Source organism: Thermobia domestica, chromosome 1 (genome assembly GCF_964235325.1).
Source record: "Thermobia domestica chromosome 1, izTheDome1.hap1.1, whole genome shotgun sequence".
NCBI lineage: Eukaryota > Metazoa > Arthropoda > Insecta > Zygentoma > Lepismatidae > Thermobia > Thermobia domestica.
The window spans coordinates 61356879-61501057 of record NC_137454.1 but is presented as its reverse complement, the minus strand read 5'-3'; the positions used below and the strand labels follow the sequence as shown (position 1 = coordinate 61501057).

General features: G+C 35.0%; 1 protein-coding gene across 2 annotated transcripts; it reads left to right on the top strand.

Annotated features, from left to right (window-relative positions):
- Nucleotides 1-32308: 32308 nt before the first annotated feature.
- On the top strand, nucleotides 32309-143807 carry Bgb (core-binding factor subunit big brother). 2 transcript variants are annotated; one of them, XM_081757647.1, is made up of 7 exons: nucleotides 32309-32566; nucleotides 42503-42589; nucleotides 49660-49767; nucleotides 101429-101545; nucleotides 102946-103065; nucleotides 129950-130027; nucleotides 143605-143807. In XM_081757647.1, the coding sequence occupies exons 1-7, from the start codon at nucleotides 32324-32326 to the stop codon at nucleotides 143647-143649; spliced, it is 798 nt and encodes a 265-aa protein (XP_081613773.1). In that variant the 5' UTR covers nucleotides 32309-32323; the 3' UTR covers nucleotides 143650-143807. The 2 variants fall into 2 exon arrangements, with proteins under 2 accessions (XP_081613773.1, XP_081613767.1); XM_081757641.1 differs by having other exon boundaries at nucleotides 102946-103087.
- Nucleotides 143808-144179: the final 372 nt, after the last annotated feature.

Genomic DNA, 144179 nt, shown 5'->3' with positions numbered 1-144179 from the left:
CGAATGACCGACTTTCTTGGATTTTTAAAAGCAACGAAAATTTCCGTCAACAGATGGCGACAAAGCTTAGATATGTGCGCCTCTGGCGGAACATTGCTGAACTAGTAGAAGATCAACTTGCCTTGTTCACCCACCGCTAGATGTCACAAATGTGAAGTAGAAAATGTTTATATTGGTATGCAAAAGAGATTTTTTTTTTTTTTTTTTTTTTTTAGAATGCAAAACTAAAAACAAGAAAAATCAAGTAGATGTCACAGTCCGTTATCAGTTATGGTAAAATGTAAAATGATATTTAACAGTTCTACGTAATGGGGCGTTTACACTTAGTCGATTTGCGTTCGATTCAGTTGAATTGACGTCACTTTCAACTTAATCGACCGTGTAAACGGGAATTCAACTTAATCGCTTGTTGATCGAAAGCGACTAATCGACTGGCAACTGAATTGAAAGACGTTCTATTTTCTGTGGTTGAAATAATTGAACACATCCATCGATCTGATTCGGCCTAGTTGCTTCGATTTAGTGGCAAATGCAGCGAGTCGATTTAGTCGTGCGACTAAAAATCGACCAAGTGTAAACGCCCCATAAGCTCGATATATTTACGACGACTCCATGAACCATTCATGCTTCATTTATCTATTCACTCGAAGAAACCAGTAAAATTGTACACAATCGGGGTGGACAATTTATCTCGATACGCCCTTGTAACTTTTAAATTAATAGACAAAAAGCGCTGAAATTTTATACCATGAAAAAATCGGCAGGGGAGCATTGTTCTCCATACTCTATGATACTATAGATATACCACATTAACTTGACCCCTAGTCTTCCGTTCCAGGCGCTGCTATCGGCTGAAGGAATTCCACTCCCTTTCGCTAAGACTCTCTCACTTAACAGCAGCTCAACCTTTATTGGCTCAACGCATGGATGTCTAGGGTGTGAGCTTTAGTTCGCATTTTTGCAACGGCTCAAGACATTTTGGCAGCACAATACCAAGTTATGAGTGTTCCCAGTCCAACATAAAGTTATAGCCCTAGTTTTTAAATGGCATTACATCAGTTTATTACACACTTTAAATCTACATTTTAAACGAAAACTTACAATATCACATTTGTTATTCAGTGTTGCAAACTAAGGACGTTATAATATCACAAACATTCGAATTTTGGTTACCTCTATTGCAGCATTAGGATATACAGGGTGTTAATGAACTATACGGACAAACTGAACGAGGTGATTCCTCACATCAAAATAAAAGGAAATGTTCATATGGACCTATGGCGAAAAGTGCATAGTTTCAGAGCTAGGGCTGTCCAAAATTTCGAAAAAGCTAAATTTGAATAGGCCCTATTTCGAATTCCAGAAACTCTGGATGATGGTTCTTATCAGCGTAAAGCAAGCAACGCATACGCAATCCAAAAGTGCATATTTCATCAATTGTCAATAGGTGTAGAGGGTATTCCCTACAGGGTATAATTTTCAGATAAGTTTTCAATAGAGTGTTCAGATATATCCTGATTTCAAGAAGGCAGAGGTAAACCTTGACAACAATGGACATCCAATGCTTCGAAGGGAAGACGGAAGTGTTAGGAACCGGTAGCTCCATGTTTCTTTGTGTTCGGAATAACGTGTGATGATATATATTACGTGACGGTATATTTCACGTTTTCTTCACTTGTAAGCGTGAAAGAAAACATGGCACCATGCGTTTTCCCAAGAACAAGAGACCATGCTGATGACGATCGTTAATACTTCCGACATCGCGCCAAAGGATTCCGTATTCGCTACTATAAGGACTTATCGTTTGCCTACTTTAGACAAATCATAAGGTCCGAGCATATCTCAAAATTCGGTTGATGGTATGTCTGTGAATTTCATCCTGCAGAGAATAATTTGTACACCCATTGAACATTAATGAAATATGCATTTTTTGATTGCTTATGCGTGAGTTCCTTTAGGCTGATAAGGACCACCGTCCACAGTCTCTCGAATTCGAAATAGGGCTTATTGAAATCTGTCCTTTCGCGATTTTAGACAGCCGTAGCTCTGAAACTATGCACTTTTCACCATAGGTCCATATGAACTTCTTCTCTTATTTTGATGTGAGGAATCACCTCTTAAAGTTTGTCGGTATAGTTCATTAACACCCTGTATAATAACGCAAGTGAGGCGGACAGGGCAATGCAAAGCCAAAGTGTCTAACATGGATTTCGCATGAATTGGGACAAGGTTATAAGAGATTGAAAATATTGAAGAAAAAAAAACTTTATTTCGAGAAACTGCATAGATACGTACATAATCCAATCGCAGAGATGGTTTTCCGTAAAGATCATAATGCCGTTTATAGCAATTTGATATCTCAAACTGTTCTGGAAATATGGTAAACACTGGTAAAGTTTGCAACACTGCTGAAAATCATGCAATTACGAGAACTTGTAATTACATCTGCCCAAAAAATATTGTCGGAATGTTATAGAAACATCGGAAAGCAACAACTGTTTTTAAAATTTCGCACAAATACGCCATTTTAAGCAATACAGTAATTTTTATTATATATCTCGCAACATACAAACCCAAAGGTCCAATTTTACCTATTCTCGATGGACACTTGTCACATTCTAAGGATCTAAAGGTTTTGGAACACGCTTTTAAAATTAGGTATTAACATGTTGTGCTTACCACCCCATTCTACACATGTGTTGCAAACTCTTGACATTTCATTTTTCAAACCGCTAAAACAATATTACAATGAAGCTTGCAGGTTGTTTCTACGAGCAAATCGTGGGAAGACATTGTCGAAGGCACAATTTGGTCATATCTTTGACCAAGCATGGATGCAAGCAGCATCTACATCTACAGATATCAGTGGATTTCGGTCAACAGGAATATTTCCCTTTGATCCATCCAAAATTACAGATCACGCAATCCTACCATTCTCAATTCATTCATCCAGTGCCAGTACGTAATCTGAAGAAAAGAGGATTATCATTCAACCTCAAATTTACATACACAAGATCAGCCAACTTGCAGCCTTTTCATCAATTTGCAGACAGTTGAAACTACTTGGACATAAGCCACATCCACACCTGCAGGACCAACATCAGACACCCATGTTACTGTCCATGACTTTGCACAAACGCCGCAGAAAGCATCTGGATCTTCTGCATCAACAAGACAAAGGAATAGCCATAAGTATCAGTAGGGAGGAATATTCTAACATCTCCTATGTATGATCTGTCAGGAAAGTAAATGTACACCTATTTTTCGAGTCTGGCATTCCTGCGCTCCATCCGTGGAGAGTATGAGAATTAAATCAATCAAATGTTTACTGAGGGGCAAAAAGAAAAGCTTAATCTGAATAAGACATTGCAGAGGGGCACAAGCTGTGAATACGAATAGTGCATTGTGTAAATAAAGGACGACACCGAAAGAGAAAGCCAGAAACAGCTGTTAAACTTACAAAAAAAGAGTAAAAATTGTCGAAGTGGGAACATAAAACACAAATACAACAAATACGCCGACAACTAAACGGTCACCATGCCATGATCTTGGTGTAGTGGTTAAGGTGCTGGCTTACAAATGCAAAGGACGCAAGTTCGAATCCTCGGCAAGGACATTTTTAAAAATTTTTGTTAATAATACATACAACTCATGAGATATGGTAAAAGAGGTCGTATTTAGTTTTTCGTAGCAATTATTATTGGTAATGTTTAGTACTGATAATACTTTTTGTCTTTGCGTATTGCTTTTATTCTTTTCTTCATTTCCAAAGAGAAGAATATCCGAACAAATGCCACCAAAATTCCTCATATTTTGAATGTAAACGCCATTTGCAATTAGTGAAGAATAAAAATTGAACGTTCCGATGTAGCTGCAAAAAGTAAAAGGAAAAACATGGAAGTGGACCATACTCATGGTTACTAAAAATACAATTTCTACATGCCTTACACCTCCCGACCACGTTTCTACGTTAGCAAGTAAGAGGTTTGTGTTTAGGTTAGGTTGGTCAATACGTTTTGCGAAGGGGCCCGGTTTAGCTCTGACGCATCACAGGTGCGAGAAGGGAGAAAAACACTTTTTCTCTCTCCCTCTGTGTGTCTATTTATCTATATATTTGTATATATATAACGCTATTTGTGAATGCCATAACCACCCTAATTTTCAGCGGATTGAGACGAAACTTGGCACAAACATTAATTGTTGAAATATCTTGATGAGTTCGTTAACCAGAATAATCAGATGAAAATGTTCAAAATGGTGGCCCTTCAAACTCTTAAAAAGTTCCAAGGGAACCAAATTTCGCCCATAAATAGGTATTCAGAAAGTTTGAATAAATTTTCCTCTTTTACTGAAATATTTGTGTGCAGAAACTTATTGAAATATTGGACCCGATTAATCGCCTAAAGAAGGTTCACGCCCTTTCGCTACGGTCAGTTTTTTTTTTTTTTTTTTTTTTTTTTTTTTGCAGGAGGGGGTTATCTTACTTTTGGAACAAGATGATTGTTACTGATGATATGAAATTACACATTGAAAGTGAAGTAACTTGTGTAACGTGTTATTTGAAAGAATAATATAATAAATGTGCATTCCTCTAACACAGAGAACTGTAAATCATGTATTTCGAGTTCGGGAGCCTGAATGGCGAGGAGTGTTATTTGATTTGCTTTTTAGTAACACATTGCATTGCAAATAAAGGTAGGCAACATTAGTGGTAAGTAAAACAACAATAATAATAATAATAATAATAATAATAATAATAATAATAATAATAATAATAATAATAATAATAATAATAATAATAATAATAATAATAATAGGTGTTGTTTGTGGCAAGGCAATATCTTCCTCAGTTCTTCAAACGTAATGATTGTAACGCCATATCTCCCTTACAAGCAAAATATTAGCAATTTATATCGAGAGAACGAGAAACTGTAGAGCGATGGGAGCAACGTTGGACAGTATGCACTCATAGTACTCAGAAAAGTAAGCGATTTCAATGCAAAATGAACGAAGAGTCATTGTCATGGGTACTCATGGGGCCACGGCAGAGCCCTCTTTAGGCAAAATGTCGATAGCTTATATCGAGAAAACAGGAGGTGATACTGGGATGGGACCAACGTTGGACACCGTGGACCCATAAGGCGCATCGAAAAAATTAGGGAGGCGGGCGCCAGCCAGCCTTACTTATTTCCACATAATAATATAAAATTATATTGTCGAAATACACACACGAGTTAGCTACTAATATTTCATATTATTATTATTATTATTATTATTATTATTATTATTATTATTATTATTATTATTATTATTATTATCATTATTATTATTATTATTATTATTATTATCTACAGCGTCTTTTCATTACGTGAGCATGTTTGACATGAAACCAAAGAGAAAATCCATCCTGTAGCGAAAAGAAACAATACTTTCTCTCAAATGGATAAAATATCAAGCCGAGATTGATTCGAACTCGCATGGACGGCGCGAAAAGCCAGTGCTTTGTCCACTATTTTTTTAACTGACTCACCGAACGCGTTTCAGTAACTTACTTATTGCTAATTTTACTTGCTTCACTCGTTTAACTTGCTTTTTCTAATAACTTATAACGACAGGGACACGAACACAGAAACATCGAGAACAGTTAAAAATGGTAGATGCTCTCCCACCGAGAATCGAACCCGAGACTCCATACACCCAAGGCTCACGTGCTAGCCTCTAGACCAGCGGCGATGGCAACGCTCAATTCCTGTGTCGTTAGGGATTACGACCACTGTATTGCCAGCTATCACTTCTGTGGGTTGTATACTATGATCACATGTTTCTTCTTTGCTGGAAGAGTAAAACCTACATTATATGTAATACATGAGGTATTTAGACCTACATGCTCTTCATATAATGTAATAAAAGGGTCATGGTGTCGGATTTTAATACATGACGTATTGCAGTATACAACATGCTTTGCATTACTTGTTTGTTTGTAGACAGCTACTAGCTTAGTGTTCTGAAAGGTTGTGTATAAACTAGGGATAGCCCGTTCCGGAATTATTAGTTTTCGGACTCCCGAAAGTAAAGCCGGACAAATTCCGGAATTCGGAAAATTCCAATTTTGTAATAATTTCGGAATTCGGAAAAATCCGGAATTTAGAAATTTCTGATTTCGTTAACATTCCGGAATTCGGAAAATCCGGATTTTTTCGAAAGTCGGAGTTTTTCTCAATTCCGGAATTTTCTAAATTCCGGATTCTTTCCGAGTTCCGAAATTCTTCTGAATTCCGGAGTATAACTGAATTCCATAATTTTGCGAAATCCGGAAAGTGAAAGTTCCGCTTCCGAAAAATGAATTTATTTTGGTAATATGAATCGTGGCGGAAATAAGTCTTTGACCAGGTAATGGCGACTGCTTTGAAAGAAATGGGGAGTATGAGAATTCAATCTGTCATATTTGTAGTTTCGTGTGGAGAAAGAACGAACTTGTGAACCAGTGGTTTAAGAAAAACTCAAGTTATTAATATAAACTTTGCCGACTTCATAAAAGAAATACGAAAGACATTTTGAATCGAAAAATATAACATACAAGTTTGCAAGCGGAGACAAAGAAACCTAACGTAACCAGACTAAAGACGGATCGTTTACCGCGTACACTGAGAAAAAAAACTGTAGGTGGCGTACTTAAAAAGATAGGTTGCATGCGTAATTCCTGTAGTTTTTGGACTTAACGTACAGCAGACGTATAACTGAAAACGCATGTTTTATAATACTTTCTGTATAAGTGTTCGATCTATACGAACTTTCCGTATGAAACAATGTAGGCGGTCAGGATCTCATATACAAATGGACGTATATAACATATAGCTGACGAAGGTAACATAAGTATATGCATATGATATACGGAAAACTGTTAGATGTCAGACATCCTGCAACGGCATGATGTAACATCTAAGGGCAGTGCCTATGTAGCATACGGATAACGTATGCTCCGTACTGATTTCTATAGTAAGCAAGAGGATATCGTATATTTGTACAATATACCGCTGTCCGGAGAACGGATTTTTCTCTGTGTAGCGATCGCGGTTCAGTGGTCAAGGTGCTTCTGCGAATGCACGTTGCAATTTTTTTTCTTACTTTAGAATTTTTGATGGCGATTGATCAGCGATAACATACTTTTTATTATATTCAGATATTTGAATACTCGGATGTTTCAATACTTGAACTATCAAATCTTCAGGAATAATAATAGTAATAATAATAATTATTATTATCTCGTAGAAGATTAAAAGCTAGAAGCTAAATTATCGCTCAGGTCATACCATTACAAGGAGAAACGTGACATTTGGAAAGAATATTTCGGTTTGGTTTAATGTTGCTCACGAGAAGAGGAGTTTCTCATCTCGTTTCTAAAACAAATAAAATAACATGAAAATTAACGTTTTACATTCGAGACGGGTCAGGGCTAAATCAAAATTTTCGTCTCTCTTTGGAGATGAGAATCGAGACGAGACGAAAAGTATCGTAAACATTTCCCGTCTTGTCTCGATTCTCGAAATAGTGTATGTCCATTCTTTAAGTAACAATTGCTCTGTAGACTGAATCTCATAGGCTATTTCGTTACATTGTATTTCAGAGCTCATTGAATTATGCTCTGTGTAGGTATTTTTGTAGCAAAGCTTTTATATTTACCTCTGCATATTCTAAAAATTAGTTTATTATATGCCTTAGTGTCGCGTGATATTCAGTTATATTTATTACAGTTATTTTCCTCAAAACATACTTTCTACATGAAACTTCAATAAAAGGTTCTAGTTTAAGATGTTGGTAGTTGCAGAGGTGTGTCTTGAAGGTACGGAACCCTTTCCCCGAAATCTCTACTTTTAAGTAAGTTTTGCCAAATTTCAGGGCAAGTTTAAAACTATTATTATTATTATTATTATTATTATTATTATTATTATTATTATTATTATTATTATTATTATTATTATTATTATTATTATTATTATTATTATATCAACTCCGTGTATAATCTTTAAAAGATATACGGTTTGTATCTGAATAGTAAAAGCTAATTGACTGTCGATCTCGGTCGTCTGGAAGTCTTCAGGAGGCAAGGACATCGGTCACGTTCTGGGTTTGAGTTCCGAAGGGGCAAGTATTCGGGCTCGAGCAAAAAATTGGTAAAAGTTATAGGCTTCATCCAAACATATTCAAAACAGCTGGGACCGGGTTTGGGCTTCTCAACGGCTCGAGCGGCTCGGCTTACAGCTCATTCAATATCGAACCGAATCGAGAAGTGAGCCGAGCCAACAGCTCAGCACACCGAGCCGATTTGAGCCATCGGCTTAGTTGAGCTGAGTCGAAACGTGCTGATGAACTAGTTTCAACTTAGCTGGTTCGAACCGGTTCACATGAGCCGAGTAGGTGACCCATCCCAACCGAGAAAGCTCGAGCCATCGGCTCAATTGAGCTGAGTCGATGGCTTGTTCCAACTAAGCCGGCTCGGGTCATCCGCTCATCCCAACCGAGCCGACTCGAGCTGTTCGCTCAGTTGGTACGAGCCGAGCCGGTTGATATCACTACCCGAGTTGGTCTTCTGCTTGGGCTCAAGAATTCGACCGTGCAAATCTCAGCCTTGATTTTAAGAACTACAGTATATACTTATATTGGTGATTACGACATTTGAGGCTGTCTCGTAATAATAATAATAATAATAATAATAATAATAATAATAATAATAATAATAATAATAATAATAACAAACTCTTGTCTTCTCGTTATCTAGACGAGACGAGATACACTAAAATTGCCCCACGAGATGCACTAAAATTACGTGATGAGACGCACCTCTGTCGTGAGCAACACTAAAAGTATTCCACATTACTGCTTACATTTCTCATGGCTTTTGCTTTCCAGTCTGATCAGGCCAATATTTCAAAACGAGTTAAAACGAGCTGAACGAGCGAGAGAGCCATTATCAAACTCAACTCAACTCGAAACTAGAACTCGAAAACAGCGACTTGGCTCGGAACTCAATTCAAGAAAATTACCTTTGACTCGACTCAAATTGTACTCGAGTTGAATTGAATTTTGGCTCGACTTGTGCTCATCCCTATTCGTGTTTATATTTTATGTTTCCACTTCAACAATGTCTACTCTTTTTTCTCCTTTTACCTGCTGTTTCTGGATTTCTCTTTCGGTGTCGTCCTTTATTTACACCGTGCACTACTCTTATTCCCAGCTTGTGACCCGCTTCAATGTCTTATTCAGTTTAGGCTTTTCTTCTTACATTGACTTCACATGTGATTGATTTAATTCTCACTTTCCGCGCACGACCGATGAAAATGTTTTATTATTATTATTATTATTATTATTATTATTATTATTATTATTATTATTATTATTATTATTATTCTATTGAACTTGCACGGCGAAATTACTGTATAATACGATATCATTTCTGTAATTTTACTCCATTGTATGTTATTTAGTTTATTAATGGGCACTACATTGTCTCCAGATCAACGAATAAATTAACTACGGCATGCACTTTGGTGGAAATATCATTGCAATAAGATTATTGGTTCGTTCCAAACATGTTCATGTAATGATATTTCCACTAAAGTGCATGCCGTAGTTAATTTATTCGTTGATCTGGAGACAATTTAGTGCCCATTAATAAATTAAATAACATACAATGGAATAAAATTACTGAAATGATATCGTATTATACAGTAATTTCGCCGTGCAAGTTCAATAGTATAATAATAATAATAATAATAATAATAATAATAATAATAATAATAATAATAATAATAATAATAATAAAACGTTTTCATCGGTCGTGCGCGGAAAGTGAGAATTAAATCAATCACATGTCAAGTCAATGTAAGGAGAAAAGCCTAAACTGAATAAGACATTGAAGCGGGTCACAAGCTGGGAATAAGAATAGTGCATGGTGTTAATAAAGGACGACACCGACAGAGAAATCCAGAAACAATAGGTAAACGAAGAAAAAAAGAGTAGAAATTGTTGAAGTGGAACGAAAATACAAATACGAATAGGGATGAGCAGGAGTCGAGCCAAAATTCGACTCGACTCGAGTTCAATCCGAGTCGAGTCAAAGGTATTTTTCTTGTAGTACTTAAAATTATACTGTAGTTCTTAAAATTAAGGCTGTGACCTGCACGGTCGAATTCTTGAGCCCAAGCAGAAGACCAACTCGGGTAGTGATATCAACCGGCTCGGCTCGTATCAACTGAGCGAAGTTGTTGTATTACTATACATCTGCTTCCGCCCCTGTCAAATCTGGTCGATCTCGTTGACGCGACATATTTGCTTTTTTATACCCCTTTCTTCGTTTACTGAACAAAACAGCAACTATTCTGAAATATACTACTGCGCATGCCTCGTAGATAAATATTTCTGATGCCAATAGTTTCCGTTTTGTCCAAGGAATGTTCTTTTTCTTATTCCCAGCATGACCCTTTTATTACATTATATGAAGAGCATGTAGGTCTAAATACCTCATGTATTACATATAATGTAGATTTTACTCTTGCAGCAGAGAAGAAACATGTGATCATAGTATACAACCCACAGAAGTGATAGCTGGCAAGACAGTGGTCGTAATCCCTAACGACACAGGGAGAGAGTGGTGCCCTTCCCGCTGGTCTAGTCGCTAGCACGTGCGCCTTTGGTGTATGGAGTTCCGGGTTCGATTCCCGGCGGGAGAGCATCTATGATTTTTAACTGTTCTCGATGTTTCTGTGTTCGTGTCTCTGTCGTTCTAAGTTATTAGAAAAAGCAAGTTAAACGAGTGAAGCAAGTAAAATTAGCAATAAGTAAGTTACTGAAACACGTTCAGTGAGTCAGTTTAAAAAAAAGTGGACAAAGCACTGGCTTTTCGCGCCGTCCATGCGAGTTCGAATTAAGCTCGGCTTGATTTTTTATCCATTTGAGAGAAAATATTGCATCTTTACGCTACAGGTAGTCCACTCTTTTCGTATTTTTCGCTGTCGTTCACAGTTAAAGTAACTGACTATTATTCTTTCTACGAATGATGGATCTTCTCTTTGGCTTCATGTCAAACACGCACACGTAATGAAAAGACGCTGTCGATAATAATAATAATAATAATATGAAATATTAGTAGCTAACTCGTGTGTGTATTTCGACAACATAATTTTATATTATTATGTGGAAATAAGTAAGGCTGGCTGGCGCCCCCCCCCCCTATTTTTTCGATGCGCTTTATGGGTCCACGGTGTCCAAAGTTGGTCCCATCCCAGTATCACCTCTCGATATAAGTTATTGACACTTTGCCTAAAGAGGGCTCTGCCGTGGCCCCATGAGTACCCATGACAATGACTCTTCGTTCATTTTGCATTGAAATCGCTTACTTTTCTGAGTACTATGAGTGCATACTGTCCAACGTTGCTCCCATCGCTCTACAGTTTCTCGTTCTCTCGATATAAAATGCTAATATTTTGTTTGTAAGGGAGATATGGCGTTACAATCATTACGTTTGAAGAAGAACTGAGGAAGATATTGCCTTGCCACAAACAACACCTATTATTATTATTATTATTATTATTATTATTATTATTATTATTATTATTATTATTATTATTATTATTATTGTTTTACTTACCACTAATGTTGCCTACCTTTATTTGCAATGCAATGTGTTACTAAAAAGCAAATCAAATAACACTCCTCGCCATTCAGGCTCCCGAACTCGAAATACATGATTTACAGTTCTCTGTGTTAGAGGAATGCACATTTATTATATTATTCTTTCAAATAACACGTTACACAAGTTACTTCACTTTCAATGTGTAATTTCATATCATCAGTAACAATCATCTTGTTCCAAAAGTAAGATAACCCCCTCCTGCAAAAAAAAAAAAAAACTGACCGTAGCGAAAGGGCGTGAACCTTCTTTAGGCGATTAATCGGGTCCAATATTTCAATAAGTTTCTGCACACAAATATTTCAGTAAAAGAGGAAAATTTATTCAAACTTTCTGAATACCTATTTATGGGCGAAATTTGGTTCCCTTGGAACTTTTTAAGAGTTTGAAGGGCCACCATTTTGAACATTTTCATCTGATTATTCTGGTTAACGAACTCATCAAGATATTTCAACAATTAATGTTTGTGCCAAGTTTCGTCTCAATCCGCTGAAAATTAGGGTGGTTATGGCATTCACAAATAGCGTTATATATATACAAATAGATAGATAAGTAGACACACAGAGGGAGAGAGAAAAAGTGTTTTTCTCCCTTCTCGCACCTGTGGTGCGTCAGAGCTAAACCGGGCCCCTTTGCAAAACGTATTGACCAACCTAACCTAAACACAAACCTCTTACTTGCTAACGTAGAAACGTGGTCGGGAGGTGTAAGGCATGTAGAAATTGTATTTTTAATAACCATGAGTATGGTCCACTTCCATGTTTTTCTTTTTACTTTTTGCAGCTACATCGGAACGTTCAATTTTTATTCTTCACTAATTGCAAATGGCGTTTACATTCAAAATATGAGGAATTTTGGTGGCATTTGTTCGGATATTCTTCTCTTTGGAAATGAAGAAAAGAATAAAAGCAATACGCAAAGACAAAAAGTATTATCAGTACTAAACATTACCAATAATAATTGCTACGAAAAACTAAATACGACCTCTTTTACCATATCTCATGAGTTGTATGTATTATTAACAAAAATTTTTTAAAATGTCCTTGCCGAGGATTCGAACTTGCGTCCTTTGCATTTGTAAGCCAGCACCTTAACCACTACACCAAGATCATGGCATGGTGACCGTTTAGTTGTCGGCGTATTTGTTGTATTTGTGTTTTATGTTCCCACTTCGACAATTTTTACTCTTTTTTTGTAAGTTTAACAGCTGTTTCTGGCTTTCTCTTTCGGTGTCGTCCTTTATTTACACAATGCACTATTCGTATTCACAGCTTGTGATCCTGTGCAATGTCTTATTCAGATTAAGCTTTTGTTTTTGCCCCTCAGTAAACATTTGATTGATTTAATTCTCATACTCTCCACGGATGGAGCGCAGGAATGCCAGACTCGAAAAATAGGTGTATATTTACTTTCCTGACAGATCATACATGGGTGCACTCAAGACTAAGAAACGCCTTTTCGAACACAAGACACATGGTAAGAGGGTTCTTCCTACAACTAAGAGATCCACAACAACTCACGGTAGCTCTATGTACAAATCATGTTATTATCCTATTTGCAAACGCAAATATAATCACAGTCCTGATTATGGAGATTGGGTACAGTGCACCCAATGTAAAACTTGGTATCACGAACTGTGTGTGGATGGTGGTACTGATCGTTTCTTTGTGTGTTCTGTTTGTTCTGATACTGATTAAGACTTTCAGGTGTTTAGAATCATTAATCAATAGAGATATCTTTGTCCAATATTATTTTCGTGTTTTGTTGTAATGTTACTATGTAGCACTTCGCTGTGGTTTTCGACTAATTGACAATGTCTTGCAGTGTTATTGCCATTTCCTTATATTGTTAGCATAAATCTATTACACGTTACTACAGGCGCTAACGTACTGTCCGTTAAAAGTGTTTTAGATTATATTAAATGGATTTACTGGGTATTATATTTCTTGTGGGAGTTCCCCAAGTAAATGTCGATGTTCCCCAAATAAATGGGAAAACTTCGACACTTCATATATCTGTCATGTAACGCAGATTTTATGTACTTATGAATGTTGAATTTGGATGAGTGTGTTGTATTATGTTCTTCATTAAACTAACTTCAAAATATATATTTTGAATTTTACATTAGCTGCTTCATTATGCATTTATTTTGTGAAATATCCTTAGCCTGTCGGAGTTGCCCCAAACCACCATATATATATACATATATATATATATATATATATATATATATATATATATATATATATATATATATATATATATATATATATATATATATATACACATATATATATATATATATATATATATATATATATATATATATATATATATATATATATATATATATATATATATATCCGGAACGGTTTGAGATATCGAATTCCTGTAGGTGGGATTATAGACCTAATCTTTATTCTATGTCTATTCAAAACCATTCAGATCTACATAATTAGATGTGATATTTACCTAATGAACACTTTTATTTTTTAAAAAAAGTACGTTGATAAAGGTCGAATTTTCAGTTCCTTGTAACTTGTTTCTACTCGTTCGAAGTACATCTATGATTAACGTAGTATTGTACACTGAGGCACGTTGGATGTGAATTGCCTCGTCTCATTTGCTTGCGTTTTACTGCAGTAGAACACTCCAGAGTTTGGTTTGTTTTTCGATGTTTATGATATTTTAGTCTTCTTAGTTTGCAACACTGAATAACAAGTGTGGTATCGTGAACTTTTGTTTAATACGTAGATTTTAAATATGCAATTACCTGGTATCGTGCCATTAAAAAAAAAAAGATATATAAATTTATGTTGAGTTGGCAACGCTGTTAATCTGGCTGTATTGCAGTGTATGTTAAACAATGTTCATATTCGCGTGGTATAAAATTTTAGCGTTATATTTTTATTAGGTTACAACTTATTACAAAGGCGTATGAATAAAATGGGCACATCCACCCATTCTCTCATTTTAACCAATTATATAACCTATGATAGCCCTCCCTACTATTTTACATTAATATCTAAAACTACCGAAGAGACTGCATAGCACCTGTGGATAATTGAAGGAAAATATAACTCTTCTGTGGATTCTGCCTTCTGTATAGACCCTAGAAACTGGTTCAATTCTTGGTGGGAGTTTACGTAGGTCGGATCTAATATTAATTCTAAATCAATGTTTCATATAGCTTAGATTCTGAAAAAAAGCGTTAAAAATCTCCAAACAAATTCGAAGAATTGTAACCAGACGTAGAGATGACTTCATACCTGTGGCGGCTCTTGAGATAAGTCATATGAAACTAATTGCAATGTTTATCACTACAAGTAAAGGGAAGAATATCGGTACTAATTTAAATTAATCGGTATTAATTTTTGTCTACAGGTTTCTGAAGTTGTGTGAAGTTCTCTTCTTTTAGCTGTATTATTAATAATAATAATAATAATAATAATAATAATAATAATAATAATAATAATAATAATAATAATAATAATAATAATAATAGTAAGTGGCGTATTTAGGGGGGCTTCCGGGCTTAAGCCCCCCCCCCGAAATCTTACTTACTATAGTAAAGTATATTAAATACCTTGCAGAATTTTCACATTTTCAGGTAAAGCCCCTCCCGAAAGTTAGCAAAGCCCCCCTCGAAACAAAATCGTAAATACGCCACTGATAATAATAATAATAATAATAATAATAATAATAATAATAATAATAATAAATATGGGTTCCTTCAACAGCCGCCACGGGATACTGGTGTTATCAAAATTCGAAGAATCTCATATTCCAATATTAGATATTCTCCGAATAAAGGAATATTTCAACAAGGGTATTTACGTAATGGTTGTATCAATACTTTAATAATGGTAGGTCAAACCGTAACGGTAATCGTAATCATAAACGGATTGACTGCACAAATAACTCGGCCGAAATAATAGCTCTAGCAGTTTATTGTCAAAAAAAAAAAAAGACTTCGTCTAAGAGTTATCGTGCAGAGTAACGGACAGACGGACGTACTAAATAACAGTATTATAAGTGGCACTTGCGTGATCCTAATAAAAATACGTGAGATATAACCAAATGTATATTCCAATTGTGAGATGATTTATCTCGCGATTCTATCAAGGGATATGTTTATTAATAATTTCGCATCCCCAAATTAGCATGAAAAACACAATTAGAAATAAATCTAAAAGTAGGTATTTTCACCATTAGCATGACTAGTAGTTCTTGCCTAAACCCAATCCATGTTGAGAAGTCTTTGCGGATACGGATATCTACATCAACATCGGTGTTTATAGATTATTTTAATTTTATTTGCATATGGTGGATAAAATTCCGAATGTTCAAACTGAAAGTATCATTTTCATGATCATTCTTCGACACAGTATTAATCATTGACTTTTTGTATCAAAAGATGTGAAAAATAATCCAAATTGTGGGGTTATATTTGTTTGAAAACCCCCATAATAAATATGAAAAGTTAAAGTGTTTTTGTGGAACTTGTTTGATTTGCACTTTTTTCTCTTTCAAGAATTTTTATCTTCATTTCACCTTTGCGTTTTGAATAAAGACGCTTGCGTTATGACTAGTGAGAATCTATAAATTAAAATGCTAGGTTTACATGTTTGCCTCCAAAGAAAAGTTTATGTTTGTCTCCAATCCTTTCGATAATGAGATCTCGAAAACTCAAGTGTGTCGTTTTCACTTATCAATTCCAAATTTTGTGTAAATTGTGCAGTTCTAATTGTTTATTAAAAAAAAAAAAAAAAACATGGCCCTTATTTCTTTATTACATTTTTTAGGGGTAGACTGGAAGTGTTCAAATTTTAAAAATCATCATATCCTACGAGTTATACATTCCAATACCACACAGATGTATACGGGGTAGTATATCTCTCAGGCGTTTGTTTTATGGTCAAATGATAATGAAAAACGAAGGATAACCATTTCTCCAGTCTAAGATGAATCTTTATTTTTTGGAGTGTTTTGCCCAATGAATACCACATATTACTGACATTATAATTAATTGTGTGTGTAATGCATTTGCTTATTACGTGTAAGAAGACAGAAAACACTGATCATACATGAATTAGAAACTCCAACTGGAAGTAGGCCCAAATCTTGCAAACAATGCGAAGTACTGAAAAAATAATCGAAAAAATGTAAAGGAACATGTACAGATCTTGTGAGGAATAGCAAAGAGATTCATGCTCATATGTGAATGATGCGCTGTGTAGAGAGCGCAGGTTCAGCTAGTCTACATATTAAAATGCTAGGTTTATATGTTTGTCTCCAATCCTTTCGACAATGAGATCTTGAAAACCACAAGTGCAAGAAACGTGCCGTTTTCGCTGGTCAATTTTAATTTTGTGTAGATTGTCCAGTTCTAATTTAATATTTAAAAATGGCTGTTATTTCTTTATTATACTTCTTTAGAGGTACTCTGTTGAAATTGTACTAGTACTAGTGTTGTTTATTTTTTTAAAATCATATCCTATGAGTTATGCATTCCAACACAACAGTGATAATAAGATGTATACGGGGTTGTACCAGTACATCTCTCAGCCGTTTGTTTCATGACCAAATGATACAGAAAAAACGAAGGGTAACCATTTCTCCAGACTAATGAATCTTTATTGTTTGGAGTGTTTTGCCCAATGAACGAAATATATCACTGACATTATAATTAATTTAGGCAAACTTTTTTTAAATATTTTATTTTGGAATGTAGGGCTATTATGAAAAATCATGAAAACTGAAATTTTGTTCGAACATGTGGATGTTAACTCTGTGTTCAAGATAACTCCACTTTACTCGAGAGTAGGGAGCGCGATGGCTCAGTGGTAGAGCGTTCACCTCCGGTGCTTGCGGTCCTTGGTTCGATCTCAGTTCGCGCCGTGTGGACTTTGTGATGGACAAACACCGTCCTCGTGGGTTTTCTCGGGGTTCTCCCGTTTCCTCCCACTTTCTTCATTCCACCATTTCACTCATTTCTCATTAGCATAACCGGCATAAGCGTTGGACGTTAAACTTAAAAATATCTCTCTCTCATTTACTCGATTGTAACACTGGTTGCGCACAAAAAAGGCTGATACCAATCTTTAAAATCGAACACAAGACCTAACTTTACAATTATAGTTCTATGTATAAATATATAAAAGTAACAATGGTGCATTGTATTGTTACTTGGTTTCTGACACTGTGCACAATTTCATCTTTGTGTGATGGGAAATGAGTTAAGGTTGCAAGATTTGAAAACAAAATTGAACCATTGTAAGTGAAAGAACAGTATGAAAAAATATATATTTCTCTCTTTCTTTTCGATGGTTACCAAGACAACATAAAACATCCATTGTTTGTTCATTGTTTGTACAATACGAGACGAGATAAGAAATTCGACTTTCCCGTCTCGACTCGATTCTCGGAAAGCTTTTGTCGTCTTGTTTTGTAAATTTGTGCACAAAATTAATGCTATGATTTGTTCTTAATTTCTAATCTAACCCTTCCGCTTCATGACAAGTGCAAGAAGCAAGGGCGTCATTTCAGTCTTCGCTTGAGGGGGAGGCAAGAGCACCATCGACATAAGACTTTCACTAGTATATTAGTAAACAATCGATTAAAGTATATGTATTCCTCAAACTTTGGGAGGGGGCAAATGCCCCTCCTTCCCCCTAAATGACGCCTCCGTAGTGTTGTAAATAGAAAAAAAACCGTTCGTTTTTTTTCAGAAATGTACGTTTTTTTTAGAAAAAAAACATTGCCTCTCGTTTTTTTTCTAAATTTCGTTTTTTTTCAAATAGTCATTTCTAATGCATCTTACGTCTATTTAAGTATTAAATATTTTTATGTAGGTATAATCACCGTAAAATGCAACATAAATTAAACGCTAGATACTGATACGCTACAAATATTTTACAAATTACATGAATACCATACCTATTAACAATTCGGGTTTCAGCAGTTTTCATCAATATCAACTAAGAAATAAAAGTAGAAATGAAATTTTGTTTTTTCGTGAAAGCAGGTCTTTAATAAGTACGAAAATAATGTCACGAACATTATAAAATTCATATAACTTGTCTAAAGATAAAAACTAATACTAATTTGCCTAATAGTATTTTTCTAAATGTCATATATAAATAATTTGTCGACTAGATATATATGATATGCAGAGCCGGCTCTACCATATATGCAAAACGTGCATTTGCATGGAGTGGCAAGTTTGGATGGTCCGGCAAAATCTGTCATAAGTATATTATTTAAATTAAATATTTCTTGTTGGAAACAGACTTTATGATTATGGTAGTTACATTTACTAAGCTGATTTTCTATTTGAATACTACATTCATAAATTATGTTTAAGTCGCATAATTTAAGGTCATATGGACAATGCTAAAGCAAATAGTCGAATAAATCCGAGCACAAATTGCTTGATTGTTGCCAAATGCAAGAATTCAATTCTCGAATAGTAGTGAATATCTGTTCCATTTAGTAAGTTATCACAGCTTTGATATGACAACTAGTCTTGTTTTTGTCAGAAACAAGTTCCTTATCATTGAAGATAGAAACAAGTTTTTTAGAAAATGTTAACAGATATAGAAGAGAAATCAAGAAATAAAGATAAAAGAACTAGTTGCACTGGAATTGCAAACTGATACATTGAGATTGAAGCTCGATAGTGAATTCTATAAAAAAGGATTACCATCTATCCTCTGCAGGTGTGTTTGCTTTATGTTTCACTAACATAATAGATTAATATTTTAAAAAAAACACACACACACAACGGGATTGCATTTTTAGTGAGTATTTAACCCTTATCCGGGCAACCGGGGCTTCCCAGGCCCAGTAGCTTTATTTTTCTAAAATTTCTCAATAACCATACATATTTAGAAGACATAAAATACTGAATTCTTCTATCTTTCGTCGAAGTTAAAATCATGAACATATCGAGTTGGTAAAGCTTTTTTTTTTTTTTTTTTTAATTTGAAAATCTTTTCCTGACGTAACCGGGCAACCGGCGCCTAGGAGGCCCCGTATAACTTTAGTGAAATTCCTGTCAAATATTAGATCAAATTGTCACATAATTATATATTGAACACGTGACTATTGTAACCTTTAGTCGGAACAGTATGCGGCAACAGACATTGAATTTTGAGTGTTCTGCACTTAAAATATATACTGGGCCTGACAGGTCCCGGTTGCCCGTTTACGTTACAAAAATGTCTGGACCGGATTTGCTATTCTGCTTGGTCGGCTTACAAAAGCGTGACACGAAGTTTCGCTACTTGACAAAAATATATACCGGTACATTCTAGACTAGTCTGAACAGTAAGTGACAATAGGCATTGATTTTGTGTATTCTGCACTTAAAATATATACTGGGCCTCACAGGCCCCGGTTGCCCGTTTACGTTACAAAAATGTCTTGCCCGGATAAGGGTTAAGCCTTTCTGAGTGCAACTGCACTTACCCTCACCTTTGTTGTTCATGCTGGAGTAGCATACTTAAAATAATGACTTTTAAGATTTGTTCTTACTGGAGAAAGGGGGAGGCGGCAAATTATGCCATTGCATGGGGCGACAAATTGACTAGGACCGGCCCTGATGATATGTATATAAAAGACACGAATATAGGATGACTCAAATTGAAGCAATGCAGGATGTTTCAAAATTAATATTAGGGTTTTGAAACTTTGTAGTATCTATTACAATTAACTTACAATTATAAATATTATATAAAATGAAAGAGCAACTCAAACAGTTTTGTACGCACGCATGTACATGCATTGTTTCTTCTGTCTGCCGTTAGAAACAGCAAGCAGCAAAGATGTAAACTGGAGAGCAGAAAGTTTTTTTGTGTTTTAATAAAGACTGAATCTGTACAGTGCAACGGTCTGTGTGAAGAATATTAAGGAGACGCTTGCAACTACATCCTTATCGTTTGCAGTTGCTACAGGTCTAAAGTCTACAGACTACGGTTTACATGCCAATTTCGCAAGTGAAATATTGCTTCATAACAATGAAGATTTTCTGGATCGTGTCGTCTTCAGTGGTAAATCGACATTTCACCTAAGAGCTAATGTGAACACTCATAATGTTTGTATCTGGCCGTCAGCAAATCCTCAGGAGATGGTACACTTGAAACGAGACTCTCCTAAATTGAATGTGTTTTGTGCCATATGGCGGAAAGTTTATGGGCCTTTCTCGCCTATCGACTAGATGTGTGCCGTGTGACGAATGAATCTCACATTGAACACTTGTAGCAAAGACTGTTTGAGGTGCTCTTTTACTTGATGCATTGTTTATAATTGTACGTAAAATGTAATAAGTACTACGAAGACTTAAAACCCCAAAATTCATTTTGAAACACCCTGCATTTCTCACCAACAGTGTTGGAACTAAGATGTAAAAAGGAGAAAATTTTCCTTATAAAGTTATTGTTTACAACTACGATAGTATTATTAGTCAACAACATCAACAACACGAGTTAGTAGTAAAACAAAATGTAATCAAATGTATACTCAGTGGCCCAGGTGGCCAAAGTGGCACACACGAGTGTGGCATTTGTTTAATCCACTCCTGTGTGGACACTAATTAAGATATCGGGATATTATTCTTGCAAAATATGGTTGGACTATAGTTTATTATATTAATTTTTTTCTTCTGGTGTCGAATTTCCTTCTCAAATTTCACCCCAGTCAAAAATGCGAGAATTTTCTGATTACAAATTTCCTTTACTACTTTTTTCCTTGTAGCTTCCTTCGTTGTAGAAAGACCTCCTTAAGACTTGCCAAGTAGATACCTCGGATGGATACCTAACTGATGACATCAATTGGACGGGCCTGCGCGCAGTGTTGCCAATTAGGAAAATTAAAATTTTCCTAAATTTAGGCAAAAATTAGAAATTTTTATTTATAAATCCGTACCTATACGTCCGAGTGCAAGTCAACTTACGCCAATCGAACATTTGTCCTTACTTAAGAAACGCAAGTTCAGATCGTTACAATGAGATAATTAGGGAACGCACGAAGAATTCATATTTAGGTTCTAACCCTTGATTTTTCTAATTTTTCCCTACTTTTATGTTTACCGTAATATATTTTTGGTAATTACAAGTTTTTTTTTTCCTTAAATATCGTCATAACACTTGTATAATATATTAGTGATGTACCAATGTTTAATTTAAGATAGTTTACGTCTGTCTGGTAGCAGTATTACCAGATACAGAAAATTTTAATTCCAGATTTTAGGGGGAAATTTTTGGAAAAAATATCTGTTTTGTCTCTATTATTTCCCTCTTGTTGGCTATATCGGAACAAACGTACCAGTATCTGGAAGTCTCGTCTTTGCTCTACACAACGCTCTATAGAAAGTTTCAATAGAATAATTAGGGGAAGTACAGTTGAGGTTTACAGTAGACCTTGTTCTCTAATTGGGAATATAACTGATTTTTTTAAAGGTAGAATGAGATATTTTTTATTGACATGCTTACTTTATTAGATGTCATACTACTTGTAGGATATATTAGAGGGATAAAAAATCTTATTTTAAGATAGTTTGTGTGTGTCTGATAGCAGTGTTGCCAGATACAGAAAATTTTAATTCCAGATTTTAGGGGCAAATTTTGGAAAAAATTCCCTTTTTTATTTCTATTATTTCCTTCTTGTTGGCTACATTCGAACAAACGTAGCAGTGTCTAGGAGCCTCATTCTTAGCCTAAGCAGTGCACCATAAAAAGTTTCACTAGAATAATTAGGGAAAGTACAGTTGAGGTTTATAATAAACCATGTTCTGTAAGTGGTAAGAAAATGGTGAATTTCTGAGGTAGAATGAGATTTTTTTAAAATTCCATGCTTACTTTGTTATATATCGCCATGATACTTGTAGGATATATTTTTGGAGTACTAAGGTTTATTTTTAGATAGTTTTCGTCTGTCTGATGGCAGTGTTTCCAGCCAAAACAATTAATTCTCGCTTTTAGGTGAAAAATTCGAAAAAAATTCCCTTTTCCCCTCTAATATTACCCTCTTGCTGGCTACATTGAAACAAACGTACCACTACCTGAAAGCTTCCTCTTCGCCCTACAGAACGCATCATAAAAAGTTTCAATAGGATAATTAGAGAAGTTGTAGCCCCGGCATATTTGATTTTTGCTTGTGAGGCGTAAAAAGTGTCAAAATTTCATGTGTATGACAGAATTTTTTCTTTCTCTCTTTGGATGGAAGCAAGCGACTACAGGATTTCACTGTACCTTGTCAACACACCAAAGATTCTTTTTGGTGATTTGAACCCATATAGCAGGAGTGGTACTAGATACAAAAAAAAAAAAAATTGAAATTCGGTTAGGGATTTTTTGTAAATTTTCACCCCTACATTTCCCTCAATAATTTCCTACCCATTGGCAACACTGCAATGCAACTTACACCAAAAAATAGTCACATCTATTTTCTAAAAAACAAGGCCTTAACCATATCAATCGAATGAATGGTTTTTGAGCAATAAGTCACTAACTGGAAATGTAGGAAAACGCCACAAATGACCTGGGGCAGAAAGGAATAATCACACAATTTTGCTAGTATATACGTATAAAGAAACAAAAGATTTGTAAGTTACGAGGGCTTCGACTCAAGTTCTGTTGATTATTTCAATAATCTGCAACGTAAATCAATAAATAATAGTTGCCAGAAAAAAAACAGACATTTGAAAAAAAACATGAAAAAGAACGATGTTTTTTATTGAAAAAAAACTTCACAGAAAAAAAACCGTTTTTTTACAACACTACGCCTCCGGAAGGAAGGATGTGATATAACAGCATTTAAACTATGTTTTTTGTTGGGGTATATCTTTCTATTGTGTAAGGACTTGTGAATCTTTAAACGTTGATAAATATTCTTCATTATGAAACTTACTTTAACAAATTTAATTTTTAAATTAGAACAATGTAATACTAAAACTGTATTTGAGGCAGGGCCGTGCCGTGGGGGAGCCGAGCGGGGCAACGGCCCCGGGCGCCGAAGTAAAGGGGCGAAAAATCGGGATAGAAAAGGAAAAAAGAAATGAAAAATTACTTGGAATATACGTATGGGGGCGCCGTCGTGTAGTCTCGCCCCGGGCGCTAATTTTCCACGGCACGGCACTGATTTGAGGAACTCTTGAACAATACTTCAGTGAACTAGTGTTGCCCACGGGTTTCGAGAAATTTCTCGTCTCGTCTCGTTTCAAATTTGAGATGACACTAGAAACAACAATTCTCGACTCGTCTCAAGAATTCTATATAAGACGCATTTCTTTGGAACCCACTAGAAATAAATGACTGCGGAAGCACTTGTTAAACTATGTTAAGCTTAACCTGATTGACAGTAGCTTTTATTTATTTATTTATTTATTTATTTATTTATTCATTTTTAAATGTAAGTTCCCAGTATGGTTGTCTGATAAGAAGGACGAAATCAGGTTTATGCTTCTCAGTTTAACTCAAGTATAATAAGTCATTTAGCTGGTAAGTGATTCGGCTCTCAACCTAATTGCGAGGACCTAACACATTTTCGATTTCAAACACATCTCCTAAGTAAAGAAAGCACAGTCTAGTGTACATTTTATTTTCATGAAAATAAGCCTGCCCTCCCTTACTTATCTTTGATTTATTAGCTCCCTCTTTCAGAAACTTAAACAAAAATTCGAATTATATCTTTCATTATAATATTTATACCTAAGTGAATGCAAACCATAACCATTGTAAGGTTCATATAGTCTACAGCTCACGACTTCGAAAATGGAACTCAGTAGAAACAAATGAATAACAAATACTCGCGGAAATAACCTTAACCTGATAATTAGTAGCATAGCATGACACAAAAATTGATTTTCTATTCACGATTTTTTTTAAATACTGTCGTTTGAAAGAAAATTATTACAATATTTTAACATCCCCTAGCTGTAGAAGAAATATCTGAAACATTTTGACATTTTGTACTGCTAAGAAACTAGACAGTAAAAATATAGGGAAATAATTGTATTTAGAAACTAACATCTACTGTTTGGAAGAAATGAAGGGAGTAGGTAATGATGGATGTATCTAACATTCTACGTGATTGAAAAGCGTTCCTAATCTTTCAATAGCTATTCAAATATGGACAACTCCCAAACAAGAGCTAAGCAAGCTATGAATCCTTATTACATTGGGCTAACGCCGTCACATCTTTCGGAAATGATTCAATCTCAACGACCAAGGCGGCTGCATTGCTGTGAGGGACGACATCTCCCTTTCTCCCCTTCATCATCAGCATTATCATCACTCCCCCAGTTTACTCATCTTTCTCTCTCTTCCTTCACATTCCCTCTCAGTCTTCCATCCAACCCCGATTAGCATCCCTCTCTGATATACAGAAAATTTCCTGTTTCTTTTGAACTAATTCGTGAAAGTTTATTCAGCACTGAACTGTATACATCGTGAGGCAAAGCAAGTCTGGTTCTGGATCCAGAATTCTCGCCACATGCAGATAACATCTGGCCCAGGGATGAGAGTGCTTTCGTTGACAAAAAAAAGAACCCCGCTGTGAGACCACGCCCAATGCGTCATGCCATTGGCTACGACAACCCTTTTTTTGTTCCATCATCCAATGGTTTCAATAAAGAGGCGTAACATCATTAACATGGTAATTGTCTGTGTCATGTAAAGCCATGGTGGGGAAGTGGAGAGAGAGAATGTAAAAGTACACGGCATGACATCATATCATATGCGAGTATATCGTGAACAGACAGTAAGTGACGTCTGTTTTGAACAGCAAAGTTGACCCTTGCTGTTGCTGATATTGTGAGAATAGCAGCAAGCTTTTTTATTTCCGACCAGATTATTAGTATTAGTATATTTGATAATGTAAAGACAGTTGAACGAAGTTTCAGGGCATGCATCCCACAACGAACACTTCTCTTTCAAAATGTAAACATTTGATTACCCCATTGAACTTCCCATATAGCGTAAATAAGGTTAAAGTAAAGAACAAAAATATATATAGTGCTAAAAATTATATGGAGCCTATTTTAGAAATATAATCAACATTTATGCCAAACTTGAAACAGATTAAGCATTTTCTTCAGGAACAGAAACGTCTGCAGGATTCTTTTTCAGTGAAGGGGGAAAGACTGACACACAAGCGAAGTCTCGAACAAATCTTGATACACACAATCTGTCATTTAAAACAGTTACCGTACTATTGACTAACTTTATTAATTACAGTATATTAAATACTGTAATGGCTAAGGAAATCTAACATATTTTGACATATAGTATATAGACCTATTTCGAAGAAACAAACCCCTCACAAAAATTCAGGGGAGAACAATTGGCCCCCGCTGTCAGCACACATACTCAGAAATTATAAGTTAACAAGACTAATCTTCTTATTAACAAACAAATCTTGAAAACGTATCAGTGGCATAGCATGGTTTTCTATATTACGTAACAGGAAATTGTTCTTTTCATTGCATTTTTCTGAACATTTAATGCGTTAGACCTACTCTTAACATTCTACCTTTAGTCTTAAGTCATTATAGCATGGTTTATTTTAATGTTATTCCGATTACTTAGGAGAACCGGTGCATTGCAGATTGCATGGAGGCTACTAGTGTTGTCCACAAGACGTTACTGGTATCTCAAGTCTCGTCTCGTTTTTGAGACGAGACTATACATTTCTCATCTCGTGAGCAACACTCAACTCTAAGCTCCTGGACATTATCAAATCCAGAAGATTCGTGGATTCAAATTTTGGAGCTATAATTTTACGAATTTTCATACCAACTGAAATTTTGTTCAGATACACAAACCCTACAATATTTTGACATAATTTTCACTATAGTTTCTCGTTTTACTCTAAAATTGAGTTGAGTTGAGTTGATTTTGAGTTTAACGTCCCTTTCAGCAGCGAAGCTAGATGTGACGTAGACCTACGGATTAACGTGGAATCCCAACCACATGGGCTCCCTCCGGGAATCGAACCCAGTCTCCCGCGCCAAAAGCACGTACGCTAACCGCTTAGCCATGAAGGAGCTCCTACTCTAAAATTGAGTTATTAATTCTGTGTTTTCTGCATAGAGGTTTTTAACTCCAAAATGATCTCAACATTTGGATTGGACGTTAAATATATACCCTATTGTAGAAAACATTTCATGCATAACTTAAAAACATTCGTTTGTTCGTGAACAATATAAGATGCTTAATAAACTAAAAGACTTGAAAGATAAAGTTTTACAAAAGCTAAAATTTTTCAATCCCATTTTTATCAAAAGATTATAATTTACAAACATCTTTTACACGCAGACACAGAATTGTCTGTTAACTTGCTCCGCTGTACAACCAAAATTTCTCTAGAGTTGGCTGGCACGTAATGTGTATCCAGATCTTCGTAGGTTTAGTTTTGTGTGATGTGAACAAGTTGAGGAGGAACAGTTCGAGCTCAGGAGAGGTAAGGGCACAAGAGATGCAATTGGATTATTAAGGATGATCCGTGATCCGTGAAAGGTTTATCGAAAAGAGGAAAGAGGTGTGTGTGGTATATTGATCTAGAAAAATCTTTTGACCGCTTGAATTGGGAACTGCTGTTGGAAGTTCTGAAGAAGGTTGGGTTGGAATGGAAAGATCAAAGACTCATAACCAAAAAATAAATGTTATAATAGGGGAGAAAATGACAAAGGAAGGGCAATTGAAAGGGGAGTGCTACAGGGATGCTGTCTCTCGCCTACATTATTTAATATCTATCTTGAAAAAAATATTGAAGAAGAGACTACAAAAGGAAGACGGTAAGTAGGAGGTAAATGATTAGGTGTATACATTGATGCAGATGATATGGCGCTTGTTGGAGAATCTGAGGAGAAAATCAATAAAATGTTAGAAAACTTGAGGAAGGGTTGTGAAGAATGTGTGATAAAAATAAATGTGAGAAAGACAAAAGCCGTAATGATTGGAACGAGGGGGTCGGTGTCAAATATAGAACAGTAGAACAGGCGACTAGTTTTAGATACCTGGTAGTATTATTAGTGATTATATGAAGTGCGAACGTAAACTAAAGGAAGGATAGGAATGGCGAAAGAAGCCTTTAGGAAGAAGAAAGGTCTATTTTTATGGGATCTTGAACAAAAAAATTGAGAAAAAGGTTAATAAAATGCTTCGTGTGGACTCCACAGATATTGTGTGTAGTATGGGTGGGGGACTGTGGGGTGTATGGGGACTGTGGAGTATTGTACTGTAGAGGGTATGGGTTAGAAACATGGATATTACGCAAAAATGATTAAAAACGACTGGAAGCGTTCGAATTGTGGATGTAGAGAAGAATGGAGAAAATTAGCTGGGCCAAGCGGAAAATTAATGAGAGGGTATTAGAAATGTTGTGGGAGAAAAAAAAAAACAATTTTAAATTTTATTGACAAGAGGAAGAGAAATTGGTTGGGACATTAGCTAAGAAAGAACTGTATCATGAGGGACATAGAATACTAGAGGATATGGTGGCAGGAAAAAGAGGGAGGCTACAATTGATAGGCAATATCAAAACAGAAGAATTGTACTTGAAGGCGTAGAGGTTTGCTGAAAACCTATATTGATGATGATTATTATTATTTCAAGTCTAGCTAAATGTCCCTTTCTCTTTTGACAGTGAATTTGCATTATATGAATGGCTCCGAGGAACATGATATGTCACATTTTCTAACTAGCTAGAAAACAAGCTTCAACATCCTCATGCAATACAATGCAACGAAACATATCAAACAAGTTTCTCCTGCCATCTGCAGATAGGCTATATTTCCGAAATTTAACTACCTACATATTGTTCTATAGTTTGATTCAATTTACCGGAAGACACGCTTACCATTACGTTTCCCCGAGCCGCTCATATATATAATTTTAAATTATGTTCGATTATTATTAGATATTAAGATTATATATCAAACAATTTAAATTTCAAAAAGTAAGGGACTCAAAAAAGAAATCAGTAAAATTAAACCATTAAAATTCCAGTTTATTTCATAGAAAATATAAATATAATTAACCATAGAAATCAATGAGTTAGAAAACAAAGATGGCACCGGTACTCAGCGCTGTTAAGCTATTAAGAGATTCATATGATCATTAATTAGTCTAATCGCAAGATACAATCTTCACTTGAATCTGTGCAAGGCCAACGTTAAAGATTTTTTTGTTTGTTTTTAATTTCAGGATATACCAGAATATACATATACCGGGTGATCCAGTATTATGTCTCTATTTTTATTTTACTGCTATTTTATCACAAACGATGTAATATGAATAACTCTGCCTATATGCTCTATTCTACGCTATTACGTGCCATTATGTCGTTATGCTATTGTTGTTTGTTGCAGTCTAACCAGTAATTAAGTGAAGATGGCGCAGAGGCTAAACATTGCTGATCTTGCTCGGATTGCAACGAGCATGGAAGTATGGAAGTCGCCTGTAATGGTGCAAAGATGGTGGAGACGGGAGAAGGGGAGATACGTGAGTGGACGTGAAAACAATAAAGAGACTGCATGCGAATTTGTTGCGTACGGGTTCGGTAACTCACCAAAAGGATAATGCACCCCCAAAGAGAACTGTCACTGAATAGGCTAAAGCCAACGCTGCTGCGGCGGTTGCGCAAAGTCCCACGAAGTCCCTGAGACAATATCATAGGGAATCTGGTTTATCGTATGGTTCGGTTCAACGGCTAATGAAGGAGATCGACTGGAGACCATGGAAACCACGTTTTGTCTAGGCATTGGTACCGAAAGCCTGTGGTGTTAGGATGGAGTTTGCTGAATCCACATTACAATGGATGGAAGAAAAACCAGATATCCTGAGTAACATTCTATGGTCAGACGAAGTAGTGTTCCATGTGGGTGGATTCGTATAAATAGCCATAACTGCCATTACTGGGCCCTAGTAACAACAGTCCTGGAGCTACAATTCAGAAATTGCAGTCACGTTCTTCGCTGACTGTGTTGTATGGTATTCGTGATGACACTCTTATCGGTCCTTACATTCTTCGTAAAACAATGAATGTGGAAAGATATGTGCACATGCTACAAACATTTGTTTATCCCATTGTTTCAACCTGGGACGGAGTGGACAATTTATACTTTATGCATGATGGGACACCTCCCCATTTTGCGTTGATTTCTCGACAATGGTTTGACAATGCTTTTTCAGGCCGCGTTATTGGACGTCACGGAAATGTTGAGTGGCCACCGAGAAGTCCAGACTTAACACCTTTGGATTCTTTCGTCTGGGGGTATTTGAAAGAGAAAGTGCGTGTCAGTAAACAGCTTGATTTGGACACTTTGGAAGAGTGTGCACGGATACCAAACGACATGTTGCAACGGTCTGTGAGGAACGTTGAGCACTGAGTGCAACGGTATGCTACTAATGCTGGTGCCTACGTTGAATGATATGGCAAGGACCATAGTACGTAATAGGATTGACAGCAACCATGTAAAATTGTTAATGACAGAATAGTATGAAATGAAAATTGGGAAAAATAATTGTGGATCACCCTGTATTTTTAATGAACTTCCTCAACTTTGAATTGATTTTACCCATGGGATGAGAAATTTTTCAGCTCGACCCGAAAACAAGACAAGAATCAAGACAATAAGTACATCTTTTAAATTCAAGACGAGACGAGAAATTTCACGCGACTCTTCTCTCCTGGGCAGCACTAGTTCACACCCAAGTCTTAGATCTCAAACACTGTTTTACTGTTACATGATTTATAGGCTAAAAACTATAAATTGATTAAAATGATTGTACAAACACAACGAATACATTCATTAACGTTTAAAGATATGCAGGTCAATACATTTTGTTGTTAGATATATCACATCATTCGTGGACGTATCATAACGCGAAAGAATTCTATTAACTTCTAGATGAAATTAAGAAAAGAAAAAAAGGGCAGGCCATGAATTTTGTTTACAATTTTTATAAAAGAACTCCCAACTAAAAAAATAAGCTTTCAAAGAATCGAAATCGAAAAAATTAAATGAAACCTTTCAGTTTAACGTCCCACGGTTATGCCTGTTTGGCTAAGGGAGACGGATAATTGAGGCAAGCAAGGGCGCCCATCAGGGGGGCAAGGTGGGGCGCTCGTTCCCCTAAGAGGAAATTGTACTTGGGAATATTTAAATCCCAATAGAGTTTTTACATTAGTTACACCAAATTTGAAACTATATTTGAAACGTCGGTTATAGGTACTTGCCCCCCCCCTTGGAAACCACAACATGGGCGCCCTTGAAGGCAAGTGAATGATGATGGAATAATTGTTGGAGTGATAATGTGGGAGGAAACGAGAGTACCCCTGATAAAACCCACCAACACAGTGTTGTCAATCAGAAAGTTACTTCGGTCAGGATCGAAACAGGGATCCCACACTCACCAGAGGTGCGTGCTTCTGTGAACCAGCATCGTAACCTTATTTCTTGCCTCGTCTCATGTTACGAGCATCATTAGACCTATTTTCGATGTTTTTAACACTGTTAACTACTGGGGATATAAAAAGCTTTCGGTTGAACTATAATAGGTCCAGTGGTTTGTTTCAGTTCACGTTGGATACTGATGTGTCTAAACGCATGTACATTAAGCTCGGACTCAATCAGACTCGAACTAAGTAATACAAAACAAATCAAACTTGCGTGATCGCAGAAGTGTATAGCGAGCCAGGAGTGTCAGCCCCAACCTCATGGCAAACAAGCCCAAGCCTCATGGAGATTTGTGGGTGGGAGCATCATTGAATATAGTATGCCTGAACGAGACCAAGTGAGCTTAATTGCAAAATGGCTCTCTACCAGGTACTAGTGAGATAATAATAGTGTAGAACGGATAATAACTATAATTTTTATAGCTGTATTCGTAGGGCCTATATCATGAAATTAAAATTTGCATGACAAACTAGAGAAAACAGCACTATTATTTACAAGTGTTGTTTCCTATTTTTCTAGAGCAACCATTTATATACGACTTGTAAAGGAACATTTTACCGTATAAACTTGTTAATTTTGCGAAAATAGTCTTTCTGGACGTTGAGTACCTTATGTGAATACCACTAAATGCAAAATGTAGTTTATCTTTGTCAGGAAGGAATCAATTACTGTTGTTAGTTCTTTACAGAGCTTTTGCAATCCATAAATTTAACTGAATGTGCTTAAATAATTACCATAGATAGTGAAATGCTAAATAGCTGGCGTTACATTTAGTATAGTAGACGATACCAAGAATAGATGCATATTTATCTCCCTACAGCAATCCACTTGAGACATACAGTAGAAAGGTTGTTGATACACTCACAACGCAATTGATGCGCTTGAAAGGGCAAAGAACACTTGAAATGGTACTCCACATGAGTCGATGTTGTGATGCTGAACGAGGGGATGGGAAGGAAATACATGTTGTACATATATATCTATCATGTTTGTTCTTTTGGAAGATGCCTGGAATGGGAATTTTGGAATAAAAATGTCCCTTTCCATTTATTAAACAGCCTGTCCCCTTTTCCTCCCCTAAAATCATCCTAGTGTCTGCGCAGTGAAGTATCTTTGTTTCATTGGATCCTGCAACAATATAATTCCACTGTTGGAAGTGAGTGGTGCCTGAGGGTATGACGTCACGGTGGGCGGAGCAACAAATCTGGCCAGCCGAAAGCATGAACCAGTTTGTGGCAGAGTTCGCTGCCGAGATGAACGATCCCACAGGGTTATCCACGATGTTGCCGTTCGACTCGATCGGTCTTTACGAACAGCCGAAACCCCGGTTCATTTTTAAAATGCCGCGTGTGGTGCCCGATCAGAAATCCAAGTTCGAATCTGACGAATTATTTCGGAGACTCAGTCGAGAGAGCGAGGTGAGTTTTTTTTTGTTTTGTTTTATTATTTTTTAAAAATAACTTCCATGGTTCTATACAAGTAGGCGTAACCTTATTTTATATACCGTTTATTTACTACATACACAGAGCTGTATTACAAATTTAACAAACCAATATGCGATGTCGGTTATATCCTGCTCTACTTTTGATTGAGCCGAAATGTATTTATTCGAAACGTTCAGCTGTGTTAATTAATTTAAAGTATTTCGAAAGCAGGTATGCGCACGAGACGAGACGAAACAGAATTTTCCTGACAAAATTCGAGTCGAGACATTACTTTTTACAGCACATCTTCGAGATGAGACAGCCTCAAATCTTGTCTCGTGCGCATCGCTATTTGAATGGAAGACACAGTTCAATGCAAGACGGTGGTAAAAGAAAAATATAAATAAATAAAATAAAATAAAATGGGGAGAATTGTTTTTGAGAATAAGAAATGTGAAGGAAGAAAACTTGTTAGAGAGATGTGAAATGCCATATTATTCTGTGTAAACAAAATTTCGGGGAAATGGTTTCGGATCATTTCATGTTCACCTCATCTCAGTGTATTTGGCAATTCACTAGTGTCACGTTTTCATCTGAATTAATTTTATTGCACCCTGTTATCTAATTATTATAATTCAAAATGTATTGTTTAAGTGTGTTATCCAGGTAATAGTGAAAATGTAAACTCACAAAATTCTCAATCAAAGCCATGACAGAGCGTCATTATCTTCAATTTGTTCTTTAAGATAGTTTAATTCTAAAGACACTGAAGATATTTTCACCTAGCGAAGTAAATGCTTTACAGATTCATCTGATTCGCAGCCAATTCCGTGTTTCTCTATCTCTGAATCTCTTATAGGCATAGACTGAATGTTTAGCTTGTAATTAGAAACCTCTTAACATTAGATTTTTAATAACCACTCTACATCTTTCTTCTTTTATTGTTCGAATTGAAACTTCCAAACATTTACACATTAAGTAGTTATTAAATACCAACAATTCTAAAATTTAAAGGTATTTTCGACCCCCGTGGTAACAGACTAAGTATTCTAGCCTACAATACAGGTACATGAATTACTCGAACATTTTTTTGTAATGATTGTTATATTTAATGATTCAAATAGGAAATTATGCAAAACTTTACACCTTCGTATCTAACACAGGGTTTCATATGAAGTGCCAGTGACAAACTAGAGACAATAGAGAAAATATAAAATGTCCCTTTATTCAGTATAAATAAACATTGTACATACACTATAATAAATACACAACTACAATTATCTATTGTCTGATTACCTGCAACTGCTAGCACCATGCCATCTCCAGATACTATGATCAATGTCCATTTACAGCAGCCAGTGTGCTAGGAACTTCAAACTAAGATCAAACGTAGGCTTCGAATTTCTGTGACCAAGAAGTTTAAAATATGCATGCATTTATCTCTTAAAATAATGGCGAAATGTGATCTGAAATATAAACTATTAACTAAAGGTCCTTGGGTATCCAGAAGTTGGGGCAAACAGGGATTACTACAGAAACCTGTGAAATTGTATTTATATCAGAGACTTCTTCTTCATTTTCTTTCCCAAACAAATGCTGAAATTAAACAATACTTCTTAAAAAAAAAAAAAAAAAACGCAATGTGTCACCGTCAGAGCACTTGACTTTCCGCATCTCAAAACTAGGTAGTGCTAGATTCTAAGATAAATCCCTTCAACGTTTGTCAAGTGATCTTTATATTTGAAAATAAACATTATCAATAAATGCTACATTAGCCAAAAAATTAGTAAGTTCTTATTCCGATATATGATGAAGTCTTTTTTTTTTTTTTTTTTCTTTTTTGAACTTCTATCTAGGGCTATTATTTTAATCCTAATAGTTTTTGTTGTTGTTTTTTCTGAGTGGAACATGTAGCAAAATAATTTTGTCGTCACCATACAGAGGTGGTGGATTATTTCAATATAAAGTTTAACGTCTCGCTGTGCTACGTACCAGACGCTATATGTATGATCTATTTGTATATCCAAGTTTCATTTATTTATCTCTGATCTAGATCGTCAGAAAATTATGTGCTCCCGTTGGTAGTCTAACATGGAGCAATATTATCTGACCATTTGGACACACTCCCGTATAATTACGTAAAGTAAAGGAAGATTGTCCTTTCAAAGTTATCAATTACAACTATATCTGAATATAACACTTAAATTTGCATTTCATAATAATGTATCTTGATTAAATAGGAATTGCAAACGAAATGAAAAATGAATATTTAACATCCCACGATTATGCCTCTCAGGCTAGATGTGACGAATGATTATGAAATAATTGGTGATATCAGAATGGCGGAGGAAACTGGAGAACCCTGGAAAAACCCATGGATACGATGCTGTCCACCACAAATTCACATAGCCTGGGATCGAACCAGGGACCTTTAGGAACAGAGATTTGTAAGCTGTATTGTATCAAACGCGTTGAAGAAATATTGTGAGAAGATAATCGATTTGATGCATTTTAGTACGTATCCCAATTTAATAGGTAATTTGCCCAATACGTATTTTAATGTATTCTTATATTAGAAATAACGTAATAGGCCTACTATGTCTGATGAAGCCAAATGTGTAGTTAGTTGGCGAAATCATAACACGTTTGTAATTTGAATTAAAGCCAGCTAACATGAACCAGGTAGTCATATCATTTTTATGTTTCATATGAAACATTATACAAATCGATGTATCTTTTAGCACAGAGAAAATAGTAAGAAATGCATTCTATTAATATGTTAAGTATTGTTCCAGAAAATAAGAACATTGTAGTCAAGGCATTATCCTATATTGTGACTAAATACGGGGTACTTATGACGACTAGTTTTAAAGTTAAACGTGAGGATATTCGAGTACTTTATGGGTCTATCTCCTTCGAAATATAAAACCAAATACTATATAGCAAGTACTTAAATAGTACTCAGTGCAGATGGTATTTTCTACTTATTGAAATATTTTGTGTTATTGATATGGTTCCCTTTGACTCATGATGTAAAATTGTACGTACGTCCTTAAACCCATTATGGCGTTGGGACTTTAGTCGATAACCTGCGCAAAAATGAAAAACACAAACACATCAAAAACATTGATCAGTTTATTCGGTAAAATTTTGAGCTTGCTAGAAAATTACGCACAGGAATTTTAGTATCATTCCTTTCAACTCTGCAATTTTGGGGGAGAAAACAGACTGCTTGTCATCTGTTTATGACTAATGTGTTTCCAGAATAAGCTTTCCTCGGTTCTGAGGGAGAATTAGGACGGTGTTTTACACAATATACACTTTTAATTTAAAACCACATTGATCATCTTAAAGATCAGAGAAAAATTTGGCCCTACCGGAAAGCAAATCAACATCTAAATTCAGCGGAAAATTGCAGTTACTTTCCCTCATTAAAGGAGGAGAATAGAGAAATATTTAAAATCATGATGTCCTAGACATTTTGGTTTTCCAAGGAATAATAAATGAATTTTTCACTTTAACGTCCCTCGATTATGCACCAACGCTAAGGGAGACGGTGATAATGATAAAGGAAAAGAATGGAATGGGAGAAGAAAGTGGGAGAAAACAGGAGAACGGTAGGGATGCGCACGCACGAGACGAGTCGAGACAGGATTTTTCTGACAAAATTCGAGTCGAGACACGGCTCTTCCAATAGTAAAATATACATTTTTCGAGTCGAGACATCACTTTTACAACACATTTTCGAGACGAGACAGCCACAAATCTTGTCTCGTGCGCATCCCTAGGAGAACCCCAAGAAAGCCCACGCACATTATGTTTATCCATCACAAAGTTTGCATGGTAAAAGTTGGGATTCAACCAAGAGCACATATCAGAGATGAGCGCTCTATCACTGAGTCACCGCGGTTCCCAGAAAAAAATACAGTACAACCCCTCAAATCTGAACCCCGGAAATCCGAAAACCCGGCAAATCCGAACACCCAGAAATCCGAAAACCCGGCAAATCCGAACACTTTCTCAGGAGAAAAAAATAACTATAGCTGGAAAATAAAAAAATAAAAAAACATTTAATCACACAAATTTAGTTTTTTTTTTTAAGGTTTTAACATTTTTAGACTTAATGCTTATTCTAAATCATTATCTAATTATACTCTTACAAGAAGACAGTTATAGATATGCGACAATCATTTTGGACATGAGTGTACACCCGCCAGTCAAGGTCACTGCCCTTTCGACCACTGGGTCACCCTGTCTAACCTCAGTCGTTGTTTTACCGCCAATTCAGTGACGAAATAAGTACGTAATATTATTTCCCGGGTAATCCGAACAGGCTTCACCTCCGGTGCTTGGGGTCCCTGGTTCGATCCCAGCTCGCGCCGTGTGGACTTTGTGGTGGACAAACACCGTGCTCGTGGGTTTTCTCGGGGCTCTCCCGTTTCCTCCCACTTTCTTCATTCCACCATTTCACTCATCTCTCATTATATCCGTCTCCTTTAGCCTAACCGGCATAATCGTGGGACGTTTAAACTTAAAGATTTCATTTCATTTTTCCGAACAGGCTTCAGCCCCAATTAGTTCGGATTTGAGGGGTTGTACTGTAGTAAAATTTGAACTGAAGTAAGAAGTTTGAAATAAAGTCCCCCACTAATAAATTGCTGGAGGTCACCAAAGTGACACCAGATACAGTATAAAGGATGTAGTGGTTTACAATACTCCTAATTCAACATAGTTTAATAATTGTGTATGTTTAACTATGAAATCTCTATGTCGAAGCATATCAATGCGAAGATTTATTTTTACACTCCTGTCTCCCTTACTTCGACTCTGATGATTCCGCACCCTGCATGTACAGATAGGCTCTATATATTTATCTGTATCTTGCACTGAGTTTATTTTGCCCACCCCTTGTAAAACTACCTTTCTCCGCCATTGATTTTGACGACCTTTAGGTTTATTTATTGTAAAAGTGAGTAGGCAGCGTAAACATCATTTAGCTCGTTGGTATTATAACTAAACTAAGGTTTGCTCCTTTAGTTTGCAATACCAACTGTCAAAAGGAGAAAAGAAACGGAAAAAAAAAAGAAATAAAAGATTAATGTTATAGTGCTGCTAACAACAATTAGAGTTGCCGAAGGAAAAGAAAAAAAAGAAAGAAAAATGAACGCCTGAAGGTTACAGAAAAAAGACAAGGAAGATTCTTGTAGCTCGTTGATGAGCATGCGAGCGTTCTTCGGAGGCGAGAGCTTGTCTTGTCTTCAGAGAACGCGGTGCGTGTGGGCGAAACTTCTTTGAAAAACTGTTCGTAACTTTTCAGCAGGCAAACATTTTTGTCTTAGCTCACTCCCGGAAATTTGACGTTTACCGCATTTCCTTCCTGGAATAGATAACGCATACATATGTAGAAGCTGAAGTGACGTGTGCGACTAACCGTTCTTTTTATATACATATATAAGAATTTTTGTTTCTTATATTCTATATGTTGTGTTGTGGTTATGGAAAACCCAATGATGTGAATCAGCGTGAAAGTGCCGCTGAAGGCCTACTTTTGAAACGAAACCATACTTCATGGTCGTCTACCTATTATGACTTGGAGAGGTGCGTTGCAATATCAGAGTTAAACCAATTCGATGGGTGGTACAAAAAGGTACAAGCTCTGTTTCCAATCATTTCCCTTGAATTGTTTATCACAATTATAATAAGTCAACTTACTTTATTGCTGAAGTTGGGTAAAATAACCGCAATGCATATATCAGGGTTTCTCAAACTGTTGTATATGTATACAATATACATGTAATAATCTGTGTATATATTTTTAAAAATTAAAAAGACGTTTATTACGTCATAACGGAAAAACAACTGAACCGCTTGAAATTAATTTTTGAACACAGTTAGTACCTACCTTGAATTGGATTTTTATCATGTAAAATTTATTAAAATGTATGTCGCAAGTGGTTGAGAAGGGGGGGGGGTCCAAAATTTATGCCAAAAATAGAGTATCTCAAGACCCTCACAAGTTAGGAAGTTGAAACTCGGTATTTAAACTTCTCACTAAAAATAAGCAGACACGTCTCCCCGGGTTTTAGAAAATTCCAGTTTTAAGAGAAAAGAATGGAAATTCATATAATTATATTTGTTGTTGGGGTTTAGCGTCCCTTTAAGCAACGAGGCTATATGAGATGTGAACCTATAGCTTAACGTGGGATCCGAACCACATATGCTCTTGCGCCAAAGATGCGTACGCTAACCACATAGACATGAAGGAGTTTTTTCTCCATATAGGCCTGTTTTTTTTTTTTCTCCAACATTTAAATCGATTTGTTTATCATGGAGAAACTAGTGAACCCGAGATTGTCTGTCTGAACATCATGTGAAAACGGGTCAACAGTTTGAAATGAATTTTTGAACATAGCACTTGGCTTAGACTGGGTTTTTGTCGTGTTACTTTGATTAAAATGCTTATCCTAAGGGCGGAATGAAGTTTTAAAATGTATGTCAAAAATAAGAGTATCTCACGAGCTTGTCATCTTAGGAAGATAAAACTCGGGCATATAAACTTCTCATTAAAAATGTGTGACCATGTGCTCCCGTTTCCAAAAATTCCGCCTCTAAGGGAAGTATGGCTGAGGGGAAGATTTCTAAAATAACTTGCTATCTTGTATTCATAAAATGGCCAATACGAGGAAACCTTTTAACTGTTTACAATGAAAGTTTGAACATAGTTAACACTTGGATCGGACTGTTTTATTTATTTTTTTATCACAGTAATTGAAATATGTATTCTAAGGAGAAGAGACGAGAAGGGGTTTAAATTTTTCACAAAGAATAATTGCATAAAGGTATTCTTCTCTTGCGACAAACGGACAGTTCAGCCAGTACCAGTGTAAAATTACAAGAATTTCAGTCAATACAATTTTAAAAACGTAAGTATACTGATACATTAGTATATCTTCAAAACTATATAATAAGAAAATAATAAATTTGCTTTCGAAGGGGACACGAATAGGGTGATCCTTAGTTTCATAGAAATCCTCACTAATAAAAATTGTTCCCATATGAAAAAAGTTTGATAAAGGTGCTGTAGGCGATAGCACACTTTACATACTTATAGGCTTTGACTTCCTTCCTTCCTTTCCTTGGATCACCCTTTCCTTTACTATTAACACTTCCAGCGACATTAGCCATCTGGAATTGTTCATATCCTAGGACATAGATAATAAAAGAAAAATTATTTTAATTACCAATTTAAAACATAATTCCAATAGAATGTTTATCTGGATAAAACGAAAATATATACCACTGTACTGTATCCATTTAATATTAGTCAACAGATTGTGTTTAAATCTATTCAAAGAACGGAGAAAAGACACGATCAGGCATGCACCCAGAATTATTTTTGTTGGGGGAGGGGGCATCCAATACTGCAAGCCACTACGTCTATGTAGTATTGAACGGGTATTATTCTGTACCCGATAAGTAATTGCTAAATAGTTCCACCTATATTTTCAGAAAAAAAATAGAGAGAGCTAGACTGTTATTTTTATAAGAGAAATAGTACAGATGAAATGTAAAATTAAATGTTCATGCTACGTCAATCATTTTTTCTGTTAAACAAGTATAGTTTTATTAAGAAAGTGTACAAATGTATGTTAAGTTTGGAAGTTTGGGGGAGGGTCAGCACCCGGTGGAACTCCCCCCCCCCTCCCGTGAGTACGCCCCTGGACACAATTCAAAGCCAGCCCACTAAGGCGAAAAATCACAGGGCTCGTAGATCCACATCTGAGTTTATTAAAAAAAAAAAAAAAGAAGGAAAAGAAAGAAAGAAAGAAAAAGCAAAAATGTTCTTATTTAGCTACGAGAAAGCGTTATGTTCAAGATTTAAATAAATCAAAACTTTTGAATTTAGCTCAAAACATCAATCGTATCAGGGTATCTAGTAATTGCTCGTAATTTTAAAAGCATAAATTTGATAAAACAAGGTAGACATATCTTATTATTAGAAGCAGAACATTAATTAAATGTAGCGCTCATTGGTGGTTAAGCGGTTAGCGTACGCGCCTTTGGCGTGGGAGACGTGGGTTAGATTCCCGGCAGGAGCTCATGTCGTTCGGATTCCACGTTAATTAGTAGGTCCACGTCTCATATAGCCTGACTGCTGAACGGAACGTTAAACTCAAAATCAACTCAACTCAACAATTAATTAAATGTAAGCAAATAACAAAATCTCCAAGGGCAAACGTCAATAAATTGAATTTTAAATCTCCATTTAATAGTTAAGATATTCATTTAGATTATACTTTGACTATGGACTCATCAACGGTGTCAAATTGAAATGAGTAGAGAGGGAGGGGATGGAGGGGAACATAGTAAGTTGTGCTTTAAAATCTATTAGCTGACAAATATTATAAACGGGCAAATAATATACGGTAATAATAATAATAAACACTATAATTTATCTTAGTAAATCTTGCAGAATTTGGATTCGCACATATGTTAATAAAACCCACCGTATTTATCATATAGCATTTTTGTTGAATTTAGCTATCAATTATATATTATCTTTACAAGACGTGGACCAAACACTACTGCAAACACCAATTCATCTTTTTTTTTTTTTTAATTGACGTTTGTTACTCTTCATTCAGATAGGTTCCCAATTACTACATATTATAATTCTGAATTAGCACGGAAAATTCTATGCTGCTTTCGTGAATTGAAATCCATGACACGTAAATTAACCATGTGATTTCACAAAAGCACTTGTATTAATTTCTAAAAACAGATATATTCATAATTTTAAGAGAAAGAGCAATTAATTGAATGTCAACAGAGTGTGCATAACAAATCAAACTTCTGTATTAACAAACATCAAATACAGCTGAAAAAGCCAGTTTAGACACAGAAACCTTATGTTAAGATGATCCTACCTCGCTGGTCCTATAGATCGCGCATGTGCCATTGGTCTGCATGGTATCGGGTTCAATTCCCGGTGGAAAACATTTAATAGTGTACCGATATTTTTCTGTTTACACTCTACCACTTGTAGCTAATAGTGTATTCTTAATTGCCTGAAAAGTTATTTTACAACATTTTTAAATAAATAAAAACAGTTATAATAAAAGGAATTTATATTTAAAAAGTATTTACTAGATTTATGACCCTATAAGTAATTTGATATGTATGTCCATAGAAAACATTAATTAATTAATTAATATGGTATTATTATCGGCAGTGCACCCATGGGGGTCCACCGGGTGTGGACCCCCCAAAACTTCATAATTCAATATACATTTGTAACCTTTCTTAATAAAACTATACTTGTTTAACAGAGATTGATATAGCATGAATTGATTGATATAGCAGAGATCGATATTACACTTCATCTGTTATTTTAGGAGGAAGTATTTTAAAATTACCTACTGTTAATTTTTTTTTTTTTTTATGCAGAAATGTACCGGTTTAAAACTATATAGACGAGATGTCTTGTAGTATTGTACGCCCCCAAACCTTGCACCAAAAATTTCTATGTGCATGCCTTATTTTACAACACGTAGAAAACGCTTAACACTTTACCGATAATCTTATTGCAATATAATAAAACTTTATATTATATTATACTTAAAAGGAATTTCAAAATTTTATATATATATACAGTATATAAAATATATAATTAAAATATATATATAGACTATATAATTAAAATTTGCAAATTGTTGGGGATGGATTTCAAGGTTAAAATGGCAGTGAATTTTTATTACGTACGCATAACAATTCTCGGTTCCAAAGGTATTTGAAGTTCGCAAAAAACTGCACGCTTAGAATATAAGACTGCAATTCAACTAGACATTTTTGTACTTGCAGTATTACGACTCCGCGATATAGTTTAATAAAGTTCTACTTGTATTAACAACTAAAAATGTTTCTTTCCAGGTTCGGTACACGGGTTACAGAGACAGGCCACAAGAAGAACGACAAGTAAGGTTTCAAAATGGCTGCCGAGAAGGCCACACAGAAATCGTAAGTTTCTCTCCTTTTTTCTATTGAAATTTAGTTGTTTTTTTTTTTTTTTTTTTTTTTTTTGTATGCAGTAAATTGAGTTATCTCTTAAAGATTAATAATAAACATGTGCTTATCTCGTTTTGGGTTTTCGTTATACAAAACACAGGATATACGCTCATAACCATAATCGGGGCTTGAATCTGTCGTTGTTTATGAGTTGACCATAGATGATCAAACCTGACAATATGTAAACCATTTCGCACCACACTATGTCGCCTCCATGAGAACTGGAAAGCGAAAAGAACTCACCAGTCCCGGCTACTTATCTAGTATACGTTTAACTATTAAGAACTATATTAACATCTGACAACTAATAGGTGCATACCAGTATTTATATCTAGAATAGAATTGTATAAGCTTAATAAAATGATCTAATCTAACATACAGCTGTAGAAAAATAGATTTTCACACAAGAAAGAAAGTCGTAGAAAAACTTTATCATTATTATTATTTGAGGCCCGGCACAGGTCCTAAACTGAACAAGACTTGGACTGTGTTGAACCTTCCATGCATTAGTTCTAAAGTGCAGAAGTCCTAAAAACTAATCTAACTGTACTAGTCCTAAATGACAGGTCATAAAAGTAATTTAGATGCAAGAAAGTTTTAAAATGCAGAAGGTCGAAAATTTAGGACTTGCACATTTTTCGGCGCCTAGCAATATTATTTTTACTCTGCGTGAAAGAGGGTACTAAAGGCTATATATTTTTACCAAACTATTTAAAGTATTTAAAACTTAAAAAAAAAATGTATCATCGCTTGTATTTTTCTCTATGGTTAAGCGTCTGCATGATGAGAGATATACTATTTCGATTCGAATCCGGCAGCGGGCCCTCTAACAAAAGATTTTCCAAGGATTTTCCTCAGTTCTGCTTGGCGTATCCTGGAATAGTGCTTTTAAATCTAAACCTTGGCCGATTTCCTTCTCCTTCCGTTCCCATTGTTGTAATTTGTTATTAATTCCAGGTTAAATTGACCTTAAAGGCTAGGCTATACCTAGAAATCCATTAAGTAACAAACAAGTAGGAAGGTCAGGTGCCCCATATGAAGGAGTTTAGTTTGTATGACGTGACATTTTCTCAATTAACATTGGCACCGGAAGTGGTAGCATAGATATTGCAGATTTTTACTACTCTCGGTTTTAGTAGAGATGGGATATATATTCTCGCTTAATTGATTACAGAAAACCGCATCTCACTAGCAATTGCCATTTATATACTATATTATGGTGATCAACGTTAAAACCGGAAGTGATTGATTTCAGCCACTTCCTGTTTGAATATAAAGTTAAGACAGAAAAAAGTAACTAGTATTCTTAGAACGCTAAATCGATTCTAAGAGACAACTCGCTCTCCTATCGGTTTCCCTCTATGTAGATCAATATTGAACCGGAAGTTGTAATGGTTTTCTATCACTTCCGGTTTTAGTAAAGAGTTAAGATTGGAGATGAAGCGAATTGTTGGACGCTTAATCCACTACAGGAAACAGCTTCTCTCCATATAGGCCTATTACCGTTTCTGCTCTATCGTGATCAATTTAAAAACAAGGAATAGTTATTCCGGTTGCAATAGAACCCCATCAACGAGTCCTAACTTTTGACTTTCTACATCCTGGCTCTAATTGATGATGAGCCATCAAGTAGTTCTTCAGATTTTTGTTTCCTGAACAGTTGGACGAACGGACATACAAACAGAGTAAATGTACGAGGGTAATTCAATAAGTATCTGCAATCAATTTTTATTATTTACTACCACACCCTACTTTTCAATGCACCTCGTTCACCGTTGCACAAGCTTTCCGATACCCTTTGTAATAAAGGTTTTGGTTGTGCAGCAAGCCACGAATGCACCGCTTCCTTCACTTATTGATCGGAGCTGAATCGACGACCTCTAAGAGAATATTTAAGTGAACCAAACAAATGGTAATTCAACAAGGCGAGATCGTGAATGTATACAGGATCCTCCAACACCTCGAAACGCAGCGTCTGAAGAGCTTGAGCGGTGCTGGCGGTGGTAATGTGCATAGTCATGGAACACAAGAACCCCTTCCGACAATTGACCTCTGCGTATATTACGAATTGTAGGCTTCAACTTTCTTACCACATATCACGGTACCTTTTACTGTTTATTGTTGACCCGTTTTCCAGGTAATGTCCCAGGATTGGCCCTTGTGGGTCCTAAAACACTATGAGCATTACTTTCCCTGATGAATCTACGTTTCATCTCCAGTGATGATTTGCCTGAGAAATGCTTCACATTTGTTAACATCCAGTGGGTGCTGACAGATTCTCACACGGATTCACTTATGCTCTTCATCTATACGATATGGTTCGGAACCCATGTCGTATAGACTGTAAACTTGTTATGCATGATGTCATATGCAGAACCATGACTAATCTGCATATGGGTTGCCATTTCATCGACAGTCACGCGCCTGCTATTCAGAATCAAGGTACGGATTCGTTCAATAATGTCACCAGTTGTTGCTATAGCTGGACGCCCTGTTCTTTCCTCATCCTTCAATCCATTTCATTGAACTTTTTCAATCCACTGCTAAACACTTCGCTGTGGCAACACTTGTCCCCGTATTGTGCTAAAAGTCTATGAATTTCCATTCCGGATACATCTTCAGATAAAAAAAAAAAAAAAAAAAAAAAGAAAAAAAAAAAGACAACGCTGTTCTTCTTTAAAGAATACAGAGAGTGGCGCAACCATCTTTACTTCGCAACAGCACAAAGCAGATTAGACTGATATGATAACGCTGCAATCTATCATAGGCAAAGCCAACGGTGACACCTAGCGTTTGGTGAGCACACAATGCCGTACAACCAACCTGATTAAAAATAGAAAAATATTGCAGTTAGTTATTGACCTACCCTCGTACAAAGGAGTTTTGCTAAAAACAACTTGTAAGCAGGTATTGCTCTTTTGAAGGGAATATGTCTGTTGAATTTAGTATCAAGGGAGAATGGAAGCTTTGGTAATGTTGTATATCATAAGAGTCTACAATGTCTGGCAAAGTTTGTCATCATTCTAATCAATTTGGTGGTTATGGTTTTAATTGCAAACGTCCAGTTTGTGATTTGTGTGTGGACATAAAATTTAAATAAAATAATTTTCCCTTACACACAACAAACAAGTGGTGATTCGGAGCCTCATCCTACCATATTTTCCTGTCGGTATGAAGATACGATTAAAATAGAAAGTCCAGTTAGCTGAAAGAAGTCGTTTGGCTCGTAATTAATTATAGTTTTAAGGAAGGAAGGAACTTGAAAATGCCGGTGTTCTTATCTAACTAACTTCCTGTGAGGAAAAATTGTTATCATGTCCGGTCAAGTAGAATCTACAGAAATTATTTCCGTTCTTGAAATTCTTATAGAAAATGACTTTATGAAGTTGTAGTGTTATAGCTCTACTAAGATATTAGACTTTAAGAAAATATCGTAAGAAGAACTTAAAATAACTTCGTAATTTCTTTTAGTTTTATGATTATCACATTTCTGTATATGGTGTTTCACGAGTTACTTCGACATTTTGATCTAACATATAGGTCTGTTTTCTTCTGTTATTCAAGTTACTTACACCAACAGGACTAAGATAACTTTGAAGTTCTTTCGTCTTACGTTCAGTTTCGAGTGCTAGTGTTGGACGATGTTTTCTTTGAGAAATGCAAGGCATGATAGGAACTTCGTTACAAACTGCTTTTGTTTCCCTTAGATCTGCTCACGAGATTAGAAGTATGTTTTTAACTTCTAGACAAGACTAGAATTTTCTCGAATCTCATGCACAACATTAGTTCTCTCAGATCTTAGATCTTAAGCACTGCTATAGTGTTACGTGATTTATAGAGTAAAACAATAAATTAACAAAATAATTGTACGATCATAATGAAGAGCATTTATCAACATTTAAAGGTACGCAAGTCATTACAGATATGCTCCAATATTATAAATATGGTTTAAAAGTTGTTATATTGTACTCTTCCTGGAGCTCTCGTGATGGGGAGGGATTGTAATAACTTTTGTATAAAATAATAATAGGATAATAATAAATGAGGGTATAAATTTTATACGTATTTTTACAAAACGAGTCAATATGAAAAGAAAAGAAGCTTTCCGAAATTCGAATTCTTTGAGAATTGAGACGAGACGAGATCTTTACAAAATTTATGAGACGAGATGAACAGCATTTGCGAATACTATTTAATTGATTACTAAATCTCATAAAATATAATTATCACATCCCATTAACTACAGTGTGTCCTGTCCTTTCGCTATATGTTTCAGTATCAGTTTTACTTCATAAAGTGGCATCCAAATTAAGGGGTGAAAAATTTCTGGTGCTCCTATTCTTGTGACAAAGATTAATGTAGATAAAACGCAGAGACGACACACCGAAATGAATCGAGATGGATATTGTACATCAATGTTTAATTTTATCATCAGCTCCGCAGAACTACGAAATTTAGTTTGTTTAGAATATGAGGATGAAGATTCTCATGATGCAAAATTAACTTTTAGTTTATAATATTTGGAGGTGGAAATTAAAGGTAATGATCTTTATTCTGAATCCATTGAGTTCAATTTTCTAATTTACAGTTCGGGAGGCACAGTGCCTCAATGAAAGAGCACTCATCTTTGGCACGAAGGTCCCTGTTTCGACCCAAGACCATGTGAGATTGTGATTGAGAGTATCGTGCCCGTGAATTTTCTCGGGATTGTTCTTGTTTTCTCCCACATTATCATTCTACCAAGTTCTTCCATAATCATCCACTTTCATTAATTATCCATCTTCTTTCGCCTACAGGGCATAATCATGGGAAATAAAACTATAAAAATCATTTCTAATTTCCAGTGCTTTATAGAAGGAAAAGATACTGACAACCCTGTCCCTGATCTACTCACTTAGTTGCACCTCCTAACTAAGTTCGGTAAGCAGGCTGGAACTTTGGCTCGGACAGAACACGTTGATATTGACAAGAAAAGGCAGAGCATAAAATACTAGAGATCACTCTCATAAAACTGCACCAAAATACATCATTGAACTTGTTTCATACTTTTGATTAATTGAAACATCCTGTTTTACTTAGAGTAACGCGTGGCTATAGACTAAGTAGTCAGAAATATTGTGAGTGTGTATATATAGATTGACTAAATGAACGCTTCTATTATGTTGATCATAAAATTTTACTAGCATCTAGGTTAATCCTTAAGATTTTTGGTGTAAATCCATCTCTTGCGAATATGGAAAATCACCAGCAGAAATGGGTGTACAACATTACTTTGCATATTGTTTTGGGAGCAACTTGGTCATGGGACAGTCGATTTTAATGTAATTTTCTTGTATATAGAGAGAATGTAAGTAATTCTCTGTACAACATGGTTTCTCATTGGTGGCACTCCATCTTCTCTTGAAAGGTACGCACGATTTGTACGAAAATATTCTCTTGCTTGAGACAAGAAATGTAAAATATGATCAAGTCGAAGTTCCAACTTAGAAAGTTTCCTAACACTCTCTTTTATCAGGTTAAAAAAAACTGTATCATTTTTCCTGAATAACTTTGATTACTGGTACGTTAATACTCTCTATGTAATATTCTCTATTTTAAGTATAGAAAATATTACTGGTACGTCAGTCGAAAGGGTTAAAAAAAAACCTGCTATACAGTACTAAAAACTCCTATTCCAACTGATGAGCCTGTTTTGAAATTATTGACGAAACAATATTGTAGTAAGGTTACCACAGTTCCGTTTTAACCGGAACATCCCGGTTTGAAGGTCGTGGCAATCTCTTAACTTTGGGGGGGGGGGGGCTATCCTCATCGCAATATTGTAAAATATCATTAACACTAACACTACATGTGTAATTTTAATTCATAATATATTTGAATATTGGTAGAGCACTCTACATTATGGCATATACCCTACAGTTCGTATTTATTTCTTTGATCTAACGTGAGTGTTACTTTCCTAACCATCATTAGTGATATCCGTGTAATGTGGGTTCCTGTCACCACAGTAAGACGTGTCCTCAGGTTGCGGATCGAGGAGAAGGCCTCTAGATATAGAGGTTAGTTGCGAATATACTGAATAAGCAGTCGCCGACAGATGACAATGGGTAGTCGTAGTCCTCCAGCTTGGAGGTTTGGCGTGAGGCTAATAATCTCATCCTGTAAAAAAAAAAAAAGTCCCTTGTTCAGAAACTTCGAACAGAACTCAATGGCAGAGCTCCTCCGTGGCTAAGTGGTTAGCGTACGCGCCTTTGGCGTGGGAGACCCGGGTTCGATTCCCGGCGGGAGCTCATGTGGTTCGGATTCCACGTTAATCAGTAGATCCACATCGATATAGCCTCGCTGCTTAAAGAGACGTTAAACTCAAAATCAACTCAACTCAAGAACTCAATGGAGAGCTTTTGTGAACGTGGTATTGAACCTCTGGGTTCCATAGGCCATAGTTAGTTACCGTAGTTCATTAGTAAATGAAATGAAATCTTTCAGTTTTACGTCCCACAGTTATGCTAAAGGAGAATGTGATGATGAGAAATTAATGAAATGGTGGAATGAAGAAAGGGGGAGGAAACGAAAGAACCTTCACACGGTGTTTGTGCAGCACAAAGTTCACTTAGCGCGGGGCTGGGATCGAAGTAGGGACCCCATGCACCAGAGGTGAACGCTTTACCACTGAGCACCTCGGCCCATTTAGTTCATTAGTGATACAACAACAGAAATGAAATTAAAAAGTCTTGTGCTTGTTACGTACTTTCTATTTTTGAAAGAGTGAAAGTAAACCTACCACCAAAATGTCCTGGTTTGAAATATCACAAATAAGATATCCTTATAATTGCAGAGCATAGAGCATACTTTTTTCACATGCGTATGTGTATTTATTTTTGACCAAGCCAAACTTTCATTGCTTCGGAACAGAATTCTTTGAGCACATGCAGTACATTGAAGTTATGATTTTAAAGATGTGTTTTAAGGATTATAAATCATAGTACTGTGTATATATATAATTTTTTCCCTTTCTTTTGCAGTCTTTCGTAGCCACGGGCACCAATATTCAACTCGTGTTTAGTCCAACAACGAACGGTTATAGCAGCGGCGAAAGTAAAGATTGTGATTTCGACAAAGAACACGGCAAGGTGAGTAGCATTCTTTTCATATCTTTCTTTTCCGTCTTTATTGTTAGTTTCTTTTTGAACCTTTTCCACTCTCGTACTTTTTCATACAAGAGAATTGTAGAAATTGCTGTATGAATGGATTCAGAAAAGGAGACATACGATCCAACCTTTTCTTTATATAGTTTGGTTGTAAAAATGTCAACGGTTATGAAAGGTTGTTGAATTCTGTTTATATCCACTCCAATGTATGTGGATACTGATAAACAACAACCTATTCCTTATATGCTTACGTTATACAGAATCTTTGAAGAATCTCTTCTCTTTACATCTCTTAATTTCCAATGTTGCTCTTAGGGGAAATGTTAAACATATTCTCTCGAATATATACACATTATATGATGGAGTTGCGCTGGAACCAAGGTAAGAAGTTTCAGAGTTGTAAATTAATGAAATAATTGAGTTATTAAAATTATTCCTAGAACATAATTATTTCCAATATGAAGACAGAACATAAAAGCAGCAATATAAATAATAACTTGCTTTTATTGTCCATTTTTTCAAAATCAATTTTGAGAAATTTTGGAAAACGAAGTCATCATTACAACTTACGTCATGTACAATTTTGTTAAAACAAATCTGATTTCTTCGAAGAAATAATAATTGTTTTAAAATACGCATCTTTATTCAGATCTCTTTTCTCGCTAATGTCTTTTCATCTGGAAGTATTGGATTACGGCATGCACTTCAATTTTCACAATCCGGACACACGTCCTATTTGGAAAACAGAGAAAAACCAGTGCAGATGGCATTATCCTGTACTTTGCCACACATACTTCTAAAGCTTTAGAGCATGGTTTCTCAACCTGGGGGTCGCGAAGATAAGCGGAAGAGTTTAATACAATTAGAATCTAACACTGGAAAATATTTTTAAATATTATTTTCAATTTTGTTGACAGACACTATTTTTTTTTTATTTTTATACATACTGTTAAGAACAACAAAAAATAGGTCTACTAAACATTTTCAACAGGTGCAGAGTTATTTAAAAATCAATTTAAATGAAAGAGATACGATATGAAACTGAGAACTGAATATTGAAATACAATTAAAATTGAAAGCTAATGAGATACCTGACCATAGTGCGATTTCACTAGTACGGCCCTGTCCTGTTCAATCTTCGTGACGCACATTACCAAGTCATTTAAAATGCTCAATATTTTTTTTAACAGCTGTCCAAGTTTTTTAAAGCAAAATTAGAAATCACTTTATTTTTTTATCATATGACCCAAATTTAAGGGACTTATGAAGTGTCAAAATTTTCAAACGGTCTCCATGACGAATCGGATTCGATAAGTCTATTTGTAATGGGTATCATATGAGATCTCTGCAATAGATATAATTATTAAAAAAAAAAAAACACACACACACACACATACACACACACACACACACACAAGCTTATTACAAACCAGAAATTATAAGGGGTCGCTGGCAAGAGAATGTGATTAAATAGAGGGTCGCGATAAGAATTAGGTGAGGACCACTGCTTTAGAGCATAATACAGTATATTACAAGCACAATATTTTTATTCAACCTCTTCTATATCAGGAACAATAATTGTTGAACACTTATCGTATAAATTTAATAATGTAATATAGCCCTCATTTCTCCATTCTCATAAAAGTGGAGCTCGCCTGCTTTCACTCGCGATACTTGACTTGGTTTCAGGCACTTAAATTTTTAGATATAGAAAAAGAAATAATAATAATAATAATAATAATAATAATAATAATAATAATAATAATAATAATAATAATAATAATAATAATAATAATAATAATAATAAACCACAATAAATTGTGCAACAATGAAAATTAAGCTTTCTATAAACCTTAAAAAAAATGAAAGTTGTGATCAGTGGAAGCTAAACGTAGATAACTCAATATTGAGCACAGTAATACTATTGTATATAGGCATAATTTTCAGTTGATGGATCTGTGTGGTTTCTGATTGAATGTCAGAAAGTTTGATTTGAGAAACCTATCAGCTACATTGACTTTCAATATTATTTATTTATTTAAAATTCACCAGATACAGCTCAGAGGCCATTTTATACTGGATATCTAATAATAACAACAATAATGGAAAGGATTTGGGAAGGTATCGGCCAGGTCTATTTTAGTAGGTACCATCCCGGCATTTGCCTGGTAGGATTGAGGGAAACCCTGGAAAACTCCAATCAGGCAGCGGGAATCGAACCCACGACTTCCCGAATCCGAAGCCAATACTCTACCACTTGAGCAACTTATTAAGCAAAATATTCCAGAGTAATCATTGCAAAATACGTACTTGGGACACTGAGATTTATAGAACAAGATATGTAAATACTCTACGTTCGATGGTCCTTGGCGTTAAAAGTCTTCCTGGCCTTTAATTTTAGATCCTTCCTGAGGAAAAATGGAAAATGCGACGTTTGGAACATCAGCATAGTATGTTCTAGACAAGTGCTTCTCAAGCTGTGGTCCTCGTGGTCTGTCCTTAGGCCCCTATGATCTCTTAGATTGAATATTAGTCCAAACAAGCGAAATAAATAAAATTCAAGTGGGTTACTTATTAAACGCTGTAGTTGAGAATTTTAAAGGAAATTCGGAAATTGTGTATACACGTCTTTGACTTTCCCTTTCAGTCTTCAAAGATCTACGACTAATATGCATTTGCTTTTATTAATACGAACATAAAATTAAGATAATGTTGGTTAATACTAATTTTAAAACATAAATACTACTGTTAATGTTTAGAACATTTTATAACGTAAAAGAGACAAAAGTGGGCTAATCCGTAGAACATTCTGACTGATAAAAATGGGCTCTACTTGATAAGATTTGAGGAACGCTGCTATCGATAACATTTATCGCAGTTCCTCTAATACTATTTGATGCATAAATGGAATATCCCAGATAGTTAAAATACTAAATTCTGCTAGTGAAAAAATGGTTTATCTGTCACTGTGATAAGCCAATTCTTTCCCTAAATACATATGATTGTCATGTAAGGCATAACTATTTCCAGTGTCTTATTTCTTTAGAGTTGAAGAACATTAGTAATATTTGTTTAAACTCACTATTATTACTTTTTAAAACTAAAATTAATGCCCTTGTAAGAGGCAAAATGTGGTTGTTGCCTGATAGCTGAGCGGAAGTGGCGTGCCGTTTCCCAATCTTCTTGTGATTTCTTTTACAAACGGGCTCTCGTTATCTTTGACCAAATGTCAATGCTAATTTATGTATTATTTGCACATATAAGCGGTAAGAAATTATCAAATTTATAGTGGATATGGTCATGGGAAGTTTCTCATACGCTTAAAAAAAAAAGAAAGAAAAAGAAAAAATAAAGAAATCTGGGTAAATAACATTGAGATCTCAATGGTAAATAGATGTATTTTAAGACAGATATTTTCTTTTACCTAGGAATATAAATCATTCGTCAGTTAGGTAGTAATTCTAACTTGAAGTAAATCTACTCTTCATCAGAGAATTACCTTACTCAAAACCAGAAAATCTCGTATATGAAATGAATAGAGCTAATCATTCTGTGTCTTCGAAATTTTCAATTTATTCTCTTTTCGAGGAATATTGTTTAACGAAAGACACAGATGTACTTTCTAAATATAGATATACTAAAAACACTATAGTTAAGTGGGATTCTTAGTACTCGTAATGCAGGGAGAAAATATGCGTCATTATGACATTTATTTCCAATTTATCGTTTGACCGTTAATATACCGTTCCTGAAGCTACGAAAAGAGGAAAGCATAATCTGCGACATTTAGAAGATAATCCCTGTAAGCTTCAGTAAACAATCGTATTATAATGAATAGTGTTGTCACGAGACAAGACAAAACCCATTGAGGTGAGACACGAGACAAGACAGACTACTTGTCTCGTGTCTCGAAAATGCAAACAGTTTTTGAATTTTTAAAAAGAGTTTATTATCTTGGAATAAATTATTTGTCTTCGAAATGCATACCAGCGTTTATTATTTCAAATGAGGACTATCCTACAAAGAACAGGAAATACCTAAAGTTATTTCTTTAATGATCCTTACAAACAGCTTTCATTTCCATTTTTCAATCGATTCAAGTTTAGTTATTTTATGATAGTGCTCCAAATTCAAGTACAATGTTAAAGCATTCATCGAGATCAGTGTTTCAGAAGATTTCATTCCGGGGGCTGGTGGGGATATCTATGTACTGTATAAAAAATCCTGTTATAGAAGTACAAGTTTTCTTAATGGTAATTTTATCAGTAAATAACCGTTGTTTCATGGTCCTTCTCGTTCGGAACAAAGACAGAAACGTGTCAGCCTTTTTCGATACTGAGTTTTGAAAGGATGCTGCTTTGACAATGAAATTTCGTTTTTTTTAAATTGTTTTACGATGTTATTTGAAACTAAGTCATTTTTGAAATCGGAAAGTCACATAGGTCTCCTTATTTCTTGAAGTGGTACTAGAGGTGCTGAAAAAAAAATCAGAATAAGTGGGAAAGGCTTGCCTTTCGACTGCACCGACGGTATTGACAAATATTCCTCTCATAATAATTTATTACTGGTTCAGTCGAAACCTAGCAGTCGTTGTTGGGAGATTATAGTCGTGCTATGCGTTGTGCTATTTAACCACTTGGCATAACAGCTCTTTTTGTGAGCCTCAGCCGCTCTAGTGTTGCCACGAGACGTGACATGTCTCGTCGAGACAGAACCATTCGAGACGAGACGAACGTATCTTTTTCGAGACAAGACATGCTTTGCACGAGACGAGACAAGACAAACTGAAGTCTCGTCTCTTCTTATATCTCGTAGCAACATTAGTGATGGAAATATATCGTTATGTAAACCTTGCAATTCCAAGTCCCTCAAATATATGTACTGTAGTCTAATTCGTCTGGCTTTCCTTCTGCCCTCGAGATGAGACGAGACAATAAATATGATACTTGCCATTGCGCTTTCGAGACGTGTTCGAGAAATTTCAGAGCAATATCAGTTCACTCAACTCTTAATATTTCAAACACTTTTTTAGTGTTAAATAATTCACAGTATAAGTCAGTTCTTTGAATTATTTAGGGTATCTTATATCAACAATCAGAAATAACTATGCCTGAAACTTTCCGTATTACATAATAAAAATAATGTCATTTCTGTATCCGCTGAAAGCCAAATGGTGTGCATGCTAGATTGGTGCACCGTCAAATTAAAAGTTATGGGGCTACGTAGATAGATAGTTAAACGCACTGGTTGCAATGATGATACAAGATTTTGCTTCATATGAACCCTTTAACGAAACTCACTGAGATATCAATACATGATCTTATGGAGTGCTCTTAAGAATTGACAAAGTCGATTAAAAGGCGTTGCGTTGCCTGCTTCCTCGCAAGAAGTAATAATTCTGACTTTTTAAATTTAGTGATTGCTTCTTTCATCCTAGCTCAGTCACTATTGAGTATTTTCCAACGACATAAGAGGCCATATGCAAGCAGTGTTGCCAGGCCAGTCAGTTGGAAAAGCAGGAGATTCGAAAATAAAAAACAGGAGAAATCAGTAGACACATACAGTGGTGGCGTTTGAATGTAAATCCGGGGAGGAGGCAATAAAATTTGCTATTATTAAGGGGGCAGTAGTCAAAACAAGCAGTCCAGAATTCATTTCCGATGAACTGCGTTGAACAAATGAAAGGGAAAAGTCCCGATTTATATTATTATTTGATACACACGTATGTGAAGTAAAACGTAGTGAAAGAGCAAAGTGAAGTGGGAAAATGTTTTTCATGCATGTAGCGATAACGTAGCTATATGGTACATTCACACGTGATCGTGGCGTAAGACGATTTCTTGCTGACGATCGTGGAGAAATGATCTAACTCACTCTTCCAACCCAAGTCCCAATCTAAACAACACTTACTTGTAAAACGCTAACCATAATGCATATAGAAGGTGACGTACAGTTGTATTCTTTGGATTCATATTATATACAGTAAAGCTCTATAGCTATATGCTCTACAGAGCTTTGTGTATTATAACTGAGAAATTTCATCTTTTTATGTGAGGAAACATTGAAAACTCAATATTAATAATAATATATTTCTTCAACTTCTCGAAGTAAGGAAGAAGCAGGAGATTGTTCATTTTTCATTTTCTTTAGCAGTAGATCAGTAGAACATAGAAAAAGCAGATCTCCTGCAAAATCAGTCGATCTGGCAACACTGTATGCAAGGAAATTTACACCAAATGTAGCAACATGAACATTAGAGCGTAATATCTGCACAGCGATTTTGTTTTTAACGTATGCAATCAGCTCTGACTCTGTCTACGTTGAGATTATATTTACCAGGTTCGTGGAGCAGCTATTGACCATGACAAAAATTACAAATAATTTCAACACTATAGAGCTCGTGCTCACAACACAAGGAATACACTGGCGTTCTTAGAGAGTTTCCAGACAGACTCTCATCACTAAGGAAAATTTCCCCTAGTGTGGTTACCTGATCTCAAACTAATGTCTGTATTTAATATCTGTAGAGGCGTTTGAAGGCAAAAGTTAGGAGACGCATCCTTGATCAATAGAAAGACTTTAGCCTTGAACAATTAATCATCAAATGTAAAATAAATATTTCTGTCGACGAAGTTCAACGTGTGCTTATAAACTAATCTAATAGAGTCTCAATGTATCTTTGTGTCCGGATGGAATACTGTCAATATGTTATTGAAATCTTTTATGTATTCTGTGATGGGGAGAAATTTTAAATGATATGCCTGTAGTTTTGAGTGTGAAACATCCTAAGCTAATCTGATTGTTATCGTTGGCTCCACCGGCAGCGATTTTTTTGAAAGTGACTTGTTCTAAACTTGGAGACTTGGTGCACTGAAACTTTTGAGCTCGATGGCATCTGTTATCTTCCATTGTTTCCTCCAACAATGCCAGCTGAGTATACGTGAAATAATCTCTATTCTTTGCGAATAGAACTAACCTATTTAAGCGTACAATGGCCTAATGACCTTGTTGATAGAAGCTTTTTGGCTTCTTCATCGAAATCTACCCGTTTATTGTGGTTCTGACAGATTAATTAGTTCCGCCCACGCCATAATGAGGAGATCTGAATGCTGGGGTAGGTCAGGGACAGATGTATGCGTCCAATACGTCTAATTCACCAGTTGCCTCTTTTGAGCTTTTCTTTCCTTTCTTGTGTTTTCCTTTTTTTTTCTTTGCCGAAAAATAAGTTCGATTCCTAGGATAAGTCAACAACTGAAACCCTCATTCCAAATTGGTTTATAATTAAAAGACACGTATTACTTGTGCCCTCATTAAAAAAAAAAAAAAAAAAAAAAAAGTATTGAAATAATTCCTTCATATTAATAGCGTGTATCGACTGATTGATTGAAATGAACAAAATTATAGGAGTAAATATAAATCCTCTTGCGTAGTTGCCGAAAAATTCGAGTAAATCTTTTTTTTTTTTTTTAATCTAAAAATTGGTTCTGTAGGATAGTCATGACTCGGGGTGTACACATAAACATTTACAATATTACTAGACACTACGTCTATATAGTATTGAACGGGTATTATTCTGCACTCGAAAACACGATAAGTAATATTGTAAAATACTTCCATCTCTATTTTCAGGAGAAAATAATAGAACTTTATAGTTTTTGTAAGAGAAAGAGTATAGGGTCTAGTTGAAGTGTAAGATCAAATTTTCATGCTACTGACAAAATGCACAAATATATGTTAAGAAGTTTTTTTTGGGGGGGGGTCCGGATCTGGTGGACCCCCATGAGGGCGCTCTTGTAATAAGATGTAACTTATTGAAGTATAGCGTCGTAAAAGTTTTTATGATATTAGGAAGACGCCAGTGTACAGTGTGCTTAATGAGATATACCAAAAAGTTATGATTAACTCTTGTGGTAATTTCCAAAAATAACAATACTCTATACCTATACCAATCGATACATCGTACAGAGCTGAATAAAATGACTTGTTTGAGGAAAATGTTCGTAGGTACTTTCCCAGAGAATCGAGGAAAATGAAATTTTATGGCTTTAAATGTCGTTCATTGCCTGTTGATAGTATCTTTTTATTTTGTTGAAATAGATAATTTATTTGTTTATGCACAGTATATGAGAAATATACTACATGTAGAAATATATCTTAAGTAGCAGATTGCAGCTATTTTTGTTTGTTTTGCTAATATTAACACACATATTCCTAACAGCGATACACATACTGTCGCTGTTAAAAAAAAAAAAATCATTTCATTTTTTCCTAACAGCAACATACATACTCTTAATAGCGACACATATTCCTAACAGCGATACACATAATCCTAAGAGCGACATATATTCCTAGTAGCGACACATATTCCTAACTGCGATACACATAATCCTAAGAGCGACATATATTTCTAATAGCGCCACATATTCCTAACAGCGATACACATAATCCTAAGAGTGCATATATTCCTAATAGCGACACATTCCTAACTGCGATACACATAATCCTAAGAGCGACATATATTCCTAATAGCGACACATATTCCTAACTGCGATACACATAATCCTAAAAGCGACACATATTCCTAACAGGAATACATATACTCCTAACAGTGGCGTAAGTACAACTTATTACCATTTAAGAACAAAATTATATGCAGCAAAATATTTAATGATTTTCATTCAGTTGCTCTTCATTCTTGTTTCAGTCGTTGAAACATCATGATTTATTTGAATGCTTCTTCAGTGATAATAAAACATATTAAGTGAACAAAGCGTTATAAGTTACTAAGTATTTTTTTTCTTAATAGTAAATAATTAAGAGTTTTAAGCATTTGCGTTATTTATTTATTTATTTTGTAGGGATAGGCACGGAAATGATTGATGTAGCCCGAAAATTTAATCTTGCACTTCATCTGTACTATTTCACTTATAAAAAAAAGTCCTATAATTTTTTCCCTGAAAATATTTCTATAACTGGAAAAATTTTACAATTACTTATCGTCTTTTCGGGTCCAGAATATACCCGTTTAATACTACATAGCCATAGTGGCTTGAAGTATTGGACCCCCCCCCTCCAAAAAAAAAAAAAGCTTGGACTCCTCCCAATAAAAATTTCTAGGTAAGCGTCTGAACTTGTGTAATTTTCCGGACTGAAGCGGTTTCGTTTGCGTTCTTGCTTTTTTAGTACACATTTCCAAACAAATTAACGAAGAAGCAAACAAAAAATAAAGAGAAAAGAGAAGAAAAGAAAGAAAGAAAAGGAAAACCCTTTATAAGAACAGAAACCGGGTTTTCATACAAAAACGAACTTTTTTTTTTTAATTTCCAAAAACCTGTTTCGATTTTTGTGATGACCACTAGTTTTGAGGCCATTGATTTATGTAGAGAAATATTCTTTTTCTTGTAAATGAATAGGAATTTTGATTTTTACTGATTTCTTCTTTGAGTTCAATTAACTGTCCTTTGTTGTGTGAAAATGAATTTTCAATTAATTTTCACAATACAAAAGGCATTTAAATAAATTTAAGAAAAAATTAATTAAATCAAACTATTAAAAAGTTTATTTCAAGGAAAAAAAGAGTATCTTCTTATATAAATCAATGCGCTAAAGAAAAAGAAAAAAACAATGTCACAGATACCCGACACTCATAAGTAGTTTTCGTTTTATTTTATCCCTGAAATCCGTGTTATTTTTTGCCCAAAATCGGTGTTATTTTTCGCGACTTAATACAAGCAAATGCGGTTTATTTGCTTTATTCTGTAATGGTTTTGAAAAGCAAGTATATTGTAAACATTGAGTAAGCGGTCTGTGAAAGCTAATTAAAATAAAATATAATTTTAAAATCAAACAAATAGTTTTAAATTTTGACATCTTAAATTTAAAAGAATAAATTATTTTTGGACTTATCATCTGAGAAAAAAAAATGGTTTGATATTCCTCCTAAACATGAATTTATTTAATGTATGATTTGAACACATATATCAACTAAAAACCACGCTGCAGAGTTTCTTAACATTTTCTTCACTTCAAATTCACTTAATGGAGAATTTACAGTTTCTTCAATGTTTCTTATTTTTCAAAGGATAAAATTGTCAATATTTCCACATTTTCTTCTTTATAGTTTTGTCTCCTTACCGTAAGTATGGAGTTGTATTCTGAAAAATATCTTTCAGAATCAACGTTGGAAGCTGGCAAAGATATTGCTTTAAGAGCACAGGCAGCAAAATCTCAGGGGCATACTTTCACTAACCAACTGGTCTAAAAATATCAGGACTGATGGTCTTCTGTGAATCACGTTTTATTGCAAAGGAAATATGTTATTTTATTAGTCTTACCGCCAACATCGTGATTTCGCGAATCTGTCACTTTATGCCGTGCATTTCGATGTTATTTTGAAAAAAGTTCCAAATTCGCGTTATTTCGTGATTTTAAAACACCAAAAACTGCCTTCTATCATATTTAGGTATATATTTTACTTTGCCTTTTTCAAGTTTTCGGTGTCATCGTTAAAACGAAAATTTCACGTCTCTACTCATAAATTGTAGTATTAATATTTTTTATGTATGTTTCATTTTGACATTAAAATAATTATATTTATTTGCGTATATTATAATCCAAATGTTTCTCCTTCTTAAAAATAATCCTCCCTTCAAATTTTCAATGATTGATAACTTGTATGAAATTTTTCAATAGCATTGATTCTTGTATAAAAACAAATGCAAATCAAATACGATAAGACTGATTTGTGTGGAATTTACATAAAGATGGATTTATTTATTTATATAACAACTACAATATGTCTAATACAGAATGCAATATTCAACAAACTACTCAATAATGAAGTTTAAAAATAAATTAGTTGATAATAGTTCTACCAAAGCACTGATTATAGAATATGTGTACATACAGTCTAATTTAGTCAATAACGGAAATACATTACACAAGCAACCTAGCAATACAATACAATACAATTATGAATGAAATTTGAGATATTTGCGAATAATTACAATTTCTAAATGCATATAACTTTGAGTATCGTGGCCCCGCGTAACGTAGTCGCTAACGCTCTCATCTTTAGTGAAAGAGGTCCCGGGTTCAATTCCCGATGGGGACACTCGGTCGAAAAAGTGTAAATGCTTTTTCAATTCAGCCATCCTGAGTGAGGTTTTCCTGGGTTTCCCTCATTCCAGGTCCGAGAACGCTTTCTTCCTTCCCTTTCCTCAGAGAGTGTGATCTCCGAGGGACTCATCCCTCATACACAACTTGCCAACATGACCATAGACGCCGACAGCCCACAAATCTAATTCCAAATCCTACCTTTGAGTATGTTCACGCCTATCGAAAATCATCTAAATTTTGTCAACGCTTTTTTTTATTAGGTCTTCTGTTTTTTGCTAGATTCAAATTTTGCATCTCAAATTTCGCATATTTCCATACAATAACACACATAGAGCTCTGAAATTTCCTACAGATACGTAAACCCAATGGTAAAACAATATTTTCAGTGTAGACTGTCATGAAAATCAATTAACAGTTTTTTGCTACTATATATCCTATTCTGTTATGCAACCAAAAATACCTTGGAGTTGTTACGTGCAATATAACATCCAGGATAGAATTTACGCAGAAACTATGGTAGCCTTCAAGAACTCATGGAATGTGAAAACGGTAATAAGTAAATTTAAACTAAGCTTTTGTAAAATGCACTAAAAAAGGATTTTCTTGTACCTCGCACAAAAATTCATTTTTAGTAGTTTTTTTTTTTTTTTTTAATAAACTCGACCTTACCCAATTTAATTATTCCCAAAGCTATAGATAGTTAAATTATTGGTATGGTTCGCATCTGCATAACGCCGTCCAAATATTAAAAGATAATGTTAGGTACATGAACAGCTGATTGCGTGCGTGATCAAATATGATTGTAACTGAGAAGTAAAAACCGTTAAGTATTCAAACATATCCATTGAATCCTTAAAATCTGGCGAACGTGTGTTGCCTCCTTGTTTTCGTCACAATCCAACCATCGCGTCGCCTTCCAATACAAACTTTCTAATCTTTTGTAAAGCAATAAACCGAACCGTTCTATAGATAGAAGCCGTTTGTGAACAAGCGTTTAGGGGCTGCAGATAAGAGTTGGGTAATAAAACCCAACAAGCGGCTCTGAATACTTTACGATAAACAAACAGCCATACCATAAAACCCTGCAATGCACTTTTTCCCCCAAAATTTCTAATAAAATCTGTTTGTAGGAACGACGTTTCTTGTCCCGCAACATAGACGGAAAAAATAACAACATAATACTATGGCTATATAATATGCATTGTACTGCCTCTACCCCCATCATAAAAACTGAGCTTCCTAAAATGTTTGTTAGTTTTCATTTCCTTTCGTACACAATGTCTTTGATTCTTGAGGCAAAATACTTGCTGTCACTAGTGTCTTTCGTTTGCTTTTCTATTCATACAAATATTTTCCAATATCACTATCGATCTCGATCCTGAAATGAGATCCGTGATGGCTGTTCAGGGAAGCCATGTCATGAGTACAGAGACTAGGGTGGAGATGGAATAGGTCTTGCAACTTTTAATTGATTTAAGCCACTTCTCGCTATCTATTAGCGATTTTAATCTATAGTGATCAACGTTAAAATCGGAAGTGGTTGATTTCTATTTCAGATTTGGACAGAGGATTAAGAGGTACCTATTCTGCAGAAAGAGAGAGATGTTGCCCATTCTTAGAACACTAAATTGATTCCGACCGAAATAAAACCGCTTTTCCCTGTTTCTTACCGCTTTTGCTCAGCGTAGATCAAGTATATCAAACTGAGTATGTTAAGAGGATTAAAAGTCATCAGCCAGTGTCCAATAGTACGGGCTACAAGAACAAATTCCATTTTTATACTTAAATGATGTATTTAAAAACTGCGTAAATACATAAGATCTTACCGAATATGTAATTCTTCTTTTTTTTAAATAGAAAAATATAAATAAATTTGAGTAGTAGATGGATATCTATTACTTTTTTCTCGACACCTCATATCGTTTCGCTGCAATCAATATTCAGATGTCTGGGGACATAGGCATTCTACTTCCATTGCAGTTTAGAAAAGAGGTCAGATGAATGTTAACCTGTATCCCTCTGAGGACTTGTTCCTTTTCATAAGTGAGAAAAGGTGTTCACACTGATTCGTACTACCGAACACGAAAATCACATTTGTTATTTGTGGTAAAAACGTACCGGTATTCGTAAAATTCGGGGATACCCACTTCACTGAATTTCTTTTAATTCCATCTGCAAATGAATTGGCTCTTTCGATTATGTTCATATTGGTAATAATTATATTTTTTCCGGACAGTTTCAGATTCAAATTTGCCAAATATTTCGTAGTATTATCTATCAAAAACGATCTCGTAATCACAAAAGACCTGTCAGTAAATTGATTTTCCATCCTTTGAGTTTCAAAAAGTAACGAATTTCTGAAGTTCCAGAACCTTTTGAGAACAATGGAGCAGGATATCTAACGCACTTCTCTGTAATAGGGAACCCCAGAATAAATGCTTCCCTAAATCTTCCAAGAAAGCAGAAAATTGTTGCTGGTTTAAGCTATGTGATCTTATAAAGTTGATTTCATTTACAAAAAAGGTTTCATAACATTTTCCATGTTAATCACTTTTGATCATAACAATTTTGTAAGTAAGTAAATTATTCTCGAGGTGAACCAAGGGCCGCAGAAAATTGAGTCGGGTGGCCGCTAGTTTCACATGCCTGATGTACATTAATATTGAAACTGAAAGCTGTAGTGGATTTCTATTATTTCTGATTTTAGTAGAAAGTAAGGATGGAGATGAAATGTGTTTTTGGGACATTTAATTGATTGCAAGAAACCACTTTTCGCTATCTACTACCGTTTTCACTATTGAATATTGGTTTGGATATCACTTCCATTAACGAACTTTAGACCCTTTACACTCTGGCCAAAACTGATGGAAATCCATCAAATAGTTCTTGAGAATTTTTCTCCCAGATGGACATAGGGTAAATATATTTTTCTACGTATACCTGAAAAATCACATTTTATCCTACAAGCTAAGGAGAAAAATCCAGACTATATAATGTACTAATTCCTGTGTACATGTTACTGAAGTTGTATGACAGGTTCTTCCCTTAGCTTTTACCGCCAAAATGTTAAACTTTTACTAGTGTAACTTGCCTCAAGAGCTGCCATTGGTTAGATCTGATTTCAAGCTTTTTGTTGACTTTGAAGCAGTAGCGGTTCGATACCATAATCTGAGGTAGTTCTGCACAGTGTGTTTTTTTTGTATATTAAATTTCCCGTTTGCAGTAATTAATTATAAAATCTACACGAACCGCATATCTTTTAGCACTCTAATCGTTATACGTAAATGGCAATTGTAATTGAAATTAACCGCAACCAAAACGCTATTGTTTTGCTTATTGGGTGTCAGTGGCGTATTTAGGATTTTGTTCCGGGAGGAGCTATGCACAGCGTATGAATAAGCACTTAATTTTTCCTTTGGGATGCCTACACGTTTAAATGAATTTCGGGGGATCTTCAGCCTTATAGCTCCTCTCTAAATATGCCACCGTTGCGTGTAACAAACTTTAAAAATACCATACCCATATCGTAAGAAACACTGTTTTCAGATACCATAACAATTTCGGATTCACGTAATGTCTACAGGTAGAAATTTTATTAATACTGCTGAATTATAAATATTTTATCGTTTGTAAATAGTCTATCCGACGTGTCTTCTGCTGTACAAAATGTCCTATTACTCTATCATTAAAGTTCGGCATGATGGATATGAAATCACGCTCGATTGATAAGGCAGCCAAAGCATTGATTCTTTCCTGACATATTGTGCTTCCCGAAAATGTTTTTAACTATTTTAAAATTAGAGAAGTAACGTTCTGCTTCAGCTATTGTCGTTGGGATAATTGAAAAATTTCCAAAAGGTTTACGGTTTCCTTAAAATTGTCACACAAATTGTGTTTGTTCAGAAAATTTGCACAAACTTGAACACGGAATACTATTACTTTCAAAGCGCACAACAAATACACTGAACACCGTTATCAAAAACAAGAGAAGGGAGCCTCATGTACATCACGTCGTGTGTCTTCGGCTTCTTCGGAAGTATTCGTGAGTTCTGAGCTGCTGCGAGTGCAGCTCTAGTAAATCCTATCTAAGAGATAAGGAAAACGTAATACAGTGCGGCTGGTGAAAATTTTGGTTTCAATGCTAAAGCATAGGGCAATCCGTGCACAGCTCTTGCAATATTATTAAGCTTCAGAAGGTGTTTCCAGTAATACTACGATATGTAGCATATCCAGCAGTACAATTTCAGGACACCGTTAGACCAAATATCATCATTACATGTTATTACCTTGATTAAATTAAACACAATTCAACTCAATTGAAAATACATTTGTGCCACTAAAATAGCTGGTAGTTCTGTAGCTCTGCAGCACGTATAGGCAAGCCGCCCCTGCTTTGAATTGCATGGCATTTAATTGCTTGCAACTTTTCAGGACGCCATTTTTGTTGTTTAGTTCATTGATTTATCTTCTGTTGGTTTTGAAATGAACAGGGATTTTAGTTGTTTTATTTTACTGATGTCTTCTATTCTAGTACAATATTATTCGGTGTCAAGAAACATTTACATTACACAGAGTGTATCAGAAACTCGAAGCCATAGAACAACTCCGTTACAAGCAAAGATACGAAAAAATAGAAATAGAGGAAAATTGTTGGAAATAAGTTATTTTCAGTCTGGAATTTTTCCAATCCCAGGTTTGAGCTTCACACGTGTGTTAAATGAAAAAGCTACGTTGCAAATTCAATATAGTTACATGGACCTTCACTATATCAACAGTGCAATACTGTTTGGAAGAGGATTCGAGATGTTCTAGGTTCCCTCACATATGCATGCTCATCGTGTCATTTTTGCGCGTGCCCTTTCGTTCCCTTGGAACAGCCTGCTGATTTCGAAACGTTGCTTTTTCCATATAATATTGGGCGCCTTACGCAAAAAGGTTGAAAAACGACTGGAAGCTTTCGAAATGTGGGTGTGGAGAAGAATGGGGAAAATTAGCTGGGTCGAGCTGAAAACAAATGAGAGGGTGTTAGAAATGGTAGGGGAGAAAAGAACGGGAGCAACTGGATTGGGCACACTCTAGATCCCAAATTGCGCACAAATATCTGTTGGCCTTTTCGAACACAGATTTTTGTCCAACGTTGCCACAATGGTAGCTTTAAAATCTGTGCGCCCTTCAGACTAGGATAGAAACAGAAATTTGAAATAAAATACAAATTATTATGTTGAGGATTAACTAAATGCAATTTGATCAGTAAATATAACAAGTCAAGATACCTCCAAAACCAAGTTTTTATATTTACAATCCACCTATTAAAATTGCAATTTTAAGCCTACGATTTTTATAAATGTATTTCTCCTTGTCTCATACTCTCTCTGTATGTATCACCTTTAAGCATCTCATACTGCTTCAATATGAAGTTATGTTTCCTGAAATCTTCTTTCTGTTTTCGTATCTCTTTTCGCAATTTTTTTTAATTTCAATTTTGTTTCTGATTGTATCTTCAACAAAGATTAAATCATCTGATAAATATCTGAACCCAGTGAATAGAATTATTCATTATAATGTTTATGAAATGCTTCCGCCCCATTCGTCATTCGAGGAGCTACTGAGGGTTCTGAAGCCCATATTAGTAGGGTACTGGCATCTTCTGGACATTGACCACTTACTTTACTTAGCACCACTGTGATGTTTTCTTATTCTCCTGAAATCGACGATACTTAAATCTATCTTTAATCACACAAGCAACTCCTTTTCCTGTAACATTTACTCAGAAATCCGCCATTTTCCAGTGTCAAAACAAGGCAGTCGCAACACAAACCCAAAAAGATACAAACACTTCTGTCTAAAATCCATTAACTTTGGTATAAATAAGGAAATTCTTTGTCCATTACATTCTAGTCAACCATCTGATAATAATGCTTAATCTTTTTTGGTGCGCAATCCTGTACATTATAACAATTTGTCAACGGCTTATCAGATAAAACTGATAAAACCGGAAAAGAATGCGCAATTTCATTGCAGCCAAAAGAACAATTTTGGACATTATTAAGAAGAGGAAGAAAAACTGGTCGGGACATTGGATAAGAAAAAACTGTATCATGAGGGACGTTTTAGAGGGTATGGTGGCAGGAAAGAGAGGAAGGTGGCGAAGGAGACTAAAATTGATGGATGATATCAAAACAAAAGAAATCGTATGTGCACACGAAGAGATTAGCGGAAGACCGTGGAGCATGGAAACTTCTCAGTTGCGACAAGTCTCAGTAATACGGGCAGAATACCTATGATCAGTGGCGTATTTACGATTTTGTTTCGGGAGGGGCTTTGCTAACTTTCGGGGGGGGGGGCTTTGCCTGGAAATGTGAAAATTTTGCAAGATATTTCATTTACTTTACTATACTAAGTAAGATTTCGTGGGGGGGGGCTTAAGCCCGGAAGCCACCCCCCTTAATACGCCACTGCCTATGATGTTCACGATGACATGTTTCAAAGCCCTTACATACCGAAAAAGTGACTTTTCAACGTCCGGTCGTTCTGATGTACACTCGCCTAGAGGCCATACCGTTTAATTTATCGAAACCAAATTTTGAACGTAAGTTTTTTAAAACACAGTTCTCCAGGACGGTTCTTTTTTTTAAATGTTCTTCCTACCCCCAAAAACAAAGGTAGTATGCTGAAGGATGAAAAAAAATCTCGAAAACAGCCCTAACGAAGTTGTTCATTTTCCACAACTGAATGTTTCATTAAAAACCTTATATTACTGTATTAAGTCATTTGTGTGGGAGAAACTCACTCCAACAGTGAGCTTTTCCCAGACATTTTTTGTTAGAAACAACTCAGGCATTTTGTTCATATTTCATAATGGGGTATAAATCCTTTTCCATTGAAAAAAAAAAAAGTTTACTCTTGGAGTGGTTTTTTTTTTTTTTTTTTCGGGTGATTTTCTGAGAAACGACTCAGATAATTTTGTTCATATCTTATAAATAACTGCTGCATTAAAAATCCTACAATGTGAACTAAATCATTTTTCATTAGAGAATTCACAACCGGTAGTTTACTCTTGAGTGTGTGTGTGTGTGTGTGTGTGTGTGTGTTTTCTGGACAGTTTTCTCAAAGACAATTCAGACAACTTTGTTCATATTTCATAAATAAGTGTTTCATTAAAAAGCCTACAGTATGGTACAGGCTCTATATCAGTGGTGTCCAATTATAATGTGCCTGAGGGTCATAACCGTCTTTACTAGTAAAGTGGAGGGCCGCAGCTGCTGCTGCTGCTGCTAATAATAATAATAATAATAATAATAATAATAATAATAATAATAATAATAATAATAATAATAATAATTATTATTATTATTATTATTATTATTATTATTATTATTATTATTATTATTATTATTATTATTATTATTATTATTATTATTATTATTATTACGCTAGAAAAGAAAAATCTAAAAAACGTATTTGAAATATGATATACCTATTCAGTTCAATGTGAGAAATGAAGGTGACTAGCAGCGTTTACAAGGGCCGGGATATCTACATTCATTCCTGTCGTGTGCCGCAGGAGATGTAAAAGAGAAGAATGTCCAAGGCAGCTTCTGAAGCGATTATTCACAATTTTCATGGTGGAAAATGCACTTTCACACAAATAAGTACTTTCAAACACTGACACTCTTTCCCGTCCAAGCTCCAAGATTTAGAGAAAGGTGTTGTCCTGGCTTCTCGCGCCTTTTTGTTGTACAGAATCGCTAAATGGATGCCTTATTTCGAAACAAGAATGGAAACATTAAAAGAATGAATAAATATTAATGAAAATAGTAGCCTATCAGTAATAAGAATCGTAAATCGTGAACGCTTTGTGGGCCGCGCAAAATGGTTTGGCGAGGCGGGCCGCCATTTGGATAGCCCTGGTCTATATCATTTTTTTATTTGATCATTCACAAGGAACAGTTTACGCTTGCGGATGTCTTTTCCGGACAATTTGCTCCAAAACTGTTAAGCTGACTGGTTTTGTTTGATTAATAAATGTTTAATGTATAGTTCTATAATGGACACAAATCGTGGTTCGTGCGTGGCTCGTACCCTTTATTTGTAACTTTACTCATAGCGGAGGTGGTTTATGTCCCCAGATTTTTATACACAAGGTATATAAATTTACTATTGTTTATATTCAATTGAATTTATAAATAGTAAAATTATACATCACAGAACTTAGTATTCTCAAAGCAAGGGAAATTTATATAGATATTAAAGAACAAACCTAATATTCTCATCTTTACTGCTTGTGACTGACTTTTTATTTATTTAACAATCACCGGATACAGCTCAGATGCCATTTTACACTGGATATTTAACAACAATAACAATGGAAAGGATTTGGGAAGGTCCTGCTTTAGTAGGTACCATCCCGGAATTTGCCTGGTAGGACTGAGGAAAAAAATGAAAAATCGCAGTCAGGATGGTCGGCAGCGGGAATCAAACCCGCGACCTTCCGAATGCGAAACCAACACTCTACCACTTGATCTACTTCGCTCGGTTTAGGTCCTTTTGGAGGTATGCTAAGACAGAAAAAAACACAGTTTGTGATGCAGAACAAAGATGTGTGTCGTTCAACCAACCCAAACGACACGTTGACCGGAAGTAACGGATCATTGGATTCTTCGTTTCACTCAAGTTATTACGCGTATGCTCTTTTTAGATTTTCTTCCCATTCCCAATCGAAAGCTAATATGACATGGTTTGTGCACAGGACGTTTCATCAGTATTTAGAAATCAAAAGTTTGAATTGTGTAATGTTCGGAATGTTTTTTGTAAGATGTCAAACCGTTAGAAAGGGCCTTTGCCTATCTATGCTAATCGAAAACAAAATCATCTGAAGTTTGTCTCAAATTCCTTAAAATTCATTTACGGTATATAAAACTCTTTCACAGTTTGTAATCAAAAATATTAATGTTATATTGAAATACTCCAAAATCTATGTTACCAATATATTAGTAATTTATGATTATTTATACTCCCCAGCTTAACAATATTCAAACATTTTTCTACATTGATTTCATACCAGTAATTACAGGGAAGTTTTGTTTCCCAGTTCTGAAGTCAAATAAGCACAGACAGTTATTATTATTATTATTATTATTATTATTATTATTATTAAAAGTATTTTAATTACTTTACATTCCAATTTAATTACCAGAATTAACCTTATTTGGATCACTAGTCTGCCGCGGATATATATACACTGGTCACAGCACTGTATCATGTATGTACATTCTCTCCCATCATGTCTGATGGACCCGGGATGAATATTACTCTAGTGAACAAATTGTTGTAATGTCTTTACCAGTACCTCACCTCTGCCGCGATTGATAACAACGAAGAATTTCCTCTAAAAATGATACTATTAACTTAAGTAACTTAAGTAAGGGAATTCTTCTTTGCGTCTATCGCGGCAGAGATTCGTGAGCTAAGCTTTAACTCAACTTTATTCTTATTTTTCTTGGAGACAACATATTTTCGTGTATGGATAACGGCAGGGGTAAAAGTGAAGGGGAACGCGGGGGATGTGGTCCCCCCACCTCGAAAAAATATGTACGCCGTCCTCCCAGTTTCTAAAAACTTACAATGGACAAAGATAGGCAGGGGGAACGGCGTGACGTCATGCCGCTAGCTACTGTCCCCCCACCTTTTAAGATCCACTTATACCCCTGGATAAGGGTACGAAACAAATTTCCTTTTCAAACCCTTGCGTATTCTGTCCTATCGGCATTGTGTTAAGCAGTTAAAAATAAATAATGAAAAAATGTTACAAAAAAAAAAAAAAAACAGAATGGAAAAAGGGGACTATGTAAGAAACTGATTTTGAAAATGGGTAAAAAGAAAACAGATTTTCAATTTAGATTTGGTGGAATGTGGGAATATTGTTTTGTCAATAATGATTGAAATTCTCAATAAACGCTCTCTTTTGTACTTTATTATTATTATTATTATTGGGTTGCCACGAGACGAGACAGAGCTCCAATAAAAATATAGGATACTTTCCGAGACGATATATTTACACTGCCCCTTTTTGAGACGAGACAGCTAGAACTCGCTAGCAACCTTATGCGTTGTTTTAAACTGCCTATTTTTTATTTTTATTTTTAAATACGCATATAATTTGTTTGGTGATACTAACATGTAAACGAAAATCAAATTATTAGTTTCGCTATCATTAAGCCAGTGTAATGCTAATTAATTGATCCGTAAAAGGAAATAAACTGATAATCTGGTGTATTTGTTTCGACAAATCTCTTCATGGGAGCAAATGATTGTTATCGCAGCTGTTTTTGCTTGGTTAACTGAATCTCTTTGATTGCCGACAAACGCCATGTTGTTTGGACTGGAGGTGCTACCATCTGTTGGTAGAGTATCGCTCTTGGCGTAAAGAGAGGATTAGGCCTCTCATTCTATATCTAAACGCTCCTCCCCCCATCCTATCCGACACCAGCCTTTTATTTGAAACAGACAAAGGTGAAATGTGAAAACTGTTGTTCTTTCGTCACGCTACGTTGTCATGTCCAATGTTTGCAAGCAGAAAATGAAGACCAGGCTCATTAAATAAAGTAATTGACTTAAACGATGTACGCTTGTCAGATGGTTGCTAGATAACAGACAGCATTTACTCAAAATCACAACAACTTTCTTGTAGGCTATATAGTACTCAGTTTTCGATTTAGAAAATTGGTTTAAAATTTATTTAATACAGAAAATTGCAGGGTAGAAATAATAATAATAATTATAATAATAATAATAGAATAGAACAAGTTTTAAATGTTTGGGAGCGTATGAACAAACAACACTAGTTTGTGCAATTAGAGTGTAGTAATGCAGTTAAAATTTGAACGTATTCTAATAATACTTCGGACAATTGATGTGAAAAATTCACAAAGAATAATACTATCGTTTCCTGACACTTTGATCTTTTATTTATTCTTCTTGGTTTCTGCAAATACGTATATGCGTGTGTATTAGCTTTCATGACCAAATCTTGGACCTACACTTGTATAAGAAAGAAAAAATAGAACTGTAGACAGAAACAAGCAACAGTGTCCCAGTGAACACCGTGTGAAGGAATTTGGTTTGGTTTTTGGTTAAGAGACCATACTAAAAGACATACTAAAAATAATACAAAATTTAACATTTTCTTTTGCTTATTTTTCATAAGTGAAAGGAGATAGTAAAATACAACTTACCACAATCATAGATAATATTATTCTATAACAGAGAATATGAACTTGAATAATTTTTAGTGTTGCCATCCACTGAAATTACAGTGTCGCTATAATAACATTTCTCCCAAAATCTAAGTTAAGGCAGTGACTAGAGGAACGAACTCAATCGCATTTGATTACGTATCGTGTTGTTTTGGTATCTGTGAACTACTTTTTAAATAATAGTTGTATTTAGTTTGTAATAAACAAAATAATTGTAATATAAAAATTAAATAGTAATGTTATTAAAGAGTAGTTCACAGGGTACCAAAAAAAAACATGATACGTAATCAAATGTAGTTGATGAATTCGTTCCTCTAATCGCTGCCTTAACTTAGATTTGGGGGGAAATGTTATTATGGCAACACTATAATATATATAGATGGCAACACTGAAAATTCTTCAGGTTCATATTTTCTGTTATAGAATAACATTATCTATGATTGTGGTAAGTTGGATTTCATTATCTCCTTTCACTTACGAAAAACAAGCAAAAGAAAAATGATAAATTTTGTATTATTTTTAGTACGTCAGACTCTTAACTCACTTTAAGCTGAATTAATATTTTAAAACAATAAAGAAATACGTCTTTAGATTTATCGAGTAGAAGGTTATTGAGTTTCATTTTAGCGTATTCCACAGATTAATATTTTTTATCCTGAACATTATACTAACCCGCTAACCCTAACAGTACTGCGGGTACTCTATCAAGCAAAAATGATTTCCATAATGACTCTCATTAGAATATATTGGGAACCGGTTTTTTATTGTTCCATATTTTGGCATCAACTAGATGGATCACCGCCATCAAAGAATTCATCAGTACATTTTGATCCTGAACATCCTGGCCAAAATTAATGATAATCCATCAGGTAGCTGTTTAGATTTTTTATCTTCCGAACGGAAGGAGTAAATACTATAGGAATTTTTGGTAAACCAAACTCCTTAATTAGACCAAAAAGAACGACGAAACAAGTATATGTAAAATAGCATTGGGTTCATTTGGAAGATTGAATAATATCTCTAAAATTATCAGTGTGCCTTATAAATAAAATACATAATCAATGATCCTGTCAGTTCTTCTATATGGATGTCACACGTGGACATTGAATTCACAAACAAGTCAAAGATTATGAATTCACAAACATATTAGCAATGGGAAGATACATTAGGAATACCTAGGAGAGGTAGGCAGACGAGAAAGAATGGAGCTTCTTTTTAAGAAGTGAAGTTTGATGAATCACATAGCTACAAGCAGAGTCGTATTTAGGTGTGGTGAGGCCCTAAGCTATTGAAGGATATTGGGCCTTGTGTGTCCAGTTGTCCTTTGTCAACTGATATTATGGGAGCAGGCCATTACTGACATAGAAGCACACTGTTGCTGTATGAAGATTTTATTTTATTTATTTTTTATGTTATTTTTGAAAATGTGCATCTAACTTTTTCCTTTAAATATTTTTGAGCCCCTAAGAGAGTGGGGCCCTAAGTTGTAGCTTGTTTAGCTTATACGTAAATCCATTGCTGGCTGCAAGGAACAGAAGGAGAATATTCGAAACTCGAGACTATTATTATTATTATTATTTACGTTCAAATCCTAGTTCATCAGACATCTTATGGTAATTATTTTGCAGAGAGGATACTCATTGTGGATATTTTGATTAATTGTTTTTCGCCATGGGGCTATAGAAGTAAGATTATAGATAGACAAGTGGAAGAACATTAATCAATGCCAAATTTGAATCCATGTCTGTCCAGGATTTTTTTTTAATATTCACCCAACATGTAGCACACAGTAATACATATACGGTAACAATAATAATAGTCAGGTGTATTCGCTTTGAATACTGTGTTTTTACCTTTTTTGAATATATTTTTAACAAAATAGACTGCCTTGGTTTGATAAAAAGAGATAAGTAGTAATACTGTCTATTGTATGAAATGTATAGGATTACTCCTAACTTCTACGTTCCCATCATATAATTCATACCTACTACGCAATTCCTTATAATACTACCTGCTACGAATTAAAAAGGAAATACGAACAGAAAAGCAAGAGAAGTATTAGAGCAATCCCAACAAAGAGCAAACCACCCCCTCAAGACGTGATTTGACAGGACTGACAGTGGTGTGCAAAAATTATTGAAGAAAATACAAACTGCTACAGGACATTCAAATTAATAGTTTTTTGTTGAACAGCTTCTGAAGAAGCTACAAGCGGTAAAGAATGATGATTTGCTGTAAGCAAAACTTGGAACTTGTTTCGAACGGGTTAAAAAAAAAAATGTAGGTAACTACCCACTCAGAAGGTTTACAGCCTGAAGGTATGTTGTGATTTTTCTTTCACTCTTTTTTTCTTCTTTCATAGGAATAAAGTATTAGCTTGTTTATTGGATTAAGGTATTATATATACACTGTAGGAAGGAAGGGGTGAATGATGAATATTTTCTATGGGGTTGTTCACAAAGAAAAAAAATTCCAGGTCAGCAGAATCCCAGGAGGTATCTTAGCAACTAAGTTTGAAAGTTGAACGGATTATATATTGATGATCTACAACATCATTATTAACAGTTACAAAAAACATTCTTTCATGACTTATTTCTCTCTTTTTTTTAATGCCTGTTAAAATATACCCTGGAAGATTCCCTTCAACCCATCGGCAGAAACAGTAACAAAGTATATCCTGAAGCGGCCAGCAGGGGTCGCTCTCCTTCATATCCGAACGGCCGAAATCGTATCTGTTCTCCGTTTCTCTCGTCAGGTCTCCCTTTGTTTTCCTCTACAAGAACGATAGAGTGCCTGGTTCATGGTGTACAGAGCATGTCATTGTTCCCGCCTACAAGAAGCAGCGCAGGCGCGTGCCGCTTTGTTCGTGGCGTCTCGACGATTTTAATGGCAGCGTCTGGAGATCCGTATTGTTTCCTATCAATTTACATGGCATATGAATCGTTAACTAAGCCTTATGTCTTCGAAGTAATTGGACCTGCAGAACAATAGATTTTTTTAACATTCATTCGACAGAATGAACGCCACAACTAAAGGAGAAGGTAATATATATATGTATAGCATCTCACCCTTCAAACCATTTGAATTCAGATTGATTTCAATGTCATTTAATTATGGGCAATACGATAATATCTAGTGACTCTCTTATTCAAATGTTTAGATTGAGATCAAATGGTAGACCTACTACTTTCGCTTGTTGTGAACACCAATTAACACAGAAAAGAAAGACTCTATATAATAATTATGAGGTAGATTATTATTTTCATAATCAGGTCAAAATTATTAACTATACCGTGCACAACCTTTTCTTCGTAAGTGTTCTTTGTGTTGCATAGCATCAATAATATTTCACACACACAATAAATACACGTGTGTAAATAATTAAATTAATTTAATCGATACGTGAATATTGATCGTATTGGGAAAGTCAAAACTTATCAAAATAAGATGTTATTTGTTTCACACTACACAATCTTAAATCTAGATAGAGATGCACGTGAGAGAAAATTTCTTACGTTAAGCAGGACCGATCATACTGAACCATTTTACATAGATTTTCACGAGTAAACCGTATAAGAAAATTGTTAAAATCACTCCTGTTTATATAGTCACAGAAATAAACATTTTAATTATGATTTTTATATTGTCTAGTAATTTGGTGCATAGTAAGGAATTAATTAGCATAATTACAAGATGATCTACATGAAAATTACTCATATTATACTTCGGTTCTTCTTCCATCATATTTGTGTATAATTTTAAAGTACCTAACGTAATATAAATATTAATGATTTTAGGTGAAATACTCAAAATGAGCATTTTACCCTAAGAATCGGATAATATGCATATATACGGGAAATAAGTGCATGTATGTGTACAACTGAGAATATTAATAAATCAACTAATATATAATGACAATATTTAATTGTAATTACAAATATACATTTTGCGTAAAATAGGAAACAAATGCGTGGATGAGATAGAGGCTAAGTACATGGAAAATTAAAACTCTTACCTATGCTTACTAATATCGATAATAATACAAATAATGATGTGACTATTATTTAGGAACTCATAATACATGTATTTAAGAAAATGAACGGAAAATGGTTATATTATCACATAGAAATCTAGTTTACGTTATTTCACATGTTTTATAAAAATACTTATCTATGTCAAAAACACAGACGTTGTTGAAGCATAATAGCAAGTGATCATAGTTGCCAAATTATTCTTACAGGTCGCATGTCTATGGTATATTTAACTTGTGCCGCCAACAGAAAATTTCTAGCTTTCCACAGATCTTTAAATACATTTTTCGTGGCACTAATGGAGATATTTTACACATCTAACTCAGTCACCCAAAGTAGGAGAATCTCATTCGAACTAATAAACATGGTAAACATCAGAATAGTTGTTAGGATTAGTCAATCACTGCTGGAATGAGCTTCAAGAGTGTCATCTTAGCGTTGCTATCACATTGCAATACTTTCCTTGGAGTAATTTCTCATGTAAATTTTCCTTGTACTGAATGTGTGCATTTTACCCCAAAATAGACAAAAGTGTTAAGTTCGGCAACACTGACACAATACTCATATCAGCGCAATGTGAATTGCAACGTACTACACATTGGGCTTCGTACTTCATACATTCCTCTCTAACTGATTAATTTTTCCTAGTAATAATTTGTACAATATCTTGGGGTTACATTAAACTCTATGAAATACAAAAACGATACTTTTTGTCCCACTTACGTTCAAAATTTTTATTTGTTCTTTGCACTACTCTTTCCTAGTAAGCACTTTCCCATACAATATTCATCATATTGATGCATGTTGCTAATTAGACGGATTAAACAAAGTAATGCGCATTTCCCCATAAGTACTGAATACAGATTTTTCACAATGTTTGATGAGGATGCAAATATAGACTCTGCTGTATTATACTTTCCCGGGAATCTGAGTTTATTTCATCATAAGGCGGGGAAACTTTACGTTAAATCAATAGGTTATAATATAGTTGCTAAAGTTCCATTTTACATTGGAATTATTATCAAAGGCCAAGTTTTGGAAAGAAAGAAATTGACCAGGATCTGCATTTGAAGGTTAGGTATGTTTGCTTAGTTGAAGTGAGGAAAATTCTAGGCTACTAAGAGCCTTAGAATAGCAGGCCACAGGATTCGAATCCGATATTTTCTGATTGCGAGGTGAGTGCATACTGTCCATCTAGCTTGCTATTAAAAAAGAAAGAAAGAAAGAAAGAGAGGAGATACTTTTGTTGACGCTTCATCGGCCTGTTTCGTCGATCAGTGAAGAGGGAAGCTTGATTCGAATCGACAGACGCTGCTCTTTATATGCCGGTTGTAGGATTCACGTTGAGTGAGCGGAGCTCACTTGATGAAGACCACCCAAAGATTTTGTTAGGTTTTACTTCCGTTCACTTTTGCTCCAAAGTTGCAGGTCGTGTTCTGATATTTTTTTTTCTTTTTTTTTTTTAGCACAGCTTGAGACTGTTTCTTACGTAATATTACAATATGAATTCTAATCAACACATAAAGGAAACAACCAAAATCATATCTCCTGACTTACCAGGATTGGAGAAAAGGGGTAGTCATCGACGCACAATACTACGAAAAACATGTAAATTAAAATATTTAACTTTTCGACTAACTGTAATACTAGATCTATTAATACCAGTATGTATTGTGTTTTTTAAAAACTTAGTTTAAACATTTTTTTGTCTAATCATCTATTATTTCTAAAAAAAAAAATCATAGAACTGTTAACTACAGTAACAACAGTAATGAAATCCGTGATAAGGACACAAATAGTTTAATAACGCCCCTTATCAGTAAGAACATCGTTTTTAGGTTCTTAGTTGAAGTCTTGAAAATTCGAAGTGGTTTCGAAAGTGAGAACAGAGTTTTATAAAGTCTCAATAGAAAGCATCAAATAACCTACTGAACTGTTCTTAATTGAAGTAATTTCAATGCTAAACTGCTTTACGTATCACCGGAGTCAGGCGCGAATCCAAGGAGGAGCTATAGCCCCCCCCCCCCTTGACGCTCAGGTATACACTAGATAAAATGGGCTTCAATTCTGCTTTACAGAGGATGAAGCTGCAAACTATGGTTTAGCCCCTCCCTTGATCATATCCTGGATCTGCCACTGACTGGAGTTATATACCTTTGGTGAGTAATCAATCGACCAACGCCCTATTCGTACTGATCAGTGTTGTCAGATCTGAAGATTAAAAAATAGGGAGGGTTGTGCTTCAAAAGAAGCGGATTTGGACTATTTGTAGTCCAAGGATAAAAATGAATTATTTTGCAGTATTTATTTCTTTATCTCAAACTAATGATAAATATTTTTTTCAACATTAATTAAAGCATATTTGTTCCAAAATAAACATCGGACAGCTTGACAACAATATCTTTCGGGTCTTTAACGATTTTGAGCAACAAAGTAAAATATGTAGATAATGTTGCTACCACTCCCAAATTTACCGGTATTAGCCATAACTTCCAAGAATTTATATTTATCCAAGCTATATTCAAAACATTCTTCATGAACACAGTCAAAGTGCTTGTCAGCCTCCTAGGATGTCTCTACTTCCGTCTTATTGTGTGTTTTGCAGTTGTATACTTTCACTAATCACCTATATCGAACCTATAATGGGAAAAGTAGAATAGTTAACAAACAAAACTTTTATTGCATTATTATAGAAGTAATAATTTGTGACTTCATACATGAAAATATAGCGCATTCCTAAGAATTATAGTCTGCAGGTAATTAAAAATAGCCCAAAAAAGTAGCATGTCGAACAATTTGAAATTTTAGTAGCGAAAACACTTTAAAAATCGCCCTATCCGCTACTTGTAGCCTAATCTGGCAACACGGACTAAAATACAGCTTCTCGGGAGATAAGTGAAGTCTTGTCAGAGGAAAGATGATTGACCGTTCATATTTACTAGATGGCGTTGGCATTGCGGCTTTCACTCAGCGTCATGGAGACAATTGGGAAGCTACTTGAAAGAAAGAACCCACGTAATAGAGTGTAGAAATTCATCGTTAAAGGCGATGAAAGCTGATGTGCAGACCACACATCACCCCAAAGGCATGAGTGCCACAAGCTTGTTGGTAGCTCTGGCCTGTAAGAGTTGTTGCAAAAGGATTTTAGTCATTTTAGTGTCATTAATCGATGAGAAACATTGCTACATAAATAATTTTATCCAAGAATGATTGTAACAGTTACAGTTTTTCTTTAGCTCTACGAGGTTCTCGTATTTTTACTTTCCCTGAGTTTTGGTGCATAAACGAAACTATCAAATTCCACACTAAAATTACACATATGTGATTCACTTCTCTGTATAAAAAGTTTTTATTTATTTATTTAAAAAAAATACAAAGTATGTGTATTACTTTTTTTTGAACGATCTCAAAAACTGAGACGAAGTTCATTCTTGATCTTGGCCAAATGTCAAGCCATCGCTGCTGAACATGATAGATATGTAGCTATATACGTACCTGAGCGACCATGCATAGTTTATGCTCTCATAAATGATGGAGTGAATTCTCCTATAATAATAATAATAATAATAATAATAATAATAATAATAATAATAATAATAATAATAATAATAATAATAAGAAGAAGAAGAAGAAGAAGAAGAAGAAAGAATACTAACAGCCTTTCCTGCTGGTCTAGCGGCTAGTGCACTTGCCTTTAGTGCACGTGTTCCCGGGTTTGATTTCAAGTATAAAGGCATTGAAATTTGAGCACATCATTGTTGTTTGAATTTCACTTAAACTCTAGGTTCCCGTCTCATATAGGCTTGGTGCTACAGTGGACTCTAAACTTCAATAAATAAATAAGCAAAAAATATTAATAATATTGTTTATCATATTTTACTAACAATAATTTACTACTATGCAGACAACTTTATCGATACAGCGACTTCAAACGATACTTCTTTCTCTTTGTCTTTTTCCACTTAACTGTTTCCTTGTTAGTTCTCTATGAAGACATTCTTAACTATATACACATTTATTTCCTTCTTGGTCTCCCTCTACCTCCCTTCCCGTTCACCTCAATTGCCATCACTCTTCTAACAACATAGTCGTTCGTTCTCATTAGATGTCCATAGCACTGGCACTCGTACTCAAACGTTGCAGTAATACTTTCAATAATTTTTAACATTAAATTGGTTATTTTTATTATTATTTGTTATTATTACATTTAATAAACCACTTAGTGTAACAGTCCTTTTTGTGGGCCTGAACCGCTCCAACGCCATCTGTTAGCTACCATCTGAGCTACGTCCAGTCTAACGACGAACACGTGGTCTCTAACAAGAGTATCAGGACGTTTGTTTTATCTTGGCACGCTTCCCGCCTAAAAGATGGATCTGACTGCAATGCGTTCTTGCCACGCCGCAGCTGAGTCGCGAGTTACAATACGCTAGGAAACAGCGAAAAGCCATACTACTCACAAGTCACTGCAACACACTTGTCGCGTGTGGCAACTAAGCACTTCAAATACCCACCAATAAACAATGACTTCATTTAATGGACTGTCTGGCAACTAACGTCACCTACACGACAAAGCCAATAAGACGGCTATTGGATTCTGAGTGCTAGCAGCAAGTACTTTAAAAGCCAACCAAGTGCACTGGCGGGAAGCGTGCTAAGATAAAACAAACGTACTCTAGACCTAGTGGCCCTCACGTCTTTTATTCACGTAACTCCCCAGTTTGCCTCATGACGCTGGAAATTGGGAAGCACCGGTCGGGAATCGAACCCGGGATCTCGCGGACATGAATCCAACGCTCTAACCACTAGACTACGGAAACTCCTATTATTATATTTAACATCGATTAAAATTCCTTGATTAGTTTAAATCTAAATTTTACATACAAAAAAAAAAAAAAATCATTCTGAGTCTAATGACAATGTTATTGGCATGGCTTCTTTAGTTTCACTTCGGAAAGGAAATATTTCGGAGAAGCATTCATTGTTTACACTGTGAATCGAACCAGATGATAGATCGATTTTTATGCAGTATATCTATTGATCAACTCATCCCGCTTTTACTCACTGAAGTAGTCCCAAACGGAAGACGTAATATTATTTGTTGTTTTACAGAAAATAGCAGCTGTTCTGGAAGCAAGACATATCGAAGTTCTCGCGTTGGCATTTAGGGGAAAATGCGAAGAATGCTTACCGCTGCGGAAGGAAAGATAGTTGCTGACAGATCGCAAGTGACAGAAATTGCCTCTGCTCAAGTGGCCGCCCGCGCAGCTGGAGGTGCAGAGAGAGAGGAAGATGCTCCCGTGCAGAATCGAGCGGAAAAAGGCAGCAGCCATCTTGTTTTCTACAATTATTTAGAGCTTTCAATCGTCAATGAAGCGGCAATTTTTCATGGTGGTAGCTTAGCTGTTTCTTCTTTCAAAAGGCGCACGTGTTTCTTCCTTTCTTCTTACGACGATATTTATTACCTCCTCCCCTCCCTCTTGCTTGGAGTTCCTTTGGAGGTCCATTTGTTGTCCACTCTGACCATTATACTAAATGCCTCCCAAGCAACTGCTTCATACGTCAATTTTAAGAAGCATGGATCTGAGAAATAAGCGTAGAGCGCTCAACTCTGGTGTAAGGGGCCCTTGCTTCAATCCCACCTCAGTTTCCTCTCCCATTCTTATTCCACCCACCCATTTTCATTAATCGTTCATGTCGTTTAACACACAGGGCATAATCGTGGGACGTTACATTAATAATTTCATTTCATTTTAATGTTAACATCGTTCCGGCATTGATTTTAATTTCCTTACAAGGCATAAGCGTGGAACATAAAATTAGAAATCTTATTTCAGTAGAAGTGCTAGTGTTCACCTCGTGCATGGGATCCTTGATTCGATCCCAGCTCGCACCAAGTTAAGTTTGTGTTGAACAAACACCGTGTGCGTGGGTTTTCTCAGGGTTCTCCCGTTTCCTTCCATTTTCCTCATTCCCCATCATCACTGTCTCCTTTAGCCTAGCCAGCATAACCGTGGGAAGTAAAACTTTCATTTTTTTCATTTCTCATTTCAATAGGTACACTGGAAAAACAAAAGAAAAAGGACTGCACTCTATTTGGATTGGCATTCATTTTACACTTATCTTAACAATGATTCTAGATGGCAGTACGTGTTCAATATTGCCTAATGGTTAACAGGTATGTCGTGGTGCACGTGGTCCCGGGTTCGATTCCCGATGGAAAGATCGTTTTTTTCGGTAATAGCTCAACATTGTGAGGCAATTGAGGAGTTACTTGAAGCAAGAGGCGAGAAACTCCAATCTAGAAAGCCAGAAGCAAACGATGTACTGTGACGGAAGCCGATGTACTGACCATATATTACCCAACTGAAGGCCATCTAGATAACCATAGCCTTCTGTGAGCTTTAATCACAAAGTCTAGTCTAATTCATTCGTAGTATCACATTTACCAGTTATTCTTTGTAATTTAATTCTTCGGAATTTTCTTAAAGATTGTATCACAAATCTTTTTCCGAGTACAACTTACCGTGTCTTCTCTGAGCTCTCGCCTCCCTGTTTCCCATTTTCTTTGATGTTGCGAAAATGAAAGTGCTATATTGAAATTTTATATAAATTCTAGGTTCTGCTAATAATCTTAAAGTAACAAAAGTCCTTTTTTTTTAAAAAAAAAAGTTTCAGTAATCAATTTTCTCAAAATTTAAAATTTTGTTATAGATTTAATTCTGTTTTTTTTTTATTTTTTATTCCAATATTTTCTATGACAAAGTTAAGATTATTTTAGATAAACAGGGCTTAGAGAATATTAATTAATTAATACACAGTCTACATTTGTCTTATTCTGTGTATTATACGAATAATTTCAAATTATGGAGTTCATTGTTTAAAAATGTACTCAAATGTAGATAGTACGTGTCTAGGACGTTTCGGTGTACGGATGTTACGGTGTGAGAACGTTTGGCTACAAAGGACGTTTCGGTGTATAAAATAGGCTATTTGTTGAGGATTACTTTCGACATACTTATGTGATGTATGTGGATTCATAAAATTTGGTGAAAACCAATTTTCGGATAGTACTTGCGGGGCGGGGGAGTTGTGGAATTTTAGTGATATGAATTTTCTAATTGCGTTTCAAAGTAACACAAAGATAGTAGTAATAGTAGTAGTGTGAAGAGAACATTAAAATTCTATACCTGTAATGAATAGTCATAAAATGAAGAAAAGGAGAAAGTTCACACAGAATATATGAAATATAACTTAATTTAAAAAAAAAAAGTCATTTGAATTTTGTGATTTGACACTTGAAGTGATATAGTGTAGTGACTGTGCCATAGCGTAAAAATTATTTAACATTGTTATTAAGGCAATAACAAAGTCTTAATACAATGCGCTCACAATAATATTTTCGATTTACAAGAGCATTGTCACTCTGTACAAAAAGTGCATGGAGAATAATGCTCAAATTTAATTCAAAACTCTAATTTAATTTGCAAAAGTGTTCATACAAAATATATACAATTTGTACGTCATTTGTATATGTATAAGCAGTGAAATATAAAATACATAGTTCAGTAAATAAATCTCTTCCACAATTTTTCAAAGAAACGAATTACATAGTAAATCGTGCCTTATAGCAATTTTCTCACTTATTAAATGACAACACAATTCTTCTACCACTTATTCTATTTATGCATAATATATACATTATCTTAGGGGACACCGTAGTCTAGCGGTTAAAGAGTTGGACTCATGTCCGCGTGGTCCCGGCCGGTGCTTCCCAATTTTCGGCGTCCACCCAGCGTCGTGAAGCAAACTGGGAAGTCACGTGAAAACAAGAAGTGACGGCCACTAGATCTAGAAAGCTCCTGATGCGCCTGCTAAGAGTCTTCATCCCGGCGAAATTAAAATACCGCTAATTTTACAGTAATTATGCTATATCTTCAAATAGATAAAAGATAATCGAAATGTGGAACAAGAGCACCCTAAACAATATTATTTTACATGAGAAACCGTTATCACGACTCACTTATCTGCTTTCGATTTCCAGACATTTTGAAAATCGGCATTTATTTTCGCGTTTCTAAACAGCTGAAAACGGAAAGCCACTAGGTGACTTGTGATAACGGTACCTCATGCAAAATAATATTGTCTAGGGCGCTCTTGTTCCATATTTCAATTATCTTTTATCTATTTGAAGATATCACATAATTACTGTAAAATTAGCGGTATTTTAATTTCGCCGGGATGAAGACTCTTAAGGACAGGGCGTCGCAACGCGCTGACCACGTGCTCGCCGCTAGGCTAGACGTAGTTCAGCCGGTCGCTAGCGAATGGCGCTGCAGCAGGCCTACGCTTACGAAATGGACTGTTACGCCAAATGGTGTGTGGGTGGATATACGTACATTATCTCCTACAAAGTATTCAGGGTCAACAAATAAACCTATTGTGCAACGTTCCTGAGACATACACACACACACAACAAACTTAATATTACCTCATAGGAATTGTTAAAAAAGATACAAACATCTACAGTTTCCGTGCAATGTTCGCTCTCAGTAAGAACATTATTGTTATTAAGATTTTTTTTTTTATTTATTTACATTACTTTCACTAACCATCATTCTGTATTGTCAGTAAGACTTCATTTAGTACGTAGTTTAAAATTTATATATGTTAAATTTGATCTAAATAAAGGGAGGGTTGAAATTATTTTGTTTTTGCTTTGACCTCTCGGTATGTGACCCGTGATGACCTCACTTATTTGGAGATGAACGAAGGGAAGAAACCAAAAAGAGGGGAAGATTCTTGTTCCACTCCGTCGATCACGTCCCGCTCGCTCAAGAGCCTGACAAATTGACTCAATATTGTTCCAAGGGGGCGCTTTATGGTAAGATGAACAGGGGAGAAGCGTCTCCGTTGCACATCCTATTGTAGTCCCCGGGAGATTAATTGCAGTCGGCCATTGTGAACTTTTGCCAGGTGTGAGGCATCCCTGCTGATTTATGAGCAGACAATATGAGTTTTACAGCAGGTCGTCATGTTGCAACTGAAAAGGGTCATAGACTAATTTACATCTATAGAAAAAAAAAGTCTTATCGGCTAGCTCAGCTCCGTTTATTATTCTCTGTGACTTTCCACTGTTTCTATATCACATCTTAGTTATTTCTTTCTTTCTTTGTGGCATCTCTCAACTGTATATCAAATCAAAGCCAACATTCAGTTGACGTTTTCTCATTGAATAATTTTTCCAACCAACACTTATTTTACTATTGCCTATTTCATTATTTCAACACCTAGTTCATTATTTTTTATTGTCTATTTTATTTATTAATTTAACCTTATGATAACAGCAAAGCATGAAATAATGCATGAGAAATACAAAACATTTATAACTTGTTTGCTAGTATAAATTTAAGTTCAAAAATCAATTTTTGCCTGATTCTATGTCCATTTATAGTTCCGCAAAGCTCATTGGGAATTTGCAGAGATCACAGTCATTATTATTAACAGTGTGGTTAATTGTTTGAAGCATTCATAAACACAATGAGGGCTTGCGGATATAGCACTATTTGTTCATCAAGTAGGAACGTCTCTCTCGACCAGTTTGGAATCTGTTCACTCTTGTCCATAACCTTCTTGGGAAGTTGAATCCAGATGGAGTTTCACAGTAAGATCACAAATGAGGAATTTATTTGTAGCTCCAGAATTGGTCCAAAGTCTCCATTCGATCTTGATCTTAAAATCAACATCCTTGAGCCTAATCTATAAAATTATTCTGTTAGGCACTTTTAAAAGAGAATCCTTGATTTTTAAAAAGAGATATTATTTAAATATTCCTTTATTCATTTAAGGATGTTTCAAATACAGGCTGGAACCACTCGCAGTGGTAAGAGAAGAAGAATTTTTTGAGCTTTTTTTTTTTTTTTTTTTTTTTTTTTTTGGTGAGTTGATATGTACACTTCTCATCCAGCACCAGAGATAGTAGAAACAAACAAATCATTATATATTTTGTAAAGATTGATAATTTTAAAGATTCTTCTAATCGTGTTTGTATGCTTATTTTGAATACTAATTACAGAGTTACTTGCTGAAGTACTTCACAGAAAATAAATTACAAAAGTCTTTATCTGTTTTCCTGACAAAAATATCGTTTTAAGAATCCAGCTTTAAAAAAGAAAGAACAGTAATTCGTTTTATGTGCAGCAAAATTTATTCAGGTTTTTCTTTAATTTTGCTACGTTGTAATACTGACATTGCAAGTAAATGTGATTTTACGTTGTTTCCTGAAACATAATTCCCTCTCAACTCAATCTTCTCTGCAAAAGACTGGTCGGATGTATCACATCTTCGAATTGGTACTGAAACAATTAGCAAATTGCGTGAAGCAGATGTTTAATAACTGTAGTCTGTTTATTTACGATATTTTCCCTACTTCCATCACTTATTAATCATTGTAGATTAAAAAAAATATAAATAATGTATCGCATTTGAGACTTAAAAATTACCTTAAGTTTTTGTATTATAGCTATTTTGTTTGTCTACAACGAAATTATCATATGCATACTCCAATATTATAGTTCAATTTGTGCCCTTGTCTGTGACAAAAATTCAGAGAAAAAGAATCAGATCTAAAGGGAATTCATAAGGATCTAGGATAATTTTTTTCGGACTTGGTCTCTGAAAGGCAGTTCCACTTTACGTGTTCAGAACTGTATCATCCCAACATTTGCTAGCAAAAATGAGAGAAAACTGGTAAATCCCTCTACGAAAGATAATAGAAGGTAGCTCATAAAATCAAGACTGTCCAATACTTCCGTCACCTGGCTTCCGTCGGAGTCCGTCTATTGCAGTAAAAGATTTCCGAATTTGCGAACGGAGTTTCACTAAGTTTACCTATAGACTTGCTGTTCTCCCTAAAATCAGAAAAGAGTTACCAATAGTATTTCTTGTAAGCCTCAGAACTGTTTATACCAGTTGTCGTTACTCTTACGTGTTTTTCTTTCGTTCAAAACCCAGTTTAAAATCTCTGCTACTATGTCTGTTGAATTGGTATATGTAGAATATAATTGAAAATATATAAATTATTCGATATTATTTACTTCGTACTGTAGGAAAAAGGTTTAAACATTGAAATCTGTCGTTTCAAGTTGTAAATTTAAGACAGTAGTCTTGATTTTGCGTAATTCGTGAATCTTACAGATAAAAATTATAGATAATTATGTACCTTCAACTCAGATATCCGAGTTTTATTTTTGTGTTGTGTAGTCAGGTTGAATTATTTTATTTAGAAAATGTAATTCAAAAATTACTATTTTATGAAGTTCTGGATGCTAATAAAACATGTGTAAGGTACAAGTTTTGAAATGTAACCCTGGCAGATGCAAGAGCTGGCAATGCTGAGAGAAAATGGCGCCTTATTCTCGCACTGTTGCCATGGCAGCAAAACCGCAAATCGTTACTCGGCTGCCTGGGGGAGTTTTGGAGGCCTTGGCTTGGCTACGATGCTTCCGCGCAGAAACCTCTATTGGAAGACAACAGAAATCGTCTCCATATAATATAGCTGCATATTTTCTTTTTTTCGAACAATCCAGTGAAAAGTTGCATTGAGAATTGACCCTTTTTATTTTTTAAGTTGAAGTGCAGGCAATTGTAAAAGCGGGATTTTTTCATTAGCAATCACATTGCACAATGCGTTCGCTGACGCATGTGACTAAAGGGGAAAATATTCACCGCCCTTTCTCTTCTGATGATGTTCCTCTCTTTTTAATATAAATCATATCCCTCGCTCTTTACAGCAGTAATAAAAGGCTCTAAACGCTAAATGAACTTTCGAAGACCCTTTTATGAATTCCGAAACTGCAATATGTGTTGCAGGTGTTTGCAATAGTGTTCAAAGGGAAGAGCATGAGTTTATTCAATAATGAAAACCATTTATCATATAAACCAGGGATTCCAAAATTTTCTCGGTTTGAGGTCATCATATTTTTCAATGCAAGCCTTTATACAGAATATTGAAAGAAAGATGTCTACTAGATAGCATCTTTTTAAAAAAAAAATAAATAAAATAAAATAAAATAGTATCTTACATTACTAGCTCGTATTATTTTAAATGTAAAAATACGAAATTAGAATATTATCTCGAAATTGGATAAAAAGAACTTGAAGAGGAGTAAATATCGAGATAAATGGAATGATGTGGTACTCATAAAGGAAGTGCTTTCACAGCAAAGAAAATAATATTTTATTCTATCCCATTCTTTAAAATACGCACGTATAAATGTTTGCATGTTGTGTTCCACCATATGTTATAAGCTTTACGGGAGCTTCCTTATGGCTAGCGTCTACGCGTGAGATTAGGGTTCAATTCCCGCTGGAAGCTCATGTACTTCAGATACAACATTAAGCCGTAGGTCCACATCTCATATACCCTCTCTTCTGAAAGGGACGCTAAATTGTAACCCAACCAACTAATAGGCCTTGCGCTTTTTTTCATCATCAAACTATTAGTTCATATTCGGTCTACCAGTTTTGTGCATGGAGTCAGCCATGTAAAATTTGGATGAAATAGTATGTAGACGTCGCATAATATCCGGATATACCCCATTCAGCAGTCACTCTGAATTCTAGGCGTACACTAGAACCAGCTTCTCGTTGAAACTTCAAAAACTGATATCTTGGAACGTCCAATAGAATAACAAAGTTACAGTATTTTGTTATATTACTATGTATTTTGTAGCTGTGAGCATAAATAGAACATTTTTGTTTACTCTTTGACCATATGGTGTGAAGCATTTGGACATCGAAAGCATTCTCATCATCCAACAACAGGGAAGAGTTTATGGATACTGTGTCGTCGTTTCCAATAGATAACAACAGCAGTTTACGAGGCTGGAATCTTTTGGAAGTTTTATGGCCGTTGTAAATGGTAGCAGCACCAGGACCTCATCATAAAGGCAAGCAAGTAAACCAGGCACCTGCGGGGCGGCAAATCTTCTGCCTAGACGCTCCATCACGTCAGCCCAAACGAAGAGAAAAAAATCATGCGAGCTCTTTCTTCTGTGTCAGGAAGTAGTTAGTATGGGATTCTTGGAGAATATTGGACATTTACTAACCTTTTATTCATTACTCTGAAATCGAGTTTCAAAACAAAATCAACACTTGATGGTTCCTGGGGATCATTTGTCACAAATTGATAACCATCACATGTAACATGTTACTGACGTATTTTTTCTTAATCTCGATGTAGGAATTATAAATCTTGATTCACGCATTATCTATAGAGCTTTCTCAAGGACTTTACTTCGTCATTAGGTCGGAGAAATACTGATTGACCGGCCCAAGAAAATATTTGATTAATATACGAGGGTTATGCCGAGAGTTTTTAGATACTCTTTGAAAAATCAATTTATTTACGTAGCATCTTTTAGAATTTTTCAAAATAATCCCCACAGGCATCGACACACTTTTGCATTCTTAAAACCCACGAGTCAAATATGTTAAAAAAATGATTTTTTGGAGTATCAGAAATTTCATTATTATACGCTAAGATAGCCTCTTCATTTGTTTGAAAGTGACGTCCTCGAAACTTTTTCTTGGGTTTGAAGGGGAAAAGGAAAAATCATAGTGCTAAATCTGGAGAATAAGCCGGGTGCGGTAGAATACGGACTCCACTTTCCTTTAGATGATTTCACTGCTGAGTGTGACCGTGCATTGTCGTGATGATGAAGAAAGTAAGACAGTGAAGACTTTCGGTAGGCAGACCTCCAAACTTCAAAGACACTCGGATGCCAACAAGTAATGTACCTCTCTGCTATCACTTTACGACAACCATCTAACTGTATAGTTGCTACATGGCTGGTCTTAGGGGGGAAGGGGATGATGCCACCGGGGCCCACCGTAAGTTTACCCACGCTTCCCACTCATTTAACTTTCGAAGGTGGAATTTCATTTTGAAAACACCATACTGTCGACTGCTGTTTTGTTTCGGGGTCATAGTTGTAAATCTACATATCGACACCTGTAATTATATTATAAACGTCTTTATTTCGCCCCTGCTAAAATCTTTTAACCATATAGCGGCACCACTCTACGCGATCATCTCTCCGCTCAGGCGCAAGCACATGTGGGTCCCAACACTTCGAAAGATCAAAATCATCTTTTATTATGGGCTGCAGTTGATCCAATCTTCAAGGTTGACTGAATTTTCTTGTACGAGTATATGATATGGCGATTCTCTTTCACAAGATTTCTTATTGCTGCGACCTTTTCATCCACAACTGTGATGCTAGGACGTCCAGAGCGAGGCTCATCTGTCAGGCCATCAGCTGCGTTTAAATTTTGTAAAACCAATTAAAAACGGTTGTACGTAAAGGAACAGAGTCCCCGAAATACTTTTCTAAACGATTATGGCACTGCTCTTACGTTAAACCTTACCTGAAATTATAAAATACATTTTGATGTATCAATGCACCAAAATCGCAACGCTTGAGCTCCATTGTTGCCGACTGACAGGCTCAAAACTAACCTACACTTTCAGCCCTCTAAATTTCCAACAAACAAATCTGCAGCCTTGTAGTTATATATCTTTCACCACTAGAGGGCATATGCATGATATGCTTTTAAACGTGGTAGGGTACAGCTACGCTATTTGAATTTTAGTATATAGACTATCTAAAAACTTTTGCCATGCCCCTCTAAGTTTAATTACTCTGTTTTTGTGCTCATAGTAGGGTAGGTTTCCATAATAGTACGCACTTAGTGTTAGAAGTCATATTACAGGAACTAAAACAAAGAAAAACACAAAACAACCACATTTACTTCTTAAGTAGTATCTTTACTTTCGCGTATAATAATAATAAAAAAATAAGAATGTAAACACAACATAAGATATATACTTCTTTCTTTAAATGGATACAAAATAGTACACTTAAGGGACAGGTCTTAGAGTACGCAACGCGTCCTCAAAGAGTATGCACTTGAAAGTGTCTATGAAGATAAAAGAAACAAAACATTTGTCACACTGAATAAGCTTCATGCCACCATTGCTCGCAACCTCCACATTTAATCCAGTTTTCTGTAATTGGGTCCTCGTAGAATTCGTGGCATCCAGGGCAGATGCCATCTTAAAGGTCTTTGGATGTGGAAGGTACAGCAGCATCAAATTTTTGATTCTTTGCTTTTGGATGCTGCACACACCTCTGCTTTATATGGTGATGATGTCATTACTTCGGATTTCTTTCCACGTCTATTGCGCTTCAACTCATGCTACGCTTTGGGCAGGAGAAACAAATCCGAGGGAGATACTCATATATTATATTCTGACTGTTCGTTGGTACCATTGTCACTTCGGCAGTCTGTACTTTTAGCCACTGCACTTTCATAGGAACTTCTCGGAACATTGATTAGTTTCCTCCAGATGTATTGCTCTCCTGTAAATAAATAAAATCAAAACAACTATTGTTACAAAATTTATCTTTTTGTATATGCATTTATGCCCATAGGATACTGTAATTCCATTTTATTTGTGATTCAAAATATGTAAATTCTTATAATTTTACAGAAAATTATTGAAAAATTGTGATCTTAGACATCTTGAAATAAATATAATAGATTCAAGGAATTTTATTACATAGAAACTACTGTGTCCCTAAAGAGTACGCACGTGAACTCTTTGGGTACTACTCTTTGAGGACAACCCCACTTTTAATGTTCGGTCACCAAATGGCAGAAGCAATCAGACTAGACATCTGAAATGTCTTTGTTTTCTCGAGACGTGAAAATATATTTACTATAAAAGTCATTATCTTCCAATCATAGCGTTATTGGCCAGATATTATATCCTACATGTGTAATATTATAGTGAAGTGATATGAAAGTACTTAACCTGCTATTTACTCAGTTCTTGTCAGCTGCTTATTATTTCTTTTGTGTGCATACACAACCTTCCGTGCTGCTGCTTGCTAAAGTCTAGACGTTACCATCCCACAATGCTGGCAACTTGAGAAATTGGCATTGCGTTTTCTTTAAAGACCGCGTACTGTTATAGGGACCTACCCTATCCCTAGTCATAATTCTCAGTCTATTCCTTTGTTTCAAGTTCCAAAGCAATTTGAGTAATGTTATCAGTAATACTATCCAATACATTAACTAAATTACATTAACGAATCCCGCTCAATTCATAAGTGTAATACTATGTTCATTCATAATTCATTTCTGGTCATCATTTGTTTCTCATTGTCTCCTTTAGCTTAAAGAGCATAAACATCATTATGAGACATGAAGCAAAAATACAGTTGAAAAGAAAAATGGTGACCATCCATTTTTCTTTGAAAACCCATGAATGGTTATTCTTGTGCAATCAAATGTGAATTTTCTTTACCCCATCGAAAGTTCTCTTTTAAACTAAAATAATAACGTTTCTTGACCTTTCAAAAAAGTATAGATGGATAGGCAAGAGATGTAAATCTATACCATTTTCTTTCTGAACTCTGCTTGTCTACGAAAAGTCAGGGAGATTTTTCTATAATATTAAAATTTCGGGTTCATTATTCAAAAATTCTCAATGTAAGGATTTGTTTTAAGTTGGAAGTGTGAAATTCAGCATGCATATACACTACACTCTTCATTAAAAATGAACGAGTATTTGTTGTAAAATTTCTCAAAATTCGCTTCTAAGGAGGGAAAAGAAAGCAATTTCCATAACTTACACTTAGCGTCTGATAAAGCCAATAGATGTTTACGTTCAGTTAGTTAGCGAAACTCTCACAGATTTATTATTTTTAAATATACTGTACGTTCTTTTGCTCAGCAATTTGTATTATTAGTGTAAGTTATTTAAGATAGCAAAGCTAGTGTGAACCAGTTAGAAATTTCCACAATTTTTAAATTCCCAGTTTCTTATGTGCATCAAACCTTATTATTTTAGTGCGAAGAACGGGCAGTTCCATTAGTTAGGTACAGGCCTAAATCTGTTAAAACAAATAAAGGTGATTATCACTTTATATGCTATCTTATTTCTCACCATCGTGAATGGCCTGCTTTATAAACCTGCTGCAGATGCACCCGATACCGCGTCCAATATTATTTAAACCTCGTTGAGTCGATCTAAGATTTATTAACAGATACAAGAAATACGATGTTGATTTGCACTGCATTTGTTGTATGTTGCTCCTCAGTGTGACCCAGTACCACACACACATCACGAAGATGACTTTTAAAATAGACGAGTTCAACTGAAACAACTAAGCGTGCATTGTCGCTGACTTATGAAAAGGCACAAAAAGGGTTGTAGTAATGCCGTCCAACACGAAAGCGGCGGACCTTGCTTTTGTTGTAGCGTTTGATTCTCCCGGGGGCATTTTATCGCCAGCTGTCTACTAGCAACAGTTTTGTTGAATAAAACACGTAATTCTTTCAGATAATTTCTCCATGCTTCGCGTTTCGTTATGAGAAAACTGGTTATTTGCCCGTTTTTTTCTTTCTTTCACAATAATAATAAAAATCACGATTCTTTGGGGGAAAATTTTTGCTCCCAAACGCTCACAGTTTATAGCCATTTTCTGGAAATGAGCTGCTGATAAGAGAATTAAATCATACGCTTAGAAGAAAAATACGTACACTAGTAGGGTGCGAAAGGGGTGTAGAAACAGTAAATAAAGGAGTAATGCGAAGATAAAAAAAAATCTTCACGCCGATTTAGTAGTGTTGTAGGGACACATTGTTCAAAGTAATGGCCCCCCGCTCAGGTGCCATGGAGACGAAAATGCAATTACAATTGAGAAATAGCGCGAAGCAAAAACGATCTAAAAAAAAAAAAAAAAAAAAAAAAACGAGACGAAAAGAAATGTTAAAAAGTTGATTGTGAAGTGAAGTTGCTCATCCCCCGCTGTGATGCCATCTATTACCAATTAAACGGGGCGTGTCGCGCGGCCCTGCAGGCAGCATATGTCCAATTTAATGAATCACACTAGCGGGGGGTGACCCCGACGTTCTAAACATGTTGCCCTTTCAACTTTTCAGTGACCCTTTCTTTGTCAATGTTCACATGTTGAATTAGCGTCCCTCTTCCTCTGATGGATGGAAAGAGGAACAAAAGCATGTGCGATTCCTTTGCTATCTTATTTTTTTTTTCTTTTAACTGATTCCCAAGATTCAACTCACAAGGGAACAAAATGAAATTTCCCCTTCCCCCTTCCTTTCAAATTGAATTTGAGGATCTTGTTTATGCGAAGAACTTCATATGAAAAGGATTGTTATATATCATAGGAAAGATACCGTTTTCTTAAATATATATATATATATATATATATATATATATATATATATATATATATATATATATATATATATATGTATTTTGAACATTGGCGGCTCGTAAGAGAAGTCACATCGATAAAAATTACAATTTTTATCCTAACAAGCTGAGGGAAAAAACCTACATAAGCGAACCACAGTAAAGTGTCGAAATTTCAGAACTATCCTTTCGGGAATCGAACCCGGGATGCTCTGCTTCAAACGCACGCGCGTTAACTTCTAAACTAGCGGTCAATGGGCATACTTAGTAGCTACGCTTATGTTAACGAAACTTAATAGTCCGTGCTCACCAAGATCTTTCCGTGGAAAGACAAACTTGAATTACAAATCACCAGACTTAGTTTATTATCATTATATTATTATTATTATTATTATTATTATTATTATTATTATTATTATTATTATTATTATTATTATTATTATTATTATTATTATTATTATTATTATGGGAGCAAGGGCAGTCTTGTTCAAAACATCCTTGCCACCCAGTTGCTTTTGGAAAGCTCTCTACTTTTAATTAGAGATTAATAAATTTTAATCTTTTTTTTTTTTTTTTTTTTTTGGCTGCCGTAAGACAATTGTTTCAAGCTACAAATTAAATTGCCCCACATGTGATTGTGAGAACAAGGTATTTTAATAGATAAGGATGGATTGTGATTTTTTTTATAACAAGACTGTACATAGTTGTTAAATTTGAAAGTGTTTATAATTCCAGGAGTGAAATATTGATTTCCAATCAGTTGTTTATTTTAGTTTCAACATCCCTTTTCACAACTAAGGCTACTCCATCTGCACATGTGATGGTTTCAACGTATGCTTATAGTCGACAACTTTGGGAATTCGTATTGCAAAATTATAGTTGATAAAATACGTTGGTCAAATATATATTCGCCTTTCAAATGGCGTTCATATGTATGTTGATGTGAATTAGCTTAAATATAAATTGGCCAGCCAACAATTTGTCAACATTTAACCAATAGTTTTGACCTCACATTGCCAATCACAATATTAATTCTTTCCTTGGGGTTACGTTGGCAAATCCTCGGCAAAGTGGCCAACTACAACGTAGAGCTACAGTTGGCAGTTGGCTAGCTCGCTATTTCCCGCTGTTGAGCCTACTGTATGTTCTGTTAGAGTATAGGAGAAATAAACCTTCAGTTTAATATGAGATTTAAGGTTTCTGAGCTTACATGAGAAATTCGAAGTAAATGCTACCCCTCTCGCCAGAAGAGAGACCCTTCAATTATTTCGTTTCGTAGGGTTTAGCAGGTAGTTGCTAGCTGTTACGTATATATAAGGGAATTGTTTGGAGTAAATCAACTATTCTGAATATCTATCCTTGTCTTCTATGCCGTTTACACACCTTTCATTACAATGTAGCTATAAACTAAAAACAACGACCTCCCCCCCCCCGTTTAAAAATACTAACGTTTAAGTTATTACAGCTGCGTTTACAGCTCATTATTTAACAGTACAAATAGGCGTGAGTCAAAGGTGTTAACGAAAGGTGAAGAAAAAACGAAACATTCTTAAGACATTTAAATTAGGTTGACAAATGAGAAAACTGGTTCCATCTTCTCTCGAGAAGGTCTTACTTGAAAAAAAAAAAAAAAAGTAATGACTTATCTCAGTTGCTCTTTTTTCTTGGTCTTAATACCTTTTTTCCTTTCTTTGATGCAGAGTTTTTAGAGCTGAATCCCTTTGTTCTTGTACGTAAAGACATCATTTAACCTGGAGGTAGGTTGCTATGCATGGCAGTAGCGCCACTAATTTGTCTCAACGTGCGTTGAAATCTTGTTAAATATATGAATGTGTGCACAAGACAAAGATTAAAGATTGTTTCTTTGTTGCATGTTTTAGAATGAAAGGAATAAGAAAGAAAGGAAGAAAGAAAATGAGATACATGAAAGAAAACAAAAGAAAAGCAGTGATAAATGACATCTAAAATCGTGAGAACTGCGAACGTGACTTCTAGATCAGAAGGGGGAAGCTTTGAGCCTTCTCGCACACCTTTTATTCCTATGTCTTCTCAATTTTAATGTAACATCTAGCTTTTGTTTTATTCCATTGGTCTGGGTCATGTTTGCAGCTCGTATCATTTCTGTTAATACCCTTTTTGCTTGGACCATATGAATGAACTAGGGTTCTTTTCTTTAACGAAAAAAAAAAAAAAGGCAAGTCAGGTTAACTGACGGGGTTAAAAGTCATGTTATGTTTGTCTTCCGGCTGTTTAACATTGCAATGAAGCTTATTACATGCAAGATGACATAGCTACTGTCGTGTCAGCTGTCCGTTAAGCCTTATTAAGTACAAAAATACAGATTATGATTATCTTTCCGGTGGAACACCTGAGGTCTCGCATGCATAATAGATCTATGTGTTCATTTTTTCTTTACATTTAGTCCTTACTATACCTTCGAAGGTAATTGTGTATTACTACACGTTGATTCCGAAGTAGTGTCCTTCAGGGCCGACTGGCTAAGTGCATGATCCCTTAAAGATTTGGAATTAGTTTTCTGGGCTTTCGGCATCTATAGTCATGCTAACCCGTCACATATGAGGGATGACGTCGTTCGGCGATCACAATATCCAGGAAATTAGAGGGGAAGAAAGAAAGCAGCCTAGAACCATATGTTAGGTAGGTTATCATCTCAGGATTTGCCTAGTGTGAATGAGGAAAACCTCCCTCAAAATGGCTTGCCTGAAAAAGTTTTTAATTTTTTCGAAGGACTGGGAATCGAACCCGAGACTACGCTACGTAAGGCTACAGCATGATCTCTTGTTTGATTCTCGACTAAGCTGCGTGTCTCGGACAAAAAACTGAGTAGTTGTAGTTTAAATTGTATTTTAAGCAGTAGATCTGAGTTATATAGCCTCGGTGATGAAAAGAAATGTTAACTTCTAACTAATCAATTAATCATCGCAATATAACCCAATAGCGAGACTGTTAGGGAAGAACTTTACTTCCTCTCTATACCTGTAAATAATGCTTTCCACTGATTGCCCCAACTCCATACGCGTATAATCTTTCAAATCCTAAATTAATAATGTGGTTAGGTTCCTAAATTTTACTTCGCCTTCTCCCTAAAGTTTGTGCTAGCTACAGGATTGTTCCAACGTATTTAACCAAGATAAATAAAAAAGTAATTAAAACCTGTTTCAGTTTCTGCTGTCGAGAAAAGAAAACCAGCCAAATTCATGAGACGTCAACGAGTTTAACGTCTCATGTTTGTGCTCCGAGGCTAGGAGAGATGGTGATGATGATGATGAACTAAATAGTGGAACGAAGAAACAGTGGGCTTGTCTATCACAAAACTGACTTAGCGAGGGCAGGGATCAAACCAGGGACCCTACGCACTGGTAAAAATCATTTTGCAAAGTAGGTATGCAACCTCAAAATATATTCTCCTCAAGTCATTCCTATGTCAGTTACATATAACTTACAAGCAGCCCTCTTATTGGTCATTATCAGTAAAAGTTTTAAAAGCAATTAGATAATACATTCAGAGCCAAGTCAACAAAACATATGCACGTCTTGGATGTGATTGGTAATTGAGGAGATATGAATGCATCAGTGATGCAATGTAAAATGAATTGAGTTAGGTTCTTTGGTTATTAGTTAGGTTAATGAGTGAGGTTTTTATTACTGTTAAAATTGTTCGAATATCTATTAGTCAAATAATGGTACAATTACTTGTATAGTTCGAATGTCCGAATAAGAGATTCTTGGAATTCTATTAGCATTAGTATATTGTTACTTATACATTTGAAAGAGGGGAATCTTAACGTTTCTTCAGTAGGTATAGAAAACGAAATGCCAATTGATTGTGAAAATGATCTACAATACAACACGCAGGGTCCCGTGAAAAAAAAAAAAAGGATCACTTACTTATACTTCATCCTGAAAAATGCATTCACTTTTCACTTGGATGCTGATTTTAAATAACTGCTGGCAACAATATTTTCTCTGCCTTTCACGTTATGTAAATCTTTGATACTGTTGTTATGAAAGCTTTTCACACATTAAGCGATGGGGAAATTAAGATGTATGTTGTCCTAAAACTGTTGACGTCAAGGGTCTCTTAACGCTGAGTATTTGTACATAATAACCAAATGGGATTCCAGAGACATGTGCATTGTCAGACAACGATTTTTCAAAATCCCAAACTGCGAATGGAGTAATAGTTTGGGCATATGGCAAGTGACTGACCATGGGGGTCATGACAACTCTTGGTAATTGATAGCTCAACTGCTCTATCGTTTTTCAAGTGGGCTTGCTTGCATTCACAGAAAAGCCAGAGAAACTTGAGGATATTTTGGCAATGTTTCCCCAACAGTGAACGGTCGAGGGCTTTTCAGGTACAAACTCCTCTTGTGAGTGGGCGAGAACTTTGAAAAGAAAATTCCCTTCCTTATTCCTCCCCTTTAAAACCCTATTTCCCCTCTTCCAAGTGTTGGGAGAGGAAAGAGCTACAATCCAGTTAGGGCAGAAGGAAGGGGCGAATAGGACCCCCTGGCAGGTTAGTGTTGAATAGCCCAAGGCAGTCACGGTTCCTGTTGATCCCTACCGCGTTGCACAAAGGTCCCTCCATCTATCAAAAGTTGAACACAGCTCAACACCCTGGCAGCTTCTGTAGCGAAGTCAAACTCTTCTTTTCCTTTGCTCTGCTCTACTATAAATCACTATTATCCTGTGCTGCAAGGGAACAACTTTCAAGAGAAAGTAATTGTAAAACATTACGACTAAATGTTTGTACAGCACGGTTCTTTTTAATATTTCGAAATGACAACGTCCTCCTACCCCCTTCCCCATAGAAATTAATTAGCGTGGGTAAAAACTGCTCTGGATTTTAAGGTGGTACAATAAATAGAAGCACCCAAAGCATGAGGTGTTTACATAAATTTGCAATTACGGGACGGTGTTTATTTCTAGTATCGGAAACCCAAAGAACGGATCCTGCGTTTATAATTATATTTTAGGATTCGCCCTTTGTTGTCTGTGATCCTGAAATTTTACGGTAAGATTGAAGTACGTCTCAAGTCCAAGTTGGGAACTTTTTGAATTTATTCCAGTTAAAATAAGAATAAAATGAAAGTGTGAGAATATCAATTAATATATGGATCGCTTGGATGCCGAGTGACGTATTGAAAAATGGACTAATGCCTTCATTCACTTCCGTACATTACACTTAAAAAAAAAAATGTGTAAAAGGTAAATTATAAGAAGATAAACTATTTTTGTTTATTGTTCATTTATTGTTTTGGTTGCTAACATAACACAGATATGAATTTTCCATGAAATGTTGAACTTCAAATTTCTCTCCGGCATTCAGGGAAGATATAAGTTGTTTACCCCCCCCCCTCTCTGTCTCTGTCCTTCTGAAATACTTAAGTTGATACTGAACGAAATTATTATTTTAAGCATTGCTCATGTTGTGATATAAGTCCTTGGTTTCTAGGTAGTTCCATATTAAAGAGATCGATGAGAGAATCAGTTCTTAGTAGGTGAATTAGTTATTGTATAGCATCTATTCTTAGGTTTAGGAAAATCACTTTTCTACTCAATCATATTATTTTATTCAGCTCAACGTTTCTCTATCTTGCCCTTCCTCTTTTAATTCCCCATATTTTCTTCTATTTCTCAAATTATCGATCAGTTATGTTCTTCTTTCTACCCTTCGCTTTCCTTCCGTTTTTTCCCTTTATGGTGGTATGAAGACGACAATTTTTTCGCAAGATATGTCCAATCCAATTAGTATTCCTACGAAGGATGCTGGTTGAAAGCATCATCTTCTCTCTTACTCGTTTTAAAACAACTTCATTTGTTACTCGTTCCGTCTTTTTTATTCTTCATCTTCCTCCAACAACACATCTTAAAGCTCTCTAAATATTTTTTCCCTCTAACTTCCGTAATGTCCAAGTCTCTGAACGATACAGTTCGATACTCCATATAGGGCTATAGTATTTGACCAGTTCTTCCTTAGCCCGATATTAAGCTTGCTACTTTAGAGTGATCTTTTGTTCTTGAATGCGTCTTTGACCACGGTAATTCCTAACTTTATCTCTTTGATGCATTAAGCATTTCTCGTCAAAATAGGTTACTTCCCAAATATTTGAACCACTCTACCTCTTTAAATTCTCTTTGTTCTACTCTGACTCGTAAGGGCGCGTTCCGACGAGATACTCTCATGACTTTCGATTTTTCAACATTGATTTTATTCCATATTATTTCCCAGGTCAACTATGTTGTTAATCATTTTCTGTAAGCCTTCTCTGGTTCTATGTAATAACTGTAGCATCTGCATACTTGTCCTTGTTACTGGTCTCCTCTTTGAAATCTGCAATTCCTATTAATGTTTCTTTCATTAAACATTCACTGTAAATGTTGAATAATTGGGATCTGGGATGAGATACTACATTCTTGTCTGACTCCTCTTAAAATCTTCACACTATTGATTTATCCTTGACTCAAGTGCAATTTTACTCGTTGACTTAGGTATAGGTTGCAAATGAGTCGTCGGTCTCTCCAGTTGACCCCGGATATTTAAAGCATTTTCAGTGGTTTGCTCCAATTGACCCGATCGAAAGCTTCTTGCCAGTTGTTGAAGTAGAAACTCAATTCGTCAGTTACGTCAAGAGCTCGATCTACATAATTCTCATCAACCTAGTAGTATTTCTGGTGCCTTTTCGTTTCCAGAATCCAAATTGGTCCAATATATATCTTCTATCTTACTTACCAACCATCTGTTCAGTATGCACGCAATAAACTTTCCAGTGTGAGAGATAAAGCTAATGATTCTGTAATCTTTGCACTTCTTATATCATACTATATGATAATAAGGTTGTGGAATTCTTATATAGTATTTAAATGTACTTTCCTCACATTAAGTAATGTAAATTAAAATCCTTGGTACGTTATTTTCTTTGCAGGTTCATTTGAAGTCACATTTCATAATGAACGGCGTATGTGTTCGGTGGCGAGGCTGGATCGATCTGGAAAGACTAGACGGCGTTGGTTGTTTGGAATACGACGAGGACAAAGCACAGGTAAGCATATGTACTCATCTCAAATACTATATAGCAGGGTTTTGCAACTTATGGTACTAGTACCAATAGTGATACGTCAATCACTGTTGGTAGTACGTACTACTTAAAGCAGCAGTGGCGTACTTACGATTTTGTTTCGGGGAGGGCTTTACTAACTTTCGGGGGGGGGGGGGCTTTGCCTGAAAATGTGAAAATTCTGCAAGATATTTCATATACTTTACTATAGTAAGTAAGATTTCGGGGGCTTAAGCCCGGAAGCCCCCCCCCCTAAATACGCCACTGTAACGCACTATTAATAATTAGTATGCTTTGGTAATACGCCAGTGAAAAAAGGTTGAGAACTCTTGTTGTATAACATATTACGATAGATTACAGTTATGTGAATAAATGAAGTAGGGTATAAATTGAACGCTTAAGAAGAGGTTTGAAACTATTTGTAAAGATAGACCTATCACATTGTTGCAGTCTTTATTAAAAAGAATGAAAGACAAACAGTTTTAAGCAGTTGACAACTCTACAATCTAATAAATAAGTAAAAAGTTTCCAAAATGTCTCTCAACGTTAACAAAAACTCATTTAAAATATCCCAGTTTATTTAACTAATTTAAAAATTTTACAATCTAAAAGCTATCAGTGATTTCAAAATGTTTGTCATATACTGAGAAAACAGAAGTTTTCTTAACCATTTGGAAATTGTTGTCCTAAACCATCAGTGTTTCCAAATGTTTCTCATTGTTAAGAAAGAAAATCATTTTTTTTTAATCACTGGAAAATTCGAAATCTGAGAGTTGTAAGTTTTCTAAACATTTATCATTGCTTAACAGTACGCCACCAAATCGTATGACTTCACAATTAACTTCACAATATACGGACTTGTTAAAAAGATAAACTGGCCCCCTTTCTCTCTTTGAAAAATCCTGCACTCTTACGCACAGTCGAAATTAAATCAAAGAAGTATAGATTTTGATTGATCTTCTAATTCTTCATATTCTTTGTTAGGGGGGCCTCCGAGCAGTTGCGCAAACTATTTCTGAGAACGAGATCTATATTTAAATCCAAAATAGAATTTCCAACGCGTGGTTGTTAGAATATAACCTTCTAAATGACGATGGGTGGCCAAGAGTTTTTGAACAAGGCTGTAGTTAACAATCATGGTAGAACTCTTAACAATGAGTAATTTCTTGAAAACATTTGTAATGTTTTCGAAGTAGCATTTCAATCATAATTTCTATGTCAACTTCAACTACATGAGGGAGAACTTTGGATGGATTTCCTTTTCAATTTTTTTTTTTTTTTTTTTTTTATATATATATGGTGCCTACAATGAATCTTAATCTTTTATTTATCGTCCTAAAAATTTTATTATCACCCTAAAAATATCTGATATGTTTCTATTTCAGATAGAGGATTCAATCCTTCGAGACCAAATCGAACGTTATAACCAGAGGTTGCGTGAATTCGAAGAACGACAAAAAGCGTATCGAGGCCAGCAGGAGAGGCCCACAGACCCAGACCTCGAGGTGAGGCAGTGCATGGCACGTGGTAAATCATTTTATTACTTCTTTTCGTACTTATAAACGGGAATTATCTCCATACTGCTATTAATTCCACAGAAAATACAAAATTATATATAACATATCTAATAGCAAAGATATTATTTTAAAAACATGTTAAGATTTTGTATAGTAATTCGTTCGTTCATTTAGTTTTATGGTCGTGTCGCTTAGACTGACGGAGAGTAGGTTCCCATCAGGAATCGAACCCAGGGTGGAATTATGTTAACTGTTGAGTTACGTGGATCCCATACTTTTTTTGTCATTCAGTTATAACACAAATGTGGCACTACTGGTTGTATGGATGATAAATCTTGAGTTTCCTAGATTAAGTATTTTGGTTCTAATTTCTCAGAATTCGTGTCGCCTATTTTCCTTTTATGTATTACGGTATAATGTGATAATTTTATCTTCAACACTCGTATATATTCCCCAAACTCGTATGTATGTGTATGTCGTTCTGGTACTGGCATGTCGAAATGCGAAGTGAGCGTAAAGTCTACAGGGTGGCCACAAAGTCCAGTTATCTCTTGATAAATGCTGATGTAAGTTTTTCCGTTACCCCTTGATAAATACTAATGCAAATATCTTACGGAAGCCTTTCCTGGGCGTTGAATTGGTCGTGGTAGTTCGGATCTGCCCGCACCACTTGCCTCGCCAGCACGAAATCCAGACCTCACCACCTGTGATAATGCGTTAGTGGGGTTCATTAAAGGGTATCGTTGCACAAAACTGTTACGATATTACCTGACCAAGATATTAGTGCAGTTTTGGGGGGCTGCGCTGCTGTTGTGTTTACATCTGTTTCTAGGCAAGCGCTGTGGGACAGGGGAGCGGACAGTGTCACTCTGCAGTGTATCCAACGACTTTTAAAAATTGCACTTTAGATGTTAGCCTATATGTAGCCTAATCTGCTTGTGCTTAATAAAGAACGCCATAAGTTATATAGTTGTTATTGAATGCAGGAATGGTTGACCATTTCTACAGTAATGCAGATGTATTGTGTATAATTACATATGCATGAAAATTAGTAGTTTTAGAACCACACAGCACAATTGACAATTCAGTGAGTTTCTACCATGTATTAAGTAGATTGTATAAAAAATTGATTACGCCTTATTTGATTTCATTATAAAACAGGAGCAACCTGTAAAACGCAGGAATGACGATGTCAATGACAAGAAGATTCATGTAGAGTTGATAGCTTAGAGACTTGCGCAATACCTTGTAACTATAAGTTTAAATCAAGTTAAGGTTAAGGCTCACGATGCTTGTGCTTGTTTTAAGTGTATTTTTATCAATTGACAAATAAATTATTTTCTCGAGTTTTGACCAGAGAAGAATTCCAATATGTTTCCACTCGAGAACGGTGAAAGTCCTTTCCCTTGGTCTATTGGCTAGCGCATTTGCTTTTGATATTCATGGTTCTGGGTTCGATTCCTAGTGAAAGCCCAAATATTAATTTTATAATCCTGCACTTTCATTATTATCGAAATCCAGCCCTTCGGTAAATTTGTAATAGAAGTATTGATAAAACATCAGCGTATGGGTAGTGTAAGTATCATTGCTTCAGCACATAATAAACTCACAACTTTTATTTATGAGGACAGAAATTCCCCTTAAACTTCCTCTGAATTTCTCTCAAATTCAAGCTCTCAGGCGACAAAGAATTAACTCTACTAGTTGCTTTCACACACAATATAACTTTGAAACTTGGGAGCCTAGTGTTATTTTTGTGTCTGTAATACATAATCATTTGTCGATTGACTTCAGATAACTGAGTTTTAGGATTAGGATTAGGATTAAGATTAAAACTGGAATATTAAAAAAAGAAAAGAAAAGAAAAGAAAGAAAGAAAAAGGAGAACATAGTGCTATGAAATATAATGGGGAAAGTTTTGGGCTATTTCAGCTGTGTAATAATTGTCGTGATTATTTTATGACCATAGAGCTATGACTTTCTCAGCAGAAAATGTTTGAAAACTATTACACTCTATTTCAGAATATTATGTATGCTCTAAAAAGCAGGGGCGGATCCAGGACGGACTTCTAGGGTGGGCTGTGGATTGGAATAGTGCTACTTAGAGCTACCTTTACGAGTTCCAAACTCTGGGATGGGTTTTATTTACATATATAAAATAAGAAAGTTTCCTCTTCTGGGGGATCCTCTCCTGGATCCGCCACTACTAGAGAGTCTATAGACGATTGTTCTCCAACCTGTAAATATTGTTTTCACTTTGCGCTAACTTATTTTTAAAATGTAGAGTGGCTTGAATTTTACTTTGAATGACTCACACTAGCGATATAGAATGCCATAGATCTTCTAAATTAGAACTACGCAATGAATGTATTTTTGACAACTTTCTGTTTACAATATGCAGAATCCAACCATTGACCACATTATAAGCATGTCATAATGGAACTTTACACTATAAAAACCAAAATTGATATATTGTTGTAAATGTATCCTCGTTTAAAATGGGGTACGCCTTGTTCAATGCTAAAACCACGATGTAACTTTTTTTTTTTTTAAGTTTATAGAACAATACTGCGAAATTGGAACCAGGTTTTCAGTTACTTTAATCGGAACGTAGTTCGTTTCGTGACCAAGTATCTAACCAACATACTTTCTGTACAAGTTGTCCTGTATTCGATTCATGGCTGGGTACTTTCCTCAGATATGTGGTTCAGGTTCTACCTTAAGCAGTGGATTCCATCTTAGTGCTAAAAAGAGATGTTCAACTACTATCAATTAATTAACCATATATAGCTAATCGGAACTCTCTAACGGAAAGGGTCAGATAATATGTTTAAAACAAGGCTAAGTTAACTAGAATTATCAAATCAGATTTTGTTATTTGTTTACGAAAATGAATAAAGTTTGTGAGTCAGAAAATTCGGAAAATGTATTAGATAATATTGTATTACATTCTAACACAACGTTTCTCAAACTGTGGTCCCCATGGCACTTGTGCTCCTTTCACCTTGAACATTAATTTTTTTTTTTTAAAAAAAAAAGGAAGCAAAATGATACAATATTATACATGCGTTTAACAACAACAACAAAAAAAATTCCAAAGATCAGACATATACCAGTCATTAGGTCTCACTAAGTAGAACAATATGATATACGTCAGTGTAAAATCCCATGCGTAGTTTTTGAGGAAATTTATTTTGTAAACTTAAGCATTAATGCTGAATGAAAACCATGACACTCATTAAGGTGAGACTAATACTGAAGTATACCGTCATGAAGCTCTTTATTATGACAGGACAAAGTTCACTTGGCACAAAATGGAATCGAACCAAGCACCCATGCACCAGAGGTGAACGCTCCACCACTGAGCCACCGCGGCCTTCACGTTAAACCAAAATTTTGTTTCATTTCACTATAGCTGAGATCTCAAACAAACATGATTATGTATAAAAATAATAGGTTATAGACTAAAATTAAATACAGATTGTATAAATTCTAAATAACTTATATAGATGTATTGCTATAAAATCTTTTGATAACTCTTTGTTGTTTAATATATATATATATTATTTTATTAATACCAATATAAAAATCAGAAAAAATACGTAATACGCGGTACTATTTTAAAAATATATGTATACTGGTTGGTGCTCAAAATATTAAAATAAATGATAAATCTCCCTTCGAAGCACACAAAAGTAGGGTCGTCCGTAGTACATTCAACAAGTTTGCGAAAAACTTGTAATGGTTGGACTTGATTGAAGTCTACACAAAGAAAATGGTAATTTGCTAACAAAAAAACAATAACTTTTATTATTATTATTATTCGAATGTCGCATAATATTTATTACTCTTTATTTATTTAGTGAACAAAGTGCTAAATTTACTTCATATTGGAGCCACTTCATACTAAAATCTATGAACGAAATAAGTATTGAAGAAAAGAAAATGTAAATTGTAGAATATTACCAGTTACGCAGTTGTAAATTAAGTGTGCTTTTCTTCAAATCCCCAGATAATTTCACAAGGCGCATGTTTATGGATTCCCTTTACTTAGATATTACTAAATGTATTGCATTACAAAAGTGTGTAAAAGTAATACTATTTCTCTGCTTTAGAAATAATTACATAATCGTGGTCTACCGTTCATTTTCTGCTTGTAAATACATTTGGTTTAATATTACACAATAATTAAAAAAGAAAAAGATTTTACGTTATGTTACTGTATAACTGGTGTTTAGTTGGAGAAATCGTGGTGTTTAGCATAGTTGAGTGTTCTGAGGTGCAATAATTACAAAAACAACTTGAGTAAGTTGCAGGTTCGAGTCCCGCTGTTTGTTTCTTTATATTTAGTTTCTGATCATCTTTAGGAAAATCTGTACGATGTAAGACTCAAAGTATTATTATTATTATTATTATTATTATTATTATTATTATTATTATTATTATTATTATTATTATTATTATTATTAATAATAATAATAATAATAATAATAATAATAATAATAATAATAATAATAATAATAATAATAATAATAATACAGTATAACTAATTTCCAGAGAAAATATGGCACCATATTTAACAAATAAAATCAACGTCAATATTCAAACATTTTTCACGCTTTTCGCATTCTATAAACAAATAGAACAGAAACTTGAACAAGAGTGTTTGCTTGAAATTGGTTTCATATCATTTGGTTAATTTGACACATATACCCAAGATATACGACTTAAAAAATTCATCAAATTAGTGAGAATATTCCAATAAAGATGTTTTAGTTATATTTAGGATCAATGAAGTTAAAATTACAGGAATTATTAAAAGAATGTGTTGCACTGGAAAAAAATTCTGTAGTTTTAATTACCAAATATCAAGGTAAAAATCATTAATCAACTCCATTTTGTGCGTTGATATACACTTCCCTAGATTTAATTTCAAAATTTACTTTTTTTTTTTTACAAATTTACAATAAATTTAGAAGAAAATATTACATTTTTTATTGATAAAAATGTAATTTTACACCATTCCATACTAGTAATTTTACTTTATAAGTGTAAATTGATTTACACAGAGGCTTGGCAAACAAATTGCCACCATTTTTTGTAAATCTTCCTATGATTTTTTTTTTTTTTTTATATACCGTGTGTATGATCTTCGCAATAATATTACTGTTAGATGTTGTTAAAGTTTCTAAGTCTTCACGAATCTTGTGGCAATCCAACTTGTCCAGCATAGAATATTTGAGAACATGAAGTAATGGATTTAAACCTTGCTTCCTGGAGGTATCTTAGGGGACCTCACATGGGGTTTGAAAGAGAAAATGTGTAATTGAGCGAAATAATTGGCCGAATGTTGTTGACAAAACTTCCATGTTCAAAAGTGTGCCGTTGATAGCCATAGTACAAAAAGGCGTACTACCCAATCTTTCTCTTTTAGCTTAGTTCTCCAGATTCCCACCTGCCGAACTGCACACGATGAAACAGTAGGTAGGGCTAAACAATGGTAGCCCTCTTAACTTTAATAGAAATACTCCTCCTGATATAATGGTCTTATAGGCTCTTCTATTCTTCAGACTCCAGGGCCTGTTCAACCATCATATTTCACATTCATGTCAATCATCTAAATCTTTTCATAAATGAAAAAAAGAAATCATATTGACCATCCTGTGCGTATGGCCCTATAGCAGAGTAAACAACTCGAAGCAAACATGTTATCAGGTAATAATCCAATAAAAGCGTTCAGGATTCTTTTTGTTCAAAAAACCCTAAATCTATATTAGAGTCTGTTGAGTCTGCTTATAGAATATAGAAAGATATAATATTCAACTCCCATCATTCAACGGTCTACAAATTGTATCTTTCTCCATCAGTCTGTTTACTTAATATTTTTATTTAATATATTTAGGCGAAATTCTGTGTAACAATAAGTTGGTCTATATTTAGATTCAACTATAGTTTCAATACACACCCAATAATAATAAGTATACATTAACTTAATTTTAAACGGGCGCATTCAAGACAAACAATTTTTCTCTTATCAAGCTAATAAGTCTCATAAATCGTCTGTTCACATTATTTAACGTTGATTTTAAGGACAAATCGTTGGAAAACTCCTATTTATCTAGAGATTTTCTTCTGGAAATCTATATACAATCTTACAACATTTTCAACTAGAACTGAGTTTCCCACGAGACGACACAATGTTCTCTAGTAGAAACAGATAAACTTTCCGAGACTAGAGCATCAAGTCTTATCTCGGAGGCAGCCCTATTTTCAACATTACTATCTGAACATGCGCTGTCTACATAGGACGTTATTGTCATATGATACGAGCATGTTTTTTTTTTTTCTTAATTTCTTCGCTATATCTATGTATATCTCTATATAGAGACAAATTAATGTTGGGTGAGTTATGATAATGCTGGAGAAGTAATAGATGATGTCAAATGTATATGACTACGCTTCATTGCCGGTCTACAGACCTTTGAAGTTGCCAGCAGGCAGTAGGTTTTGCAATTCACATTAAAGCAAAACGCCTGCAACGGCTGTCAACCCGATACACTTAACTTTTCTACTGGTTGCCTAACACAAGAAGATCAAGCTTAAGTAAAGCCCTAGCGACAATATTATTGTTATGGGCTTAAAACAAGTCTCCAAAACATTGAATAGCAAAATAATATTTCTTAATGTAATAAAAACTGGAAATCTACAGGAAATTTAGAATTGATCAGCGAAAACGACATGTTTCTAGAACTTGTGGTTTTCGAGACCTCATTGTCGAAAGGAATTAGCCACAAACATATAAAATTAGAATTTTAGTACAATTCTTATACATATATAATCGAAAAAAAGCATTTCATTACGTATCTATAACAGTTAGTTTAACAAGTATCACATATCTATTAGGAAGGGTTTTCAAACCTGTTTTCGTAGTCTTATGCCTGACATCACATTCTTCTGAATTCTAACGTTAGCTAAAAGCCTGTGGTTATATGAATATGTTGATCATCTTATCAATTCATCTATTGATAAGATGATGGATTTATATGTGTTTTTTTATTGGAACACTGCGGGAGTTCCCTTTTTTACATACATTTCTGGAGGTAGCTTGGCGTGTAAGTATCCATTGTAGCTGTTAATGCATGATTGTAGATAGTCAAACAACAAGAAACATGCCGACTTCTAATCAAATTAGTTCTGCACAAACTACATGATATTTCCATTACTGAGTTGGCGCAGCACGTTTTTCAAGCTCCCACAAAGCATTTCTTATTCAAGAGCCATTCGTCGACAACCTGGATTTTGCCCCTTTTTTCTTTTTTTACTTATTGTAATTGCCCCTCCTTATCTCTCTACGTAGTCGGTAGAAACACTACCAGATAATATTAAGACACCTCTTTATATCCATCACAAGGAGCCAACATAAATACATACAACAAATGGTTGACTATTAGTAAATACCTGCTTAAGCAGCAGGCTTTCTTTAATTTTCATGATTTTCAGGTTTTTTTTTTTTTTTTCAGTTTTTCGCAAAAGGGTACTCCGTCACTTGGATAATAATTTTATATACGAGGTGCTATCAAAACGTTTCGAGACTTTCTGTTCACAAGAAAATACTTTATTTGTCTACATTTACACACTACTTCAAAATAATCTTCAAAATAGTCACCTTGTACAGCAATACAGAGATCTCAACGTTTCTGCCACTGCTGGAATTTGTCCTGGAAGTCTTAATTTTGAAGCGTGTCAAGCACCTTTTGCGATTCGCGGTTTCCGTAATGATGTCTAAGCGGCGACCTTTGAGCTCAATTCTTGCTTCGGGGAGATGGCGAAGTCCGCAGGAGCCAAATCTGGCGAATAGGTGAATGCTCTTGTTTCTGGTAAGAAATTCACGTGTGAGGACAGCACGGTGACAGGGTGCATTAGCATTGTCGTTGTGGAGCTGCCAGTTTTTCACACATCTCAGATCCTGTCGCTTTTGCTGAATGTCCTCCCTCAGGCACCTTAAAACCTGGCAATAGAACTCACTGTTGACGGTCTGGCCCCTAGGGTGAGTTCGTGATGCACAATGCCGCGAATGTCGAAAACGGCGATGAGCATGCGCTTGGTCGAGCTGAGAACCTGCCTCGCCTTTTTCGGTCGTGGAAATAATGGGCTCATTTATTGTGAAGACTGTTGCTTTGCCTCAGGGTTGTACACCCAAGTTTCATCACCGGTAATGATCCTCGACATAAAGCATGAGTCATCCATGGCACACTGACAGAGTTCTTGGCAGACTTCAACGCGTTGTTCCTTCTGCTCCTGTGTCAGCAGCCTGGGGACGAACTTGGCAGCAACACGGCACATGTTCAAATCACAGTGAGGATTGCCTGTACTGTTCTGTATGACATACCGACAATAGCAGCAATGTTGTAGATTGTTCCCCGACAATCCTTATGCACAAGATACCGAATGGTTTCGACATTTCCGAGTGTTGTGATCGTTGAAGGCCATTCTGATCTCTCGTCGTCTTCTAGTGATGTTCTTCCGTTGCTGAGGCGCGCGTGCCACTCAAACCACTTCGAATGACTCATTGTAACATCGCCGTGCACATGCCGAATCATCTCAAGCGTCTCTGTGGAGAATTTGCCCACTTTCACACAGAGATTCACGTTCACTCGTTGTTACTGCCAATAATGAAATTGCAGACATACTAATGCAAGAGGTCTTAATAGCACCAGCTGCATAGTTTCCGATGTACACAGAACGATGTCTCTTGACACATTGACGTATGAAGGTCGGTGCTCCCTTGCGCTGCCATCTGTTGGCTTCTTACAGAGCTAGACTTGAAACTTCTTGATACCACCTCGTGTGTGTGTGTATATATATATATAGTGTAATTTCCTTTCTGTATTATTAAATTTCTAGGAAGTTTGGTTAATGGAACCAAAACTTCTTCACATATTTACCCCGTTTGTACGTCCATCGGGGAGAGAAAAATATCTCTAGAATTACTGGATGGATCACCATCAGTTTTCGCCAGGATGTAGAGGCTCAACACTTAGGAGTCGAATTTAATGAAGGTGATGTACAAATCGGAAGTGGCAGAAATGAACTATTTCCAGCTTTCATGCTATAAAGCAAAAATTTGTTTTATTATTTTTTAAAACAAGATTTTTTTAAAAAAATCTTTACTTGTTTTACTTTTAATGAGTCTTGAGGAAGACGTGCAGTTTCCTTCAGTGCTGAGCAACTAATCATTCATAGTTAACAGTCAATTACAAAAATGCTCAAATTGATAGAATCATTTATGCTTTAAATTACACTATAAATACTTTTTTACTGATAACAGTAGTTTCAAATCAGCAAATTCCCTTCCGGATTCGATTCCCAGCGATAGAATACAAAAAAAAAAAAAAAAAACTTCGCAAACATTAACTTTCATTAGACCTCAATCATTTGTCTCCTTTAGCCTAAAGGCAAGGGCGTCGATTTCTTTGCAACTTTGAGGGAGGGCATTCAGATGCAGAAGGCATATATGAGGATTTTAAGGACAAATTGAAGTCAAATTATGCCAAATATTGTGTTCATAAATACAATTCGGGGAACCCACATGAGCTTTGGGGACCCCCGGCTTCCCCCACGATTGGTGCCCTTACCTAAAGGACATAATTGTAGAATATCAAACTAAAAAAAATATCAACAAATTGCCTGCACGTTTTAACATCAGAAATAAATTAAAAGCATATACACTTGCTTTTAAAAACAAAAATTCACCTTTTAAAACAAATTACAAAATTATATTTAAAATATTCACAGATTCATAACGAGGATGAAGCAAAATTGAAAAGTAATTAAATGATAAAAAAAAAAAACTCCCTCCTGGCTATATAGTTAGTGTAAGCGTCTTCGACACGGAGAGCTGACTTCGATTCCCGCCGAGAGCTCATGTGGTTCGAATCCCACGTGAAGTTGTAGGTACATGGTTTACATAACCTCGCTGCTGAAAGGGGCGCTAAACAATGATAACACAAAGTCGTCGCAGGCAGTCAAGCGATGATACCTCAAATCAAAGTAAGAATTTTTTGTTAGCTGTAGGTGGCAAGAAGGCCGAAGAGGGTTAGAGAAATGAAAATAAAATGTAAAATAAAGGCTGCTGTACAGTAAAAGATCGATAGCAATACTGGCGTTCCAAATTTGACTATACCACGTTAATTTATCCAGAATAGTATGAAAATAATAATAAGAATACTCGTAATATATATATATTAAGGAATATATAATCGGATAAAGGCATCATATTAACATAATTACCCAATACTGTAATAAAATCAAAGTTCGAAACTAATTTTTAAAAAATGAAAAAGGTGTTAATGCTTTAACTTTCGATGAATCCGCTTCAATTTTCATTGGAGTACAACTTCTCTCTCTCGCTCTGTGTTTCTTATATTCTAATGAAACTTAATCGTGCAATATACACGAACAAGTTTTTCATGCTTTAATGGTAGGTAAAATTGACGTATTTAAGAATCGAAGTTTATATTTTTCATAGGCAGGAGTTGATTGATTGATCACAGTTTGACGTCATTATTCAGCATGATAATTATATATCACGAAACTTTCTGCTTAAAATGGAATCTCTCCTAAATACAGCTATGTTTTTTTTTTCAATCTGAGAGTTAGTAATACCCTTACCAAGGATTGAACCTGGGACAACGCACTCAGAAAGGACGCACGTTAGCCACTTGGCTAGAGCACTCACAGACATTAATGATCATTATTAAATTAAATTTGTTTTCATTAGGGGAAGTATCTTGAACGATTGTGTGTATAACTTGATACAAATTATAGTGTATTAAATATGTATAAAAGCAAATGTTAAGAAGTTGGATCAACGTGCGTCAGTGCTCTATCACAAGACCTATTAAAGTTACATGTATTCTGTCATGTAAATAACACATCGATGGAAGTTATTTCGTTAAAAGTTGTCTAACAATGAAGAGGCTGAATGCTAGGTAGGCCTTCGACCTTCAAGCAAAAGGGATATGTCTGCTGTTAAACGAAGTATGAATAATTTTTTATCGTAACATTGTGTCGATATTTACCAGCGAAAAGAGTAGCGGGTCTTCTTTTCAACTTGGCGACAGGCAAAAATATCCCCCATTAAATCAGCAGGCCTACTACACGATTTCAATAGTCTTTTTTTACTTTCAACTTTTCAACGTCTCTATTTGAGGAAGCTTTTGTGCGGGGGCACTGGCCCGAGAAATGTCCTTCTTATAAATCACGGCCCCCCGAGGCGATAGGCGTCAGGTACTGCTAGGGGGCCAACGTCGCTCAATAAATTGAGTTCGAAAGGAGACAGAAGGAAAAAAAAACTCCGGAAGCGCATGAAAGAGAGCGAAGGGGAACGGGGAGCTGTCTCCTCTGCATTCAGTAACTAATGGTACTTGAGAAGAACTAGGACTCTCTTATAATGTCCGTGACAACGCCGTCCAAATAAATACGAACCCTTTACTGTCATTTCTCGCGATCGGCTTCACAGCTCCAACCGATGAAGCAGGACGTTTGTTCGCGATACGTGTGGTAATGCTTGGGAATATGTTGACACGCTTCGTGTAATTTCACGCGTTTACAAACAGGCGTAATTCTATACAATGTAGCTCATAATACTACATCATAGAGAGAGCGAAAGAGATTTTACTTCTGTTGACCAATGCAGTGAATAAATTTTCTGTAGCTGTTATATTGTATTGAAAGGGCATTGTTTTCCGAAGGCTCCATTTACAAGTAGAATGTGGTTAGTGTTATATTCCTAAGGGCCTAATGTGTGTCTCCGTTAAGGAAATATAAAAATAGATAGAATCTGGTACTTAATAGTATACTTTTTATATATACAGCAAATAAATAAACTATTTGCTTGAGGAGAATACAAACTATCAGTCATTCTTAGCAAGAACAACATACTGTTTTGCGCCATAAAATGTTTTATTGATTTTGTCGAAAATTCTCTTTAGCTGTGACATTATAATTTACTCCAAACATCTCGAGTTTGTCCAACTCTGGATGCCATGTATTCAATTAATCAATTCTTTATTTATCCATTTCGTACATTATCAGTCACAGACCAGTACATAGGACTTGTCAAATAATATTAAGATATTTCAATATAATTGATATTACATTAAGTTTACAAAGTATCACTCCAATATTCATTAATGTTATAATATTGTACATTTTGTTGCCTATAAAATTGTACAGTTCATTTTTGAATTTCGGTATGGTTTTCATCTTTCATATCCTTCAACTAAGTCGGGAGCTTATTATACAACTTAGTGGACATAGGAAAGATACTTCTTTTGGTGCATGTATAGTTTTGATATGATGTAAGTATTGTTCTTTTGTCGTCATTTCTCTTTACATATATGACACTTTTGTTTATATACAGGCAGGCACAGTTAAAATTTTATTTAACTGAAAGACCCTTTTTCATGCGGCTGCTGGTGATAGATTAAAAATATATCTTATTGCCTTTTTAGACGAAAAGAAGTAGTACTAAAATAGGAAGCTCCCCAGAAAATTATTCCATGACTTAACAAGGATTGAAATTTACCCTAGTACAAAAACAACAAAGTTTCTTTTGACACAGAACCACGTAGTCTATAAATCTCAAAACAGATTCGGTTTAATTTGTTATTTAGATCAGGAATATGTGCATCCCAATGTAAGTTAAGTTTTTAGATACACAAAAATAGTTTTTCTCTACTTTCTTGAAAAGTGCGCATGAGGATGTCACTATGTTCAGCTGAATAAGATCTATCTCTCGGCAAATGAAGCATCTTTGGATAACTTTTCGTTGAACGCTAACAATATTGTTGAATCTGAAATTATATTTGCTTTACACTTAATTTATATCCCGGCGGAAGCTCACGTGGTTCGGATTCCACGTTAATCAGTAGGTTCCGTCTCATATAACCTCTCTGCTGAAAAGGACGTTAAACTCAAAACCAACTCAACTCAACCCATACAAACAGATATATTCCATCCCAAATATATTCCCAATCTTCATTAAATTTGATAAAGGCCTTTGGTACATAGAAAGAATGGTACAAATCGTAAATATTGCAAGTTTTACATGAGAGCAATTTTGAATGTGAACTTATGTTCTTTCCATTATCAGTTTTTTTTTTTTTTTTTTTGTTTCTTTCCCTTCATGCTTCTTAGCATATTTTCTTCATATAACGAAAGGAGCATATAAACTATATTTTCAAATCTATATTCTGGCATTTTTATCTTAGAAGTAAGTAAATAGAAAGCCTTAACACATTCTTCTTCTCTTTCAACCTTTCATATATTTATATGAAGCATATAAAATACTTAGAGTATCAAGAAAAATATTCTCATACACTCGTCTATGAATCTATCTTTCAATAAACAGATATTCTGCTAAATTAAGTAAGTTATGATCTTACACATGTAATCGTTTGTTAAATATCTGGCAACATTATCGAACAATATTATATAAAATGGCTATGCGTAATTGAAAATCATTATTTTATTAAGGCTTTATATATTTCATAGATATTTACCTACTATTTTTAAATTGTTATTATTATTATTACTATTATTATTATTATTATTATTATTATTATTATTATTATTATTATTATTATTATTATTATTATTATTATTATTATTATTATTATTATTTACGAAACCAGGAATCAATCTACTAACCAATAAATGAAACGTGGAATCCAATGTAGATGCACTGCCACCGCGAATCATTTTTTTTTTTTCTCGCACTGAAAGCAATAACTTTAACTTTTAGCCATGAGGGAGCTCAAAGATCAAGGTAGAACATGATTCTAACCTTGGAAGGGGAAAAAGAAGAGAGAGAATATCTGTCTAGTTATTTTTCTGGGTGCGATTTGAAATTCAATGGCCACTGTAAGTGGGTACAAGTAGTAAACATATTAATGAAATTTCCGCTCCCTGCGTTTTCTGTTACTACCGTACTCGTGGAGTGCACTTAGCGCCCGTAGATTTAGCGCCCACATATAATATCGTGTACTTAGCGCCCAGAAAATATTTGATGCTTATCAGTGTGCTAGGGTTGACCAAAGAGAGAACTAGTTTATATGTATAAATGTAGTTTCGTACTCAAATCATCTATCCCGTCCCCTCTCTTTTGACGACTAATGAACAAAAAATTTTCACTTGAAAGATCCTGCCTAAGGGGTTTTAAAACTTCCTGCACAATTGTCATGTCACTTTTAAAACCCCTTAGGCAAGTTGAAAGAAATGTGTTCTTTTCTTCCTCTTCTGTTCATCACCGTCAGCTCTAACACTCTGACTTTTCATGTACATCTGTAATTACGTACAATTTAATTACGACTTAAGAGCATTACCATATCACCTATGAGATTTTCATATATGGATGTGAATTCATGTGCCAGCGTTATTTTAAAATGTATATAGTTTTAAATAATAATAATTACACGCACCTTAATGCAAATACTACTGCATGGAAAACAGCAATTATTTATGCACATTGCATAACTTCATTTCCTATCGTAAATACAGGGTGTCAAAAAATTCAAATGCCAAAATTTGCTGGGTAATTCTTTATATCAAATGAAAATAAAACGTTCTAATGAACATGTGTCAAGTGTTATAAGCCGCCCTAAACGCAATCAATCACATTTTAAACCCTAGTTTAAAAATAATAGAACATATCGTAAGTAGTTAAAGAAATTCGGCAAGAACTAGTATTTCCTCTATCTAAATATCCATACAAGGATATACTTTTAACCCTAGGACCACGGGCGGCGATTAGGGGGGGCAAAGGGGTCAGTTGCCCCTCCACTTTTTGAAATGTATATAGTTTCATTTGGAAATATAAAGTTTTGTATATATTATTGGTTCATAGAATACAAATGGTGCCATAAAATATTTGCCGTTCCATGAGTACGTATTGGTTATCTTTCCGTGAAGTTAAGAAAGCTACAGTAATGGCGTTTTAAAAATGCCACTAAAAATGGCCCAAAAATTAAGCTGTTGGAGCGAGACAATTCGAGCGTACTTTCATTTCATCTTACAAGGGCTCGATATGTTAGTAAGCCGCTCTGGATCTAATTGAGATATCATTTCGCAAGAAAAGAAGTCCTTCACAAGTTATTCTTTAATTGCACAAAAATTGACAGTTCCTAAAACAGTTCTTTTCTTGAAAAATTGACAGTTCTTTTCTTCTTTCTTATAGTAAGGAATATTTTGATTTGATTTTTTTTTTCAGTTTAACATCCTGTTCAGCAGCGAAACTATATGAGACGTGAACTTAATGATTAACGTAGAGTCCGAACCACGTGAGCTCCCTCCGGGAATTGAACCCAGATCTCCCACGTCAAAGGTGCGTACGTTAACCGCTTAGCCACGAAGGAGCTCAGTAAGGAATATATAATTTTGCAGTGTAATATACGAGTTTAGGGGTGTACATATACAGTTTTGTTATACAATTAAATTTAGTAAATTCAACATAATTCTAGGTTTTAGGATTATTTTGTATAACTGGAATGTGGAGTGACTAAGTATTGTTGAGTTTTGATGTATTCCAAGAAAATGAAAACTGTATCTAATGGCAACGAACATGTTTCGGGAAGCTGCAAAAATATTTCTTTGAAAGTCGTAGCATATGCTTGTAGTATTCACTGTCTTTCTAAGAGTAATAACACATATAATAACATGCGTGGAATTAAAAATATAAGTTGTTCATTAATTTCCAGTTTCAATATAACTTTGCAGAACAAGCCTTGTTATCCATTACTATGATTATTTGATTAATATTATCCTTTCTATTTATTTGTTTTGCAAATTTCTTATTAAATAGGTCCCTAATCTGATCACACAATTTTCCAGACAGAATTTTAAGATGCATGATTTTATGATTTTTTGATTTCATGAGCAAGGAATCAGATCTCTTCTTACACCTTCGTTGTATAAGAGTACAAAGAGTTAGTATCTTGTGTTGCTCTTGTCAATTTACGTAACAAAATATGAAAAAAGATATACGGCATTTTAACTGAAAAAGATAGTTATACAGTTATACAGCCTTTAGTCTATATAACAGCCTCCTAATAGTTACACAGCCTTTAGTCTAACAAAGTGTTACAAGCAACCAGGAAAAGTAACATTGACATACAAATACTGCGGTATTCAGATCATGTCTTGCCTCCCCCACTTTTAACGTCCAACCGCCGCCACTGCCTAGGACTACCAGGTGGGTCCATTGCACTCGTACGCATACTTTCTTTAATAATTACTAATGCTTAGTAAGTATTGAAATTCTATGACATTTCCCTGGTTGTGTTCTTGTATTATGTTATTTAAGTTTTATTATTTTTTTTTCATTTCCGTGAGTTAAGTGATAGTTTTTAAAATTTATAGCATTGGGTGCCGAGTGGGTCCATTAAACTCGAGCCTTAATGAAGAAATATGAGGATAGATTCAGAATAGATTGAGATTGTGGCTCGTAGCGGAGTGAACGTTCTGATAATCTTCTAACTGTCCCAATGAAGTCAGATATAACATATTGCAACTTTATGTTATTATTATTTAGTTTGATTGATTTAATTATTTGCAATTTTGCTTATTTTAGTAGCAGCTTTTCTTTATTTATTCACTTATATAAGTCCATTGTCAGAAGCATAATAGTTGCTTTTGTCTATCAAACTGTATTAATTTTTCCATTGTATGCAGTTGCGTATCCAGGGGGAGTTTCCCGGGATATGAACTCCAAAGAACCAAAATTTTAAAAAGTTGCTAGAATAAAAATCTAAATTTGTGCTTTCAGTCTCCACATTAACAAAGAAGTTTTCCGGAGTAGGACACTGACCCCCCCCCCCGAATAGAAATCCTGGCTTTGCCACTGATTGTATGTAAAGTTTTGTTTATTGTTAGTGTGTTTTGATCATTGCACGTGGTAGACAAACAGATCACTAACAATACACGTCACTATTGATGGTAGAGGAGGAATATTTTTGGTAAATCAATAAACAATGAAGAAATTGATTCCCGACAGACGATAAGATAATAGCAGACTTATATACAAATGCAACTGAAGTTTCTTGTTCAGGTACCGATATTGAAATGAGACGTTGAGTAGTTTTCTTATCCAGAGGATTGGTTAGAAGTTTGAAGCGTAGCACCAAAGCTAATGGAAAAGCACGTGCTAATGCAAAAAGCAAAACTCCGGAGAAAGGCGATCCTACATGGGCTGCCTTATGTTTTGATGACAACATCGGCGCTATTAGAATACCTGATGATGAACTGTTCCTAATTTGTGAAGTTGCAGATTCTTCACACACTCTGCAATATAATTTTATTCTTACACATAATATGACTGTAGACTAACAATTTCTCATTTTTTGGGTGCGCTGTCTCTTTTGACAATATATGCCCAGTAAGATCACCCATTGCAAAACACAATGCACAACTATCCTGAAGTGGTCACTTCTAGAGCGGAGGAAAAACTCAAAGTTATCATATATTACAACACAACAAAATCACACGTTCACACTAACAATCATATGGCTCGCTGTTAGATTACAAAACAATGAACAAAATGGCCTATGACAGTATTTTACATAACTGATGTAAGTGGACACAACACTTATGGTATTGTGTCATCAAAGCGTAATTTCAAACGAGAAACAGACATTTAAAAAGTTTGAAATGCCGTAAATTCTTCATTTCGTCTGGTTAGTAGTTCGCCAACGTTGAGAAAAAATCACGGAGAATGGAAGCTTCCCTGCATACTTTAAGAGGAACAGTCTAAGAAATTCTCTCCAGCAAAGAGGGAGCACGAAACAAGAACTTTCTGCCGCAAATGCAAGCTACATGAATGTACTGACACGTAACATTTTCGAAGTGTAACACTCCGACTTTGATAAAATTTGGCAGGTAGATATTACACATGAAATAAACGAATACGTGTTTTTTTTTCTTTTCTGGGGAAAACTGTTTTAAGGGTAAAAGCCTCCACCCAAAATTTGGAGAAATTTGAGGTCCGAAAGACAAGAAGAAGTTAGCCGGAGTGAATGAAATTGTGCACAGATATTATAAACGTTAACTGATGGAATATGTGTTTCGTATTTTCCTGGGAAAAATGGTTGGGTGGGGCACAGACCTCTTCAAACCTTTGATCTCGAAATATCAAAAGCGCTAATAACAGTACGTCAAAAATGCCTACTGAACATGGAGAATTGCAACGAAACTATGTTTACATTTCATCACGACTTATCAAAGTGCTAATTAGTGTAGTGAAAAGTACCTAAAAAGACATGGAGAATTGTAAAACAATTACCTGTGACTAATTAATTTTTAAATTTTGTTACGCAGAAATAAGTTTTCTTCTTGCAAATTTCAATATTATACTTCTAAATAGTGTTTTACTTCATAATAAAACCTCCCTTCTGCAAAAATAAAAAATAAAAAAATAAATAATAATAATAATAATAATAATAATAATAATAAATAAGTTTGTATTTAGTTTTATGTCCCATGGTTTTGCCAGGTAGGCTAAAGAAGACTTGAATTTACTGATTATAGTGGAATCCGAACCACTTTGGTCATTCAATGCTCTCCCACCAGGAATCGAATCTTGAACCTCATACGCCAAAGGCTTGCGTTCTTGCCACTAGACCAGCGAGCAGGGATAAAACAAACATATATAGGAATATGTAAATTAAACTCACAACCAGACGTGGCTAGTGAGGGAAGTCGTAAGCCAAAGCGTTCCAGACAAGTCACACGAACACGAAGTACATACTGCAGCACTTGGGATTGGCGAATTTTTACAGGGAGAATGAGAAAGTCCGATTTCTATGGAATGGTGGACGGATTTGTTTTCCTTCACTCTGACAAGGATCAGAAGTGATGGATTACTTACAGCAAATCGTACCAGAAGAAACTGAAGAATTCCTAATTTATTTTGATCAACATTACGCATCAGGTAGTATCTGGAGTATGCGACTTTCATCTTACGGTGATCTTACGATTCAATTTCTTTGCTAGCCTCTTTCGTTTCCTCGCAACATACCCGTTCATATAGCAAAATTACAGAAAGAGACACGAACGAGTAAATTGATAGAAGCTTCGAATTTGAAATTCCAAAAGGTTGAACCTGTCCATCCTTCCTTGTGGATGGACATTACAAAAGGATGAGGCCATGGTTTCAACTGCATCGAACAAGAGCAGCGATATGAATTACCGAAGAAGAGGGTAAAATGGAAGACGACTAGCCTTCAAAGGCGCTTGTTCAACTTAGTGATGGATTATTCTCAAAGAAACACCATACTCGTTCAATATCTGATTGGAATTGATTACTGCATAACGCCGTAACTTTAGGGTATAATGTGTACAATAAGGTTCGTAGAGCGATTAACTTATTGGTTTGTAAAACAACGTTCTTTTTATTATAGAACGTTACGTTGTTTTTCAGTGCTTGTAGTGTATGATATCAATTGCTTAACTATATAGATTTATATTACGCATAAAGCTGTGAAATATGTATCAGATTTAATGCGGATAGCTTGTTAGATTTTTTTTTTCTGAAACTGTGTAATACCATATGATAATATGACTTTTTATCTTTTTTAGTATCAAACTCGATGTTGTTATATAGTCAGAGTTACCATATGACAGATTTTTACCGGGACAGTCCCGGTTTGGAAGCTCTTGAAATGAAATCTTTGGATTTCACATCCCACGATTAAGGAGATAGGATAGAGGAGACGGTGATTGTGAGAATGAATGAAATGGGGTAATGAAGAAAGAGAGAAAACGAGAGAACTCCGAGTTTATCCATGCACGCAGCGTCTGACTACCACAAAGCCCATTTGACGCAAGATGGGATGAAACCAGGGATCCTATGAACCAAATGTGAGTGTTTTTACCACTGAACCACCGTGACCTCCATGAAGACTCTTATCCCGGTGTTTCGCCAGTTTACATTTTGTCCCGGTTCTCAGTCGTGAGAATATGTTCACCGTTTTTTGTATGCCTTATCCTCATTGCGGTATTCTAGATTACGTCTGTTTTACATAGTTTTCACATTAAAAGCTAAATATGTAACCTTAGTTTATAGTACATTTAAATATTGTAGAGCATTGCATATCACGGAGTACAGTTACATACATGCATACATGCATACATACACACACACACACACACACACACACACACACATATATATATATATATATATATATATATATATATATATATATATATATATATATATATATATATATATATATATATATATATATATATATATATATAACTACGTTTCTGCGTTTCTCCCTTTCCCCCGGAGGTTATGATTCATCGAAGCGTCATAATCAGTGCTATTGGCTGGTCTCTCTGTCTCTCTCTCTCTCCCTCTACATAACAGTTTTACTTAGTGGACGCTAAGTACACGGAACATGGATGTAAGAAAATAACAGGAATTAACGACCTGTGGAAAGAGTGGTAAAATGAACTGGACATCCCTGATTGTGAGATAAAATCAATATAAAATTCCTTCTGTGAGCCAGAAACACTGGGCGCTAAGTCTACGGGCGCTACATGCACGGAACCACCGTACTAGCAAATTTATAATCAAATAGTCTACACTATTGTATTCCACGCAACATAATCATATTAAGTTTATAATGTTTGTAAATATTGATTCAACACATTTAAACAGCCGTATTTTCACACCCAGGACTATTCAATCGATAATACAAGTTAGAAATCTTTTTTTTTTTTTAATTTAAACAATATTTTTCTTCTTTTTTTAACGTAGGGAAGATCTCGTGAGCGAGGTTTGGAAATGGGAGGGGATGTGTGTGTGTGTATACATACACATCAAAAGACATGCTCGTTTTCAGTTTGATTTTCAGGCTCGAATTCACTTGAGAAGATGTGTAGCCAGCTGGACCTCCCATTGAGTGCCTACTGTAATCCTATTGCTTCGCTCTTAATCCTTCAAACAGACCGCCTGCTTACCAAAAACATGAGCCTTTGCAATTTTTAAATGTACTCAAAGACACACTAGTTTCCTTCCGTAAAACTTCTTTATTTAAAGATATATATCTCCTTAGATTCTTTTCAAAGCACTGATAGTTGTAAAAAAGGCTATAATTTTTGTCTTTGCTTAAAAGGAGAATACGGGAAAAGGAAATGTATAGTGCTTTAACAAAGACGGTACGTTGTCAAATATAAAGGTTTTTCGTCTTGTTAAAAACACATGTTTTTGTGGAAGTAGTGTGGAGTAATAAGGTTAGATCTCACTTAATACTGCTTCATCAAAATATAAAGCTAAGAAATGTTATATAGAAGATTTAGTCTTTCTGTCCTTCATTTCTAATAATTTTGTAATTGAAAGAAAAACAGATTGTAGATTTCAACGAATGGTTATATAATTCGGTGCACAACGCTACGTTTGCCAAAAGAGTAAGTTTAGAATTAAGTTGTCCCTTCGTTTAGTCTGTGTCTGCAAAAGAATGAGTGTCACAGTATTCACCAGGATCAACAAAATTTAAATATTTAAAATCTATTACAAAGTTCTTCAGGTTTTTATTTTCTCTCTGATCCTTAATAGTCATGGCTTATTGATGAATGGAGATCGAAAATTGCTATTAAAAAAAAAAAAAAAACCTTTACAATATCTTCTATTTCATCTGTTTCAAATTGTCTTTTGTGATCTTACAAAATGTCAACATTCATTCAAGTTGAGAAAATCCTGAAAGAATATAAACAAGAAAGCTAGTGCGGTGGACTCCTAATATAGCCTATTTCTTCTTCTTCTTCTTCTTCTTATTATTATTATTATTATTATTATTATTGTTATTAATAATAATAATAATCTTGAATCATCGATTTTCTATACAGATAATTCATGCTTATATCTACACTAACCTTAGACTAGTTGACTTCGTCCCAGGCACGCATCTCTTATTTCCTTTGAAAAGTCCAAGTAGCAAGTTTCTAAGCCTAAGGGATTTCGAGATATGACCATCAAAATATTTTAATAATTGGTGCTCCCACTCTTTTCTTCTACCCATCTTCTACCCAACTATCATATATATATATATATATATATATATAAACTCTGATACGTGGCTTTAATTATTTTAAATAAAAAGTCTAAATAACAAATTTCATGGGCCTTATGCAGAGTCGCTCTGATGCGTGATTAGTACCATACTGAAAAGTTCGATTAGCATATGTTTTCTGCAGTAGTCAGGCCTTTAGTATAACGCTAATCACACGTCAAAACGGCTCTGCATAAGGCCTTATGTCTCTAACCTTAAAATATTTCCAGGTATAATAATTGTAACCCCACCCTTTTCTTCCCGTCTTTTTCTTCCCTTCCAAAGGAAATATCAAGAAACAGTGAAATATATGCCTTATTTATTTTAAATGGGAAGTCTTTATACCAAGTTTCGTATCCCTACTCTTCGGAGATTCGGATACAATAATAATTGCTACTCAATTTCTCCCTTCGAATTTTTTTTAAAAAGAAAATTATTCCTTAGAGGTACCTTACGTCACAAATTCTATGGTCTATCAAAATTTCAAGTTTCTAGCTTAAGCAGTTTGACCTGGACATTAATCAGTCAGTCAGAACTTCCTTTACAAAAGTACTAAAACTGACAACACGTCCACGAAGATAAAACCATAATGAATTTTGTAAGTTTGTGTGTGAATGCTTTAATACAATGTCTCTGAACCTTTTTTGATTGATAACACATTTTACTAATCGCCCAAGACAGAGGTTACGTTAGGTTAGATTTTGAACATTATTGCAGATGTTGACTGGTACAGTCTGCATCAAAATTAATTATAACTTGTTTCAAGCTTCTAAATGGTGGCTATAAAATTTTAAATTCTCCATTTTCGCGATACAATCCCATGGGGCTGTGCAACACACTGGTTGGGAAAACCTGCTTTAACCTCTACGGTCCCCCAGTGCTCATTTGAGTACATTCATTTTAATATTACGTAAACGTATGTCGCTTCATTTCAATCGCATCCTTACAAGTTTTGCTACTCAAGTACTCATTCGAGAATACATTTAGTGCAGTCTGGGTCCATCATATGGCAGCTTTGAGTATACAGTGTACTAACTAGAAAATATTCAGAAATATTTTTTTCGTGCAGTAAAAAAATTCGGGTCTGTAGAGGTTAATGTACTGCCATGTAGCAAAATAGCTATTATGCTGCCAATATGTCTTGAGCCGTGGCAAAAATGCGAACTAAAGCTCACACCCCGACACACCCACTCGTTGAGCCAATAAGGGTTCAGCAGCTGCTAAGCGAGAGAGCCTTAGCGAAAGAGAGTGGAATTCTTCAGCCGATTGCAGCGCCGGACAAGGAAGACTAGATGTCAAGTCAATGTGGTATATTTATAGCACGCTTCGTGTTGGTGTACGTGGTTCTGGTTTCGATTCTTGTTGGGGTAAGCATTTCCAGTGGTTGATCCATAATAGTTAAGGAATTGAGAAACCACCAGAATTAAGGGGTAACGAAAGAAAACCGGAAATAACGTACTGGGAGTGAAATGTCAATATAAGAGTTACGAGTTCCATAAGCAAAATATTTTAATCCTTATTATAAACACAATGGGCCTTATGCAATGGACGTTTTGACGTATGATTAGCGTCATACTAAAGGCCTGACTACTGCAGGAAATATATGTTAGTCAAATTCTTTAGTATGGCACTAATCACGCGTCAGAACGACTCTGCATAACGCCCAGTATGTCTCAGTTTGTCATTAATTGTCAGTATCTGCGCTGTCATCCACCGACGCCAAGAGATGTCGCTAGCATGCAGACAGTTTGCGGACGAGCCGGTGGTTTGGAGAACAACTGATAACAATAAGATGCTAATTTGTATTAATTTATTTAAGTACGAATGCATAAAACAAGCACAAGTACGGTATTGTAAATAAAGTCATCATATTGATGTAATATACTAGCACAGAGCCAAAACGAAATTTATTTTACAGAAGCGATTTTTTTTTTTCCTTAAATACAGTCAGAGACACTTATTCCTGACTTCTATTTTTATTACAATTCATCTGTCAGGTCTTACTGTTTGCTAGTTCAGGAAATAGGCTTACATGTATCGAAAACGAGAAAAGAAAACGCACACACACACACTACACAAATATTCTTGAAGAATGGTTGACTTCATACCACATTCAAATTCCAGATAGAAAGCCATGTCATGAACGACAAGAATACAAAGATGATGTATTTTCCAAATGTATTATTTTGTCCAATTAGTTTGTTCTCTTTAACCAGTCCATCTTCCACAACTCCCTTGTTAAATTTCTCAGTCGACAAGGCAGTATTGTTATCTTTGTTCGTGTCAGCAGAAAGGGGTTTCTGACTCAATTTGTCTGCACTCAACTTGTTCATATTTTATTTGTGTAATCTCATATGATTATTATATTATTTAGCAAATTGTACAAAAAATTAGACATCTATTATATTACAGTTGTTGAGAATCTGCTAGAATTTTTTTCGTTAAAAATTCAATGACATATGCATGGGATTGTTACCGAAGAAACAAAAGAAAGCTATGTTAATACTTAAGCTCACATTATTGAATTTAACCCATTAACGATTCTTAAATTCAAAGTGATTTGAATATCAGATATCAAGATGAACAAAATACAACCAACGTTTCTTGCATTCGCGATTGACTTCCCTCACCCACCATTTAGTTTGATTCGAAACGTTAACATTTCAACATATCCATATCTGATCAGTTGAAAGCGATTACTTTGTATGTGTGTGTATAATAACGTAGAATAGATCAAACAATGAGCAACGGATCATTCTGATTAGTACTGAAATGATGACGAGCATTCATGCTCTATAGATATAGGACCAGGGCCGGATTTAACATTTTGGCGCCCCTAGGCTCAATAATTTTTTCCGCCCCCTAATCTGGTTAAAGTTACTTTCCTAAAAACCTTTATTAAAAAAAAAAAAACATATCAGGTCTATATGTTAATTGCTTAAACACCACTCCACGATGCAAATACAGTAGTTTAACTTTACCAACAATTATTTGTTCCAATGAACTTCAAAATCAGAATGCTTTATTAGCCTGATATTTTAAAATCAATTCAAAAAATATGTTTAAGTTACGGCTATTTATTTTTATTTTTTTTCTCTCGGCCGTGCGCCCCCTGGGAGCTTGCGCCCGGGCCTATTGGGAAATCCGGCCCTGTATAGGACTTGAATTCATACACATTAGATACAAACTTACAGCTTAAACCACTATACTATACCAGGGACCTTTCCGTTACATTAACCAAAGAGATAACTTTAACAAAATTTCATTTGATCAATAAAATTATTGTGTTAATGTTAGGTTAACTATTATGAAACCAGCCACCATTCTTAATACTCATAATTTACACAGACGGGTCAGGAAATAATGACAGTTTTAAATAAAACGTGGTAATGTTAGAAATAACCTGGAAATTTTCATACTCATGTGGTTTAATTTTGACTCTACATTTTGACTCTATGCACAACCATTATCAATAAACTTCTCTCTCTCTCTCTCTCTCTTTTTTTTTTTTTTTTTTTTTTAATGTCTAAAATACATTCTCAGAAAATTGGACATCTTCAACATAAAGCTAAGTTTTCATTGTCGTTTTAAACTCGGAGGCTCGTGACTGTACTGAGGCATGATTATTCACGCAAATAAACACTTTTGATTTGTTTGAGGCAGTATGATGTTTTCATTATCATGGTGTATTTCGACTCTTATGTAGTTTCTATTTCCAGCGTTTTGTTCAGTATTTCAAGACTTAGAGTGTCGAAGCCACTTACAAAGAGTACTGACATCTTTGTGAACATTTATCAGTTTCCATAATTTATGTAGAGTTTTCTTCAACACTTCTCAGGAAAAACTAGATCACAGCATGCTGCTTGAAAGGAATTCCTGTCGCTTGGCCGTTTCTGGTTAACTGCTAAAACGGAATGAAAATATTTTTTTTTGTGCTTGCAGCTAAATAACTATACCGCATACTGGATAAATTTCATTTACAGATTTCTGTAAAATATTAATAATTAAGAAACCTTTATGTTATTACCCAGCAGGCAGAACTTATTAACCTTGCTACTCTGATATAAAAGTCTAGGATTTAAGGAGAATTCTTAGATAATATGCTTTCTGGTAGGAACACTATGCCAAGACTGGAGTTCTTCGTTTTCGGACAGTATTGTCCTACTTTAAGTAGGAGTGAAATACCCTTATTTAAGATGGCTCACGTCGCAAGATATATCAGCTTGCATTTGCAAGTGCGGTACATCCGAGGACGTTACACTCTAGTCTTGGCTGGTGTAACCATCAGAAAGCGAATTATTCAGTAATTGAGTCCTCCAAATTTAGAGCAAATCCCAGAAAACTTAGAAAAAAATATAGGATCTGAATGTTTTGTAGAACTGGGAATACTTCAGTGTGTTCACGTGAAAAACTTGAACATTCTCAAATATTTCCAGTTCTACAAAACGCATCAATCCTACAGTTTTTGTCGATTTTCTGGGATTTGGAATAAATGGACAAGAGCCATTTCGGAAATGGACGTCTCAATTCTCCTTAAATCCTAGACTATTTTCTCTCAGCGTATTCATATTTTCAATATTGTATTCAAATGTTAAATTGAAATATATATATATATATATATATATATATATATATATATATATATATATATATATATATATATATATATATATATATATAAAGGTATAACAAAAATATCATGTTGACTGTTTCTACTAATAAATGTTATTTTATCATGCTTTTTTTTTCTCTTTGTACAGTTGCGAATGGGCGTCCAGCATGGAGGGAGTCCTACGACCGGTCGATGCCATGGGCCGCCGAGGGGGCTTACACTGCAAGTAAGCTTCGATACTCTCTGCATGCCACAGAGTCTTCGAGCGTCGAGTCGCGTTGCTTACCACTGTTTTGTCCTTTCATATATCTTTAGGAGAAAATAGAATAATTCACTTCAAAATATCTGCTCCTTTTTTTTAAAAGAGATTATGCATCTTGTTTTAAACGTAAATATTTATAATAAATTTATTATAGAGCACCGATTTTAGCGACTTTTTCGTAGAAATATGTAAGACCAACATAAAATTTACAATTGTTTTACATGTTCTCAAATACATTCTTTTTTGTTTAAATTTGACACGATCATTCCGTTATAATTGTAGGCCTACTTACGTTATTGTATTCCATTCTACATATTAGGTTGTACATAAATATTTATATTTTTTTTTTCACTGAAAAGATACGAAAATGAAAAGTAGTTATAAACTAATACTAAATCAATTTGTTGATCACGTGTTTTTACTTTTACATCAAAATTGATTGAAAGGAAACATGAAGGATAGAAACTGTGGTACGGGCAGATCCGTCAATTTTATTTCTGTCTTCTTCAATGTTCTGAACTTTCCGACAGAGTAATTAGGATAAACTGTAGAGGGAAAAAGAAAAGTAAGCGCAGTTATTATGGCGATTTCCCATTTCTAAAACTAGTTCTGTCTAACATATTTCATAACAATCAATAGACCCTGCCTATACATTATTTAAAGCAAACTATAAAAATAATTTCCACAGTAAAAATCAAAATAGAGTGAGATATTTATAGTTAACGTCTTTCCATAACCACCCACACTAGGACAAAGCCATTTTATTATCTGTTGTTTATTTGCATGAGACCAAGAAATGTATTCTGGAATAACTGAATTTATTTAGTAAGTCAGAAACGTCACTTATAATCGCTAAAATGTAATCAACTTTTCAATTACACTGCCATGACAGTGAAATCATGAGCATGTATTAATTTTTGAGAAATGTAATTGCAGGCAAAACGAAAAGCAAAGAACCCCATCACGAAAACGCATACATAATTTTATCTTTTAAATTCACCCTGTATTTAAATTTTATATTATATAATTTGGCAGCAGTAAACGGCGAATCAGTTGGATATGTTTCAGGTTAACTCAGATTGATTTCATTTGGATTACATACTGGCATACTTAATTTTCACTTTGCAATTTTCTTCAAGGTGATGATTTGATTTTGAGGTGAGGTATTTGGAGTTTAACGTCCCATTCAGCAGCGAGGCTATGAGACAGGACCTACTGATTAGCGTGGAAAACGAACCACATGGGAATCGAAGATTTGATTTTGAGTTAAGTGTCACTTTCAGCAGCGAGGCTATATGAAACGTGGACCCACAGTTTAACATGGGATCCCAACCATGTGGGTTCCCGCCGCGAATCGAACTTGGGTCTCCCACGCCAAAGGTGCGTACCCTAACTGCTTATACACGAGAGAGCTCTATATTGATACTTGTATGATCGAATTTTTGTATAATTTAGTACATATATAAAGAGAAAACAAATAATCCTTTTCACAGGAAGAAAATCAATCACATTAGTTAATTACGGAAAACTTAGTTCAAAGTAAAATAGTAATGCCATAGCTACAGTTTCAATAGTGAACAAGAAGGCAGAAATAAAATGTATATATCTTACTTTCGTTCTACATTCATTGTAGTCAAACAACATAATTTTAAATATAACTCCACGCTCGAAGAACAACCATGCATATCAGGTCCATGAGGTGTACATGTTTGTTGTATATTTCTTTTTAATTCAAAATTTGTGTTTTGAATTCTACATTTAAGATCCATTTGAATATTATTTTATCTGTTTATCTTATATGTAAATTTTTCTTATTATCGGAAATTATATAATATTTGTATATAAGCATTGAAAATTTATGTTCATCCATAAAAACACATATTTGACAAACGCGTAACTCAGGAGAATGTAAGTTGTATATAAATGCATATATTTCTAGTTTATTTTAACATTATAATTTTTGATACTATGTCGAGATTTCAAAAGTATTTTAAACACTTCAAATATACAATTTGATGTTTCTATAACTAATATAAATACAGTTAGCTGTAGAATTAGAATCGTCGTCTAATTATAAACAAGTAAAATTTTGAGAGTTTTTTTCTCTTTTTTGTATCAGGTTAATATTGAGATAGCATATTTTATTAACCCATACACATGTCAATCCTTATTTTTCATCCCCAAAGGGGGACGTTGAAATATATTCAAATCTATTTAATAAAAATAAAAAAAATAAATGTAAATATGTTAATTTTCAACATATAGATATCAAAACAAACATTGAAATATTTTTAAAGGAGATATAAATTGATAAAGAAAGAAAATAACAAATGGAGAAAGGATCGTTACTCTTTTAAGATTATAGCTTAAAATACAACGAAAAAATTCCAAAATTACACGTTTAAAGTAAATGCTTGACAAAGTACAAAATAACATTTTCATATAGTCTATTATAACTTCCAAGACTACTGAAGATAAAAACGTGAGGGACTCATAAAAAAAATATATTAAAATATATTTTATGTGAACTTAGTGATATTAAGTCATGGTACAGGAAAGTATCATCCAAAATTAATATCTGCATTAGCATTTTTGAGGAGCTCCGTCTTTTTATTGACTCATGTAATTCTTTACAAAGTTATGAATAAGTAAAAGAAATATTTTCTGCATTTTAGTGCATTTTTAAAAAGCTTTTACACATTTTTCGTGCAAAGCACTACAAAATTCTCTTTCTTTCATCATCTACTTTCGCATAATGCTTGTGATATATGTATCATATATAATTTGTGATACAAATGGAAGTTGATTGGACAATGTGAAGCAAATATTACCTTCCTTGCTATCGAGATCTACTTTAATCGATTTCTTGCAGTCGAGATTCAACTCACTTCATCAAAAATCGTTAGGACTCTCAAAATAAGCTTTTCATGACAAACGGACAGTAGCTGGAAGATTAGTGGCAGCATATCTTATAAATACAAATTTTGCGAAACAATTTACTTGTATACCACATACTGTATATCCCTGTAATCCAGGATAGTGCTTGGAAACATCTGTACTGACAGCTCATTTCGGATTAGTTATATGTCCTTTGTATTAGAATCTGTAGAGATTTTGATTGTAGGCTATATTCAGACACTGTAGTCTATTTAAAAGGCGATTAAAGCGTAGATCTATGCTAGAACAATTCATGAGTATTTTCCCCTTGTTTTCAATTCCTGGTGCAAATTCAGTTAGGAATATTAAGACTCCTGTGGTCTGCAATCCGAGGAACGTGTTCAAGTGTTTGCCCAATTGTTGACCACTCGTCCGATTCCCATGATCAATGCGTACACCGTCTTTCCTTGGACTAGAGTTCCAATGAGTCAGACTGTCTTCTCGACGGTGGGAACACACGTCCTGTATTTGACCTTCAGATCCACGAGGCGAGAGCACCAAATCCGTGTGTCAACTTGGAGGCGCGAGCGATCAACAAAATCCCCAAAGTAAACGCTTCATCCGAACCGAGAAGAAGTGCAAGGGTTGCTTTGGTGCTTTTCCTTTTCCCCCATTTTACGACTGCTGATGGGCAGGGGCTGTTAATTCACTTGCGCAGCACATTTCACTGCCAGCTTAATTAACAAAAGAACTGACGACATATTGAAGAGAGAGAGAGAGAGCGGCGGATGTGAAAAGTGAAAAAAAAGAGGGGGTCGAAAGTGGAGGTATTTAACATGCAAACGAGTTAGTAGACCTGCATAATTATCAAATGGCCGGTCCATAAATCAAAACCATTTATGTACATCTATACAGGATCTTTTTTCTTTTCTTTTTCTTTTTTTAAACTTTGTTTTATCAACACACTCTGCCCCAGTGGACTGTTAAGGGATAGTTCTTTCATTTTAATTCGTAACAATACGATACGGAAAGGGACAATTTTCTTAGCGACATTTTGTTCATTCACATGTGTTCGTTATATTATTAATTCAATTCTGTTCGTTATTCATTTTCTTTTGCTGTAGTAACAGTTACTTGTGACATTTAAGAGGGACAATATACACAAGGTAAATATTATTAAATGGAAAATAGGGCTTCGTAGGTCACTATTTTGCACAAAAAGGGAAGGGGTTAAGTTCAGAACCCACAAGTTCAGTTAAGATACTTCGAAAATATAACAATTCTCCAACCATTCTGCATCATAATGTTATTCGTGTATTTCTGACCATTATCCTAAACGTCAATACAAGATTTATATTCTTGGACAGTTCTTCGCACGCTATATAATATTTACTGTAAATGTTATCATGTTAACTAAGAAAATAAAGATAAAAAAGTAATCTTTTAATAATTTTATCAAAATCTTTATGTTTATTTCACGCATATATTTGTTAGTTTTGTTTTTTTCTAACCACTTCTTAAATTGTGTAAACAAGCCAGAAGAAAATAGTATTATGTCTACAAATGTAAGTTGTGTTGTTTGGCCCCGTTAGGTAACTTCTGTATCGTGTAAAACTGTGTACGTAACAAGTTATAAAAGCTTCCTAGTTACATTATGCTAATAAACGCATTTCTCTCAAACTGACACTTTTCTAGACACTTCAAAATTTTTAATGTAAAACACCACAAATAATACTTTTTCACGTTTCAGTACTATCACCCATAACTAGCAGACCAACACCTTAACCTTTCATAAATAAACAGCTGAGCCCGCAACACTAACTCTAAACTCAATCTATCCTATGAGAAGTAACACTCTCAATTAACACCTATCCTGATTCTAATTTCTAAATAAGTAGTAAATCCAGTAGATTTCGCGTTTAGTGTCATTCATCAATATACAAAAACGAACTGTTTCCAGGTTAATAATAATAATAATAATAATAATAATAATAATAATAATAATAATAATAATAATAATAATAATAAAGAATTACATCATCAACAGGAGATTAGTGGAAAAAAGTTCTTTGCATACACAAATTCACTACACTACACCAAATACTCTACATTGCCTAAATGTTCACTAAAAAAAAAAAAAAAAAAAAAAAACAAACAAAAAAAATTAATAAATTCAAATATAAAAAGTACTTCGCATCAAGTTAAGGAATTCATTTCATAAAAAAAAGAAACCTTTATAGTGCTAAATACATACTGTAGTATCTAACCTCTATTTTCATTCCTACAACAGTGCCATTAAGACATGTCAATAATTTGTATATGGGTGAGCAAGAGCGTAATTATTAAAACATTGTTTATCAAATAAAAAGATTAATTCTCATTTTCTCAGAATAGAAATCCTACGCAAAGACGAAGATGTATTGTTCCTTCGGGAGAGCCCATAAACGCACACTGACTGCACATTTAGTCAAAGACGTGATGTTCTAGGGCTGCCCAGAAGACGAAGGGAAACACAATTTTCGTGACACAGCTGAGATACAAGACAGGACAGAGACCTCTTCCAATGGACACAGATACACTTTCCCGGACGAGATAGTTCCAACTTTTGTCTCATAGGCAATGCTTGTGATGTAACGTATAGTCACACTGCTGAGCATCACGCTCCAGCCGTCGCGACTCTACAAATCCTATAGTATAGGTGGTGTATATTTATTTTAAAGACCTGTTCGCAACACTGAAAACAAAGGTTTATTACTATTATTGTTATTGCTGAAGTTCGAAGTACTACATTGTTCGAAGTACTGCCGTTTGTTTTTCCTTTTTATGAATTCGTTTTAAATATCTGATCATTTGAAATATTCACGGACATTTTCCATAAGTATTCCGAATATCATAACTTTGGTGGGCATTGCCGTGGGCTTGACTTTTGATGTTATATCTCAAATCCAACTTTTGATCTGCTCTGATAATTACTTATTGCCTTCAATCAATTCCCTTTCCTCTTTTCTTACATTTTATCTAAAACTGATCAGGTTTTATTATATTTAATACACGTGAGAAATCGTGGGTAAGTTGATAGGTAAGATATTAATATTATTGTTATTATTATCATGGACCTGAACTGCATGGACTTGCATGAAACTGCATGACAAATAAGAAGCCACATGTATTACATAAGTTCAACAATGTATTTAATTAGCATAATATAGTATACGTATATTAAATTATTTTGGTAAGAAAAGAAATAAAAATCAAGATAATGAGAAAATTACTCGCAAACTTCTCTCTATAGTAATACACAATATTATAATGACATCTTGAGATATTGCTTATTAAAAATAAATTATATCATTCACTACCACCCACTAATCTTGGCATATTATTGGGATTGGCAAATTGATGAATTATACCAATTATAAAAATGCATAGAAATGAAATCTGCAGTTAACGTTCCACAATTATGCCCTGTAGGCTAAGGGAGACGGATGATTAAGAGTCTTCATCCCGGCGAAATTAAAATACCGCTAATTTTACAGTAATTATGTGATATCTTCAAATAGATAAAAGATAATTGAAATATGGAACAAGAGCGCCCTAGACAATATTATTTTGCATGAGGTACCGTTACCACAAGTCACCTAGTAGCTTTCCGTTTTCAGCCGTTTAGAAACGCGAAAATAAATGCCGATTTTCAAAATGGCTGGAAATCGAAAGCAGATAAGTGAGTCGTGATAACGGTTTCTCATGTAAAATAATATTGTCTAGGGCGCTCTTGTTCCACATTTCGATTATCTTTTATCTATTTGAAGATATCACATAATTACTGTAAAATTAGCGGTATTTTAATTTCGCCGGGATGAAGACTCTTAAGGCAAGTGAATGATGATGGAAGAATTGGTGGAATAAGAATGTGGGAAGAAACGGGAGTACCTCGAGGAAACCCACTGACACAATGTTTTTCACTACAAATTTATTTGGCCGGGGATCAAACTAAGGACCCCACACCACAAGTAAGCGCTCTAACACTGAGCTACCGTGTCCCCGAGTATTATATAATTAAGAAATATTATTATACGTACTGACTGCCAAATCACCATCTCCTCGGAATCCACAAGCTCTACAAACGTACCGTTTTAGCTAGTCCATTCCAAATTTTGTGTAGAATTGAGATTAAAAACAAAAGAAGTTTCGCTCATCTTTTATTCAACGTTTGAGGGGTTGTTTTGAGCCCATAAGATTAATATGGTCGCAAGGTAGAGGTCTGCACGGGCGGAATTTTTAGCCCGGCCCGTGAATTTATAATGTGAAGACGACCTGAGTCTGAAATATGCTTTAGCATTTAGGCCCGAGCTTGTGTGATAATCGAATGAGTCCGAATTACAGAAACTTAATAATTAACGCAAAATTGTATTTTTATTTAGAACAATTAGAGATTTAATTTTGCAGTTATGCTTTAAAAGTTCTTCAGAAAGAATGGTCCAATAAATACCGTTGTACAGTATCTAGGTATATTTACAAAGTTAGGCCCGAAAAGGCCCGAGAAATATGCTTGTATATTTAAAAATTTGCGGCCTGAATCCGGTCAGCGGGCTCAGCCCGAGCCCGAGTAGACCGCTATCGCAAGGGCACTATTAAGGTTGATATTCTTATGCTAGGCAACCAGAAGAAGAACTACGTATAGCGGGTTGACGGACATTGCAGGCGCTTTGATTTAATCTGAACAGCAAAATCTATTGCATGTTAGAATTTCAAAGGCCTGTAGAGTCACAATGAGGCGTATCAATCTACTTGACGACATGTTTCACTTCTCCAAGTTTACCAAAAACTCACCTCAACTTGTATAGATTGAAACTCTAAGTTTATATATTTGTCTATAGCGTATCACACTTTATGAGTCCTCCCGTCCTTCGCTTGTCTGAAAACGGAAATGTACAGATATAGTGAGGAAGTGGGAAGAGATTCATGCTCATATTGGAATGATGCGCTATGTAGACAGCAGGTTCAGGTAGTGGTATATTTCAATGAGTAACATTAAGCAGCATATTAACTTAGGGAACATGGGTAATGAATCTCTCTGTTCATTAACGAAGCAGATAGTTAGCTGCTACACTCATTGTTAATTAGAAATACCAAGAATGATGATAATGATGATGAAGAAAGTATTTTTTTTTTAAAAATGTTATCTATATACGTAAAGAAAGTGTCTTAGTATTTGCTTGGTACAACGTAAAAGAAATTGTAAAAGCCGAGTTAGGATAACGACCCTCGAGATTCGATCCTAAACCTCGTGAATAGGAAACAAAAACATTAATAAATACACAAAAAAATCTTTGTTCAATCGCTCTTAGGAGGCCAGGGCCTATCAGACGGCTCGTGACACTCATGCCTTTGATGTAACATGTATTGGGCACACCGGCGGAGTTGGATGTCCGGATTTGATTCCCAACGGAAGGTCTTGTGTTTCGAATCTCATATTAAGCTGTAGTTTCAGGCCTCATGTAGCTTCGCTGCTGAACGGGACTCTAAAACTGAAATCCAATGATCGCATCAGCTTCCCTTGCCATTAATGTTGGCTTACTAGACCGGAGTTCGCTGCTTCTTTCTTTCAAGTAGCTCCTCAATATCCTCATGACGCTGGGTGTACGCAGCAATGCCAACACCATCTGATAAATATGAACGGACCTCTGACCAGACCCAGCACTGTTTGACTTCGCTGATTACACGAGAAGTGGTGTTCTAGTGCGGCTGGAACGTTGGCACACTAATAGCTAACGTCAGCTTATTCTGTACATTACAGTGCATTACAATCTCGACGTCGTTTCTTCGTCATTATTATTTTAGATTATAATACAGGCTATTATCAGATTGTCCACAAGACCTGGATTTTTGTGACGAGATACATGACGCTAGATCATTTTTATGAGACACTAGCAGCGTTCACCCCGCTTCGCTGGGGTCACCCCGGAACGCAATAAACCTTGTTAATTAGATAATTTTTACTTTTTCGCTTTCAAGTGATATGATAAAAACCATAGTAGATTGCAGTAAATGTTAACATTATATCGCCTGTCATTTATGTTAACCCGCCCCGCTTCGCTGCGGTCACCCCAACCCGCCCCGCTTCGCTGCGGTCATCCCGGAACGCAATAAACTTTGTTACTTAGATAATTTTTACTTTTTCGCTTTCAAGTGATTTATAGCGCCTGTCAGTTATGTTAACCCGCCGAGTCACAGGGTCATGCGGGTTGCATATAAATACGTTTATTTTTATACCTATGATGAACTAATAACAAAGGATTTGTACGTATGGACACCTGAATGGTCAATTATCTCAAGACACTGGTAATTGAAAATTAAAGTGATATGATAAAAACCATCTAGGGTCCACATCCTAACAACCCCCCAAAAATGAAAGAAATCGGTTCAGCCGTATTAGCGTGATGAGCGAACAAAGGATTTTTTGTACGTATTGACACCTGATTGGTCAATTATCTCAAGACACTGGTAATTGAAAATTAAAGTGATATGATAAAAACCATCTAGGGTCCAAATCCTAACAACCCCCCAAAAATGAAAGAAATCGGTTCAGCCGTATTAGCGTGATGAGCGGACAAAGGATTTTGTGCGTTCTCTTTTATATATATAGATTCCCCAGACAGCTATTCTCGACTGTTGTCTCGTAAGCAAGTCTAGAGATCATATTGGCCACTTTTTATTTTTTGACTGAGCAAGCTAGTGGCTAGCATTCTAACTTTTTTTTTTTTATCAAGAAGTCTGGGGTTTGAATTCAGAGGCCGGCCATCCTTACTGAGGATTATCCTAGAATTTTGCTCAGTTTCAACAGAATAATTTTGATATTTTGTCTTATGTAATCATCTTTCTTTCCGTCCTTTCCCACCTATGTCGGGTAGACATTTCTGATGAGTTCTCTCCGTAAATCCCTGTCCCGGAATTATTCTCCTGTTAGATTTTTCTGGATTTCAGTCATTCTTAACCATATCCATCAATTTCCTTAGCGTCCCACTTTGTTTCTTACTACACTCTTCTGATCACATAATCGCTTGTTCTTCTCGTAAGCAAATCTAAAATAACAGCGATACAACTTAGAAAATAATATGAATAATAAACATAAGCATATAACGTTATTATTTTTTAAACTAGGAAATTGAAAGCATGTGATGAGAGAATTGTCAGGATATTAAGAACAGATAAACATATAGGCCTAATTGTAATAATTACAAAATGCTAACGAAATAACTCTGTAAAATTTCCAATTATTCTTATGATCTATAGAAACTTGTTAATTATGAAGCAAATTTGCGAATAAACGAAGATGCAAAATTCTGGACATAGCCCTACTTGAATTTGAATTATTTACTTGTTACTTTAATTAATACAATATTGAACTTTAGTGTCATTGAATGACTTTGAATTTCATAATCTCTTCTTTTTTTCTTTCTTTTATTTCTTCTTAGAACGCAAAGATGACTTGCAACATAACAAGTTTGGAACATACCTGTTTGTACCTGCTAAATTCTAATTAGCAAGTTGATTTCGTAATTTCCAGGAACTTAGATATAGTACAGAAATTCTATAGTCATTTAATTGTGACGTCATAATCTATGCTCATAGGATTTAATTATAACAAAAAAATCCAAGTGATAAATTATTCCGACATCTGCATAATTTTCACTTTGAAAGATGGAGAAGAACGTATCTTTACTATGAGAAGAAAAGAAACCAGGATAATAATATAAAGTATTAGTTGAACCAGCGTTATTCAGCATTAGAAGTTGTATTGTAAAACATATATTCTCACTACACACGCATATGTGAGAGTTGTCTTTTGAGATGGGTCCGGTGACTCAGTGGTACAGCGTTCTCTTCTGGTGCGTGGGGTCCTTGCTTCGATTCTAGCCTGTGTCAAGTGGTCTTTTTGGTGGAAAAACACCATACACGTGGGTTTTCTCGAGTTTTTCCTGTTCCATGTCATTTTCGTCATTCCATCATTATATCCCATCCTATCATCACCGTCTCCCGTAGCCTCAGTGCACAATCGTGGGACGCATTTTTTTAAAGTTGTACTTTGCAATGCGAAAATATGTGGCTTCTTATAACCTGTATATTTTCTACAACTATTGAAATGTTTTATGTAGATTTGAAGTAAACTCTATGTGTAATGCATAAATTATAAGTTTACGTAATTACTAAACTGTTTATTTTTCTCTAAGAAAGCTTTGTTCTCTTTCTATTCTATTCGTTTCTTTATATCGATGTGTATGATTTATGTGTTCAAAACTGGAAGTTTAATAAAACTTAAAACTTCGTAAAAGTAAGCTTAAGTTTTATAAAGTATTTTAGGAAAAGGCTCTGCAAACAAGTTATATATTAATTATATATTTGAATTAAAAAAAAAATCAATTACATCATATACACACTAGTTTAACGGCTCATCATTTTGGCAATATGAAACTTAAATATAAAACTTCTAACTTATACAGTATTATTAGAACTCTTATTATAAAGGTTAAATTCAACATTTTGTTTACAATACTTACCAGCAAAGGGATCATAAGACACAATTTGCACATTAATGCAGATAAACCATAACAATGTCAAGAAATATTTAAGCTTCTTCAACTATAGATATAATTTGTTATAATCTTACCTTTAGCTTTCATTCACTATTCATTTTCAAGAGAGTTTATTATTATATGTATAATAACACCCAAAAGCAGCATAATTTTTATATGCTTTTTAAGTTCGCGAATATGAAAAGATTGAAAACCACTGCAATAGAGTGTTTCGTACATTGTCACAGCCCATATTAAGTAAATATATATATATTTGTTTGTTTTATTTCTCAAATGACTAATGGGAAGTAATAATTTGATAACCTGCATTTCCTTCCATTATAGAGAACGAACAGTGAGTACTAACCACCATCTGAATCAGTTAAAACACTTTTGTTACTAAATGTTTGTTTCGAAGTCCCTATCAATACTTCAATTTTCTATGCAGATAATTTGCGAAATAAGAAAACTAAAAATATTTTAAGAAAAAGTAAGACAAAAACGATAAGCAAAGAAGCATAATACAAAATTTTATTTAATATTTATATTGAAAAATATTAAAATAGCTATTTGTATACGGTATTAGTGAATTGTAGTTTGATAGAAACTAATCTTCTCTTTAAACGCTATAATTGCTTGTAAATTGACAATATTAAAACACAACTAATCAATTGTTTCAACTAATTACAACAAGAACAACTAAAATTCTTTTTTATTACGAAATTCTTCACACTAGGAATATTTTGGACAAAATTACTACAAAAGAGGTTATATTTCTTATCACAAAGTTAAACTATTATTATTATTATTATTATTATTATTATTATTATTATTATTATTATTATTATTATTATTGATAATAGTACATAAAAACGGGCAGTTTCTTCAAACTATTATGTCCGTTAGCGACATACATGTTCAATATAGACCTGTCTATTATTGAAGACAACGTAATAAATCTACTGATGCACGTTGCATTTGTAAATCTGAGTGTGTAAAATTTTAAGAGACCAATGTCTGATAATAAATTAATTGTACCATCATGTATAATGGGCATGTTGCTAATATAAAGTTTTGTGGTTAGATTCTTTTGATTTCTAAGTTATCAAATGAAAATAGCTAGCTTTCAGGTTAAAAAGTGCCCCGTTTCTGTAACCATTCTTATAAACTAAGCACATGTTTTATCGTAGCTATAAAAATATGCAAATTAATTAAAAATAAAACTTTCAGACGACTTTATGAAGACTTATTCTCAAATACATAGATATAAGACCCAAAATGAAATTAAAATCCAAATTGTATATTATTGTATCCATAATAAAGTGACTTTAGCTGAAAGATTTGAAAAACAAGCCATTTTAAAAATAGTACATGAGCTATCCCATTTTACTAACATATTCATTATCGTGGATGACAAAGTACATTAATAAAATGGAAAACTGGAACGAATCCGCCATTTTAGGGACGGGTTATTTGAACTGAAAAGTGGAATCACAAAAGTATTGTAACTTAATCTCTTTTACTGGATTGGTCATCTTTTATTTTTGAAGCTCAAGCAGCATCAATCCTTATTTGCACACCTGATGAAGGAAGGTGTTAACGTTGAGCTTTGAAGGATGATTTTATTCAAAAGATATATAGTCGTCGTGATTTATATGCTGCTGTATACATATCAAAAGAGAACAACTCTCACTCGCTCTTAATGCTTTGAAGGAAGATTCTAGCATGTCTTGTCATGTCAGATGAAAATTTTCTAGCTGCCAGAGAGTTTCACGCTGGCAGCTGTAGACATGAAAAGAACCTTACGAGAATGGAAAGAGCGAGAGAGAATCCAAGCGTGTTTTGAGTGTGTATGTGTGTTTGAGATGTTATCAACAGATCGTATCATGGGGCCGGGCTTTCTAAATTGAAGGAGATTGAAGTTAGTAAATGAAGTGAGCCATTGTATCTGTTGACAGGGGAAGTGTCGTTCCTGTTATATCCAACTGTTTGCAGCGCCTTCATTATCATCACAATGAACAAGAGTTTTGACATGGATACCAAACGATCCTTCTTTTTATTATTACTCGATTTTTTTCTTCTCTTTCACAGGGCCGCAAGAAGAGCGACTTGAGCCCCGGACACGGTCACAGCTAAGCCCCGCCCAATCAGCTACTCGTGGGCTGGGCATCTGCGAAACAAGATACGCCCCTCACTGCATGTAGCATATAGATCAATACCTCTTGTCATATAGCGCACCTTTCTTCGTCTCTATGTCTTTTGTCAATAAAATGTCGCTTCGTATATATAAAAAAGATGTGTTTCTTTCAATTTTTTGTCCTACCGTAGCTTATCCTTTTTATCCTATATGTTTAACAGTAAAAAGATGGCGGCAAAATTTGAATTTGCAATTGTCCCAAATCTTCTGAAGAAACTGTTGTTAAAAAAGAAAACGGTTTACAGCTTGATAACAAAGATAATAATCCTGGAATCATGAAAAAAAAACGAACGTGACGCAGTTTCATGTGAATAAGACCATTTTTATTTATTTATACCTACATCTTAAATTACTGTAGTCTAACAAGTAGTGCTGATGCGGAGATAATCGCAGTTAAAATTAGTATAGGTATTTAACGGGGATATTGCATCCTTACTGTCTTCGAGTAATATTGGTTGAGTTCAAGAAA

Excerpts from the sequence above, each read along its gene's own strand:
- Bgb (XM_081757641.1), top strand. The coding sequence starts at position 32,324 with ATGACGTCACGGTGGGCGGAGCAACAAATCTGGCCAGCCGAAAGCATG. Across the intron at positions 101,546-102,945 it reads ACGACGAGGACAAAGCACAG|ATAGAGGATTCAATCCTTCG; the intron begins GTAAGCATATGT and ends TTTCTATTTCAG. Across the intron at positions 103,088-129,949 it reads GAGGCAGTGCATGGCACGTG|TTGCGAATGGGCGTCCAGCA; the intron begins GTAAATCATTTT and ends CTCTTTGTACAG.